The 122938-nt window shown below is 43.7% G+C and overlaps 2 protein-coding genes across 6 annotated transcripts; both read right to left on the bottom strand.

Moving 5' to 3' along the window:
- Window positions 1–24212: 24212 nt before the first annotated feature.
- On the bottom strand, window positions 24213–77088 carry tbrg1 (transforming growth factor beta regulator 1). Of its 3 annotated transcripts, none has more exons than XM_072282386.1 (10): window positions 76819–77088; window positions 74152–74318; window positions 67265–67322; window positions 61824–61906; window positions 45985–46021; window positions 41815–41877; window positions 37775–38014; window positions 30360–30430; window positions 26091–26332; window positions 24213–25778 (listed from the first exon to the last, which is right to left on the bottom strand). In XM_072282386.1, the coding sequence occupies exons 1-10, from the start codon at window positions 76999–77001 to the stop codon at window positions 25768–25770; spliced, it is 1155 nt and encodes a 384-aa protein (XP_072138487.1). In that variant the 5' UTR covers window positions 77002–77088; the 3' UTR covers window positions 24213–25767. The 3 variants fall into 3 exon arrangements, with proteins under 3 accessions (XP_072138487.1, XP_072138489.1, XP_072138490.1); XM_072282388.1 differs by having other exon boundaries at window positions 76891–77088; XM_072282389.1 differs by having other exon boundaries at window positions 76773–76845.
- A 9454-nt stretch (window positions 77089–86542) lies between these two features.
- LOC140212022 (leucine-rich repeat-containing protein 20-like) lies at window positions 86543–120176 on the bottom strand. 3 transcript variants are annotated; one of them, XR_011889624.1, is made up of 6 exons: window positions 119547–120176; window positions 114899–115048; window positions 102034–102201; window positions 91003–91154; window positions 90766–90903; window positions 86543–87060 (listed from the first exon to the last, which is right to left on the bottom strand). XR_011889624.1 is itself a non-coding variant. In XM_072282390.1 (5 exons), exons 1-5 carry the CDS (start codon window positions 119758–119760, stop codon window positions 87016–87018), a joined length of 729 nt encoding a protein of 242 aa, XP_072138491.1. In that variant the 5' UTR covers window positions 119761–120176; the 3' UTR covers window positions 86546–87015. The 3 variants fall into 3 exon arrangements, 2 of the variants coding, with proteins under 2 accessions (XP_072138491.1, XP_072138492.1); XM_072282390.1 differs by lacking the exon at window positions 90766–90903 and having other exon boundaries at window positions 86546–87060; XM_072282391.1 differs by lacking the exons at window positions 86543–87060; window positions 90766–90903; window positions 91003–91154 and adding an exon at window positions 91486–93526.
- Between the last annotated feature and the right edge of the window lie 2762 nt (window positions 120177–122938).

Below are 122938 nucleotides of genomic sequence, written 5' to 3'. Positions count from 1 at the left end.
CGCATGTTTTATTCACAAAATCCTACGTTCAGTGGTGGGGGCAGGTTTTGGATGGGCTGCGCAGGAGAATCCGTAGGACATGGGAGCAAAATTAGACCAGTTGACCCATCAGGTATGCGCTACCATTCGATCATGGCTGATCTATTTTCCCTCTCAACCTTATTCTCCTGCCTTCTCCTCATAAAGTTTGACGCCCTTACTAATTAGATACCTATCAATACCTGTTTTAAATATACCCAATGACTTGGTCTCCACAGTTTCATCACCCTCTGGCTAAAGAAATTCCTCCTCATCACTGTTCTAAAGGGACATTCTTTTATTCTGAGGCTGTGCTCTCCAAACTTGTAGGATCACCGAATTGTACAGCAAGAAAGCAGGCCCTCTCTCTGCTCCATCAGGTCCATTCTAGCCATCCGGCACTCATCAACACAAAGCTCATTACCCAGGAATCGGCTTTTAGCCTTTTGTCGCATTTGTTCATCTAAATACTTAACTCTTCAGTGGGACCACCTCCTTCCGTTAGTGAGGAGACCACAATTGCACACAATACTCCAGCGGCAACCTTATTCAAAAAGGATCAGAACCAAATATATAGATAAATGTTGAAATTCAGACCTCTAAGGAGAGGGGTAACAATGACATCCAGCCCAGTGATGAGCTGATGCCGTCACACACTTTGAAGCTGTGTAAAGGCAACCTCACACACAGAGTGGCACAGCTAGTAAAGCCGCTGCCTCACTTCTCCCGTTCAGTGAACTTCTCTGGGTTCAATCCTGACCTCACATGCTGTCTGAGTGGAGTTTGCACGTCCCTGTGACCATGCAGATTTACCGGAACATTTTGGTTTCCTTCCACATCCTAAAACTCTGCAGTTTGCTGGGCTGCTGTAGATTGCCTCTACTGCTGGTGCTGGCAGAACTGAGGGAGATGTTAGAAGCAATACACATCAAAGTTGCTGGTGAACGCAGCAGGCCAGGCAGCATCTCTAGGAAGAGATACGGTCGACGTTTCGGGCCGAGACCCTTCTTCAGGACTAACTGAAGGAAGAGCTAGTAAGAGATTTGAGAGGGGGAGGGGGAGAGGGAGATCCAAAATGATAGGAGAAGACAGGAGGGGAGGGATGGAGCCAAGAGCTGGACAGGTGATTGGCAAAGGGGATATGAGAGGATCATGGGACAGGAGGTCCGGGGAGAAGGAAAAGGGGGAGAAGGAAAAGAAGCTAAGCCACACACACAGCGCACAGCTGTTGCCACCAGCCGACTGGCTGCTCAGCCCATCATGGAGAGGGCAGAGTCACAGGTTCACAGAAGAGGGCAGAGGGCAGAGTCACAGGGGTCACGGGAGCAAGATGGAGTTACATGAGAGTCCGCCCTCTCCAGTGACCCCAGTGACTCTGCCCTCTGCCCTCTTCTGTGACCCCAGTGACTCTGCCCTCTCCGGTGACCCTGTTACTCTGCCCTCTCCAGTGACCCCAGTGATTCTGCCCTCTCCACTGACCCCAGTGACTCTGCCCTCTCCGGTGACCCTGTTACTCTGCCCTCTGATATTCCCCTATACTCTCCTCCAATCACCTTAAAATTATGCCTCTCTTATTAGTCATTTCCACCCTGAGAAAAGTCCCTAGCTATCTACTCAATCTGTTCCTCATCATTTTGTACACTTCTCATCCTCCTTCGCTCCAAAGAGAAAAAACTTAGTTTGCTCAACCTATCTTTGTACGACATGCTCCCTAATCCAGGAGGTTTCCTGGTAAATCTGAAATGCCCGCTCCGTTGCCGCTGCTACTGTGTGGTCCAGAATCTCCAGAAGAGAAGGTCCCGAATCCTCGGCTTTGCTTGCTTCAGCGGCCAGGGCGAAGTCGAAGGCGTTCAGCAGAGGATGGCGCTCGGGAGGCTGTATCGGAGGGGCTGGTTGGAGGCTCGAAGTTTTCGGACTGACGGACGGACTCAGTGTCGGCTGTGGTCGGCTGCTTCCAATGCATCGGCAGGTGTCGGTGCCTGGAGGTTTATGGCAGAGAGTTTCTCCCTTTTGCCGCCTGCTATCAGGGACTCAGGAGTCAATCAGGACCTTGAGACTTTTTTTAACCGTGCCCATGGTCTGTTCTTTATCAAATTATAGTATTGCTTTGCACTGTTGTAACTATATGTTATAATTACGTGGTTCTGTCAGTGTTAGTCTTTGGTCTGTCCTGTTTTTCTGTGATATCACTCTGAAGGAACATTGTATCATTTCTTAATGCATGCATGCATTTCTAAATGAAAATAAACGAGGACTGAGTGTTCTCATAATCTAAAACTTCTCTGCACCCTCTCTAAACCTTTCACATCCTTCCCACAATGAGGTGATCAAGAAATGAAGGCAATATTCCAAGTGTGTCTGACTAGGTTTTATAGAGCTCGACGTTACTTCACAACTCTTGAACTCAATACCTCGACGAATGAAAGCCAACTCACAGTATGCCTTCTTAACAACCCTGAGGGACATATTTACACTGCCACTAGTCTCCTCTCACACCCACTCCTTATCCTTCTCATTTCCCTGTTTAGTTTCCTTTAAAGTCTCTGTAATCAGCCTTGTTCTCATATGCAACAACCTCTCTCTATGAAATGGATAAAATACAGACAGGAGCAGAACACTCACTGTCTACTCATAGCCTGCTCCACATAGTCATGGTTAATCACCCAGACTCAATCCCCTGTTCCAGTTTTCTCCCCATTGTTCTGGCCTCTCTGGGACTAAGGATGTTTAATACCTTGGCATCAGCTGTTTTATGTGGTGGGGAATTTCACAGGTTCACCACTCGCTGGGAGGACCACCTCATCTTTACCTTAAGGGGCTCGCCCCTCGACCCTAGACAGTGACAAAACACCAGACTCTGCTGTCATCAGCAACGTTAATCCTGCAACTCCTCTTCCCTTTTATTTTGCTCTGCTTTACTCTCTGTCTCTTTGGTTATCCATAGCACTTTGGATTTAATTTCCCATCATTGTTCCATAATGGCTATGAACTGAATTGAAATGACTTTATTTCTTACATCCTTCATATACATGAATAAAAAATATTTACGTTACGTCTCCGTCTAAATGTGCAGTGTGCAATTTATAATAAATGTTATGTACAACAGGATAGTCAATATAACATAGAAATACAGTTGCGTCTGCATAAATTAATCCATCTGACGGCCTGGTGAAAGAAGCTGTCCCAGAGCCTGTTGGTCCTGGCTTTTATGCTGCAGTACCGTTTCCCGGATGGGAGCAGCTGGAATAGATTGTGGTTGGGGTGACTCAGGTCCCCAATGATCCTTCGGGCCCTTCTTACACACCTGTCTTTGTAAACGTCCTGAATAGTGGGAAGTTCACATCTACAGATGCACTGGGCTGTCCGCACTACTCTCTGCAGAGTCCTGCGATGAAGGGAGGTATAGTTCCCATACCAGGCAGTGAAGCAGCCAGTCAGGATGCTCTCCATTGTGCCCCCGTAGAAAGTCCTTAGTATCTGGGGGCCCATACCAAACTTCTTCAACTGTCTGGTTAAAGAGGCGCTGTTGCATCTTTTTCACCACACAGCTGATGTGTACAGATCACATGAGGTCCTCAGTGATGTTTATGCTGAGGAATTTAAAGCTGTTCACCCTCTCAACCCCAAATCCATTGATGTTAATAGGGCTAGCCTGTCTCCATTCCTCCTGTAGTCCACAACCAGCTCCTTTGTCTTTGCGACGTTGAGGGAGAGGTTGTTTTCTTGACAGCACTATGTCAGCGTGATGACTTCTCTGTAGGCTGCCTCATTATTATTTGAGATAAGGCCAATCAGTGTATTGTCATCAGCAAATTTAATTAGCAGATTGGAGCTGTGGTTGGCGACACAGTCATGGGTATACAGAGAGTAAAGGAGGGGGTTTAGTACACAGCCCTGAGGGGCACCTGTGTTGAGGGTCAGAGGGGCAGAGATGAGGGAGCCCACTCTTACCACCTGCTGGCAATCTGACAGGAAGTCCAGGATCCAGCTACACAAGGCAGGGTAAAGGCCGAAGTCTCTGAGCTTTTTGTCAAGCCTGGGGGGAGTTATGGTGATGAATGCTGCATTGCAGTCCAAGAACAGCATTCTCACATAAGCATCCCTCTTCTCCAGATGTGTAAGGATGGTGCGTAGAGTTGTGGCTATTGCGTCATCTGTCGATCGTTGTGTTGATAGGCAAATTGTAGGGGATCCAGTGTAGATGGTAGCAAGCTCCAGATGTCCCCAGACTGTATCCAAACCATCTCCTTAAAGGCCCATTGCTCAATTACTTTTGTCTGTCAATCTCATTTCAAAGTATCTATCCCCATCCCACTGAAACCGGCCTTTCCCTTGCTGACTTATTTTACCTTATGGTGGTCTAAGCCTGTTCCACATTCATATTGTAAACCGTGACCTCATGATTGCTGCTCCTTAAAATATTTCCACTGATATTTGCTTTATTTGTTCTATCTCATTTCCCAGAATTACGTCTAACAGTTCTAGCCTCCTACAAAATACACAGGCCAAGAATGTTTCCTGAATGCACTTCAAACATTCCACGTCAAAGTTGCTGGTGAACGCAGCAGGCCAGGCAGCATCTCTAGGAAGAGATACAGTCGACGTTTCGGGCTGAGACCCTTCGTCAGGAATTTCCAGCATCTGCAGAATTCCTCATGTCAAACATTCCACTCTCTTTTTGCCCCTATTCTCATCCATATTTGGATTCATCTGTAATTTCCCGGTTTTCCCTTCTTGTGTTGAATGACATCAATGTAATCACACCTCTAGCACTTCCTTAATTCCAACAAAGTCCACCTGTAAAATCCAGGTAAGATACTAAAAATCTAAAAAAAACAGGAAATGCAGAAACACTCAGCTGGATGGATGGAACCCACAGAGGAAGAACATTTCAGGTCATTAACCTTTTCCCCTGATCACAGTCTCTGCCAGTTATGGGACTTCCTCTCTCCAGCACGGAAATATTCTTCTTCAATTAACACAGCCAACCCTTTCCCCCTTTCTTCATGTACCTACCTTTCCAGTCTTCAGGAATATTTAGTTCCCGGGACAGTCTCTTGTTTTTACGCCCTCTATTACTGCCTCAGCAACGACAGAATCTCGTCCTGAAATGTCCACCGCCCTTCTGCTTCCACAGTTGCTGCCTGACACACTGAGTTCCTCCAGCACCTTGCTTTTTCGCTCCATATTCTAAAATCTCCAGTCTTTTGCATCTCCGAGCACAGAACCTAGTTCAGAAGCAATAGGTGTAGTATTCCAATCCTACGATTATTCTGCAGGCTCCAATTCCAATCTGTTTAGTGAACTGAATTCAAACCTAGTTGCTGGAGTAGGATTTCACCATGCCCCCCTGCACTGTTGACCCAGGGCCTGGTTCCTGATCCACTATCTGAATCATTACAGCAACCTGCCAGCCCATCCAGTCTCTCTACCTCTGAAGCATTTCTACATGTCTAAAACCTATCTCGTTATTGTCCTCATGCGCCACATTGAGGTGTCCCCGTCACAATGAACCCGTACATTAAACTACCGACCCAAAACACCCATCTTTCTGCCAATTTAAATGGGTGTTTGGTGGTCAGCTCATTCCAGGCTGAAGGACCTGGTTACAATCGCTCAATCGACCCCCCCCAACACACTGCTCTCCTTCCGTCCTCTGTCATTCCGGTGGCCCAGTCAGCAGCAGGAGCAGCGCACAGCGAGAAGGTTTCTCGCAGGTCGGGGGCGCACATTTAAAAGGAGAGCTTCGCGTGTGTTTGGTGTCATTCTGGTGGCTCAATCAGCTGCGGGTGCAGAGCAGAGACAGGTAAATAAAAGTACAGAAGGGACAAATGGAGCGGCCATTGTTGGGAGTGGGAGAGTCAGGCTTTGGCTCAAAGAAGCACTGGCTCTGGGTAAGTTGTCCGGGTAAGTTTCTGTTAAGTTTCCCTTTTTTCTTACTGTGTCAGGGCACTTAGTGTAGTTTAAATGACTACTTTGTGTTCTTCATGCCAGATGTTGGAGTCTTGGGAGACCCAGAGTCCCCCAGGGAACTACATCTGTATGAAGAGCATCTAACTGCAGCTGCTTGAAGACCATGTTAGGGATTGTATGGAAAAGTGAGGAGATCATCGATTGGAGTTACAGAGAAGTCGTCACCCCTAAGTTGCAGGAGGCGAGTATCTGGGTGACTGTCAGGAGAAGGAATGGGAAGGCAAATAGGCAGTTGGCACAGAGCACCCCTGTGGCCATTCCCCTCAAAAATGTGTACACTGCTTTGGATACTGTTGTGGGGGATGACCTCCCAGGGAAATGCCACGGAGACCAAGTTACTAGCACTGAGCATGGGTCCGTGGTGCAGAAAGGAAAGAGGGACAAGAGAGGAGTGGTAGTGATAGGGGACTCAATAGTCAGAGGAACAGACAGCAGATTTTGTGGACATGAATGGGACGCCCAGATAGTATGTTGCCTTCCCGTTGCCAGAGTCAGGGATGTCTCGGATCGCGTCCACAGCAGTTCGAAGAGGAAGTGAGAGCAGCCAGCTGTCTTGATACATACTGGTAATAGGAAGGAAAAGCAATGAGGTCCCAAAGGGAAAATTTAGAGAGCTATGCAGAAAGGTGAGAAGCTGGATCTCCAGGATAGTATTTTCTGGTTTGCTACCTGTGCCACACACCAGTGAGAGCAGAAGCAGGATGATTTGGCAGATAAGTGTGTGCTGAGAAGCTGGTGCAGTGGGCAGGTTCTTGGATGATTGGGATCTCTTCTGGGGGAGGTGTGACCTGTACAAAAGGGAACCAATATTTGTGCAGGCAGGTTTGTTAGAGCTGTTGGGGAGGATTTAAACTAATTTGGCAGGGGGTGGGAACCAGAGTGAAGGAACTCAGGATAGGACGGATGGTAAAAAGCAAAAATAGCGTGCAATCAGACTGTTAGGAAGGACAGGCAGAGGATAGAACAAAATTGCAGCCAGCAGGGTGAGTATCAGTGCATTAGGGATGCAGAATTAAAAAGGGTAGCAAATACAGCACTCAAAGTGCTATATCTCAATGCACAGAGTATAAGAAATAAGGTGGACGATCTTGTTGCACTTTTACAGATTGTCAGGTATGATGTTGTGGCCATCACTGAATCGTGGCTGAAGGGTGACTGTAGTTGGGAGCTGAATGCCCAAGGTTACACATTGTATCAGAAGGATAGGAAGACAGTCAGAGGGGGTGGTGTGGCTCTGCTGGTTAAGAATAGCATCAAATCAGTAGATAGATGTGACATAGGACCAGAAGATATTGAATCCTTGTGGGTTGAGTTCAGAAGCTGCAAGGGTAAAAGGACCCTGATGGCAGGTATATACAGGTCTTCAAACAGTAGCTAGGATGTGGACTACAGATTACAACAGGAAATAGAAAAGGCGTGGCAAAAGGGCAATGTTATAATAGTCATGGGAGATTTTAACATATGGGTATATTGGGTAAATCAGGTTGTTAATGGATCCCAAGGGAGTGAATTTGTTGAGTGCCTACGAGATGACTTTTTAGAGTAGTTTGTCGTTGAGCCTACTAGGGGATGTTATACTGGATTGGCTGTTATGTAATGAATCGGAGGCGATTGGAGAGCTTAAGGTAAAGGGACCCTTAGGAGACAATGATCACAATGTGATTGAGTTCAAATTGAAATTTGATGGGGAGAAAATAAAGTCTAAAGAAGCAGTATTTCAGAGGAGTAAAGGAAACTACAGTGGAATGAGAGGTGTTGGTCAAAGTAAATTGGAAGTAGATGCTGGCAGGGATGTCAGCAGAGCAGCAATGGCTTGAGTTTCTGGGAAAAATGAGGAAGGTGCATGATAGATGTATTCCAAAAACAAAGAAATACTCAAATGGCATAATAGTTCAACCATAGCTGACAAGGGAAGTCAAAGCTCATGTAACAGCAAAAGAGAGGGCATACAACAAAGTAAAAATTAGCAGGAAGATAGGGCATTGGGAAGCTTTTAAAAACCTATGAAAGAATCATTAGAGATGAAAAGATGAAATATGAAAGCAAGCTAGCAAACAATATCAAGGTGGATAGAAAAAGCTTTTTCAAGTGTATCAAAAATAAAAGAGAGATGAGATTGGATATAGGATGGTAGAAAATGAGGCCAGAGAAATAATAACAGAGACAAGGAGATAGCAGATGAACTAAATGAGTATTTTGCATCAGTCTTCACTGTGGAAGACACTAGCAGTGTTCCAGGTGTTGAAGGGAGTGAGGGAAGAGAAGTGAGTGTAGTTACTATTACAAAGGAGAAGGTGCTCAAAAAGCTGAAAGATCCAAAGGTACATAAGTCACCCGGACCAGATGAATTGCACCTTAGGGTTCTGAAAGACAACAGGAGAGACTGCAGAGAGGCATTAGTAGTGATCTTACAAGAACTATTGGACTCTGGCATGGTTTCAGAGGATTGGAAAATTGCAAATGTCACTTCACTCTTTAAGAAAGGAGGAAGGCAGCAGAGAGGAAATTATAGACCAGTTAGCCTGACCTCAGTGGTTGGGAAGATATTTGAATCAATTGTTAAGGATGAGGTTATGGAGTACTTGCTGACACAGGACAAGATAGTACAAAGTCAGCATGGTTTCCTTAAAGGAAAATCATTCCTGATGAACCTGTTGGAATTCTTTAAGGAGACCACACATAGGATAGATAAAGGGGATGCAATTGTATGTTTGGATCTTCAGAAGGCATTTACCAGGGTGCCACTCAGGAGGGTGCTTATCAAGTTAAGAACCCATGGTATTACAGGAAAGTTACTGGCATGATTAGAGCATTGGCTGATTGGTGGAGGCAGTGAGTGGGAATAAAAGGATCCTTTCCTGGTTGGCTGCCTGTGACTAGTGGTGTTCCACAGGGTCTGGTGTTGGGACTGCTTCTCTTGAGGCTGTACATCAGTGATTTAGATGATGGAATAGATGGCTTTGTTGCCAAGTTTGCAGATGATACAAAGATTGGTGGAGAGGCAGGTAATGTTGAGGAAACAAAATGGCTGCAGAAGAACTTAGATTAGGAGATTGAACAAGAAAGTGGTAAATGAAATACAATGTTGGAAAATGCACGGTCATGCACTTTGGTGAAGAAATAAAAGTGCAAACTATTTTCTAAATGGGAAGAAATACAAAAATCTGAGATGCAAAGGGACTTGGGAGTCCTTGTGCAGAATATCCTAAAGGTTAACTTGTAGGTTGAGTCAGTGGTGAGGAAGGCAAATGCAATGTTATCATTCATTTCAAGATGTCTAGAATACAAGAGCAAGGATGTGATGCTGGCACTTTATAAGACACTGCTGAGGCATCACCTTGAGTATTGTGAACAGTTTTGGGCTGCTTACCTCAGAAAAGATGCGCTGGCATTGGGGAGGTTTCAGAGGAAGTTCACAAGGATGATTCCAGGAATGAAAGGGTTATCATATGAGGAATGTTTGATGGCTCTGGGCCTGCACTCGCTGGAATTTAGAAGAATGGGGAGGGGGATCTCATTGAAACCTTCCGAATCTTGAAAGGCTTAGAAAGAGTTGATGTGGAAAGGATGTTTCCCAATGTGGGGGAGTCTAGAACAAGAGGGCACAGCCTCAAGACAAAAGGGACGTCCATTTAAAACAAAGAGGCAGGGAAATTTATTTAACAAGAGTGTGGTGAATTTGTGGTATTTGTTACCACAGGCGGCTGTGGAGGCCAGGTCATTGGTGTATTTAAGATAAAGATTGATAGGTTCTTGATTAGATACAGCATCAAAGGTTACAAGAAGAAGGTCGGGCAGTGGAGCTGAGGAGGGGGGGAAATAGGATCAGCCATGATTGAATGGCAGAGCAGACTCAATGGACCAATTGGCCTAATTCTGTTCCTATGTCTTACGGTCACAGGGTGATGTTTTAGGTGATTCTTCCTGCTTATCAGTTAAACTAGTTTTCTTTTGCATCTCCTAACCTCTCTATCTGATAATTCAGCTGGCCACATCTCCTCTAGTTTCCTCCCTCGTGATGTTGCAGCCTGTGCAGAGATATGGAAACATGTGGAGGTTTCCCTCAGTGCACTTGTATGCATAACGGAATTTGATGCATATTTCCCAGCATGAAGGTGAAAAGCACTGTCAATCCAGCAGCAGATAGTCAGCTGGTAAAAAGATTAAACTATGAGGACCAGTTGCATAGCCTTGACTGAGTGGATGCAGAGATGATGTTTCCTTGGGTTGTGTGCCTGGAACACAGGAGCCTGTGCCTCAAAGGGCCAATAATTCAGTATAGAGATGAGAGGAAATTCCTTCACCCAGGGCACAGTGAGTCCCTTGGGAATTATGGAGATTCAGATGCTGAGTTCATTCAAGGCAGAGATTGAGAATTTGTGGTGATTAGGTCTGTACAGTGCATATGGTTACTGGAGAATGGCCTCTTCTCATGTTCTGATTGACCAGCCTAAAAAAACAGAAATCAAGGTCAATCCAGGTGAGAATTAAGATTCATGGAAATGTCAGGTAGATGCAAGGATTACTTCCTCTTAAAGGAGAGCAGAACCAGGAATCTTGACACTTTTTCTCAGACTCACCCAGTGTAACCTCAGGAATTGTGCTTACAGACAAAAGCATGGGAACCTGAACTTCTTCCCTCAAAGACCTTTAACATCCAAAAACTGAGGCAAAGGGGTTAAGTGCCTCTTCCACCTTTAACAGTGCCTCTCAGCATAATTGTATATTCAGAGGGAAGAGGGAATTATGTACATCCTCACCACAGACTGAAACTTTGACTCACAATCTATACACTAGGAAGTTCCTTCACATGGGGTGTTGGTTCTCCTGGGGAGAGATGTGGATGTGAATGATACTGCAGATGAAGCCTCTGGATCCACTTAACAGCTCCATTGGACACTAAAGCAGCCAATGACCCTGGCCAACTGACCCTGGGTTCCTTTATCAGTACAATGGTTGGTAGTATCTTGAAGTGAGATACTATACGACGAAGTCCCCACTAACAAAACAAAACATGTCCCGGTAAATATATGGACAGCCTGAGACTGTCTTTCAATGTTGACGGACAGTGAGCTGATTGACAGCTCAGGAAAAATTAGAAACAAATAGGAATGAGTTTAATAAAAGGTGATCATTAGATTAGATCTTCTCATCCATCGACATCAAGGTCACACTTTCCCCAGTTAAAGCCTGAGCTCGTCGTGGCCAAGGGCAACGTTTAGATCAGGCTACTCTGGTGTGCTGAGGTAATCAGTTGCTGTGGAGGTGGCAGCTGAGGTAGCAAAGGCTGCTGGGAAACATAGCTCCAGTTCACCCGTCTTCTTACCCCTCCAACCCACAACTCTCCCATCTCGTTCATCCATCTCTTTATAGCTGCTGTCACAACTCTTCCGTACTGTTCACACAACCACCTGCCCTTCCATCCCACAACTCTCCCAACTCATTCATCTATCTCCATCTCCCTATCCTTCCATCTCACAACTCTCCCACCCTGCTCACCCATCTTCTACACCTTCTGTCCCACAACTCTTTATCCCATTCACCCATGACTTTAACCTACCATCTCACAACTTTCCCATTCTATTCACACATCTCTCAATGCCCCCGTCAGACAACTCTCCCATCACTTTCACCCATCCCTTTATCTCAGTGTTTCCCAACCTTTTGTTAGCCCAACACTCCCCCTAAAGCACCTTCATACTTGTCAATGCCCCTCTTAGGCACAATATAATTTCCAACGCCCCCATAGTGTAAAAACATGTCAACCATGTGCTAACATGAGAAAATTGATACTGCCTTAATTTTTTATTTGTCTTTAAACCTAGCTTACACAGTACCTGTGCATTGTACAGCAGCTTCAGTATCAATGTGATCCTTGAGCTTGATTGTTTTCAGCAAGGTGAAATATCTGATTCAAGTTGTGACAGAACAAGCCTTAAATTCCCACGTGTAACAATGTCCAAGCGGTTTCTGCTTTTGTGAGTATATAGTCACTACACTGAAGCCTCTTTCAACAAGGTATGAAGATGGAAATGCAGTGATGAGCAGTTTGGCTCTTCTCCAAACACCAGGAAACTTCATATACCACAAAAGCTGAATTTTTTAAAAAAGCATTTTTGCTTCATCATTCTGAATTTCGCTAATTTCTTCTTGCAAGCTCTCTTTCTGTTCTTCCACCTTGCAAAGAAATGGATTACTTACCCAGTCCGGAATTTCCAGATCATTCAAATCCTTGAATCGATTTTGAAAATCCTTCTTCAGTGACTGCAGGTGTAAGCAGTACTCTTACAAATCACTGTCTGTGAAAGAGAATGCCATACTATCCATGCAAGAAACTGTGAGAACATTCTTCTCCCAATGTTTTGCTACTATATTTCTAATATTTCAGTAAAAGTGGACTCTGCACTTTTTGCCTGGATTAACTTAAATTTTCACCTGGCAGTTTCATATTTAGAATGTCCATTTTGTCATACAGATCGGCTAGGTATGCCACATCTCCATGTACAAAGTAAAAGTTCAATCTTGTTTCCCAAACTCTTGTCAACTTTGAGTAAAAATTCAACCACAGCGAGAAAAGATCAAAGAAACATTTTAACCAGCAGCCTTTTGACTGCCAACACATTTCAGTATGAAGTAGCAAGTGTTCAAACTCTTCATCATTATCTTGGAAGAACTGATGAGATATTTGTTATTTAAGGAATGAGCTTTAATTTTGTTGATAGCAGATATTACAAGAATCATGCTTGATAAAAGTCACTGGCTGAGGTTTTTGGCTGCAAGATGTTGACAATGACTTACACAATGGACTGCAAACAGATTTGGATTTTCCTTTTTCATAAAAACCACTAAACCGCATGTTGGTGTGTCATATAACCACATAATGATCTGGCAAGGATGAAGACAATTACAACAGTGAAAAGTACATTGACATGGATTCAGATTGGGATCAGAATGTTAGTTGGGATAGAACTGGTGTTCGGCAAGCTACCTTTATACTATTCCAGTTAGCGCAATTGACCAATCATATAAATTCTCATAATCCCCAAAGATGGTTCTTGACCACATATATGAAGCCGGGGTTGCATTGAACACCTCAAGAGGAATCCTTGGGGTTGGCAGGTTCACTGATTGGCTCTATTTCACCATTTGGTTCCAGCCAATGCTATATCATTGCACGGCCTGTTTTCCGTAGGTTTGTAGAGAGAGTTGATGGGGCGTACTTGACTTACCAACTGCTAAATTGGATGAACTCATTCCCTGCTACGAGTCAAGGGGAACTGTTGGGCACACAGGTTGCTAACCTATACATCACCAATAATTTCTGTTTGGTTGGTAAGGTCAGATGAGATTGCCCTGCTTCAGACGTGATGACAAGTACTCACCGCCTTCAGAGCTATGGTTCATGCTGTATTCTAATGCCTCACCTTTTCTTTTGGAAGTGCTTACTCTACTAACAGTCCATCAGATCTCGTGCTGTTTACACCCCCCCACCAAGAAAATTGAACACCCCTTAAAAACTTCTATTTCCCCTAATGTACCTTTCGGACATGTAACCACCCCCTTGGGGGCATAGTTCCACTCCATTGGGAATTACTACTCATCAGAATCATTACACCAACCTGTCATCCCACCAAGTCTCTCTGCCTCTGGAGCACTTGGACCTGTTTAAAACCAGTCCCACCATCCAGTCCTCAAGCACCATATTGAGATGTCCCCATCACCCTGAACTCATTCAACAAACCACCAGCCCAAAACACCCATCTCTGAATATTGTTCCAATGTAAATGTGTGGTTGGTGGTCAGCAAGAACTCAGTGACTCCGTAATATATTCTATAACCCAGTCGAACCTTCCCATCACACTGCACTCCTGATATTATCTTCTGTCATGGGTTGGCATCTTAGATGCTGCTTCCTGTTTATCATTTCAACAAGTTTTCTTTTATATCTCCTAACCTATCTGTCTGATGATTCAGCTGGCCACACCTCCTCTGGTTTCCTCCCCCGAGATAATGTGGCTTATGCAGAGATGTGGAAGTACGTTTGGAGGTTTCCCTCAGCTGTGTGTGTGTACACACACCAGAACTGGATGTATGTACATTTGCCAGTGTGAAGGTGACAAATACGGACCGTTTCACTGTTATTCCAACAGAAAGTCAGCTGGTAAAAGGGCTATACCACGAGGACCAGTTGCATAGACTGACTGGGTGGATGTACACGTGATATTTCCACTGGTTGTGTGTCTGGAACCCAGGGGTCTGTGCCTCACGGGGTCAACCATTCAGGACAGAGATGAGAGGAAATTCCTTCACTCAGGGCACAGTGAGTCCTTGGGATTCTCTCAGTTTGAGAACTGTGGATGTTCAAGGGAGCTGAGTTCATCCAAGGAAGAGATAGAGAACTTGTGCTGATTAAGACTATACAGTGTATATGATTACCAGGGAATAGTGACACAAAGGTACAAGATCAGCCATGGGGCAGGTCTGAGAGGCTAATAGCCACTTCTCATGTTCTAATAGACCAACCTAAAAAAAAACAGATCAAGTTTGATCCAGGTGAGAGTTAAAATTCATGGAGATGACAGATGGATGCAAGGAATTACTTCCTCTTGTAGGAGAGCAGAGCGAGTATTCTTGACGTTTGTCTCCAGACTCACCCAGTGTAACCTCAGGAAGTGTGGGAACCTGAACTTTTCACCTCAAAGAGCTTTAACATCGAAAAACTGAGGCAAAGGGGTGAAGTGTCTCTTCCATCTTTAACGCTGCCTCTCATCACATTTGTGTACTCGGTGGAGGGGGGGGAGGGAGAGGGAGCCACGTACATCCTCACCATAGATTGAAACACTGTTTCACAACCTGCAATCTAGGAAGTTCTTGCCTGTGGGATGTGGGTTCTCCTGGGCAGAAGAGCATGAGGGAGATGAGGCTGTGAATGATGCTGCAGATGAATACACTGGATCTACTTAGCAGTTTCACTGGCTGCTACTGGAGCTCATGGATATATTGCCACTTACCCCACTGACCATGGTTTCCTTTATCAGCACACTGGTTGGTACTATCTTCAAGTGGAGACACTATATAACCATGCCCCCTGGGTGCCCACCAAAGAAACAAAATCACGTCCCTGTGAGAACGTGGACAGAACCGCCTGTGACTGGCAAAAATCTTCAGTGCTGACAGACAATGAGCTGAGGAGCTAATCAGAAACAAATAAGGAACGAAGTTTAATAAAAGGTGGTCATAAGGTTAGACCTTTTCACCCATCAACATTAATGTTACACTTTCCTGAAGAGGGCCCGCAGTCAAAGCCTGAGCTCATCCTGGCCAAGGACAATGTTGAGATCAGGCTGCTTTGTTGTGCTGAGGTAATCAGTTGCGGTGGAGATGGCAGCTGAGGTAACAAAGGCTGCTGGGAAACATGGCTCCAGTTTAAGTTTAATTGCAGTGAAGCTGTAGTCAAATGACAACGATTATTATCCAATTGAGAAACACTTTTTGGGAGTACTTCCTGGTCATATAACAATTACAGCACGGAAGCAGGCCATCTCAGCCCTTCTAGTCCATGCCGAACTCTTATCCTCACCTAGTCCCACCGACCTGCACTCAGCCCATAACCCTCCATTCCTTTCCTGTCCATATAGCTATCCAATTTAACTTTAAATGCCAATATCGAACCTGCCTCAACCACTTCTGCTGGAAGCTCATTCCACACAGCTACCACTCTCTGAGTAGAGAAGTTCCACCTCATGTTACCCCCGAACTTTTGCCCTTTAACTCTCAACTCATGTCCTCTTGTCAAGCAAAGAACCATTGAAAGCCTATGCACAGGGAGAATCACATAAGCTCCTTACCCATGTGGCCTTGTCTGATCTCCTCCTCCCATCAACACCACTGTCTGCCCACCAATTTGCCCTCCTTCCTCCACAGTAACTGACCTCCACTCCCTCTGCCGGTTCACATACCCCCTACCCTATATCCCACAACTCCCTCATCCTGTTCAATCATCTCCCTAACCCTCCCTCCCACAATTCACTCATCCCCAGCTCCTTTGTCCTATACCTCTCACATCCCCTCTCCCATCTCCCAAACCCACCCTTCAGTTCACCCATTTCCCTATACCCCACACAACTCTCCCACCTGATTCACCCATCTCCCGAAACCGCCCCCCAACGTATCCACCCCATTCACACAATCCTCTCCCCTATCATCCCACATCTCTCCCACCCTGTTCACACAACTCTATCCTACCATCCACATCCGATTCACCCAGCTTCTGACCCCTCCATTCCACAACTCTCCCATTTCCCTACCCCCACAATTCTCTCATCAGCTTTCACCCAACTCTCTACCTCTCTGTCCCACAACTATCCAATTTCATTATCCCATTCTTCCATCTCCCTCCCTTCTCTCCTTCAACTCTCTCACACCCACCTCACAGATCACCCTACTCCTCTGTCATCTAGCCACCACTACCCCTGCTGTTTCATCAGCTATCACTGAACAAACACTGCCATGTTCTATCTCCAGCGTCCACCCTGCCCCTCTCCACCATACACCACACATCATGACCTGCCTCAGTACTGCATCACTCCCACCCCTGACACTCCATTCCCTAATTCTCTGAGTACCATCCAATCCTCATACATCTGCCTTTCCCAGGCTGCTCCCACTGACTCACTCCTTCCCTCAATGTTAGAAAGACAAAAGAGCTGGTCATTGACTTCAGGAAGTGGGCTGGAGTACACATCCATCTTTATCAATGATGGTGATGCCCGGGGGCTTCAAGTTCCAGATGTTAACATCATCAATAACTTGACCTGGTCCAGATGCTGTGGCCAAGAATGCTCACTGGTTATTCTACTTCCTTGGGTGAAAGAAATCCAGCACAACCCATTGACTCTTCAATATACATTTAGTGGCCACTTTATTAGGTACACCTGCCCGTTAATGCAAATATGTAATCAGCCAATCATGGAATTAGTGTGGTGGGAAATGGTAGAATCTGTTGCTAGACTTGCATTTAAAAACCACATGGAAAGCATTAAAGGAATTTGGGGACATAATTTGTAGAATAGGTCAGGGTGAACCAGGGGAGTGGTATAGCCAGAGCTTCATAAAGCAGCTTGATATTGATCTACTGGCACCTAAGATTAAAGCACATCGGATTGGGAATATTACACTGACAAGGATTGGCAATTAGTTGATAGGAAAGAATATAAATAAATAGGTATTTTTCTTGGGTGGGGGCACAGGGTAAAGGGAAGGTGCAATGATAGCTTCATAATATGAAGGGGAATATTGAACTTGGCAGTCTGAAAAGCAAATGATATGTTAGCTTTCAATGTAAGAGGATATGAATACAGGTGCAGCCATGTAAGGCTTGAATGAGATGCCATCTCCAATTCTGTCTACAGTTTTCTTATCTGAGGAAGGATGTTCTTGCCACTCATGGAGTTAAACAAAGGTAGACTAGGATGACAGTACTGATGTATGAGGAGAAATTGGAGTAATTAGGCCAATATTTACTGGGGTTTAGAGGGATGAGAGAAGGTTACACAGAAGAGATACAAGGAGGATGTTCCTGAGAGCTGGAGAGCTTAGGACTTAGAGCATAGAACCTGGGATCACAATCTCAGGATATGACAATCCCAGTTTTGAGTGGAGATCAGGAGTAATTCCTTCACCCAGAGGATTATAAAACTATGGAGATCTTTCTACAGAAGACCATGGAGGCCAAATCATCCTATATATTGAAGAATTAAAGGGGTAGATACATATGCTAAATCATAGCTGCCTCTGGCAATTAGTTTCATGGATTCACCACCCTTTGGCCACCTCATGTCTGTTCTAAAAGGACATCCTTCTGAGACTCTGCCTCTGATCCTAGACTCTCCCACTGCTAGAAACATCTTCTCCATGTCCACTTTATCTTGGCCTTTCAATTTCTACGAGCTTTGATTTGGCAGCTGGCCAGGGTGCTTCATACTGGTATACCCTCAAGTGCTACAAAACCTCACATTCCCTTCACAAAAGCCTAATCAGTCTGTAATTATCCAACATTCAAACCAGCTGAGTTTAGTGTCCAATCAATAATTCAATCCATCAGTTCAATGAAGCTAAGATGTGCATCATATAATGGTGCCTGATTGGACCGTGGTAACTGGTGACCAAGCTATCTGCTCACCCAGTGAGCATGAGCATTTCATTGTTCAAAGTTCAAAGTAAAATTTATTATCAGAGTACATACATGTCACCACATACAACCTGAGATTCTTCTTCCTGTGGGCATACTTGGCAAATCTATGGTACAGTGACTCTAAACAGGATCAATGAACAACAAACTGCAAATGCAAATATAAATAAATAGCGATAAATAATGAATAGGAAATAACAAGATAAAGAGTGCTTAAAGTGAAATCATTGGAGTCCTGAGGCAACAAGGGAAAATCTGCAGATGCTGGAAATCCAAGCAACACACACAAAATGCCGAAGGAACTCAGCAGGCCAGGCTGCATCTATGGAAAAGAGTACAGTCGACATTTCGGGCCGAAATGTTCCTCCAGCATTTTGTGTGTGTTACTTGAGTTCCGAGGCAGCAGTGAGAAAAGAGCATGCCTTGATTGGTGAGGATCTTTGATGATGGATGCTGCTTTTCTACAGCGATGTTTCATGTAGATGTGCTCAATGGTTGGGAGGGCGTTGCCAAATCCACTATCTTTTGTCGGATTTTCTGCTCAAAGGCATTGATGTTCTCATTTCAAGCCATAATGCGGCCAGTCAGCACACTTTCCACCAGACACTGCAGGCACAGAACCCTCCCATGACCACAATACAGACTGCCACAGCTCCATCATTGAAAATTGTGTGACGCTGGTTCTGAGAGGGATAAAACCAGATTTCTCCTCTGCATTTTTCCTGTAGGCACTCAGAGATCCAAAGTATCCTTGCATATGGAATGGAAAAACACCAGAGTTGTATGAACTAGTTCAGATACCACTCCTGATACCCGAGGAGTGGTATCCTGGGGAGCACTAAGGGTGTGATCGAGTCTCTAGTCAGCCACATACTGACCAGCAAGTACGGGCAGGAAGAGTTGCTGGGCAGCAGTCAGGCGAAGGAACCTTGGCTGAATTCGTTTCCTTCAGAGCCTACAGAAACTGAAGCCAAAGTAACTAATTTAGACAGTTCACCTACACAGCACAGGTTTCATCAGTCGATGGCAAGGGCTCATCAGTTCCTGCTAATCCAGCTCTTTCCTCGGAATTAACGTATCATCTAACTTCCACTTAGAAAGTGGTATGCCTGGTGCACCTTCCTCTGCTAAAGCAGCCGATCATCAAGAAGAGATCACTCATCACTCAGAAGCTCTCCATACAGCAGGTAGCTGATGACAGTGTGTAGTAGCTCTGATATTCATGCAGGACAACACAGCCTGGCCCTTGGAACTAGAAACTCATGGTTATAGTTTACTGTTTATAGAGTCACACAGCACAAAGACAAGCACTTGATCGTAAAACACCCATTTACACCAATCCCACTTTATACTCTCACTCGTTCCCCATTAGCCTCCCTGAGATTCGACCCCTCACCTACACACAAGGGCACAATTAATCTACTAATCAGTACATTTGTGGGATGAAGAAGAAAACCAAGGTCCAAAAGCAAACACGCACAGTCACAGGGAGAGTGTGCAAACTCTACACAGACAGTGCCGGATATCTAGATCAAGCCTGGGTCACTTTAACTGCAAGACTGCAGCTCTGCTAACCTTGGTACCACTCCTAAACTAATGTACTGCAAAGACATTGCAGGCGAGGTTGACAAATTGCATGTATTCATTTCTAGAAATTTAGGATTAAATTTCATTACGATTTGACAAACTAGTACAGACAAACTTTTCAATTTTCAGGTATTCAGTTTCAACATTACAGGCTCTCCACATGGTTTCATCTGCCATCCAGGCAATGTACAGTAAAGTCTGACACAGAGGAAAGCTTCCTGTGTACCAGAGAATCCAAATTACACTCTCAAACAAATATTGACACACAGCAACCTCAGACAGCCCCACTGGAGACCTTCTAATAGTTCCTAGACAGTGCACATTAGGACAGAGCCTTTCTCTGGATTCTACACTGTAGTGTGGAGGATAGAGTGAGAGAGTCATGCTTGAAAATGTGTGATCAGAAAGATGAAAGCAAAATGATGTGTGTTGATGAAGAGCCTGCACAGACTGTGATGGTTTACTGGTCAGATAACTTTGCTATTGTGATCCTGTCCGTCACTAAGTGTTGTCCCAAACAGCACAGAATGGACTATAGGTCTCATCAGCCACTCCAAAGGACAGACTGAGCCTCAGGTTGTACGTCACATTCAGAAAGAGACGTTGGTCCCTTATTACCCCTCTGGGATTGCCAGTCTGGCTAATGCATTCAGGTTTGAATCCACAACCTTCTGTCTTAAACATGACAGAGGAGGCAACTTAACTATGGCTGACTATGGCATAAATTAAATATGGAACAAATCTTCTTGCACCTATGCTTGAAACGGGGCCGTGGCAGGTACAGCATTGGTAGTTTACAGTTTCTCACACTAACCATCCAGCCCCTCCAAACGGTCAACTAATCATTGATTCCATAAAGTTGCTGCAGCAAAATCAATTATCCTGCCAACTAATGTATCTCTTGGAATTACAAAGAACAAATAAGAATCCTAACCTCTCTTAAACTGTGAGGTTAGTCTTCAAAGCACAATTGGAAAAATCAGCTTTACACAAGGGTCTAGAGGGACTGGCAGAACCACTGTCATTGCTTTTCTCAACAACTCACTTCCTCTCTGATACTTTTTTCAGACCTGGAATCAATTGCACATTAGCATTTTTACCACGCTGTACATATCAGGTGCGTGATATGAATGCATCTCCTTTGCTGCTCAGAACAAGACCTTAAAAAAAAACAAAGAAAGCAGGGCATCATTTCCTTCTCTGAAAGGAACAAGCACATTGAGAATAGCTTACGGTGTCGCTGAGCATTGTCACAACATAATGTAACAGCTGGATGCCACATCAGGATTGCCTGAGTTGATGGAGGTGAACGTGATGAGTTGGCACTGTTCAGGTAAAATATGATTTTCAATAATTGGATTTTAGTCTTCTGGTGTGTTAACCACGTATTCAGTTTAGCACTAACACCCAGCTGGACTCTCCACAAAGAAACACTCTATTGGCCAGATCTGTTACCTACTAAAGCAGTGTGGTTCCCACTGGGGTGGCTGTCAGGAGCTGTGTGAGAGGGTCCTATCTACTAAAACTTTGCTGCAATCATCCCTGGGAAGAGTGAAACAAACTTTAAAGCAGTCCGTCAGCAAAGAAAGAGCAGCCATATGGATGAGGGAGGTAGTACACAGAGGTCTTGTCTATGCAAGTAACATGGTCCCATCAAACCCTGCGCTGTGAGCAACTTCAGGCAGTGAGGCACAGATCGCAGCCTGTAGATCTGATATGCACTATATAAAAAGTCTGCAATCAATTTTGGAGCAACTAGTCATAGAGGCATACAGCAAGGAAGCAGACCATATCCATGCTGACCCTCATGTACCCATCTACACCAATCCCAATTATCAGCATTTGGCCCTTTGCATTGACGATTCCTGCTCACCCAGATTCTTCTTAAATATTATGAGAGTCACTGCCTCCACCACTCCCTGGCATTGTGTTCCAGATTCCAAATGTTTGTGCATGAAAAAAATCCTTCTCCATATCCCCTCAACTACAGACAGCTCTCCATTGAGGGAAAGTTTTCACTTATCCATCCTCACAATCAGAATTGATTCCTGTTTGTTGACACAGCACTTTAGGAAGGGTATATTGACCTTGGTTAGTGTACAGTAGCAATTCACTGGAATGATACTAGATATGAAAGGGTTAAATTAGGAGGAAAATCTGCCTAGTATGGGTGTATGATACCTCTCTCACCTCAGAGAGGACTAACCAATTAGGAGGGACAGACAACAGGAGTTGAATATACCTCTGGACTAGACACGCCTAGGCATCATCCCTAATGAAGGTGGCAGAGGTGGTTAAAATCGACACCCAGACCCGGCTGGAAGTCTGAGTAGAGTTCAAAGGTTAGAATTGTTGCCAGTACATGGACCACAGAAGCAACACGGTGGGGATAATAGATCTACCTAGCTGTATACAGAACTCTTCCAATCACGGTCTTCAGAATAACTTCCTTCCTTACTCATTCCCTCGTGATTTGTGTGAAGTTGCCACGCCCAAGGCTCCTATTAGATCTTTCTCCTCTCACCATAAACCTATGCCCTCCAGTTCTCAATTCCCCAGTTCTGGGAAAAAGACTGAATGCATTCACTAGGGCCTCAACTTTATCCACATATTCTACAATAGTTTAAATTTCCAATTTCCAAAAATGCTACACCTCACATTCAACTATATTGAACATTATTTGCCATTCCTTGGCCCACTTACCCAGCTAATCAAGATAACTCTTTAATTTCTGGTAACCATCTTTACTTTATATACCACATACTTTAATGTCATCTGCAAACTTACTTATGCTTGTACATTCTCACCTAAGTGCCAAACAACGGGCACCATGGAACACTATAGATCACAGACCTTGAGTCTGAAAAAGAACCTGCTACCATATTCTGCTTCCTACAACTGGGCCAATTCTACATGCAGTTAGCTAACCCTCCCTGGATCCCCTCCATAAAATCCCTCAGCCTCTTCCATCTTTCCCCTTGGATGCAACCATAATGATGATATCACACTAATAAAAGTTATCTGTAGCAGCAGGCCAGGCTGTACTTATCCCTACCATGGTGGGGTGCCAAGGTAGCATAACAATTAGCACAACGCTATTACAGCTCAGGGCACCGGAATTCAGTTCTGACGCTGCCTCCGGGCGCTCCACTTTCCTCCCATATTCCAAAAACATAATGGTTAATAGGTTAATTTTTTGCAGTATTGCCCTATTAAATAGTTAAGTTGCTGGATGGTTCGGCTCGCTGGGCTGGAAGGGCCTGTTCTGTGCTGTATCTCTAAATAATTAAAAATAAATACATGTAGTCTGAATATGGCCTTTACAGCTTTAATATTACTCTTCAATTTTGACCTCTGACGAATATGTGTAGATCAGCAGGGATCTGTACAAATATGTACAGATCTTTGGCTTGCCTTTTTTTCCCTGCAGCCTTAGCCTGCGTTTAATGACTTTAGTCTGCTTTAGACCTAGCAGGCAGCCTCTCATTTTTTCCTATCTACTTTAAACTCTGTTGCATTTGTCTATTTTGTTCCTTTGTCAATAACACCCCATTCTATAAAACTTCCTGTACCTTGTCAGAATTCACCTTTGTTAACCATACTTTGACATCATTTACAACTTTCAAAACTGTACTTGCAATGTCAGAACCACAACAACTTGTGAGCAATGAACATAGTACCAGCACTTATCATCGAGGAACACTATTTCCCATTATTACAGACCTTCAAGTTACAGATTAACCTGTGATGTAATAGAATGGTGGAACAAGAGTGATCTCTTAATATTCTGAAAAATTGTTAATGCACAAGATGTGGATGAATATCTCACATCACACCACACGCTGTAGCTGTCATCTTAAGTGTGGAGAGGAGTAGTTTACGCTGGAGAAGATATTTAAATTAGACCAACATTATCGGGCATTTTTCAGCTGCTGGAAAATCAACATGTTGGTCTGGTTTGGTGTCAGAACCGTTGTGAATCTGTGCAGAAAGACGCAGCATTAGTATGAGGATCTCCAGGCCCATTTGTACTTTCAGAAATTTTCTCAGCTGATGCTCTCACAACTATGACATTCCTTGAGCTCTGGTACCTTCATCTTGACAACAAACGATGGACTGTGTGGACTTGGAGAATTTGACTCAATAATCAAGCAACTGGTTGAATTTCAAGAAAGATATTCCCAGATTTGTTATCTGGAAGTAACAGCTGAGATAGGGGAAGCAATACCCTTTTCACATGTGAGGAGCTGAAGCTGTTTTTGATACATCTGTTGATTATTGCCTCCACAAGAAATTTCAGATGCATCTCAAGTGTTTCTGTGATAATAAAATAAACCTTCAGATTTCTTAAACTTCTTAGCTTTCCTTTATTGATAGAAGTCTATGCATGCCCTCCACAAATTTGCAAAACATTACCAGACCAGACGTGTTTTATTTTGCTTCAAGTGCCACATGAATTTATTGAACAGATGAATACAGGAATAAATAGCAGTGATATACAATAAATTTATTTAAAAATAAATGTTAACTGTTACTTCGAGAGAAACTATTGCATATTATATATTAAAATGTATATTTTAAAATCAAACTAGAGTACAGCTTTTATATTCTTGCCAATGCAGGAACTTACTGTTCTAACCTGAGATAAGCAAAGATTTAAGTCTCACAGTTTGGTTCAAACAGACAAAATTTAATAACAAATGCATATTTACATAAATTCAAAATATTCTATCAAGTTTATATTAACAAAATGTTATAGTTGTACAGTTTAACCCCTTTGTTAATCCAAACACTGCTGAGAAGTTCTCTGGAAGTAAAAACCACAATACCTACTTTAAACAAAATTGATTTAGTCTGCGACAAGAGACAAACATTGATAAATATTTTCTTGATGGAGAGCTGGTATTCATTTTCTGATGGTGTCAGCACTCCAGAACTCCTGCACTATTCCATCAAACTCTTCCAGGACAGATACAGCTTAGGTTTGATACAAAGTCAAGCTCTCTCCAAACTGTCCTACAAAACACTCCTGCATTACGCCTGACCTGCATTGCACAGGACAGAGTTCCCTCTACTCAATAAACTCTCCCAGGTCAGGTCAGATAGGGTGCACACAATTTAAGTAAAGCACTCTATACGTTGCTCCATAAATGCATTTTGGCCAGTTCATCTTGGCGAGGACACAGAGTAAAGCTCTCTCAAATATTCCCATGGCCGGTACACCGTGGCCTTGATATCGAGTGCACCGCTGGTAAAGCTGCTGCATTACAGTTCCAATGACCCAGGTTCAATTCTAATGCTGCTTGTGTGCAGCCTGCACATCATTGCTGTGAACATCAGTTCTTCCTGGATAATTCCTTTCCTTCTCACATCCCACAGTGATTGGTAGGTTAATAGGCCACTTTGAATGACTCTTGGTGTGTAGGAAGTGGTTGAATCTGGGAGGTTAATTTTGTGGGAATGTGGAGAAGACAATGATGTTTGTATAAAATAGGTGCCAAATGGTCAAAGGATCAGTTTTCATAATGTAGGACTTGGACTCCATCTGTATCCTGCCTCATTTATATAAAAAAAAATTACACGAGATCTTGGATACATACAGGGATTCAGGGGTTGGTAAAATTCAAGAACCAAGTAGTCAGCAAGTTCACTGGAGGAAGGAAATGGGGATAACTGGGGTCTCTGCACTCAAGTAGTGGGAATACTGAATGTATTTCCTCCAATGTTTCTCTATTGATGCTGATAATCACTCTAACACCATAAAACTGGGAAATAGTGAAGTTTTATCAGACTAGTTCAGCAAATATATCCAAGATTTCTACAGATTTAAAGCAACATTTAACTGACACCTGCCCTTTACTTTTAATCATCACTTTCCAAATCTCATTTCCATCATCTGCGTAGATCAGCCTAACCTCTAGTCTTGGACATGCCGCCCTGCATCTGTCAATATTTCCCTCCTCGAATAAAAACAGGTAATAATGGAGATGCTCATCAGGTCAGGCAGCATCTGTGGAGAGAGAAAAACCAGAGTTAACATTATAGGGACATTAAGTAACCCTGTATCAGAACCTCTTCAAATTTGTTCCACCTTTAACATAGCAAGGAGTACTGACAAAAAACAGTCACTCGAGTTAATAAACGATATGCTAGTTAGGCAACCCATGGTGATACCAATGCTCTGATGGAAGTTAATAACTGCATCAGCACTGTAATATCAAACACAAGTCAAGCTTTTTAACACTGACCTTATGGCACCATAGTGCATTGAACAAGTACACTGATCACTCCTGCAGTGCATCGAGTTTACCCAAATACTTGCCATCGTCTTTGCCGTTATCTTTTCCTTTGTCCCTCTTGTCTTTCTTTGACTTTTTCCCCAAAGCCTCCTCTCCAGCTGAAGTGCTGGCGACTGGTGTTGTGGGAAGGCTTGAAACTCCTGCCACTTGGCTGCTTCCTGTGGGTACACTGTACATGGTGGGGGCAAGTATGGTGCCAGCACTCCCTGTCAGGTCTGCGCCATCACAGAAGCTCTGGTGCTGCAACAACTTCTTTAACAGAAACCTAAGGCACAGATAAATAAAGAAAAGGATGTAACTACCTCTTTTATTATCAATTATAATATCTCCTTTATACATCTGTAAAAGAATCAGAATCAATTCAGAGCTAAAAAATGGTAAACTACAAATTCTGCTAGCTGCAGAGATGGAAGTGCTTGAGAAAGCTCCTTTGATACATTTTCCACTTCCAATCTTAATTCATTAAGTATAATTTTTTTTTAAAACTCCAATGTTTTGATGAAAACATCGTACTGAAAAAATAATCAATTCACTAAAACTTTAGACCAAAGTTTAATAACTCAGTGGCAAGTGGCCTGTTATATACAGTAATATGGCACTGAGACAAACACTTTGGCACTTCATGTTTAATTTGACCATCATTATCACCAGTGGGACTCATGAACAAGGAAACAAAACGAGTTGCTGTCCAGATCATTACCTGTATTTCACAGATAGATAAATATCTGAAAGGCTGAGGAATTGAGGAACTGGCACAGAAGTAAAATTGAGGCCAGCAAAGATCAGTGTGATTATATTGAATGGTGCGGCGTGTTTGACCGACCTTAGGGCTTACTCCTGCTCATGTATTCAACTGTGTCCCACTGTAAGGCCCGAGGGAGATTTGAGGAGAAACTACATGCAAATCCAAAGATTACAGATAGCAGAGGCTCTTTTAGATTGAGTGAATACAAACAAGATGTTGGCCTTTATTAGCTGGGCACAGACACAAGAGCAAGGAGGTGATAGTAGCATTTCTAAAACACTGGGAGGTCACATCCAGCAGATTGTATGCAGTATTGGTCACCACAACTATTAGGAAGGGCACGATTGCACTGGAGGGAGTGCAGAGTAGACTCTTCTAGGATGTTGCCTGGGATGGAACTGTAAGGCTAAGTTTGCTTTCCTTAGACAGAGGAGGTTAAGGGAGGACCTAAAAGAGGTGACAAAAATTATACAGCCCGAGACATACAGCATGAAAACAAGCTATCTGGCTCACCACATCAATCACAACCACTGGACACCCACCTGTATTAACCTGGTCTTCCAGCACATGGCTCAGAGTCTTCTATGAGTTGATGGTTCAAGTGCTTATCCAGGCACTTCTTAAATAATTCTGTTTCTACCATTCTCAGGCAGTGTGTTCCAGGTGCTCACCACTCTCTGGGTGAAAGGGTCCCTCTACCCTCAAACTCCTCTGCTCCAGGGAAGATAGACCAAACCTCTCCTCATGACTGTCCATCCCAGGCAACACTCTAATGAATCCTCTCTGCACCTTCACATCATGGTGGGTGAGCAGAGATAGAACCCTGCTCCTCAATGCCTTGACTAATGAAGCAACCTTATTGCTTGACCAATTTTGGACACAATTTGTGAACCTGCATCAGATCTCAAGGGTCCTAACTGCTGGACTTTGCTGAAGGCCTTACTGAAGTCCACGCAAGCCACATCTACTGACAAGCCCTTGTCAATACGGTTTCCTCTTCAAAAAATTCAGTTTGATCAGACAGGATCTGCACTTGACAAAGTCATGCTGGCTATCTCATCTTTCCAAATGATCATTAATCTGTCTCTCAACAGCTTGTTTCTCTAATACCTTACCTACTGATGAAGTGCCCACAGGTCAATAACTACCAGGCTTTTCTTTGCTGCCCCCCTTGAAAATGGGAATCGCATTCACCATATTTCAGTCTTTTGATACCATAAGTGAGGTAATCAAAGATATAAAAACCTCAACAAGAGACTAAGCTACCGCTTCCCTCTCCTCCCACAGCAGCCTGCAACAATCTCAACTAGCCCTGGGAATTCATCCACCGTTAAGCTTCCTGAGACGTTGCGTACTCCTTTTTACTTATGGAATCTTGTACTTCAATTTCTCATTTCCTTTGCCATCTTATCCACTATAAAATGCGATAGATACGGTAGATTGTTCATAAGTTTTCCCCATGGTAGGTGTGTCCAAGATAAAAGGACACAGATTTCAGGTAAAGAACAAAAAATTTACAGGGAAACAAGAATTCCCCCCCCCCCCCCATTTAGAGGGTGGTTGCAATCTGGAACACACTGTCTAAGAAAGTGGAGGAGACAGGTACTCTATTGACATTTAAGAATCACCTTGATAAGCACTTGAATCATCAAGGCAATGACAGCTGTGGATCAAGTTCTGGCCAATGGGATTAGAACAGATGGGTATTTGATGGTTGGCATAGACATGTTGGGCCAAAAGGGTCTACTTCTGTGCTGAATGACTGTATACAATTGGCCACTTGGCATTGATTATTTTTGTTGATGCTTTGGTGTAAAATTGTAAAGGTCATTGAATTTATTTTACCGTACGCCACCAGAGCATGTATTTTCCTAAATGGAAAAATTGAAACACTGCATAGTACCTCAGGAGTGGTCTCACCAGCTCACTGTACAATTTTAGTGTAAACTTATAATCCTTAAAGGACAACATTCCATTTGCCCTCCTAATTGCTTGCTGTGCCTGCATGTCCAAAAAATGCAGAAAGGTATCAGGGTCGTTGAGATGCCCTTGAACACCAGAATTCAACAATTAATTTCTCATCCAGCTTATTTCTGCTTTATCAAATCTATTCTTTCACTTGGCTAATTAATACTCCTTCCTTGCTACAACCCCTTAATATAAAGAGCCTACACATTAGGCTTGCACCTCTTTTGTGGCATCATATCCAAAGCATTTTTGATGCAGTACACTACAGTCATTGGTTTCCCATTTTCTACCTGACAGGTTATATCCTTAAAGAATCTCCTTACATTTATCATACATTAACTCCCCTTCAAAGAGCTGTGTGCAATGCACTAGGTCATAAAATGACCAAACACACATAATGGTGGATTCCAGTTTGTTTTTGCAGTTGGGAGCATCTGCATCTATAGGTTCTCCTCCAAGCTGTATACCATTCTGACAGAAATAAGGCACAAGACCTTCAGTGTGTTTGGGATTAAGTTTGGAACTCTTGGTATTTAGGCAGTATTGTCTTCAATAGGACAACATAGCCCACCATGAATCAGAATCAGATTTATTATCACCGGCATGTGACATGCAATTTGTTAACTTGATCTTCTCAAGTACAATTAGGGATAAGCAACAAATACAGACTATAACAACAGGAATTCTGCAGATGCTGGAAATTCAAGCAACACACATCAAAGTTGCTGGTGAACGCAGCAGGCCAGGCAGCATCTGTAGGAAGAGGTGCAGTCGACGTTTCAGGCCGAGACCCTTCGTCAGGACTATGCAGTGACCTTGGATCCAGAATAAAATGTGAATTCAAGTCTCTAGTTTGCCCAAGGCATTGCTAGGATTATAACACTGGAATTATTCAAGAACATCTTCAAGGCCATACACTTAAACAAATTTAATACAAATTATTTAATACAAATTTGGGTTGTGTGCTTATATAGAGTCTGTTTACACTGTCCAATTATGTACAGCAGATACATACATTTAGTCAGCAATATTTTAGCTTGTGTTTACTACTTCTTGCTTGGTAGCTGAATGCTGATGGGTTTACAATATCTGAGCTTGATCACTTGCAAAGTTACAAGCTCACAGCTTTCAGGGGAACAGTTTAATGCCAGTACAGGGCATCACATGGGCATAGCTCCAACAGGCCAGATTTAATCCTAACCTCTAGTGTTATCTGTGTGGAGTTTCCATACTCTAAGCATAGGTTTCCCTGGGTACGGTGGTTCCCTTCCACATTCCAAAGACGTTCAGCTAGGTAGGTTATTTGGCCAGAATGTAAGTGGGATGTAGGAGAAATACTGGGGGAGCAAATGGGCATGTGACAGAGAATAGACTACAAGAAAATAAAGTATGGGGAAGTAACTGATAGTATTGCTGCAGCAGTCAGCATAGACTTGAGGGTATGAACAGTCTCCTTCTTTGTTACAAGGACACAAACTGCAGCAAAATAGAAAACAAGCTGAATAGCCTATGTACAAGTCACAGCACTAACCAGCTGAGATACAACTCTGAGGTACTGGCATCTAACAATATTCCCTACCTTCTTTCCTCTTTAGTTCGGAAAAACTTCAGTTCCATGTAAGCGATTTCATCACACAGAGCAGCATTCTCCTGAAACAGAGTTATCACACCCATAATCAGACACTGCTACTTCATTCCTTATTAACTCCAGCAATGCATTAAGCCCAAAGGTCCTGGGATATGACAGGTAACGCCACACAGCTCCTGTCTTCACAAATGAACTCCGTATACGCACCTTACAAATGGAGACTTACAACTGGTGAATGGCTGTATTTAAACATGATAGAAGCACCAGAACATGATCAAATATACTTTACTCTTTTCCATTCACAAAATTAAGTCTCATCCCTCACGGTCCAGTTAAAAGATAACAAATCACAGAATTGTCTGCCGTGGCCAGCAGCTGTTCTGCCAGTGCAGACATCGCCAGCTCCTTACTCAGCTATTCCAATCTCCCACTTTCCTGCTGTTTGCCCATGGTCTACAAATTATTCCCTCACCACAGCCATTCCAGTTCCCTTTGGAGGGCACTGACTGATCTTGTTACCAGGCAATGGATCTAGATGACAACTGCTCTCCAATCAATAGTTTTCCTCACCACCTTCCTTGCTTCTTTTGTTAAACTGTCTTTTACATCTACTGAAGAGATCGACCTGAGGGTAACTCAAAGATTATGAAGTAGGAAGATTGGTGCCTATGTAATTGGTGCTGGCATGTATTTTTAATCAGAGGATCTTGTTGACAGAAGTTCATTTATCTTGACAAAATGCTTCTCATGCGTTCACTCATCCGAAAACTCAGTCACAAATTAAGGTTCCTACCTTCAGAATTCTAACTGGCATCTTCTATTTCCCAGATGCCTTCACCACCATGTAACGTGACACCAATGACAACAACGACAGCTCCTTGAGAAGTCATGCATCACAGAACTACTGCGTTCCTTCCATCAGATAGTTATACATCACCTTTCACAGCACCCCAGGAATCCAAGTGAGTGGGAGTATCAGGGTGGAAATAGGAGCACTAGCTCAAAGTGCACGACCATCCAAGCTCATCCACTTGGTACAGCTGTACTGGGAAAACTGCTAAAAGACCTCTGGGGCAGAACCCAAATTTGCAAACTGTGGAGAGTGATGGAGCCTGCCTCAGGTATGAAAGAAACCATGTCAGAGGTGTTTGTCAGGACGAGCAAGTTAATGAAGACACTGGTCATCATCACAACACAGTGAATGCAGCAATCACATTAGAATGGAATCTTGAATATGATGGGATATACCCTAGCTATGGTCACAAGCACTCAAATGACTAGCAGCAAAAGGAAGAATACCTCTTTGCCAGCAAGGAAGAAGGAATCTGAAAGCAATGATGGTAACAAGAGGCCATAGAATTGAAAAACTCCGATCAGAGAACTTTTTCTCTTCCATTTACCATCACCTTCACTATCCCTAGTTACACTGCCTGGTGCATGCCCTGATAGCCATGTTACTGAGATACAAATAAGAAAGAGCAAACCACATAGTGACTCCCACAGCCTCCAAAACTGAGGGTATTTGCAAAGCCTTCATCTACCTCTGCAAAAGTCATAGTGGTGGCCACACTTACAAGCATTTGGTAATGTTGGTGACAAGATGCTGATGGTGAAGGATTGCTTATGTGATTGGAAGCTTGTCACCAGTGGCGTATCACAAGCATCTGTACTGAGACCCTTAATGTTTGCCATTTACATTAATGGTTTAGATATGAATGCAGGTAGTATGATTAGTAAGTTGGAGATGGCACAAAAAAGTTGGTGCTGCTGTTGATAGTGAGGAGAATTGTCTGGCCTACAGGATGCTCTTGATCAAGACAACGACAGATGCAATTAAATCCTGGTTTGTGAGGTTGTGCACTTTTGGATATCTATAGATAGGGGAACTCAGCAGGCCAGGCAGCATCTAGGAAAAGAATACAGTCAACATTTCGGGCCAAAAACCTTCGGCAGGACGCATTTATGTATTTATATTTACTGTGCTTTTTTATTTTTGTGTTTTTTATCTTATTGTTCTTCTTCTGTGCTGCATCAGATTCAGAGTAACAATTATTTCATTCTCCTTTACACTTGTGTACAGGAAATTACATTAAACAATGTTGAAGCTTGAAGAACAAGCCAAGGAACTACAGGCCAGTCAGCTTGTCATCAGAAGTGGGGAAATTGCTACAGGAAATTATGAGGGACAGGATCTACCAGAATTTAGATAGACAAGAATCTGATCAGAAAGAGCCAACATGGCTTTGTTTGTGGGAAGACCATTAGACCACAAGGCATAAGAGCAGAATTAGGCTACTCAGTCCATCAAATGTGCTCCATCATTCCATTGTGGCTAATTTATCAACCCCATCTCCTGACTTCTCCTCATAACCTCTAATACCCTGACTAATCAAGAATCAAACTCTGCTTTAAGTATAAATAACTTGGCCTCCGTGACCATCCAGGGCAATGAATTCCACAGATTCATCACTCATCTCTGTTCTGAATGGATGTACCTCCTTCCGAGGCTGTGCCTCTAGTCCTAGACTCACCCAGTATAGAAAACATCCTCTCCACAACCACTCTATTTAGGGCTTTCAATATTCCATAGGACTCAATGAGATCCCCCCCACCTTATTTTTGTAAACTCCAGTGACTGCAGGCCCAGACTCACCTCATACATTAACCTTTTCATTCTCAAAACCATTCCTGTGAACCTCCTCTGGACCTTCTCCAATGCCAGCACATCTTGTCTTAAATAAGGGGCTCAAAACTGCTCTCAATACTCCAAGTGCGGTCTGATGTACATCTTTGTTCTTATTTTCCAGTCCTTGCAAAATGAATGCTAATATTGCATTTGCCTTCCTTACCACTGACTCTCAACCTGCAAGTTAACCTTCAGAGAATCCTGCACAAGGACTCCCAAGTCCCTATGCACCACTGATATCTGAATTTTCTCCCCGTTTAGAAAATGATCTACACCTATATTCCTTCCACCAAAGGATTAATGGATACAAAGGAATTAAAGTACATTTATTATCAAAATATGTATGCAGTGTACAACCGAGATTCATCTTCCCCACAGACAGCCATGAAGCAAAGAAAACCACGAAACCAGTTCAAAGAAACATCAACCTCCCCCACACGAGAATAAAACAAGTCACACAAATGGCAACAAGAACATCAACCCCCCCCCACACAAAAGGTAACAAGAAAGAACAAGCAAAAACACAAAATATAAAACACAAAATTGAAAAGTCCATATTCAATTCAGCTCAGTGTTCAACATTTGCAGGCCACCCCAATTCAATGTCACCCAAAATAGCACAATATCAACAGAAAAGGGACCAACCAGGAACTACAGTCCAATCCACAAACGGCTGGTACCACTCTCCGACAGCAACAAAGGAGAGAGACCATCACACGTAGACACCGTTCTCTGGCAGCAGCGAATGAGAGACAAGGTGCATGACCATACACTTCTCTACACAACATTCCATCTGCCACTTCTTTGCCTATTCTCCCAATCCGTCCAAGTCCTTCTGCGAACTCCTGATTCCTGAACATTACCTGACTCTTCGCCTATCTTTTGTATTATCTGTAAACTTGGCCACAAAGCCATCAATTCCGTCGTCCAAATTGGTGACATATAATGTGAAAAGAAGTGGTGGCAACACCGACCCGTGTAACGTCACTAATGTGGAGTGATGTGCAATTTCCCAATCCTCTAGGATCATTCCAGATTCTAGTGATTCTTAAACATTCATTACTAATGCTCCACAATCTCTTCAGCTACCTCCTTCAGAAATCTGGAGTGTAATCCATCTGGTTCAGGTGACTTACTACCTTCAGACCTTTCAGCTTTCCAAGCACCTTCTCCTTGGTTATAGCAATGACACTCAATTCTGTCTCCCGACACTCGTGAATTTCTGGAATACTACTCGTGTTTTCCAGAGTGAAGACTGGCGCAAAATATTTATTAAGTTTGTCTGCCACTTCTTTGTCCTCTCCAGTGTCATTTTGCGGTGGACCAATATCCACTCTAGCCTCCCTTTTACTCTTTATATACTGTATCTGAAAAAACTTTTGGCTCTTTTATATTATTGGCTAGATTACCTACATATTCCATCTTTTCTCTTTGTATGGCTATTTAGTTGCCTCATCCTCCCTTCAGAATACTACTTCATCTTTTGGATGCATTTATCCTATGTGTTCTGAATTGCTAAGAGAAACTCCAGCTTTTGCTGTTCTGCCGTCATCCCTGCTAGTGTCCCTTTCCAATCAACTTTGGCCAGCTCCTCTTTCATGCCTCTGTAGTTCCTTTTACTCTACTGTAATAGAATTTCTATTACATTATATTACAGTAATTCCTTTTACTCTTCTGTAATACTCTACTGCATCATCTTCTTCTCAAACTGCAGGGTGAATTCTATCATATTATAATCATTGCCCAAGGGTCATTTTACCATTAGCTCCCTAATCAAATCTGGTTCATTACACAACATCTAATCCAGAATTGTCTTTTCCCTAGAGGGCTCAACCACAAGCTGCTCTAAAAAGCCATCTCATAAGCATTCTACAAATTTCCTCTCCTGGGAATTCACACCAACTTGATTTTCCCACTCTACCTGCATAATGTAATCCCCCATGACTAGATAAGGGTACTGCAGTGGAAGTTAACTGTTTGGACTTCAGCAAAGCCATCAACAATGCCCTGCTAGCAAGCTCCAAGAAGAGCTAGTTGTGCCGAAGGGTCCCAGCCTGAAATGTCAACTGTACTTTTTTTCCATAGATGCTGCCTGGCCTGTTGAGATCCTCCAGCATTTGTGTGTGTTGCTTGGATTTCCAGCATCTGCAGATTTTCTCTTCTTTGATGTTAAAAGCAAGATATGAATGTGAAGACAAAAGGAATAAAGATGGCGCCTCTTAAAAATCCATCATTTTTATAAATAAGAAATGCCTTAGATATAGATTAACTAGTTAATAGGCTGCATAAGTAAAACAATTACATCACATGAGTTATGTACTAATACTTAACTAATGAAAAATGAGAAAGGTGCTATACCACTTTCTGCCAGTGAGAGGGGGTAAACCACCACATATGTGAAAAATACATGAGTTTGTTTAAAAATAACAGGAATATAACCTATTCCACATTAACCTCTTTTGTCTCTGAAGAGTCTGCAGTTTACCAGGTAACTGTAAACAAACTTTTCTGCTTCTGCTAAGGAATGCACAGTGACACCAGGCAGGTATGCAGAAACATTTCCCCAGAACAGTCAATGCACCTAAAACCCATTTCAGTGTTCTTTCCAGTCCAAATGAAGGTTTTCGACCCAAAACTTCAACTGTTCACATTCCTCCATAGATGCTGCCAGACCTGCTGAATTCCTCCATGTCCTTTGTGCATTGATTTCAGTATTCCAGTGACTTGGGTCTGTAACATTTTGGCTGTAGTATTCCTATGCTTCATTTAGCGACCCTCCAATCTAGGTCTTCACCACGTAGCCTGCCACCCTTAGTAGCCAGCCTCCAAGACTGCTGCAGTTCATACCAACCTCAAACTGCTCGAGTGTTGTAAGTGAGAGAGACATCCCCCAGCGTTTATTGGGACCCAGCCAAAGCAACAGGTCTAATTGCTACTTATTCCTACCGGTAATATCCTGGAGAAGTTGATGCACCATACAGCCACCATCACCTACCTAATAGATGGGTGTACAGATAACACCAAGTGGTTAAGGCATCGGTCTAGTGATCTGAAGGTCACTGGTTCGAGCCTCAGCAGAGGCAGCGTGTTGTGTCCTTGAGCAAGGCACTTAACCACACGTTGCTCTGCGACGACACCGGTGCCAAGCTATATCGGCCCTACTGCCCTTCCCTTGGACAACATCGGTGGCGTGGAGAGGGGAGACTTGCAGCATGGGCAACTGCTGATCTTCCACACAACCTTGCCCAGGCCTGCACCCTGGAAACTTTCCAAGGCGCAAATCCATGGTCTCACGAGACTAACAGATGCCTATAACAGATAACAGAGGAACCCTAAAGATGTAGTAATACACACAAAATACTAGAGGAACTCAGCCGGCCAGGCAGCATCTATGGAAAAGAGTAAACAGTCAACATTTCGAGCTGAGACCCTTCATTAGGACTGGACATAACCCTAAAGATGTCTTGATGCAGTCCCTGATTGATCCTGGAACTTCAAAGAGGATTCTCATCTTCAAAGTTTAATGGAAGAAGCAAACCAACTCCTCAGAAAGCAACAGTTCACAGTCAAAAAAAAAACCCAGCAACTGCAAAATGCAATATTTATATTAAAATCATACATGTCCCAAATATCAACTTATCTTGGCAATGTTTTGTTGGTGGTATCAGAAGATGCTTGAACCAAGTCAATCAATAATCAATTAACATTCTTCTGACTTGCCAACTGAATTAGCATTGTCCACTTTGAATCCCATCTCATCTCTGGAGCTAACATACAGAGGTGGCACAAAAAGCTATTGGAGCTTCGAAAGAGAGCGCCCCACTTTTGCTCTTATCTTAAGAGTTCTGCATTTCTCACATGTTTCTTCAAATTACTTAAAATTAACAGTAGTGACATAAAAATGCATACTGATTACATTATTTAGTTCCTCCTCCTACACATGAACCAAATGCACCATTAGTGCCCTACAGCATACTCCATTTGAAGCAGTAGCAGCAATGTGGCTCCTAGATGGAATGAGGAGAATAAAAGAATCACAGGCATGCAGAAAGATTAAACATACTTGAAATAAAACAGAGAAAAGAAAACTCAAAACCTAACAGTACCTACTGGAAGCCTGAGGGAGAAAGCAAACATGGAGAAGTAATATCTATATAATGAGCCTGAAGCAAATGTATACTTAGGCACTTTTTAAAATCTAGGTTTTTGTTTACATTATAATCTGCTAGGATGTCTTCTTCTGCAATTTCCTCTCTTCCCCCTGTTTTATCAATTCTTTGGAACCTCATCAGAATGGCAATCTATCGTCATCATTATGTTCCGTTGTATGACGTGGGTGATCATGATCAAATGACCATGATTGTTCTTGACAAATTTTTTCAACAGAAGTGGTTTGCCATTGCCTTCTTCTGGGTAGTATCTTTATGAGATGGGTGACAACAGCCATTATCAGAGGTTGTCTGCCTGACATCAGTGGTCACATAACCAGGACTTGTGATATGTACCAGCTACTCATACGACCATCCACCACCTGCTCTCATGGTTTCACGGGACCCTGATCAGGGAAGGCTAAGCAGGTATTACACTTTGCCCAAGGGTGACTTGCTGGCTAGTCAAGGGAAGAAGTGTCTTACTCCTCCTTTGGTGGAGACATCCTGCCACCCATGACAAACAAAAATGGCACAATCTGTGCAGCAAAACAGTCATTACAAATACTCACAAAGATCAAAGCTTTTACAGTCTTCCGCAGTCTGAGATACTTAGTCCTGTACTTCTCATTCAGGGCTTTCTTCAGAACTTTTTTCACTTTAGGTTTGGAGTCCTGGAACATGGAGGGGGAAGGGAAGCTGGGGAGGTGGTCCATTAACTGGGGATTAGGATACTCAGTTGGGTGAGTCACAGGCACAAGGAAAGGCTGTGCTGTGTAGCTCGGGAGAAGCTGCTGATGTTCTTTTTCCATCTGCAAGGCAAAGTAAAACCTGATTATACATAGCCTGGTACCGAGAGCAGCAAAACTCCCTATGATTGTGTACTTGTACCTTGAGTTGTTTTACTTTATTTCTGGTGTGATACAAACTGAACTGAAAGGGTGTCTTGGTTTGTATGTTAATATTTTTGACAGGGCTATTCAGTGAAAACTAAAATAGACTACCTTCAATAGCACTGTGCATCTAATATTCTCTTCTTAGAACACAAAACATTGAAATCTACAGCACATTACAGGCCCTTTGGCCCACAATGTTGTGCCGACCATGTAAAATACTCTAGAAAATGCCTAGAATTACCCTACCGCATAGCTCTCAATTTTTCTAAGCTCCACATACCTATCTAAGGGTCTCTTTAAAAAAACCCTACTGTATCCGCCTCCACCACCATTGCTGGCAGTGCATTCCACACACCCACCACTGTCTGTGTGAAAAACTTAGCCTGACATCCACTCTCTACCTACTTCCAAGCACCTTAAAACTATACCGCCTGTTAGCCATTTCAGCCCTGGGATAAAGCCTCTGGCTATCCACACGATCAATGCCTCTTATCATCTTATACACCTCTATCAGGTCACCTTTCATCCTCTGTCGCTCCAAGAGAAAAGGCCAAGTTCACTCGACCTGTTCTCATAAGGCAGTGGTCCCCAACCACTGGGCAGTGGACCGGTATCGGGCCGCAAAGCATGTGCTACCGGGCAGCGAGGAAACGATACGAGTCAGCTGCACTTTTCCTCATTCCCTGTCACGCCCACTGTTGAATTTGAACACACGCGAGGTCATTACCCACGCGAGAAAATCAGTCGGTCATTAACCTACAACTAAACGATGAGTAAAAAACAAATGTCGCTTGAGAGTTTCTTTGGAAGAGATGGTAGGGGACATAAAAGGCCTGACGATGATGATAACGCAGAGACAGCTGAGGCCGAGACTGCAAAAAAAAAAGAAAGCTTCCTTCAATAGAAAATGTAACAAGTTGTACATAAAATATGGCTTTATTGCGACCGGTGACTCACACGCTCCAAGCCCCCGTGTGTGATATGTGGAGACAAGCTGTCTAATAAGGCAACGAAGCCCTCAAAACTGCTTTGGCCGCTGAGTCCAAGCACCCTGCACTTAAAGACAAACCCGTTGAGTGTTTTGAGCAGAAAAAACGTGAGCAAGCAGGACAGAAACAAGTGCTGAGAGCCACCACCTCCACAAATGCTGCTGTTCTGAAAGCGTTGTACTTAGTGGCTAGCCGTATTGCTAAGGCTAAGAAGCCTTTCACTGTTGGTGAAGAACTGATTCTGCTTGCTGCCAAGGACATGTGCCGTGAACGGCTGGGAGAAGCTGCAGCTAACAAGATGGCACAGGTTTCTCTTTCAGCTACCACAGTTTCAAGGAGAATCGATGACATAGCAGAGGACATCGAAGCACAGCTGTTGGAACGGCTTAATGAGTCTGGTTTCACTACCCAAGTCAGAGGTTGCTCCTGATTGCCAGTCTACACACTGTGTCACACACAGGTAAATGCTGGCTAGCCGAAAAATGTCACCTGATCTTAACAGCGTATTGAGTGACGTTGTTGAAGTTATCAATCACATCAAAGCAAAAGCCCTTAACTCACGTCTGTTTGAGCAGCCTTGCGAGGAAATGGATGCAGAACACAAACGCCTTCTCTCACACACTGAAGTCAGGTGGCTATCAAGGGGGAGAGCCCTGGCCAGGGTTTTTTTGAGTTAAGAGAGCAACTACAGAGATTTCTTTCAGGAAAAAAGTCACCACTGGCAGCACACTTCAGTGACGAGGAGTGGATACCAAAACTCGCTTATCTGAGTGACATCTTCAACCTGCTCAATGAACTCAGTTTGTCACTTCAGGGGAGAATGACAACTGTCTTTTAGTTGGCAGATAAAGTGTCTGCTTTTACAGCCAAACTGGAACTGTGGGGACGGCGATTTGACAGGAGCATATTTGACATGTTCCTAACATTAGCTGGGAATTTGGGAGAGACTGAGGCTCACAGCTGGTGCGCGATCACCCTATCTTCACTGTTAACAGAATTCAAGCATTACTTCCCAACTGCAAATGACCCAAGGTGTGCAAAGGAATGGGTCCGTGACCCATTTGTGAATGTCCCCGGTGAATCATCCACATCAGCGCGGGAAGAAGATCAACTCCTCGAGTGTGCAAATGACCGTGGGCTGAAAAGTATGTTTGACATAACATCTCTGCCGGCATTCTGGATCAAAGTCAAGGCTGAATATCCCGAGACAGCCATGAAAGCACTGAAAACATTGTTTCCATTTCCAACATCATATCTCTGCAAAGCAGAGCTTTCTGCAATGAATGCAACGAAAACTAAATTGCGGAATAGACTGGACATAAGGAACCCCCTTATGACTTATAATTGACTTATCACTCAAGCGAGGAAAATATGTGCTGTGTGTTCAATATTAAATTTGTTAGATAAACCCTTTTAGAAACAAAATTGAGTGTATTAGCCACTGATAAGTGACTTATAGTTGACTTATCACCTATATTCCGTTGTGATTAACACCCCACCCACCCCCCGCCCCGGTCGGCCAGTCCGCAAGAATATTGTCAATATTAAACCGGTCCGCGGTGCAAAAAAGTTTGGGGACCCCTGTCACAAGGCATGCTCCCCAATCCAGGCAACATCCTTCTTATTTCCCAGAACCTGATGATTTAGCTTTATACCTTTCCTCTACTAATCCCCTAGGTATGTCAATGGATTAGCCATCCTGAGTCTTTGTATGTCAACAGGCTACTCAACAATCGAGAGTATCACTGAAACGTTGCGGCAAAGCTCAGCTGAATGCTCAGCTATCGACTAAATTGGTCAGAGAGAATGTGCAAATTCCAAGCAGACAGAACCAGAGATCGTGATTTGACTTGAGTCACTGAAGCCATGAGGCAGCAGCTCTACCAGCTGTTTCACTGTTCTGCTGTTCACAGCTTTAGACTTTGGCATTTTGTTTTGAAGTGCACAAAAATACTGATTAAATACGTTTTTTTAAAAAAGGTTCATTTCATTGAATATTCCTGAAATGTAGTACTTTGATAGTTTTGGTAAACTCAGCTTCAGCAGAGCCATTAAGATAGTTTAGGCGCCTGCGCGTGGTTACAGCGTGGTCCTCTCATATAACTGAATTATCGTTGTGGATACAAAAGGGCTTTCCCTGATCCTTGGGGCCACTTCTGGAGAGTGGAACTATACATTTTCCTCCAGCAACTAGCCACTGATTACACACTGAGGAAGAATTATGAGGTAATGTCGAGGTCTTTTCACATAAGATCAGGACTGATCAGATCTGCATTAACAAAATACTGGAGGCAGCCTTCTAACATGGGTTAGAAATGAAAATAAGGGATAGGATGTACAGTGGGATCAAAAGAGTGTTCTCTGATTTGCAGAATGCAACATGATGTCCCCTAGAGATTTTTATTGAGAGGATGGGGATAAAAATGAGGGGGAATGGGTGAGGGTGGAAGGTAGAGGGCTCAGCTTACCAAGAGGGAATAGAGTGTTTCCTAAATCATACTTACAAACAGATCGTACAAGCAATTAGAAAATGGTGGCAAAGTAAAACCTGGAGAAGCCATAAAACTAGCAATGTCTCTCTCCAGTGATGCCAAGTGACTTGCTGAGTATTTCTGGTGTCTATTTGAGAAACAGATTTCCAATAAGAAAATCCCTCATTAAGGGGAGGAGAAAACGAATGACAACCAGCACCATGGTAATGAAAATAACACTGGGTAACACACTTACTTGTAAGGTAAATATCCCATTTTTATTCTCCAGCCTCTTGAATCGTCTACTTCCTTTCTGAGTCTATAATAAAACAGCAAAGAGAGAGCTGATCACACTCAATACAGTCTCACTTACAGCATGCACAGCAGAGGATGATGAGGGCAAACAAGACATTGGCCACTGACAGTCATGCAAACCACATATGCAATATTAAGTTATGAATACATGTACACCATGAGGTCATCCACACCCCCTACCCCCGCCCAAATCCTAAAACAAACATCTTCAAATTACAGCGCCTGCTTCTGGTCTTACCTCAGCCAACAGCACTCTGATCATCCCTCATAATTCATATCAATATCATTTCAGTTGCAACATGGCCCTTTAGTTGGTATCAAAATATGATTCAATTGGGAAGTATTCAGAGCATCACATTTAATGTAATACAAATAATGTGATATGATGAATACTTTTTTCTCAATTTAATCACAGTTTACAGACTTGAACAAGCTTCAGTGGCCTTCCAACTTGGAAAAGTTCATATTTTTAGAAGCCAGTGGAAAGAATTTTTTCCAGAAGCTTAGGAGATCATTTATAGCAATGATTAATATACATTTGATTTTCATTCAGACAGCAAATGAACATCTTTCTGACTGAACTGGCCTGGTGTTTGATGTGGAAGAGAACCCAAAATCTCAGGTCACTAGCTGGAGCAGAAACCTGCCTTGTTTTTACAGAATTCATATCTCAAAGTCAAGTCCTTATTGACTCTGGGCACAACCTAGCCTAAACAGGACACTTTCAGTCTATTTTGTGCCACCTAGCAAATATGACTAAACACTTCTAATGTGTCGTTAACAGCCCAGTACACAGCTAGAGAGAGTTGGTAACTAAGTGGAATTAATAAACTCTCCTGATACACAGTATACACGCCTTGAACTGAATGCAGAAATCAAGCAAGGAAACTGGAAGAAAGCAAAATTCATTAAAATAAGACACGATCTGGCAAAAGTTAACAGGCAGCATCTACTTGCAGTTAAGTTTACAACTGCACTGTGGGCAGCATTCAAAGGAGAAGTAACGAGAGTTCGGGGTCGACATGTTCTTACAAGGACGAAAGCCAAGCATAACAAATACAGGAAACTCTGGAGTTCAAGGAATATCAAGCATTGAGTAAAGAGATAAAAAGGAAGCTTGTGGTATGAATAGGAGACCAATCAAGAGTATAAGAAGTGTAGGGAGACACTTAAAAAGGAATTATGAGGGCATATACAAGGGTGTTTTGAATACTTACCGAGGGCAAAATAGCAACCTGAGAAAGAATAGTACCATTATGAACCATGTGGGCAATCTGCAGATGTAGCCACAAAGAGAGAAAAGATTCTAAATGGATACTCTTCATTAGTATTCATAAGAAAGGAGCTTTGAAGTTGGAGAAGTCAGCAAAGAAGGTAAAATTTCCATTAAAATGGTACTTGATGCCTTAGCAGGCTTTAAGATAGATAAGGCACCAGGGCTACATGAGATTTATTCCAGGCTGCAATGGGAGACGAGAAAAGATTGCTAGGACTCTGACTGAGATTTTTAAACTTTTGCTGGCTACGTCCAGATGCATTTTGGTAAAAGGAACAATAGTGCAGACTATTATTTAAATGAGGAAAAGGTTCAAACATCAGAGGTGCAGAGGGATTTGAGAGTCCTCATGCAAGACTCTAAGAAGGTTAAGTTACAGGTTGAGTCTGTGGTAAAGGTGGCAAATGCAACATTGGCATTTATTTCAAGGGGAATAGAATATAAAAGCAAGGAGATAATGCTGGCACTTTATAAGGCACTAATCAGGCCACACTTGGAGTATTGTCAAGCCTTGAGCCTCATATCTCAGAAAGGATGTTTTGTCATTGGAGAGAGTTCAGAGCAGGTTCAGGAGGATGACTCCAGGAATGAAGGGGTTATATAAGGAGTGTTTGGGCCTGTACTCACTGGAATTTGGAAGAATGCGAGGGTATCTCCTTGAAACATACCGAATGTTGAAAGAACTAGATAAGGTGGATATGAAAAGGACATTTCCTATGGTGGCGGTATCCAGAACTAAAGAGCACAGCCTCAAAATAGATGGGCAGCATTTTAGAACAGAGCGTAAGGAAGAACTTTTTTTAGCCAGAGAGTAGTGAATCTGTGGAATGCTATGCCACAGACTGCAGTGGAGGCCAAGTCCATGAGTATTTTTAAGGTGGAAGTTGATGGTTTCCTGATCAGTCAGGACATCAAAGGATATGGCGAGAAGGCAAGTATGTGGGGTTGAGTGGGATCTGGGATCAACCATGATGGAATGGCGGAGCAGGCTCAAATGGCTGAATGGCCTAATTCTGCTCCTCTATCTTACGGTTTTATACACCCGTGAGCCTAACATCAGTAGTAGGGAAGGTAGTGGATAAAGTACTGAGGGATATAATTAAAGAGTTCTTGAAACTAGACATAGTCGACCTGACTTTGTCAAGGTCAAATCTTGTCTGATTAATCTGATTTAATTTTTTTGAAGGGGTAACATAATGTATTAATGAGATCAATGCAAAAGATGCAATTTACATCAACTCCAGTAAGGCCTTTGACAAGCTGCCATGAGAGACTGGTTTAAAAGGTTAGGGCCCATGGAATCAAGGGCAAGAAGACAGTGAGTGTTGTTCATGGGCTATTTTTCTGATTGGATTCTAGTGCACTGCTCCTCCAACCTGAGAGTGGCCTCAGCCTGACAGAACGGGAGGTCATGGACCGACATGTCAGAATTGGAATGGGAAGTAATACTAAAATGGGCAGCCACCAGGAAATCCCACCTGTTATGGTAGACAGAGCAAAGGTGTCTCACCCACTGATTTAAAGGAAGCTACACCAGGAGCACTGGATACAGTAGATGACTCCGACAGACTTGCAGGTGAAGTATTGTCTCACTTGGAAAGACTGTTTGGGGCCCTGAATGGTGGGTGGGAGGCAGGTGTACCACTTATCCTGCTTGCAAGGTGAAATGCAGGAGAGGGATCAGCAGGGTGTGAACAGTGGACAGCAAAGTACCGCAGGGTGCTTTGAACCTTCTGTTTATAAGATGGCACAAACACTGGTGGGGTTCTTGATGGCATGGAGATTAATTTTAAGATAAAAGGTTAAATGGATGCATCGGTGAAATGGGTTGAGAAGTAGCAGATGGAGTTTAACCCACATAAATGTAAGGTGGTACATTTCTGAAGTACTAATGAACCATGAATGGTAGAATCCTAGAGTAGGAAAGAACAGAAGGACCAAGTTCAAAGATCCTTGAAGGTGGCAACACAGGTAGTTAAAATGGTTAAGGCCTTCATTTGTTGAGGAATTGAATACAATAGCAAGGAGGTTATGCTTAACTTTATAAAACATTAGTCAGATCACAGCTGTAAGTACAGTGTACCTTTTTGTCACTATGCGATAGGAAAGATAATGATTGCCCTGGAAAGGGTGCAGAGATTCATCCAAGTGTTGTTATGGAGAGAGCGCTTAATCTATGAGGAGAGACCCTTTACCCTGGAGTGGAGGAGGTTAAGAACGGACATGATTGAGGAAAATAAAATTATGACTTATGAATAGGGTAAACTATATTGAATTATGCCTACATCGGAGAGAGCTAAACCTTGAGGGCATAGATTCAAGGGTAAGGATAAGGATAAAGGATTTAGAGGTGATCTAAGGAGGACCTTTTTTCATCCACAGAGTGGCGAGTAGTTAGAATACACTGTCTGGGAGAATGATGGAGGCAGAGCTGTGGGCAGCATTTAAGAAGGGTCTAGAAAAGCAGTTAAACTGGCAAGGCAAGAGAAGGTTTGAGATAATTCAGATGTGTCCTCACTAGTTGCTTGGATGTGGTGGCTGAATGTCCTGTTTACATGGTGTAGGACTCCATAACTTAAATTAATGGGTTAAACTTAGATGTAAAATAGTTCAAAAGAACTGGGTTAGTTCAGATCTTCACAAGCTTGGTGCATCAGTCCTGTCCCTTCTCAGGATAAGTATCATCACTTCATGGTAGGGTGTCTAGAACTATGACACAAGTCAGACTTCATCTTACAGCATCATTATGGAGCATTGCAAACAGCACCTTTCACCAGAAGAATGAAACCATTGTTGGTGCAAAATCAGATGGAAACAAATAGCAAAAATGCCTACCTCTCGATAGAGGACAGCTTCCAGGCTGGATTTAGAGCTACAAGGATGAAAAACAAGACATTCAGTGAATAGTGCAAGATACTTCAACACTGGCATTGCTACGGATTCATTACATTATGGCAGGAGAATGGGAATGAAAGGATTTTTTTTTACTGTGGACTGTCATAGAGTCACTGAGCCAAATGGCAACCCTTTCTTTCTCTCTCAGAGCAGTTCTACGATCCTAAGACCACAAGAAGCTGAAACATAAGGCCATTCAGCCCTTCAAGCCTGTCCTGAAAATCTTCAAATCCACTTTCCTACTTTTCAACACAACCCTTAATGCCCTTACCAACCAGAAACCTGTCTCAACTTTAACTATACCCAGAGTGTGCCCAGAGATGTCGGTGGCAAAACATTCTGAAGAATCTCAAAACTCTGAATTCCTTCCTCAGTCTGAAGCGGATGTCCTCTTTTTCAGGAATCTCCCACCTCCCTTTGGAGAATACATTCTCTTAGCATTTACCCTGTCTAGCCCCCAATACCTGGATTTTTTTTTCCAAATAAAATTGCCCCATAGTCTTCTGAATACTATTTAGTAGAGACCCATTGTTTAATTCTGCCTCATTGGCAGTCCCTACATACCAAAGGTCATCCAGTGATCCTCCACATAATGAAATAGCATCTTTTAGTAATTGGGATGCTAAGCTATTCACAGTATTCTAGACATGGTCCCACAAGAGCTTCAGGTAGACGCAATAAGACTTCCCTATTTTATATTCCGACTGCCTTGAGATAATGGCAAGTATTCCATTAGCCTTCCTTGTGCGCCTTCTGTTCTTGTGTACTAAAACTCTGTTTCATGCATAGGAGTCCAATCTCGGTTTCTGAAGTTCTTCCTTCATTTAAGTACAGGTTTCCCTCGCCATCCAAAGCTACAGCGTTCCTATGAAACGGTTCGTAAGCCGGAATGTCGTAAAGCGAAGAAGCAATTACCATTTATTTATATGGGAAAAATTTGTGAACATTCGCAGACCCAAAAATAACCTACCAAATCATGCCAAATAACACATAAAACCTAAAATAACAGTAACATATAGTAAAAGCAGGAATGATATGATGAATACACAGCCTATATAAAGTAGAAATACTTTTCCACAATCATTGCCTGCACTGTTCTGCGTAGCAAAAATCTCACACAAGCACTCTCGGCAAAAACACGGCACAAGCGCTGTTGGCAAAAACATGGCACGAGTGCTCTCCAGTAACCTTTAAGCTAGGAAGCTGCCAAATCATACCAAATAACACGTGAAAATACACAGCCGATATAAAGTAGAAATAATGTATGTACAGTGTAGTTGCACTTACTGGAATTGGGACAGCGCCGAGCACACTGATGATGGTGTGTTAGGCTGAGTTGTCGGAGGTTGGGGAGGTGCAGTGGCCCCCACCCTCTGAGCAGCGACCCGATACCGATCCGTGAAGCATGCAGGGGTGCAGCGGTAGCCGGGAGGCACACAGCACATCTTTAAGAAAAAAGCTGAAATAAACATGCTAATTGCATCGCCTCTGATCTGGGCCGACATTTACGTGCCGGGCGGCACCTAATTAATTAGCATGTTTATTTCAGCTTTTTTCTTAAAGACATGCTGGGTGCCTCCCGGCTACCACTGCATTCTCCGCGGATCGGTATCTGTCCGCAGCCCAGGGGTTGGGGTGGTGAGATACTGGGTGTCATCTCGTCATCTGTTTCCATTAGGGCAGGCAGGTCATCTTCTCCTATGACTGCCCACCTCGATGTCGAAGGTCAAGGTTCGTCGTCTGCTGTGGCTGATGTGGAAGGCTTGCTTGACTGCTGAGCCTCGCGCGTTTTTCTATCATACAGTTCTTTGTAAGCACTCAAACCATCTTGCAAATATGCCCTGAACCGACGTACCCTTTCAAAATTAAAGTTGTACATTATCACTGCAGCAAAAATCTCACGCAGTTGCTTCACATTCAGTTCCTGGACAACTTCACTTTCCCTACTGCATTCGGTTTCGATTGTTATCATTCCCTCTTCTAATTGCATCAGCTCTTCATCTATCAGTTCTTGGTCATGGGATGCCAAAACCTCTTCAACATCACCTTTGTCAACTTCCACAAGCCAAACTCACTTTGTCCTTACTTCGTTCACCACGATTGAAACGCTTAATTATGTCTAGTTTTACGTTAAGTGTAACACCCTTACGAGTCTTTTAGGCTTTTCCGATACCTTAGAGCTCCTCTTGCAAACGGCTGCTCACAGGCATGTGTTAAAGCAATGCCAGCTAGAATGCAGTTCTGAATCCGGGGCAGAGCAGCTGCTCGGGGCACGCACTGCTTTTTTTTCGCGTGCTGCTTTTTCCGAACACTGCCTTTTTTCGTAACAGTGAAAACACCTTCTGTTAGCGAAAACAGGGAACTAATGTAGGTCTTTCGTAACAGTGAGGTTTCGTAAAGCGAACGTTTGAAAAGCGGGGGACACCTGTATTACTACTTATTGTTCCTTACAAGATGAACAACTTCGCAGTTTACCATATTTTACAGCATTTGGTAATGTTTTCCCCAATCTACCATCCGATCATTCTGTATCCGATCTGTCTGTATCTCTTTCCGACTGGAGTTTCCACTTACTTCTGTACTGTCAACAAATTTGACTGCCATAAATTTTCCTCCTTTCTCCAAGTCATTAATATACATTGTAAACTGCTCTAAACAACCCCTTAGAACCCTTCCTCCATACTGGGATATGTTCTTGGCGAATGCCATGAATTACCTCTTTAAATGCTTGCTATTGTTTGCCCAGGTTTTTCCTACTAATCAACACACTTTGTCCATTTTAGCCAAAACCATAATCATATTCCAGTGTATAATCCTTTATTTACATTAAACACTGCTTCTAATCCCAGTTTCTTGTACTCAGATTATAAAACCTTATAATGCCTTGATTTTTACTTCCTATGGTATTTTATTCTGAGGTAATTCACTAAATGTACCTCATTACCCATTGATTACACAATCCGAGATAGCTTGTTGATTGCCTGACTCCATAACCTGATATCACTTTATAAATTAATTATTGTCGGCTACCTTTCTAACTAGATTAACAAAAAAAGAATGAAGATTAAAGTTCTCTTAAATTGTCACATTACTTGTTGATATATTCTCTTTTCTACACTGCAGCTACAATTTGGGGTTCCAAACGATACTCCAATAGTCTTAGCTCAGAGTAAAAAATACTGCACATCCTTTTTTCCTCTTCCTCCAATCCCCCACCCCCAAGAAGCTTAAAATATTCCAAGCGTAAATCATTTCTCAAACCATACATATTTCCAGATGTTGAATCATCAGGATTTCTGAACAGATTAGAGGATTATCAGTGTTACTGTACCTCTGCAAATTCATTCATTGTGTAAGTCATGTATCTTCCCATTGACTGGGTACTTCGTGTCCTCATTGCTCCTCTAAACATGCATCACGTCACACATCAGGATTGATTTCTATCTGCCATTGTTCTGCCAATCTTTCCAACTGATCAATATCACTATGCAGTTGAAGACCATCCTCCTCATTACAAGTAGCACTATTTTTTGTGTTATCTGTAAAATCATCAAATCTTACCTGCTTCATTCACATCCAAATCACTAATATACACTCAATGGATACTTATTAGATACCTTCTGTACCTAATAAATTGGCAACCAAGTGTATATTTGCGATCTTCTGCTGCTGTAGCCCATCCGCTTTAAGATTCTATGTGTTGTGCATTCAGAGATGCTCTTCTGCATACCTCTGTTATTAACATGGCTATTTGAGTTACTATCACCTTCCTGTCAGCTTGAACCAGTCTAGCCATTCTCATCAACTTCTCTCATTAACAAGGAGTTTTTGCCCACAGAATTGCTACTCACTGTATTTTTTGTTTGCTTTCACACCATACTTTGTGAACGCTAGTCTGTGGTATGTGAAGATCACAGGAAATCAGTAGTTTCTGAGACACTCAAACCACCCAGTGTGGCACCAATAATTATTCCACAGTCAAAGATACTTAGATCACATTTCTTCCCCATTGTGATGTTTGGTCCAAACAACTGAACCTCTTGAGCATGTATGCATGTTTTAATGCATTGAATTGCTGCTACATGATTGGCTGATTAAATATTTGTATTAATAAGAAGATGGCTACTTAGTGTATATAACCAATATTAAGGGTCCCAGCATCAATCCCCGTGACTCCACAGGTTTCCAATCATACAAAAGCCCTAAACCATCAATATCTACCAAACCAATATTGGATTCCAATTTGCCATCTGACTTTAGATCCCATGGACTCTTAATCTTTGGATCAGTCTGCCACTGGAATTTGTTAAACTCTCTGTAGACCACTAACTCCAGTCTTCAGTAAATTCTATGCTTTCCCTGGTCACCTTCTTCTTCATAATACATTTATGAAAAGCTTTGGGATTCCCCTTAATTTGTTTGCCAGAGTTATTTCTTGTCTACTTTTTCCACTTCTAACTCATTAAGTATCCTCATACGCTTTCTATACTCCACAATCTCCATATTTTTCATATCTTGATCACATGCTTCACTTTTTCCTTTATCCAATCCTCTATTCCTTGATATGCAGAGTTCCTTAGACCTACTGACCTTGCATTTCAGCCTCATGCAAACATTATGTTTTAGAATGCTCATTATTTCACTTTTAAAATACTCCTACTTGTCGGGTGTAAACTCCCAGCAAGTAATGGTTCAGTCCATTTTTGACAGGTCTTTACTTACTGCATTACTTCCTCAGTTCAGGACATCAAATTCAGGATCATTCTGACTCCTTTCCAAAGCTACCTAAAAATGTAGAGCAGTACCCGATATCCCCAAAAAACTCTCACTGATATCCAAGGTTCAGCACTGCCTCTTCTCTACTGAGATGTTATCTATACATCTGCTCCTCTATCTCCTGTTGGCTGTGAGAAAGACTGTAGTATATCCCACCAAAGTAATCACCACCTTTTTGTTCTCAAGCTCTAGCCATAAGGTCTCACTTCAAGAGTCTCTAGGATATCCTCTCTCAAGAGGGTATTCAGGGAAAGAGTAGAAGCCAAGAGGGACCCAAGGGACAAACTGAGTATAGAGATTTAAAATCTTTAATTCCTTACAGCCAGACAATGTGAGTGATGTCTTAAATAAATAAATTCTTCTGTCCTAAGGACATTGCAGATGCAGTGATGGACTACTTGGTCAATATGGTAGTACCACCACTGCATTAACACCCTTCTTCTATCACACCTGAAGTTACAGGTCCTGCACCATATCTCCCTGATAGCATGATACCATATTCTCATGCATGAACAGTCAGAGTTCATTTGCCTTAAGTCTTGCATTAAATCTAGATACAATCCAGCCGAGCATTTTCCGCACACATATACTTTATCACATCCTTGCTTGCTTTGCATACTGGACTCAATTTCCCTTCTACATTTGACTGCTCCTCTCCCCCTACTGTTTCTCATTTCCCTGCTAAATTAGATTAAACTCACACCAATGCATTAGCAAATTTCACTGCAGGGCATTGTCCTCATTGTGGTTGAGGTGCAACTTGTCCAGCTGATTCATGTAACTTCTCCAGAACCGAGGTTGGAAACAGGAAAGCTATCAGGACCAGCACAGAGGCCGCTGAGAGAACCCCCAGATGGCTACGGATCAGAAGGGGTGATCCGTGGGCCAGTGCTGCTGGGACACAAGCTGGGGTCTGATCAACCTTGGCTGGGTCGCCTGGGCGGGGGTGTATGATGTTGAAAGGCCCGAAACACCCGACGACCCCAGGTTATATCACTGATGGTGTGTCCCAGCGCATCCGCAGGGTGTATCTCAGAATCACACAAGCTGGCTGAGCCAGTGACTCCCAGGAACAGGCTGGGTGACCACCAAAAACAGATTGGTGATGACTGGAGAGATAGCTGACAGCTCGGAAAGACGGCAAGTGGGGCAGGGAGGGGTAGCAGCCCAACCTGCATCTTCTGTGAAGAACCACCCAAGAAAGTTGCAGATAAACCCAATGAAAGACACCCCCAGAGGAGCCCGAGAGTGGGTGGGGGGGGGGGGGGAGAATGAACACCTCAACAGGACAGACCTAATAACAACGACCAAGGCAAATGGATTATCAACGATGAGAGAGATATTGCATTTGTGGCAAGGTTTGTAAGAACAAGCGTGGCCTAAAGATCCATCAGGCCAGAATGAAGTGCATGGAGCAGGAGGACGCTGCACAGCACACAGGATTTACGCCTGGTGAGACGCAGGAGGAGCCCGGCCTGGAGTCACCCCACAGAGCCCAGAACCCCCAAGTGCCAGAAGCTTCTGTCCCAAGCAACACAGTTCAACAGCGCCGGATCAAGTGGCCCCCAGACAGCAACAAGAAAGAGTGGCTCCAGTTCGATGGGGATGTAGCAAGGATTATAGAGTTAACAGCCAAGTGAGATGTTGACAGACAGCTTCAGACAACGAGCATCATCATTTTCAGCTTTGCCACAGAGAGGTTTGGAATAGAGGGCAAGATCACCAGATCCCAGTACACGTTGAACCGCAGGGCAGCCCAGATCCACCAACTGCGCCAAGAGCTCCGGTCCCTGGCACGGCAGTTCAAGGTAGCAACGGAGGAGGAGAAACCTCCCCCGGTTGAGCTCCGGAACATCTGCAGGTAGAAGGTAATGACCCTGCACAGAGCAGAATGGCACAGGAGGTGAGGGAGAGAAAGAGCCAGGAAGCGAACTGCCTTCATAGCCAATCCGTTTGGCTTTATAAATCAGCTCCTAGGGCAGAAACGCAGCAGCTGCCTTGTGTGCTGTAAAGAAGAGGTAGACCATTTCCTTCATAACATCCTGAGTGACCATGCAAGGGAGCAAGAGCTGGGCCTCCGCAGAGCCCTTACAAGCCAACCACTACCCATAGTGGAGTTCGATGTGAGGGAGCCCACCTGGAAGGAAGTCCAGGAGGTTGTGTCTTCAGCCAGAGCCAGTTCTGTGCTGGGACCCAGCGGAGTACCCTACAAGGTGTACAAGCACTGCCCGGAGCTTCTCAAGATTCCCTGGAAGATCCTGCCAGTGATCTGGCGGAGGGGGACAGTGGCAGACCAGTAGAGGTATGCAGAGGGGGTCTGGATCCCCAAGGAGGAAAATTCATCAAAACTGGAGCAGTTCAGATCCATCTCGCTGCTTAGTGTGGAAGGGAAAATCTTCTTTAGTGTCTTGTCCCACCAGATGATGGACTTCCTCTTCGAGAACGCTTACATCGACACTTCAGTGCAGAAGGGTGGAATTCCCGGAGTGCCAGGGTGCCTGGAACACACTGGTGTAGTCACTCAGCTGATCAGGGAGGTGCACATGGGGAAGGGAGACCTGGTCGTGCTTTGGCTAGACCTCGCCAATGCATATGGGTCAATACCCCACAAACTGGTGGAGTTTACACTGGACCAACACCATGTTCCCAGAAAGGTCAAGGACCTCATGATGAACTACTACGGGAAGTTCAGACTGAGAGTCACTTCTGGAGCTATGACATCAGGCTGGCATAGGCAGGAGAAGGAGATTATAACTGTGTGTACAATCTCCATTATTCTCTTTGCCCTTGCCATGAATATGATAGTCAAGGCAGCTGAGGCAGAGTGTAGAGGCCCACTGACCGAGTCTGGTGTACGGCAGCCCCTGATCAGAGCCTTTATGGATGACCTCATTGTCACGACAACATCAGTTCCTGGCAGCAGGTGGATCCTCCAGGGCCTGGAAAAGCTCATCGCATGGGCAAGGATGAGCTTCAAACCAGCTAAATCCAGCTCCATGGTGTTGAAGAAGGGCAAAGTGGTGGACAAGTTTCGTTTTACCTTGGATGGCACTATAATTCCATCTATCACCGAGAAGCCAGTCAAGAGCTTGGGGAAGGTCTTTGACAGTAGCCTCAGAGATGCAGCCACTGCCCAATCAGCTTCCAAGGAGCTTGAGATCTGGCTCACCATGGTGGACAAGTCAGGCCTACCTGGAAGGTTCAAAGCCTGGATTTACCAGCATGGCATCCTACCCCGAATCCTACGGCTGCTACTAGTATACGAGGTGCCTGTGACAACTGTGGAGTTGCTGGAGAGAAAGGTCAGTAACTACCTTCGGAGGTGGCTGGGCCTACCTCGTAGTCTGAGTGGCGTAGCACTGTACGGAAGGTGCAACAATAAGCTGCAACTTCCCTTCAGCAGCCTGGACAAGGAGTTCAGGGTTTCCCGCACAAGACAGGTGCTGCAGTACAGGGATTCCAAGGACCCTAAAGTGGCAGCAGCAGGCATCCAGGTGCAGACGGGTAAGGAGTGGAAGGTTCAGGAAGGGCTGGTGGTAGCAGAGTCCCGGCTGAGATACAGGGCTCTGGTGGGGACAGTGTCAACTGGGCAAGTGGGGCTGGGCTCCGTTTCACAACCTCGCTATGACAAGGCCAAAGGCAAGGTCAGATGCCAACTAGTCCTGGAGGAAGTGCGGGCTGGTGTTGAAGAGGAGAGGAATAGCAGTATGGTGGGCATGTGGCAGCAGGGAGCATGGACAAGGTGGGAAGGTGTGCTGGAGCAGAAAATTTCCTGGTCTGACATCTGGCAGGCAGAACCCCAGCACATTAAATTTATGATCCAGGCTGTCTATAATGTCTTGCCAAGCCCTGTAAACCTCCATGTCTGGGGCAAGAGCGATACACCAGCATGATCTCTCTGTCCAGGAAGAGGATCACTGGAGCACATCCTTAGCAGCTGCCCTAAAGCCTTGGGGGAAGGTCGCTACCAGTGGCGTCATGACCAGATGCTGAAGGCAGTGGCAGAGAGCACTGCGATGGCCATGACCACCAGCAAACAGAGTGGTCAGAGGAAGAACATCTCCTTTGTCAGAGCCAGAGCACAGCCCTTACGTCAGCCCAGACCATCATCATCATCGGGCCTGCTTAGCACCGCAGCAGACTGGCTGCTTCAGTTGACCTGTGGAGGCAGCTGAAGTTTCCCGACCAAATAGCAACAACTTCACTGAGGCCGGATGTGGTCCTTTCTTCAGTGTCCTCATAGAGTTGACAGTTCCCTGCGAGGATCGCATTGAGGAGGCAAATGAGCGGAAGCAGGCCAAGTACCAGGAGCTGGTGAAGCAGTGCTGGAGGCAAGGCTGGAAGGCTTGCTGCGAGCCCATCGAAGTAGGGTGCAGGGGTTTTGCCAGCCGCCCACTCTGCAGAGTCTACACCCTACTTGGCATCACTCGGCCTGGCAAGAGGAAAGCGATCAGGACCATCACAAAGGCCGCTGAGAGAGCCTCCAGATGGCTATGGATCAGGAGGGGTGATCCGTGGGCCAACCCTGCTGGGACACAAGCTGGGGTCTGATCAACCCCAGATAGGTCGCCTGGGTGAGGGTGTATGATGCTGAAAGACCCGAAACACCCGACAACCCCAGGTTACATCACTGATAATGTGTCCCAGTGCATCCGCAGGGCGTATCTCAGAATCAGAATCAATGACCCAAATCATAATGGTTTTGATAAATATTTGCGGATTATAGGGGGGTCACGTGGGGTCTTGGTATGGAGTAGACATGTGTCCCGTGAGCTGCGCCTACTTTCACCTTTTGCCTCACCCAAACAGCAGTTATTTCTTATTTTTTATGTGACTGAAGTGAGCTGTAACGGGCTGGATGAAATGACAAAGCCAGGTAAAGGGAATAAAAAAGAAAAGGGCACAGGAGGAGATGATTCTGGCGAGGGTTCCGCGAAGCTAGCGGGCCCAGGAGAAGCTGAAGCCAATACTGCTAGCGCCCCGGGCTCAACTACCATTGAAGAAGTCCTTGTGGCAGTAAGCAAGCTGTACAGTTTGGTAGATGGGAGACATGCAGCGCATAGTAAGTCAATCATGAACCTAACAGCGGCTCTAACCAAAGTCAGTAAGCATGTTTCTTTAATGGAGGATACCGCCGAATCGTATGAGGGGCGAATCGAAGAGTTGGAGAGGCGGCTTGATAGTCTAATATTCCAAAACACGCAGTTACAGGCTAAAGTGGATGACCTTGAAGCTCGGTCTCGCCGTCAAAACGTTTGCGTTATCGGGGTTCAGGAGAAAGTCGAAAACAATAAGCCGACGGAATTTGGAGCCACGTTGCTTCCGAAGCTGCTGGGGGAAGAACATTTCCACCAGTCGACTGAAGTGGACCGTGCCCACCGGAGCCTAGCACCGGCTAAAGTGGTAGGCTAAGAGCTACACCACTACCAGGTTAAAGAGCTGGTGCTACAGTTGTCCAGGGAGAGAGCTCCGCTGCTGTATGACGGGCATCTGGTGTTCATTTACCTGGATTTAATCTCAGCTACCATGAGGAAACGCCAGGATTTTCAGCACATTAAGGAGAAATGCAAAGCCAGGAAAATTAGGTGTGGATTCTGGTATCCGGCGAGGTTTGTGGTTACAGTTAACAATAGCACCAGTACATTCAGCACTGCAGCCATAGTGGAGGAGTTCCTGAGCCGAGAAGTTAAAGATTGGCATTCGGACACCATATCAACCTAAAAACGGATTAACACTGGGTTACTGGATTCGTTGTTGATCGATAGTGGCTTCATCTGGAGACTGTTCGTTATGTTCAGCGCATGAGGAACTGAAAAATAAGCTCACACTAAGATGTGGGTGAGGACTGATTGTTATTGTTTATTTTTATATTTCATAGGGTATTTGTGAAGAGGTGTTTCTCCCGTGTTTAGTGAGTAATGGGTAGTTATCTCACTATTCCGGGCCATGTGTTGGCTCTTGGATATAGCTTTGACTCTAGGTTAGGGATATGGAAGTACTATTCCTGGTGTGCTTTTATTATTGGGAGGGTTTTTTGTGTTTCTCAAGGGGTTGTTACAGCACATCTATTTGTTCGAGTTACAGTTTGTGTTATGCCACGACCATACAGCATTTTTTGTTAAGGAGCAGACGTGACATCTAATTCGCATATGCACAGCACTGGTGAGACTAAACTTGTCAGCTGGAATGTACGGGGGATGAATAGTCCACTGAAGAGAGGGAAGGAGTATGCACATCTTCATACACTCAAAGCTGATATTTGTTTTCTCCAAGAAACGCACATTAAGAAAACAGCAGCGAAAGTGCTTTGTCCTTCCTGCACATCTCAGGTCTACCAGTTGAATCTTAGTACTAAAACTAGAGGTGTTGCAATAAAAAAAAACGTTTATTCACACTCAAACTATCGCTGACCTGAGGGGCAGATATGTAATAGTAAGTGGAATATTAAATTCTATACCATTGACACTAGTGAATGTGTATGGGCCCAACTTTGATGATCCAATTTTTTTTCAGGACCTCTTTAAGGCCATGCCTAATCTGTCTGACTCTAACATAATTGTAGGTGGAGACTTTAATTGCATCTTAAACTCCCTCCTAGATAGACAACATTCCCAAGTTCGTTCACTTAAAAATAGCGTAACACTTAATAATCTCAGGCAATCGTATAACATAGTGGATATTTGGAGGCTTCTTAATCTCACGAAGAAGGATTTTTCATATTTCTCCGCAGTACATAAATCCTACTCTAGGACTGATTATTTTCTGTTAGATTCAAAATTGGTCTTGTCAGTAGTTGGTTGCACTTACCATAATATACTTACATCGGATCATACTCCTGTCTCCCTTATACTCAAATTGAACCACAAAAGAGGTGAATATAGTTGGCGTTTAAATAATGCTTTGCTAAAGGATAAGGATTTTTGCTCTTATCCGTCAGATAAGATCGATCTATACTTAAGCACCAATGATGTGGGCGGTGTTGATGATTCCACTCTTTGGGAGGCCATGAAGGTGGTTATTAGAAGTTACATAATAGCATATGAGACAGCGGAAAAAAGATTCAAGAAAAGGTAAACTGAAATAGATGATCAGTCGGCAAATCTGGAAGCTTCTTACAAAATAAACCAGGAAGCAGAATTACTTAATAGGATTACTGCCTTGCAGTATGAGTATAATTCTATGATGTCCAAGAGTGTTTCAAAACTACTGACACAAGTCAGACAGAGGTATTTTGAGCTTGGTGAAAAGCCCCATAAGTTATTAGACCGTCAGTTAAGACAGATGCAGGCCTCCAGGGCCATACATCGTATAAAGGCGAAAGATGGCTTTTTACTGACAGACCTGGAAAAAGTAATAAGCATTTTGTGGAGTTCTATGCTAATGTTTACCAATCACAAGGCGGTCTGGACGTTGAAGCTATGGAAGCATTCTTTGATAATCTGAATCTGCCCACGCTGTCAACAGATTCAGTAAATACACTTGATGCTGATATAAGCCTAGATGAGATCAAGAAGGTCATCTCTTTCCGCCCCAATAATAAGACAGTGGGTCCAGATGGTTATAGCATGGAATTCTTCAAAGTATTTGGTCCAAAGTTGTCACCTCTGCTCCTACGAATGTTGAATCACTCTAGGATAGCTTCCAGATTGCCACCCACTTTATGTGAAAGCTAATGTTTCTCTGATTCCAAAACCAGGCCATGATCCCGAGGTGGTTTCATCATATCGCCCCATTTCGCTGCTGCCCATTGAAACCAAAATTCTTGGGAAAGCCCTGGCCAATAGGTTAAAAGAATGCATTTGTTTTATTATTCATCCAGATCAAACTGGCTTTATGCCAGGTAGACATATGTATTTTAATTTGTGTCGTCTTTTCAATATTTTATATACAAAACATGCAGAAGAGGCTGTAGTCATTTCATTAGATGTGCAACGTGTGTCTGACCAAGTGGAATAGCCATGTATGATGTTTGCACTTAAGAAATTTGGATTTGGACCATCTTTCATTAAATGGATTGAGATCATTTATTCACACCCATCTGCTTCTATTATCACTTTTGCAATTCATCATGGGACTCGTCAAGGCTGCCCCCTTTCTCTGTTTTTGTCTGCAGTTATCATTGAGCCATTGGCTGTTAAGCATCAGACAGGACCCTTTGATATCTCCCATTGATATGCACGGACATAAACATCACCTTTCGTTATACGCTGACGATGTCCTTATATATATCTCCAGCCCACAAACATCAATACCCGCCCTTCTGACTCTAATTAATAATTTTGGTAGTTTCTCAGGTTTCTCTATTAATTGGGATAAGAGCGAACTAATGCCAGTCACTGCAGTGGTTAATACAGCGTATTTACAGTCCATTCCCTTTGAAATAACTTATGATAATTTTTCCGATCTTGGTGTGACTATTACAAAAGACCCAGATAACCTTTTGCAAGTGAATTGGCGTAACAAAGTTGAGCAGGTTAAACACAATATTGACTTTTGGAAAACCCTTCCAATTTCATTGGTGGGGAGGGTTAACGCAATCAAGATGATTGTACTGCCATGACATCTTCATCTTTTCCAGTCAATTCCATGTTTTATTCCTCTGTCGTATTTTAAGCAATTGGATTCAATTATTATACCCTTCATTTGGAATTATAAAGCCATTAGAATTACTAAAAAACACTTGTCAAAGCCCAAGGAAGCAGGTGGTTTTGCCCTACCGAACGTTAAAATGTATTACTGGGCTGCCCACCTATCCATTCTTGTATGGTGGAAAAAAGGCCCACCCTCTACCTCAGACTCGTGCCCAGCATGGTTACTCATAGAGCGAATGCTTTGTAAGAAGACTTCCTTACCAGCTCTCCTTAATAGCCCCATGGCAGTTAATAAGTCACATTTTAGTAACAGCTTCGTGGTTGGCAGCACTATAAGAATATGGAAGCAGATTCAACTACACATTGAGGCCCCGAAAACTTATATTGACACTCCGAATTGTGATAATCATTCCTTTTTGTCTGGCCTGAATGATACTGTTTTTACTACCTGGAAACAGAGAGGCATCTGTAGTGTAGGTGACCTATATATTAATGGAAACTTTGCCTCATTTGCGCAGTTACAAGCAGTTTACAGTCAGTTTACAATATCCCTGCATCTAATTTTTTTACAAATTCGAAATTATGTTAGGAAGTATATACCTAACTTCGAAGTTTTAGACAAACATGAGTCCCTGGAGGCAATAAATAAATTTGTTCCTGTTACTCGTAGCGCAGTATCCTATTTTTATCAGATCCTACATAATGGAGCTCGGGTGAATACTGCAGGTTTTAAACAGGCATGGGTGGATGAATTGAGTATAGAACTGACAGAAGAGGTCTGGGATGAGTGTTTAAAGAGTATACATGATTGTTCAGTCAACGTCAGACACAGACTTACAGAGTTTAAAACAATACATAGACTCCATAATTCCAAAGAAAAGTTGCACAGTTTCTACCCTGATGTTTCACCAGTTTGTAACAGATGTAATTCTGTGAACAGTAACTTGTCACATTCATTCTGGTCATGTTGTAAGCTTTATGCATACTGGAAAAGTATTTTTCACTGTTTCTCTGAGGCTTTTGGGAAGCAGTGGGAACCAGACCCACTCATAGCCATCCTTGGCACAACAAGCTCCCTATCTTCAGCCAATATGTATGAAAAAATGGCTGTATTATTTGGAATGGTGATTGCCAAGAAGTTAATCCTGCAAATGTGGAAAATGGACTCTGTGCCTACGTACTATCTGTGGCTTAGAGAACTGGCAAATACTTCACATTTGGAGAGACTGAGACTATATAGTGAGGACAGAGGGGACATCTTTGAAAGGATATGGGTCCTGTATTTGACTTTCTCATGGGGTGAGGACTGAGGTTTTTTGGTGCGGTGCACCTCTGCTGTGTGAGTTTACTTTTGCCTTTATATTTTTCTCCCTTTTGCTGCTCAATATTTAATTTGATTTTGTTATGGTTTTTATGAATGTGCTGTATTTTTTCTGTGTTTTTTTGTTTGTTTGTAATAAATAAAAATAAAAATAAATATATTTTTAAAAATATTTGCGGATTATTTTAAATGTTTGGCTGCAACCAGAGGACAAACATTTAAAATAATCTGCAAAAGAGAGAAGGTGAGGAAAATATCTTATCCATTGAAACCTGGAATATGCCAAGTGAAAAGATGTTGGGACTATATTTCAGTGAATTTCATAAATATTGAAAGGAAAAGGGAAAAGGGATAAGAGGCCAAAGGGAACCCTTTTGCATTATGTGTCTATACTTCTGGGAAGTGGAATTAGAACAATATGAAAACCACAAAACAGTGATCAGTCAAAGAAACCAGAAATTGAAAGTAAGGAGGCTGCTCCAGTGGTGGAACGACGTCACCGATCCGATACAGAACAGTAAATCAGCCACTCGGCGAGAAACCTTCAAGAAGCTCCAACAGTAAAATACCCCACGGGACTGATGATTACTGAGGGGCACAGCTCTACTCTACAAGAAGTGAATTTGTCCCCACTCTCTGTTTCACTCTAAGAGGATTACATTTTTGGAAGTCTCCCTGTACCAGTATTCTCCCCTTCCCCCAGTGGCCCTTGGTCAATATTCGGGACAATTAGACAACAATGGGCTGTCAGCAGCTATCTGATGTGCAAGTTCTGAATGCCAACAGAAGCTCTCCAGATCCACCAATTACACATTCTTCTTCCTCAAAACTACGCCCAGTTCTAATCAGCTACAGACCATATCCCAATCCTGATGAATATTCAAACATTCATTTAACATCAGAAGCGGTAACTTGGAAAATGGGCTGACTTTCTTTTCATTGTTAACCCATAAGCCACAAGGTCTCTTGATTGGTGTAGGTTAACCACAATCACCGACCAGCGATCAGCTCTGAGACTTTCGACAGGTTTTTGCATCAATCCACATCCACCTGAGGTCTGCCTACTAGCTGGGCTAATACACTCAACTTACTTTGACTGCACGAGTCCTCGGTCCAGTACTCGCTGCTTGATTTCCTTGATGTGCAGGGGTATTCCAGCTTCCTCCAGAACAATCTGTAGCAAAACATTTGAACACTTTTCAACAGCTGCAAGTGATAAGCCATAAGTAAGACAACAGTAAAGTGACAGCCAAATCTTACAGTAAGAGACATTCTCAATTGGACGCTCAGATTTGAATGGGGCTTGTCCCCACTGTAAAGCACATTATTACTATTTACAAGGCAAGTTCAATTAGCACAGGTGGCAGCAACCCATCAATCCATGAGTTCCATGCCTCTTAAACACATTTTCAGAACTATGACACACCCACATGAACCCCACATCTCTGGATCACACGGTAATCTGTCTCTGAGGCCAACATCCATGCATCCTTCAAGAGGGTGACCCACTGAAAGCAGTCTGGTCTAGCTAGTGCACCTGCCTGAGTACTAAAGGTCTGTGTAGTCCAAATGGCTGGAGTATACATGGGCATATTCAACCTCTTGTTTCTGCAATCTGAGGTTCCCACCTGCTTCAAGAAGGTATCTACTGTACCAGTGCCCAACAGCATAGTGACCTGCATCAAAGACAACTACCCAGTAGTGCTTACAGCAACGGGATTGAAGTGCTTCAACAGTTTGGTTATGGCATGAATCAACTACTGCCTCAAGGATGTCCTGGATCTGTTCAATTTGCCTACTGCCACAACAGAGCAACAGATGTGATATTTCTCTGGCTTGTCACACTCTGCTTTGAACTATCTGCACAGCAGCAACTCAGGCTGCTGTTCACTGATTACAGCTCAGCATTCAACACAATCATCCCATCCAAACTCATCATCAAGCTTCAACAACTGGCTGTCCATACCTCCCTCTGCAACTGGATACTTGACTTCCCCTTCAGCAGACCTCAGCCAGTGAGGAATGGTAACAACATCTCCTCCTCCAACATCACTGTTACATGTTTAGCCCCCTACTCTACTCTCTATACATACATGAATATGGTTAAACACAGCTCCAGTGCACATTGTGGGACAAATCACAGTTGGTGATGAGTCAACCTACCAGAAAGGACAGTTGGTTGAATGGTGTCGTAATAACAATTTCTTGCTCACCATCAGCAAAACTAAAGAGCTGATTGTTGACTTCAGGAAGGGGAAGGAGAATAAACATGTACCTTTATTGATGGCAATACACATCAAAGTTGCTGGTGAACGCAGCAGGCCAGGCAGCATCTCTAAGCAGAGGTACAGCCAACGTTTCAGGCCGAGACCCTTCGTCAGGCGTTCACCAGCAACTTTGGTGTGTTGCTTGAATTTCCAGCATCTGCAGAATTCCTTGTGTTTGCATCTTTATTGGTGGATCGTTATTGGAGAGGGTTAGCAGGAGTAAATTCCTGGTTAATCTATCAGATGGCCTGACTTGGCCCCAATAACATAAATGCAATCATAAGGAAAGCATATCAGCATCTTTACTTTCTTGGGAAGTTAAGAGGGTTCAGCACGTCACCCAACACTGTAACTCCCACAGATATTCTGTTGAAAGAATTCAAACTGGTCGCATCATGACCTGGTCCACAAATCTGAATCCCAGCCCAGCGGGACAACTAAAGATCCAGGAGAAACTAAGTCTTAAAAACATTACACTTGCAAAGATTATGACACAGGAGTGGAACAATCAGCTCATCCTGTCTCCACTGTTGGTAAATGAGATACACGCTTTCCAACTCAAAGCCCTTTGAATATATATGCAAGCATATACATGGTGAGGAATCCTGTTTCTACCACCCTTTCAACCTCTACCACCCACTAGAAACACTTCTCTCCACTCTCCTCTAATCCCTCCTCCCCTCACTTTGAACAGATTCCCCTGTTGTTTCGACCCCTCTGCTATGGGAAACACGTCATTCTTATTTAATAACCTCATTTTTATGAACCTTGATTAAATCTTTCTCAAGCCTCCTTTGTTCTAAAGAAAACAACCTAAGCTTGTCTAACTTGGTGCACATTGAGTGACCACTCTGCCAAGCATTTTTGCTCATCTGCCATGCCAGCCTGGATCTCCCAGTGCCCAGTCATTTCAATTCCACTTCCCATTTTCACACTGACACATCTGACCTCAGTCTCCTCCATTAAATCAAACTAAATGTAAATTAGAGGAACAGCACCTCATAAACCACCTGGAAAATTTCTAACTTGATGGCATGAACATCAAATTCTCAAAACCTCCTGTAACCACTCACCCTGTTCCACTTTCCTTTTCTCTCTTCCTGATCTACCTGCCCCCCACGTTACCTCTTTCTCCTCTCTCATCCACTCCATCTGCTCATCACTCAGACACTCCTCCCCACCTCCATATTCGATGCTCCTTTTCTGACAAATTCCATCACCTTCAGCCCTTTGTCACTTTCACCTCCCAGCTTCTCACATAATTCCCACTCTCCCCCCCTTCCCTCATCTGCCTATCATCCCCTTTACTGGATCCACCAATCATCTATCTGCCAGCTCTTTCTCATCACTGCCCCTCACCTTTTTATATTATCTCTCCTCTTCCTCAGTCCAGATGAAGGGTCTTGACCCAAAATACTGATTGTACATTTCTTTCCATAGAAGCTGAGTTCCTTCAGCACTTTGTATGTTGCTCCCTATTCCTACATCTGTGGTCTCATATCTCCAGTTTATCTAATCATTCCTCAGACACAAGTTTCCAACCCTGGACACCTTCATAAATTTACCTTGCATCCCTCCAGTATAATCCAATTTCTATAAATGTGATGACCAAAACATGGACAGGGAACTCAGGATGTGACCGAACCACTATTACAGACAATTCTAGCATAATTCCCCACCTTCTACTACTACTACTCCTGCTTATTGCAACTAATAAAGGACTACATTCCATATGCCTTTATAAGATAGCTGGACTTTACTGTCCAGCTACTCTTAAGGATCTGTGGGCATGAACTCCAAAGATCATGTATATCTCCACACTATTATGTACTCCCTTGCCTCATTGCACTGCCCCAGATAAAATTTCATTTATCACTTTTCTGCCTCTGGCCTAGCTCTGCACTATCCAGCCAATTTTGTATCATCTGCAAACTCCCCTACCATTCTCCTTCATGTCTAAATCATTAGAGTATAACAGAGGAAGGTCACAAATCTTAAGCCCTCATGACTTGTTGTAAAAATATCCATCAACAATTACCCTCTGCTTGCTGCCACAGAGCCAATTTTGGATCTAATGTGCCTCTCCCATGGATCCTTTGTGTTTTACTGTACTAATCAAGTCCAAGGCTTGGGATCTTTCTGAAATTCATATAGATGACATTGACTATATTGTTGTCATTGACCCTCCATGTCACATCCTCAAAAAAAACTAAGATAGTCAACCATGCCCTTCCCTTCTCAACTCTATACTGGTCGGCTCTAGAACATAGAAGGGTACAGCACAAAAACAGGCCCTTCAACCCACGATGTTGTTCAGAACTAATTCACTTTGTTATCATATGCCCAACTAAACTCATCCCTTCTGCCTGCACAATGTCTACACTGTTCCATTCCTGCACATTCATGTGCCTATTTAAGAGTCTTTTGAATAGCTCTATCATATTCGTCTCCACCACCAGCCCAGGAGTGCACTTGACTCACTCACCACTCATCTGTGTAAAAAAAAAAATCTTCCCACATATCTCATTTGAACTTTCTCTGTCTCACATTAAGTGCATGTGCTCTAGTATTAGATAATTCAACCATGGGAAAATTATACTGATTACCTATCTATGCCTCTCATAATCTTATAAACCTCTATCAGATCTCTGCTCAGCCTCCGCCACTTCAGATAAAATAACCCAAGCTGTGAAAGTAGCTTCGTAAGTAGATAGGGTAGCAAAGAAAGCTTTTGGCACATTGGCCTTCAAAGATTAAAGTATTGAGTACAGGAGTTGGGATATTATTTTGAAATTGTATAAGATGTTGGTAATAATTTGGAGTATCGTGTGCAGTTTCTGTTGCCTACAGGAAAGATGTAAATAAGATTGAAAGAGTGCAGAGAAAATTTACAAGGATGTTGCCAGGACCCGAGTCATAAGGAAGGATTGAATAGGTTAGAACTTTATTCCATAGGAAGTAGAAGATTGAGGGGAGATTTGATAGAGATATACAAAATGATAAGGGGTATAGGTGGGGTAAATGCAAGCAGGCCTTTTCCACTAAGGTTGGGTGAGACTACAACTAGAGGTCATGGATTAAGGGTGAAAGGTGAACTATTTAAGGAAAAACACAAGGGAAACTCCTTCACTCAGAGAGTGGTGAGAGTGTGGAACGAGCTGCCAGCGCAAGTGGAGGATACAATTTTGATTTGAACATTTAAGAGAAGTTTGGGTAAGTACATGGATAGGAGTGGTATGGAGGGCTATGGTCCAGGTGCAGGTCAATGGCAGTTTAAATGGTTCAACACAGGCTAGATAGGCAAAAGGGGCTGTTTCTGTGCTGCAGTTTTCTACAACTCTCCACGATGCTTCTTAAAGCACATTCGCTCTAATCCAAGCAGCATCCTACTGAATCTTTTCTGAGCCCTCTCCAAAATCTCCACATCCTTTCTATAATGGGACGACCAAAACTGAATGCAATACTCTATATGTGACAGTTTTATAAAGCTGCAACTTCCACCATCTGTACTCAATTCCTTGACTTATAAAGGCAAGCAAGCAGCATTCTTTCTTTACCACCCTATCAACCTGTGTAGTCTGATTAGTCTGTGTATTTCTACATGAAGACTTGTACTGTTCCTTAGAATGGATGACAGTAAGTCATCTATAAGTCAAATCCAATGGGACTGTAATAACTTAGTTTAAAGCTACCTTACTTCCTAAACAATGTTAGCTATCCTCCAGTTGCCTGGCACCACTACTGCAGAGAGTTAAGGAACCTCATGACCTTTGTCTGTTCTCTGATATATTATAGATAATGTAATCAGAGTGACTCTAGGTGAAATTAGGATATCTCAAGAGATTTCTATGACTTAGATCCATCACACTTTAAGAGGAAACAGAATGAAGTAGACCAGGGTATTTGATTTCCCATACAAAGGAAATTAGGGGGGGGTGCTTGGAGAAAAGATGATTTGGGATGGTTTTGGATTCTGTGGCTAAGGGTGTTCTTGGTGCTGAGGTCACCAAGGGAGCTGCAATCACGTATTTCTAAATAATGTAGTATACAACAGTCATCATAGGCAAGGAGAGTGGGTACCCAACAACTAATGACTGTAAGAATATATCAGTGGATAGGTATACTCCACAGGGCAGATGGCAGAGGCAGGATGAATCAGGGAAAAGGTAGCTTTAAAGTGATACAAGAAATTCTTGCTGCTTTAGACACAACTCAAATAGCAACGGACAATACCAATGAAAAGTTGGGCAAATAACAGCACTTACCTGAGCAGCATCCAACCACGTCATGTTTGGATTGTCACTCACATCAGATGTTGGCTCGCTAGGGAAGAGATTAAAAAAAAGTTTATTTCCCCTTGATCATGGCAACATATGAATACCTTTAAGATATGGTCTTTTAAGAGACTTTTGGATAGGTACATGGAGCTTAGAAAAATAGAGGGCTATAGGTAAGCCTAGCAATTTCTAAGGTAGGGACATGTTCGACACAACTTTGTGGGCCGAAGGGCCTGTATTGTGCTGTAGGTTTTCTACGTTTCTATGATCCACATGTTAAGATGATAACGCTTCATTGCTATCAACAGGAGAGAGGTCAGTCAATCCAACATTGGGCAAATTGCTGGAAAAAATCCAATGGGGCTGCATAAAACAACATTTAGAGGGAACTGGGTTTATCAAGGAAGCTCAGCACAGAATTGTAAGAAATGTCATGCCTGGTTGATAATTGAATTTTCTGACAAGGGTTAATGAAGAAGGTAAGCTACATGGCTTTAAAGCCATTGATGAAATCCAACATGGCAGTGGTCATAAAAATAAAAACTTACATGACCCTTAATTAAGTGGCAAGTTGGATTAAAATTTGGTTCAGAGAAAACAAGGGATTTGCTAGTTTTAGTAACGGGAAGATGAAAGGATTGGGTGCATGTTCAGTAAAGTCCAATAAGGTTGTTCAGTACTTATTGGGCTAAGTTTTTACCCCCCAAGATGGGTTTGTTTGAATTTTTATAATAGCCATGGGAGATCGTTCAAGTGTATGGGTGTCTGTGAGCCAAGTGTATATAACCCAGGGAGGGCCCATATCTAAGAATTTCCCAGATTATTATGTTTACACTTGACTACTCTTACATTCTACTTTTCCTTTCCCCCTTTGTTGAATCCTGAAATTTTCCAAGTCCTCAAGTAAGCTGCTTTTACTTTGGACAAAATTATAATCCGTTTCCTTTGACTTAATCTCTGGGCCAAACCACCACAGAAAGTGGAGCAGTGGCACAAAACTAGGTAGCACTGAAAATCCTTGATTTTGTCTCGAGATTCCATGAAGTCTCATGGTGTCAGGTCAAAAATGGGTAAGGAAACTTCTTATTCACCAAACTTTCTCTCGAAGCCATAAATATCCCTCCCATATTGCTATAACTTTGGAAGCATTTCATTCTCACCTTAGGATTGCAGGAGTACCTTAGGGCAATGTCAGGCTTCAGCAATATTATCAAAGTACATATTCAGAACAAAGTTCATTAAACTTCCTTCCATCAGAACAACATAGAACATAGTACAGCACAGGAATAGGTCCTTCAGCCCACAATGTTGTGCAGAACCTATTAAATTATTAATCAAATGGCAAACTAAACTAATCCTTTATACAAACACAAGGTACATATCCCTCTATTTTCCTCACATTCATGTACCTATCTAAATGTCTCTTAAAAATCTACCATCATCTCAGGCACTGCATTTCAGGTACCCACCACTCTGTGTAAAAAAAAAAAAAACTTGCCTCTCACATCACCTTTAAAATTACCCCATCTCACCTTAAACGCATGCTCTTTGGGCTCATGGCAAGATTCTAGAAAATGTGAACTTCTTAAACTTCAGGAGCCTCTCAAAGTGAAGACAGATATTGATGATGAAATCCTCCATCACACTGAATACATCAGCAATGACCCTGATCAATTGAGGGGAAGGGTGTTTGTAGACTTCAAACCTGATAGGAAATACTGTACATGGCTCCTGGGTAGCAGTAATCGCAACCTTCCAACATATTTCTGAGACTTGGACTACCTACACTGGTAGCTCAAGGCACTGAAAAATTGCAGATGCCACAAAATCCTCCAAATCACTGGAAGAATAAGTGAACAATCATCTTCAACATTCTCAGAAATGAGGTTCTAACTACATTCAGTCAGCTCTGATAGGTAGGCCACACCATTAGAATGACAAAGCAGATTTCAAAACAGACACCCCACCTCTCCTGGAAGTTCCGGGAGTCTCCCGCATATTAATAGTGGCTCCCTGATGCCCGCAAGTTATATACAATGTCACAGAAATCAATTTTTTTGAGAGCGAGCGCGAGAGCGAGAGAGAGAAAGAAAGCGAGAGCACATACGAGCAACCACGAGAGAGGGGGGAGAGGGGGAAGAGGGGGAAGAGGGGGGAGAGGGGGGAGAGGGGGGAGAGGGGGGAGAGGGGGGAGAGGGGGGAGAGGGGGGAGAGGGGGGAGAGGGGGGAGAGGGGGGAGAGGGGGGAGAGGGGGGAGAGGGGGGAGAGGGGGGAGAGGGGGAAGAGGGAGACGGAGAGGGAGAGGGTACCAAAAAAAGAAACTATAAAACGTACGTCACCCCAGACTACCCTAAAGTGTACCCCTGCCTAATAGGGGTCAAAAATAATGACAGTGTTGCTCGCTGCACTGTTTGCAACAGTGACTTTTCGATTGCCCATGGTGGGTTGAGACTGTAAAAGACATGTTGAGGTGTGTTTAACAGGTGCCATTCGTTCATTAGCATAGCTAACATTATTTAAACTAGCTGGCTAGCTGCTCAGGAGCTACTCTATTGCAGACATCCCACCTCTCCTGGAAGTTCCAGGGGTCTCCCGCAAATTGATGGTGCTACCTCCCTGAAATAAGTTTTTGCAGGGTGGGATGTCTGAGACACTCTAGTCCAAGCTCTGTCATAGGAAACAATTACATTGTGAATTGAGTAAAAGATTCAAGGATTTTCCAAACTTTGATTTCTCAATGTAGATTCATATAAATCTACATTGTATCCTCTCTAGTCCCTTCAGAGTAAGGACGATTGCTTCCACTCTGGTTCTTGGGTGACTGATAAGAAGGAACATAATTAAGCTATATAAAATAACAGGGTGAATAGAGAGGATAAACGGCAGTTAATCTGGATTTAGGGCCAAGAGATTAGATTATGAAGACACGTAGTCCCCTTATATTGTCATTCAGTAATGCACGCATTAAGAAATGATACATTATTTCCTCTGGTGTGATATCACAAAAACACAGGACAAACCAAGACTGAAAAAAACTGACAAAACCACATAATTATACATATAGTTACAACAGTGCAACAATACCATAACTTGATGAAGAAGTCCATGAGCACAGTAAAGTTCGAAGTTTCTCAAATGTCCCACATCTCACGCAGATGGGAGAAGGAAGGAAGAAAAACTCTCCCTGCCATGCCGACCACAATCCGACTCTGAGTCATCCGAAAACTTTGAGCTCTGATCAGCTCTCCGACACTGAGTACTGAGCGCTATCTCTGTCTGAGCAATTCGACCTCTTTCTCGGTCGCCAAAAGCAGGCAAGGCCGGGGATTTTGAGGCCTACTCTCCAAAAGATTCCCGACCACACAGTACCAACAGCAGCGGACGGGCATTTCAGAAATTTCTCCAGATGTTCCTCTGTGATTTCACATCTGTCTCCATCAAATCAGAAATTGTCCACGGCCTCTATTTAACAGATATGACATCATTTTTCACCGGAGAGCTGCGCACGCGCGGTGCGCTGCCATCTTCTCCTCTCGCCAGGGGATCTGAGGGGGAATGTTTTCACCCAGACAGTAATGAGTTCTTAGCATTTGAGAAGGGTCTAGCCAAGGATTTCAATACACAAGTCTATACAGCTAGAGAGCCTAGTGCTATAAAACAGGGGTCCTCAACCTTTTTTGCACTGCGGTCTGGTTTAATATTGACAATATTCTTGCGGACCAGCCAACCGGTGGGGGGGTTCAAATAGGGTTAAACTCATCTCAACATGCCTTTACAGTTAGGGTTCCCAACTTTCTCACTCCCAAATAAGAGACAGAAGTAGCAGTCAAATCCCGGGACACTTGCGTTTACCCCAGGAAGGACTACCATGACCATGAAGCCTTGCACAGGCACCTGTGTGCGCATGCGCGTACGTGCACATGTGATGTGCGCATGCGCATACGTGCCGATTTTTTTCCACAAATCAGTTTTGGCTTAATCTTCCCAACTATACTGTACATACATTATTTCTACTTTATATAGGCTGTGTATTTATCATATCATTGCTGCTTTTACTATATGTTGTGTTATTTTCAGTTTTATGTGTTACTTGGTATGATTTGTTAGGTTATTTTTTGGGTCTGGGGACGCTCAAAAATTTTTCCCATATAAATTAATGGCAATTGTTTCTTCACTTCACGCCACTTCGGCAGAAAAGGTTTCATAGGAACGCCCTACCTTAGCAGGGGAAATATGGGACAAAGGCAGTCCCATATGGGACAAACCAATTTAGCCCAATATACGGGATCTCCCGGCAAACAAAGGACAGTTGGCAACTCTGTTCAAGTTCAACAGTGCGTGACAGGGAATGAGGAAAGGTGCAGCTGACTCATATCGTTTCCTCGCGGCCCGGTAGCACATGCTCTGCGGCCCGGTACCGGTCCGCGGTCCGGTGGTTGGAGACCGCTGCTATAAGGTGAGATTAGTACAGATGGATGCCCACTGATCAACACTTGTGTTGTGGGCAAAATAGTCTAGATCCATGTTGTAGACCTGGGAGAAGGAAGGCTGCAGATAAGTCACAAGCTGACAAAAAGTAATAATGAGTAAAGATTTTCCAGGAGGCTCCCTTGAGCTCCTCCAGCAAACAACTATGTGAACTCATTGCTCCCATTGAAAGACAGATTCCACCAATTTCAACATGCACCAAATGCTGGAGGAACTTAGCAAGTCAGGCAGCATCTCTGGAGGGGAACATACGGTCAATGTTTCGAAAGGCCTTGCCCCAAAACATTGTCTGTGTATTCCACTCCATAATTGCTGCCTGACATGCTAGTTTCCTCCAATATTTTGTACACGTTGCTCAAGATTTCAAACTTCTTCAAAATCTCATCATAGAGTCAAGGAATACTACAGCACAAAAACAGACCCTATGGCTCATCCCACCTGTGCCAAACAGTTAATCTGTTTAGTCCCATCGACCAGCACCCAGACCATTGCCCTCCATACCCCTCCCATCCATGTACCTATCCAAATTTCTCTTAACTGTTGAAACTCAACCCGCATCCACTTGCGCTGACAGCTCATTCCACACTCTGACCACCTCTGAATGAAGACGATTCCCCTCATGTTCCCTTAAACATTCCACTTTTCACCCTTAACCCATGACCTCTACTTGTAGCCTCACCCAACCTAAGTGGAAAAGGCCTGCATGCATTTACTCTAGCTATACCTCTCAAAATTCTGTACACCTCTATCAAATCCCCCCTCAACCTCCTACATTCTAGGGAATAAAGCCTTAACCTAATCAAACTTTCCCAATAACTCAGGTCCTCAAGTCCTGGCAACATCCTTGTAAATTTTCTCTGCACTCTTTCAGTCTTATGTGTATCCTTCCTCTAGGTAATGTTTAAAATTCCACCAGTTAGCACACTCAATCTGGATCTCACACCTTTCTAAACACCCATCAATCCCAAGGTCTTTGCATTCCACATTACTGCGTATTCAACCCAACCAAAGACTTTAATCTTAACTTTGCTAAATTCCAAGATATCTTCCCCTCATACATCCAATGTTCTTCCCTCAGTGTTCCTGCTCTTTCTCAAAGTACGACTCATCTCACATATTCCATGGTCATTTACACTGGAAATGACATAGTGTTCCAACATTTTCTGGCAAAGTCTGAACTGCATTTCATGAGAAGTTGACCTGTCCCCTGTGTGAGGCGGCATCAGATAAGGATGGGTTATGCCCGTTTCTAAACAGGAAGACTGCTTGCCCACCAAGTGAACACATGGATCCATTTACCTTTTCAGGGAAACAGCAGGTCTTAAATGTCTCCTTTTAGGTTTTCAAACTTATTGCCTTTTAATGTGCCTAATTTGGATGCATGGCCATTCCAAATGAATATCGATTATGTGTTAACTAGGGGGCCGTGCACAATCCGGATTTGATGGAGACAGCCGTGAGAAGCACGGAGGAACACATGGAGAAACTTCTGAAATGCTTGCTTCGCTGCCGCTGCTACTGTGTGATCGAGAATCTCCAGAGACGAAGGCCCCAAATCCTCGGTTTTGCCTATTGCCAGGGCCGGGGTCGAAACGCTCGGCAGAGATGGTGCTCGGTGCTCGGTGTCGGAGAGCTGGTCGGAGGCTCGGAGCTTTCAGACGGACTCGGAGTCGGACTGTGGTCGGATGCTTCCGGGATGCTGCATCGGCAAGTTTGCGGCGCTGGAGGTTTACTGTCTGTGTGAGATGATGGGACTTAGAAGAGACTTTGAGACTTTTACTGTGCCATGGTCTGTTCTTACCAAATTACGGTATTGTTTTGCAATGTTGTAACTATATGTTATAATTATGTGGTTTTTGTTAGTTTTTAAGTCGGTTTGTCATGTGTTTCTGTGATATCATTCTGGAAAAACATTGTATCATTTCTTAATGCATGCATTACTAAAGGACAATAAAAGAGGACTGCGTGTCCTCATAATCATAAATATTACAGGATATTGGTGCCCAGCTGATTAGAGCTGAAGGAAAAAAAATTAGCAAACATTTAAAATAAAAAATACTCAGAACATTTAAAATAAAAAGTACTCAGAACGTCCCAAAAATGTGTCGTCACTGGTAATGAAGCAATTTTGAAGTGTAGTCAGGAACTGATTGCAGGTAAATGTAATTGCAACTTAGGACACAGAAGATTCTGCAAACAACAATTCCCTGTGAAATGATGCTGATTTAAGGTTAAGCATTGACCAGAATACCCATCAAAAGATGATAGAAAGGGGTGGTTACTAAGCATGAAAAATTGTATTGATAATTCCCAATAAGAGACAGTTTGTGGTAAAAAAAACTTCCTCCAACCACCATTAAAATGAAATTACTGACAACAAAACTTACGTTTCTAGTGCTTCACTGTTTGCAGGCAAGATGGTCACATTATCGAGGGCTGGGAAAAGAGAATAATTTCCCTGTCCATCATGATCCATTTCCGATTCAAAATTGGAAAGAGAATTCATGGTGTCTATTGGAGAAAGAGACGTCTCTGGAGAATGATTGCTTGTGGACTATTCAAAGGAAACAAAAATGCAACGCACATTAATTCAAAATGATTCCACTTCATATGCAAGCAACACTTAATATTGGTTTGGATTTAACAAAAGGGTGTCCCTTATTGGCCTTCCTATTAATGACTGGCAAATAAAAATCAACTTAGTTACAAACCAAGACTTCATTTCCCAAAAGCTTCTGCTCAAACTATTTAAAGGTAAGTTCATGACAAGCAAATAAATTGTCTACTTTTAGCCCACACCAAGCGTGATTGGTCAATTGTGCGGTGATACTGGAGATGGATTTGAGTCAGGGTCACAGAGCATGGAGAAAGCCCTTTAACCCACCATGTTCATGCCAGCCATCAAATACCTTTTTGTACTAATCTCATTTTCTCCCACCTGGCCCATTAGCTTCTATATTATGGTACTTCAAGTATTTGTATACTTCTTCACTGCTGCAAGTATTAACCTCTACCATTTTTTCAGGCAGCACATTCCAGATTTCCACAACATCCCAGGTGAAAGAAATTCTTCTTCAAATCCAGTCTCCTACCCCTTACTTTAAACCTATTTCCTCTGTTACATATAACTGTGGGGAAAGGTTTCTTCACCATCTACCTGATCTTTACTCACCATAAACTTATATATATCTTTCAGATCTCAGCCTCTGGTTCAAAGAAATAAACCCAGCTAATTCAATCTCTCCTCATTACAGAAACATTCCATCCCAGAAAATATCCTGTGACTCTCTTCTGCATCTTTTCCAATGTTATCACATCATTTCTACACTGTGGTGACCAGAACTGCACTCGGAACCTTCAGTTGTGGCCGTAACTACTGTGTTATCTCTCAAAGTTAAAATCCTACAAAGGCAAAGATAAATTAAATAAGCCAATTTTCTAGCAGTATTTACAATACACAATGTTTCTCCTGCTCTTACAAAATCTTCTTAAATGCACACCTACATTATTTATTTCAGCAACTCTACATGGCAGCAATTTTCCTTATCCTAACTATTTTCAAAGAATGAAATTTCCCCTTAAGTCCCCAAAAGAAATTGCTAATGACTACAAACCTGGCTTTTAGATATTTTCACTATTGCAAGAACACATAGATTAAAACTTAGACGCCAAACCCATCAGACTGCACCGCGGGTACTAAACAACCAAAGCAACATGATCTTCTCATCTTTATGCAATAGAAAGGGCCAGGTAATTTCACAATGGAAGGGTCAGATCACCGGTCTACTGTCCTGCCATAGAGCCCTGGATGGTGATAGACAATTAAATGGTTAATGGGCAGGAGCCACTCTGAAACTATCACCACGCTCAATAACAAAAAGAATTAGCATGAGTGGAAAGGACAAGGCCGAAGCACCTGTATCCACGTTCACCAGATAAAATTCACCTCAGCTTCCTCCTGAGATGCCTGATTCACAGAAATCTGCCTTCAGCCTATACAGCTTACTTCAGCAATGTCAGCTGAAAGCACTGGATACAGCAAAAGGCCACAAAATCCCTACTGTAGGATTAAAGTCATGCACTGCAGCCACGGCTTCCAGTGCAATAGCTAACTGGCATCGACCCAACATCACACAAAACTAGACAAATTTAATTCTGTTGATAAGAGGGGAAAGGTGTAGTCCAGCACATGCCACACATCTAGAAAAGCTGTTCCAGTATTGTTACATCACCAACCTCTATCCAGCTACCACGAAATTGTCCAGATATGTTCTGTTCACACAAAAATGTTAAAACTGAAGTCAAATGGACATCAGGGTGAAAACTCTCTAATGTTACACCTAACAAAAAGCAAGATAGTTGTGGTTCTTGCTGTTGAATCATCCTAGACTAAGAACATCACGACAAAAGCTCTTCACGAGTGCACTACGCCCTGCCATTTCAGTTCTTTCATCAATGACATACCTTCCACAAGTTAACCAATTCTTTTGCAACTTAAAAACTGAAGCATTCCAGATCTGCATCCAGCAACACTAAAACAATATTCAGGCATGGGCTGATAAGTCGCAAATAGTAATTATATTACAAAAATATAAGTGACAACCGCCGCCAACAAAATAAAGTCTACCTACCTATCCTTGACACCATAACTAAGCTCCTCATCAATATCTAAAAGGTTATACTGACCAGCCACACATATACAGTGGCGACAAGAGCAGGTCACTGATTAACAGTGCTGATGTGTGGACCATCCACAAAATGTTCAGCAGTTACTAGCCGATTTCTCTAACAGCACCTCCCAAACCGCCATAAGGGAATAGCCGCAGGTACACCTACATGAGGCATACAGTCTAGACGAGTAACTCTACCATTGTACCCTCACTGTCGCTGGGTGTAAATCCCCTGCCAACCGCGTTATAAGAGCACTATAAAAGGACGGGAAGCGGGGGGATGGGTAGGCCGGTGGAAGGGGAAGCAGTGGTGTAGGGGGGAAAGACACCAATCTCACCGTCACCTCCCTCCAAGCTGCCGCAAAATCCAGCTCCAGTCCTAACCTGAGTCCTGGAGAGGCGAGCTGCTGTTGCTGCTGCTGCGGAAAAAGCCCTGGGCCCCGCAAGGACACTCACCACGGGCAGCAGGACGGCGGGTTTGTGTCCATGTCGGAGCTGCTCCTTCCCATGGATCATTGGCGACTTGTGGAGGATCTCCCCTTCAGTCTCCAAACTGTGAGACTCCATAACAGGAGCGTAGCAACAGGCCACCCAGCGGTTCTCGAGTGGTCAGGTCGCTCTCGGCGGGGCTCGGGTCCCTCCGCTAGCGCTCGACTAGTTCCGGCAGAGCTCGGGTCCTTCCGCTAACGCTCGGCTAGTTCCGTCAGAGCTCGGGTCCCTCCGTTGGCGCTCGGCTAGTTCTGTCGGAGCTCGCGTCCCTCCGCTAGCACTCGGCTAGTTCCGGCAGAGCTCGGGTCCCTCCGCTAGCGCTCGGCAAGTTCCGGCAGAGCTCGGGTACCTCCGGTAGCGCTCGACTAGTTCCGGCAGAGCTCAGGTCCCCATTTTTCTCCTTCATAAGGCATTCACAATTGTTACTCCCCCTCCAACTCCATTAGCTTGGTATACAGGGGTTCAGAAACTGGATACGGGTAAGCTGAGGCTTCACCATGATATCCTGCTTTCCGAGAGCACGATGAGGAAGCTGGTAGATAACTCTAATTTCGTCCGGGTGCTTACCAGTGAAGAGGAAGGCTTTAAACGGCAGGAGGCTGGATGTTCCAGTCTATGGAATGGAAATGGGAATTGAATGTAATCCAGAGTGGGAGGCAATGCATTTGGGAAGGCACAAGAAATATGGGTTAAATGGAAAAATATTTTAAGGCGTTAAAGACAAAGAACCTCAGAGGTGGATGAAGTCGTTGAAGATAGATATATAGATGGATATACTTTATTGATCCCGAGGGAAATTGGGTTTCGTTCCAGCCGCCCAACCAAGAATAGAGCATAAATATAGCAATACAAAAAACACAATCAAACTACCAAATGCAAACTATGCCAGATGGAAATAAGTCCAGGACCAGCCTATTGGCTCAGGGTGTCTGACCCTCCACGGGAGGAGCTGCAAAGTTCAATGGCCACAGGCAGGAACAACCTCCCGTGACGCCCAGTGTTGTATCTCGGTGGAATATTGCCAGATTCCAACAGCAAAAAGTTCAATATCCGGTCTAGAAACACATTCCTTGATCGTAATATGACCTGGATTGCACCATCTGTTGTTAACCAGAACAGTAAGCACCCAACTCCTTTACGCCTACCGCTCTCAGTGCACTTCCGGTCAGCCCAAACGGTCTGGTAGCCATCCATGGAAAAGTTTTGATCGGGTATGTCCTTGTGCAGCCCCGTTCCAGTGAAACACCTAACACTGTCCTGAAATGTTCTCTGACACCTGTCTAGCGCCGTCAACTCATCCATTTTATTACCCACCAAACTCCTCTTCTCCATAATCTCTGTTGTCTCAACCCGGTCCTCTTTCCTTGCCTTTGTGATCCCCCTCTGCATCCTCTGTGTGTTGTCCGCCAGATTTCAGCCGGGGTGTCCGCCGCTCTGTTCGCTAAACCGGCCAGCAAAAGCTCAATCAGCTGGTCCCTAGAATAAACAATGTGACCATGCTTCTGCCCCGCTAATGAGATAGGTCGGAATGTAACTATTTCCAACGCTAAAAACCCAAATAAAACTCTCTCTACCGGCATGTTAGAGAGGGTGCAGCTTCAACGTGTTACCATGAAAAAAAATACAAAAAATAACGTAAGTTAAAAAAGTAAGTAGATAAAAGTAAGAATTAGTCGGAACGGCTGTAACAGGCTGCATGCACGACCAGCACATGCGCACTAGCAATACATGTAGTGTTTTTAATAAAAACAGAAAATATTGGAAACTCTCAGCAGGTCTGGCAGAATCTGTGGTGAGAAAAGTTAACGTTTCACGTTCCCGCCACTCTGTAAGGTTTTGTACTTTATCCCTGTGACCGTGTGGGTTTCCTCCCACAATCCAAAGATGTTAATAGGTTGATAAGGCCATTGTAAATTGGCACGTAAACACGAGGAAATCTGCAGATGTTGGAATTTCAAGCAACACACATAAAAATTGCTGGTGATCACAGCAGGCCAGGCCTGCTGCATTCACCAGCAGTTTTTATGTGTGTAAATTGGCTCATGGTTAGTCTAGGGTTAAAATCGGGGTTGCTAGGCGGCTCAAAGGTAGGGAGGCCAGACGTCCGGCTTTTGAACACTCTGTCCTCCGTCCGGTGCCACCTCAAGCCGGACGTTAATTTGTCCTCCTTTTTTGGGTCTGACTAAAAAACTTATATAAATTACCTCAGGTATACTTAAAACAGTGGGAACTGAAAGCTATAACAACCGTTAACATATTATTATATGTAGTTGCCGTTGTCAACACTGCTGATGACACAGTCACATCAACACGTCCGAGAGGGTCAGTCTGCCCAAGGCCACAGTGGAGAGTGGTTGACTTTTTTGTTCTTGTTTCAAGCCCCTAAAGAAATGCCGAAAAGAAAGACTATATTTAACCATGAGTGGGCCAAAGAATTTGGATTTTTTGCTAAAAGCAGAAAAGGTGACTTCCAAGCAACACACATCAAAGTTGCTGGTGAACGCAGCAGGCCAGGCAGCATCTCTAGGAAGAGGTACAGTCGACGTTTCAGGCTGAGACCCTTCCATGTTTTTTGTGTACAATGCTGTTGTGATGTGAAGATTAAGGGAAAAAGTGCAGTTGAACGACACGCTACCACAGATAAACATAAATTTAACACTCGTACTGCTGGTACATCATCATTGTTATCATTTTTCTCCCCAGCTTGATCAACTCAAGATGATCAACTCAATCTTGACTGCAGAACTGTGTAAAGTGTATCATACTGTGTAAAGTGTATCATGCTGTGAAGCATCATCAGTCATACAGAAGTGTTGATTGTGAAGTAAAAGTTGACAAAGAAATATACAGTGACTCATTGATAGTGAAAGGTGTAACATGTGGGAAAACTAAAACAAAAGCTCTGTGTGAAAATATTCTAGCACCGTATTCTGTACAAAAGCATGTGGAGTATACCAAAGAACATGGCTTGCCCTTTTCAGTAGCAACTGATGCTTCAAACAAAGGTGCAACGAAGTGTTTGCCAATACTTCTGAGATACTTTCATTTTGAGAAGGGAGTGCACCATGTGTTACTTGACTTACAGCAATAACAGTAAATCATCAGAGGACATAACAAATCAGCTACTGCTTAAACTAGAGACATCAGGTCTGAATCTGAATAAAGTGTCTGCATACTCTGCTGACAATGCAAGTGTGAACTATGGAAAACACAGCAGTGTTTATCAAAAACTGAAAATGACTCAAAAGAACATTTTTGCTGCAAACTGTCTTGCCCATATTTTGTACAAGGCAACAAGATTTGCGACAGGAAAACTGGAAATTGATGTTGAAAATATTGTGCTCAAAGTATACAACCATTTCAGTATCTCAGCTAAAAGAACAGCACCGTTAAAATAATTCTGTGAATTTGTGGATGTTGATAATTGTAATCTATTCTGGCATGTTGTGACTAGATGGCTCTCTCTTTTGCCATCTATTGTCAGAATACTTAAGTGCTGGGAAGTCCTAAAAAGTTATTTTCAGAGTCTAGGTGAGGAGGAGTGCCCCGAGGTACTGTGGAAGTGCTTTGGAGATTAAGGAAATGCCTGTGAATCGTCAGAGATCTACTTCTTCTTCCTCAGTCACACTCTTAAATTGTTCTCAGACAGTATTAAAGCAGTAGAAGCCAAGTCATTCAGCATAATTTCGGTATTTAAGCTAATGGCTGAACTGAAAAGCAAACTTGAGAAGAGTAAAGGACTTTTTTTGGCTTTGCAGTGAACACCAAGCTTAGCCAGCTTACCCCAGATTTGTCTAAATGTGAAGCAGACTTCATTGTTTTCTATGAAAGAGTCGAAAGTACTTAAGTGACAGGTATGACTTCTCTGAAAACAGCTTTCATAACGAAGTGTCAAAATTGAGCCTAACAAGTGCCATACCTTTTGGAGAATTCTGTGATGCAGTCAAGGCCTGTAACCTTCAAGATATTGATATGGATGAATTATATGAAGAGTATGGGATTGTGGAGGCAATTATCAATACTCCTGAGATGTTAGATAGCCATAGTGAAGAACGTTATCGCAAGCTGTTCAGTAAATCTGAGGTCTCTTTTACAAACCTGAAGAGGGTGAGTGCTTATATCTTCTCTATTCCATGCAGCAATGCTCACACAGAACAAGTTTTTTCAATGATGACCTCAGCTTGGAGAAACGAGAGAAATCGTCTGCAAGTGGACTCAGTCAAAGCAGAGCTCCTTATGTGTAACAACTTCTCAGAAGAGTGCCCAGCCATGTACAAAAAACTCCTGGCCAACAGAAAACTCCTGGAGATGGCAAGTAAAGGGCAGAAATACAAAAATAGACATCCATACCTGGCAGTCCATGGTAGGCCTAAGTAGGCTACTTCCTTTTGTGAAGTAAGTTAATTTGGTTAGCATATCTGCTTCAGCAAGAGTAAAAATGAATATTCATTTTTTCAGTTCTTTATATTGCATGTATGAATGCATGTATGTAATATGCAGGATGATGAATCATTGAATAGGAAGAAGGGCTCTGGCAGAAAATCACTGATTAATGATGAAATAGCTAGGTTTTTGCTGGATTTATATAGGCAAAGAGTGTATGTTAGAATTTTTATTTAATAAAATAACTAAAGTGATCATCTGCATTTGTTGTTTTTGCAATACGGTTTAAATTTTATAAAAAAAATATTTTTTTTTTGAAATGCACTGTATACATGTGGTAACCTATGACCACATATGCAATGTGCTCCTTTTTGGAAATTTCGAAATGGCCACCCTACTCAAAGGACCTGTTCCACACTGTATCTCAGTAAATAAATAACATTTACATCAGAATTGAGTTCTCATATCTATCCCAAGTTATCAACCTGCAGGAATTAGTACCTGTTGGAGGAACTTTCATATCAGGTCAGTCCCGATGAAGGGCCTTGAAACAAAATGACAATTGTGCATCTTCCTCTAGCGATACTGCTTGTCTCATTGGGTTCCTCCAGTGCCTTGTGTGTTGATCCAGATACCAGCATCTGCAGTACCTTGTGTCTCTGTTTTCATCTTATGACATGGAATGCAACCATTTGGCCCTTCAAAGCCTTACCAACACAGAGCAAACATTCTCCATTTATTTCTCAGTAACCTACTCTCTCTCACCCGCCCACCAATCCTCCATTATTTCTTCTGCCACCATGTGTATGGAGTGATTACAGCAGACAATTAACCTACCCAACAGCATGTTTTTTGGAACGTGGGAGGAGCTGGAGCACCCAGCAGAATCCCACAGAGACACATGGAGAACACAGTCCTCACGTGCTTAGCACTGGCGGTCTTTGCTGAACGTGGGTTGCTGAGCTGTGAGGTAGCAGCTCCACCTTCTGCATAACTGTGCTGTCCTTTGCCACTTGTGAATGACAATGACTTAATCTAGAAATGGAGAATGCTGATAAAGGCCCTGAACGTGAAACAAAATGACTCTCTCTCTCTCTCTCCACAGCTGATTGCCTGTTTGAATAATTATTACCAACTATGGTCATTTTGACTTCAGAGTTCCTGCAATTTCTTCATTGTCAATGGCTGATTTTGCTGGTAAATACTGGATTTAAGAATGGATTACTGGCATCTCCCCATTCAGATGGAAGCAAATCCAGGGCATGTTTACATTGTCCTGAACTTACTGATTGTTTGGGAACGCTTTCAAGACATCCTGGGGCAGCCTTCCAGGGCCAATCCTACAAGCAATAGTGACACTTTAATCGCAGATACTTTGGGCCAGCAAGATGGACCCTGTTGCGATGTTCCTCTGTGTATACACACAGGACAAATGTCAACAGACCATTTTGGACAACCCATTGGGTATGTTTTGCTTCCAGAACTTAACATCTGGCAGCTAATCTAAAACAGAGGGCAGTTGAACACTAAGGGAGAGATTCAGGGATGTGGAAGATCAAAGGTAACAGAGGTGAAGGGAATAGAGGAAGAGGCTGTGACCTAGACATGAATGAGACATGATGGGCAGGAGATGGACAGCTTGCAATCTCCACAGGCTCTCCTCTCGGCCTCGGATCACCAAAACAATAGTAATACCTATATCAGGCTGCTGTTTATTGACTACCGTTCAGCGTTCAACACAATCATACCCTCAGTTCTAATCAACAAGCTCCAGAACTTAGCTTCTCTACCTCCCTCTGCAACTGGATCCTTGACTTCCTCACTGAGAGACCATTGTGCAGATTGGAAATAACATCTCCTCCTTGCTGACAATCAACACCGGCACACCTCAAGGATTCATGCTTCACCCACTGCTCTACTGTCTCTACATCCACCCACAACTGTGTGGCATGGCACAGCACAAACGGCATCTACAAATTTGCCAATGACATGACTATTGTTGGAAGAACTTCAGATGATGACAAGGAGGCATACGGGAGCAAGATAGATCAGCTAGTTGAGTGGTGTTAAAACAACAAACTTGCACTCAACATCAGTAAGACCAAGGAATTGATTGTGGACTTCAGGAAGGGGAAGTTGAGGGAACACACACTAGTCCTTATCAAGGAATCAGAAGTGGAAAGGGTGAACAGTTTCAAGTTCCTGGGTGTCAACATATTGTTACAATTGCAAATAAGGCACAACAATGGCTGTATTTCATTGGGAGTTTGAGGAGAACTGGTGTGTCACTCCTCAAAGATACTTGGAAATTTCTACACATACCGTGGATAGTATTCTAACTGGTTACATCATCATCTGGTATGGAGGGGCTACTGCACCGGATTGAAAGAAAGCTGCAGAAATTTGTAAACTCAGCCAGCTCCATCATGGCACTAGCCTCCCCAGCATCGAGGACATCTTCAAAAGGTGAAGCCTCAAGAATGTGGCATCAATCGTTAAGGTCCCCCATCACCCAGGACATGCTGTCTTCTCATTGCTAATATTAAGGAGAGGTACAGGAGCCTGAAGACAGATGCTCAATGTTTCAGGAACAGCTTCTTTCCTTCTGCCATCAGATGTCTTGAACACCAGCTCAGATTTTTCTCTCCCTTTTTGCACTACTTATCTAATGTAACTTTTATATGTACAGTATATACTTATTGTAATTTATAGTTTTTTTTTAAAGTATTGCACTGTTCTGCTGCTGCAAAACAACTAATTTTACAACATATGCCAGTGATGTTAAACCTGACCTGATTAAATAAAAATGTAGTGGGCACACTTTTTGGAACTCTATCTGGATGGGGCAAGTTTTGATGACAGAGTGAGCTAGTTCATTGTCTCAGCATCACTCCTTTGGGGTAAAGGGAATATCTCATGACCCACACACTAATACAAGAGCTGGCATTCCTCAGTCATCATTAGCCCTTATATCTTACCCTTGGAAGATGTAGATTTAGCCTAAGAGAATTTGACAGGCTTGAAAAATCCTTGGCGTCATTCTAGAGGTAATTATAGAACATAGGTAATCAAATCAATCGTCTGGACAGTTTCAGTACTGAGGTTTAAACAAGATACTGTTCTCCATCAAGGCATGATCAGCAAAGGAGAACTCTCAACAGAATTCTGACAACACGCTTGCAGTACAGGTCTTGACAAAACAGATACAACCACAAGATCTCAAGATGAAGACCCAACTCAAGGCATTGATACCAATTCGATTCCATCATTCTTGAGTAACGAACCATAATGATATCCCATGTTATGACATGTACCAGTGACCCTTGCACTGATCATTGTCTAAAACACTTCTTCAGGCATTTTCCATGCCCCACTACATCTCAAGGGAAAAGAAACATCTCTAAAACAACTAGAAGGTTTACATCCAAAAAATACATGTTCGTCCATCATCGACACCATTATGATGGTGTTGAGACTAGCGCATGATTTGACTTAAGTGAGGGAGAGTTGCACAGCGTCTGCTTCACTCTCTCTTCCCAATTCCCATCTGGATCCAGTGGCAAGACAGAGTCAAGACGGCTGGAGATGTGACTAGGCACAGTGGATGACCAAGATGTTTTCTGTGTCTCATACTACTCTACATGTTCCACGCGCTTGCAGAGACCACCTTCTTGACCATTGGACCTTCCATAGGTCTCGTCTGCTCAATCCACTGGAGTCTGTCTTCACATGCTGGGATAGGCAACCCCCTACCTCACCGAGGGTTTGAGACCCGTCGGCTACCCTCACCTGGTTTAGCCAGCTTGTCGAAGCCGTTGCCCAGGGTGTGGCCGCTGTCGCATGCAAACAGCTACAGGGAGCCACAGGTGAGAGCTGAGTGCTAGGTGGGGACCAAAGGTGGACAAACCACCTTTGGGGTGTCAGGGAGGGGTAGCACCTCTGGTGGGGGAAGATGGTCGCATCCAAGAAATAACTTGTGACTTAAAGAGCAGATAGGGAGTAAACAAGAGGCTCATCACTCAATGAAACCTTCACATATACAGAATCTTCAGCACATACTTTTTTTGCCCAAACACCCAAGAGCCCACCTCACTGACACCAAATGAACAATATCAAACACAAAATGCTGGAGGAACTTAGTAAATTAGGCAGCATCTATAGAGAGGAGTGTTTATAGATGCTGCCTGACCTGCTGAGTTCCTCCAGCATTTTGTGTTTGGTCCTCTGGATCTCCAGCATCTGCAGGATCTCGTATTTATGAACTTATCAAAGACAGAGAGTTGGTCACTGCCCATTAGATCAGGCTCAGGAGCAGACAATATCCTTGATAAAATTCTGAGGTGTTGTGGAGAGGGACCTCAGTCACAAATTCACTATCCCATCTCCCATATCTGAGAGGGGGGGGTCATTCCAAGTACCTCATATATACTTTCATCATGCCCATCTTCAAGAAAGGAGACAAATTTGATAGGTAACTTCAGAAGCATGGATAGGAGGCCCCTAATTATACTTAGCTGGTCCATCAGGCAAGTGAGATAGATTGCAACACACATCAAAGTTGCTGGTAAACGCAGCAGGCCAGGCAGCATCTATTGGAAGAGTTTCAGTCGACACTTCAGGCCGAGACCCTTCGTCAGGACTAACTGAAGGAAGAGTTAGTAAGAGATTTGAAAGTGAGAGGGGGAGGGGGAGATCCAAAAAAGCTAGATAGATTGTGTGCTCGATCCCAGACTCCCAAAACAGATATTTTACTCTGAGCTCTCAGACATGGCAAAATATAATTTGATTAACAGGAAAGATTTGAGGATTTTTCCAAAGCCTCCTTGAGAAAGTATAAGCTTACCATTAACTCCTGAGGATCCCTGGTAATGACCAAAGTAGGAAAGCAGTGTTCAGATGGACTGGAAATCTTGTGTACATGCATTCGGAGTACACAGATATGCTCAGTTAATGGAAGATAGAGAGCATCACTTGGAAATGACCCGACCAGTCTGTCAAGCACCTCTGGCCTCACATAGGTTTCATCCACAGAACTGAAGAAAAAGCAAGTCATCCTTGCACCAATGGAGTATTGTTATCAGCCAAACTAGTAGTCTTCTGAACACCCTATCACCCAGTACACATTATTGATGACAGTGCCAGTAGCATTATACTGTTGTATATTTAGCTATATGTTGTATATGAACTTTATATCAACTCATACATCTACAGAACATGTTTTTATCTGTTAATATTATTTTATGTGCTATATGTGAAATATGTATTAAGTTTTGCACCTTGGTCCTAGAGATACATTGTTTAATTTAGCTGTATACATGTGTACAGTTGAATGTCAATAATCTTGAACTTGTACTTGTTTCGTATGCTTATATGATCAATATGTATACTACTTACACAATAAGATATGTACAAAAGTCTTTAGCATATGTAAAAAAGTTCTGTAAAGTGAAGATGCTTTCAAAAATATTGAAAGGAAAAGTTTCTAACTATAAAAAATTACTATGAAGGGCAGCAAACAGTAAAGAAAAAAAATACAATCAAATCAGTATTTGATGTGACCACACTTTGCCTTTAAAATTACATTAGTTCTCTTAGGTACGCTGTCAGGCAGTTTCATAAGAAAATCAGTCAGTAGGTTGTTTCAAGCATCTTGGAGAACTTGCCACGGTTCTTCCGTAGACTTTGGCTGTCTCGCCTGCTTCTGTCTCTTCAGGTAATGATGTTAAGATTAGGTCTCTGTGGAGGCCATACCATCTGAAACCACATTAAAAAATCTAGGGTGTTTAAGAAAGTAACAGCGGTCAGGTCTCTGACACTGAGTCTGGCTCTGTGGCTCAGAAGGGGAGAAGAGACAAGCTGTGGTGATAGGGGATTTGTTAGAGGAACAGAAAGGAGGTTCTGTGGATGAGAACGAGATTCCCAGATGGTAGGTTGCCTTATTGGTACCAGGGTCCGGGACATCTCGGATCAAGACTTCAGGGTTTCTTAGTGGGAGGATGTGCAGCCAGAGGTCATGGCCATGACATACGTAGGAATGGGGTAAGGTTCTGCAAAGTGAGTTCAGGGACTTTGGTGTTAAGTTAAAGGACAGGACCTCCAGGGTTGTCTTCTCAGTGTTGCGAACCATGCCACCTGTTAGCAAGGCCATAAATAAGATCACAGTTTAACACGAAGCTAAGGAGTTGGTGTAGGAAGGAGATTTTCAGATCATTGAGCTCTCTTCCAGGGAAGGTGGGACTTGTATAGAGGAGATGGTTTGCACCTAAATTTAAGGGGGGGGAGGGGCTAATATCCTAGCTGGAAGGATTACTAGTATTGTATGGGGAGGTTTAAACTGGAGATGCAGGGGGATGAGAACCAAAGTGCCAGAACAGATATTAGAGTGGTTGTGGAGGCACATATTGTTAAGGCCTCAGACAAAGCAAGGAAACAAAAGGTTGAGCACGGTGGGGCTAATGTTCTGAGCTGCATATATTTCAACACAAAAAAGTATTGTAGGAAAGGCAGATGAGCTCAGAGCATGGATCAACACTTGGAATTATGATATTGTGGCCATTAGTGGGACAGTTGCAGGAGGGGCAAGACCAGCAGCTCAATATTCCGGGGTTCTGTTGTTTTAGACATGATAGAGCAGGAGGGATTAAAGGGGAAGGGTGGTAGGGAAAATGTAACACAGTACTCAATCAGGACAGATTGGAGAACTCATCTAGTTGAGGATTCATGGGTGAAATTGAGGAATAAAAAAAGCATGACCACATAAATGGGACTATATTATAGACAACCCAACAGTTCACAGGATTTAGAAGAACAAACTTATGAAAAGATTGAAGCCTGTTGCAAGAAACATAAGGTTATGAAAATAGGTGACTTTTAACTTTTCATGTATTGACTGTGTCTCCCACCCTGAAACAGGACTAGATGTGACAGTTTGTGTCAGATGTATTCAGAAAAGTTTCCTTAATCAATACCTAGAAGTCCCAATGAGAGTGTGTGCAATACGTGATCTATTAGGGAATGAGAGAGGGGAGGTGACAGAAGTGTGTGTAGGAGATGACTTTGTACCTAGTGATCCATTAGTTTCAAAGTAAACATGGAAAAAGATGCATCTGGTTGGCAGGTTGAAATTCTAAATTGGAGAAAGGTATCTTGATGGTATCAGAAAGGATATGGCAAGTGTGGATTGGGACAGGCTGTTTTCTGGCAAAGGTTTACTTGGTAAATTAAGTGAGAGGCTTCAAAAGTAAAACTTTGGGAGTACAAGGCTTGTTTGCGTCTGTCAGAATAAAAATTACTGACAATAGGTTTAGGGAACTTGGTTTTCGAGAGATATTAACGCCCCGAATTTAAAAAAAAGTGCATAGCAGGTATAGGCAGGTAGAAACAAGTACATAAGGATATAAGAAATGCAAGAGAACACTTTAAATGAAGTCAGGAGGGCCAAAAGAAGGCATGAGGTTGCTGTAGTAGACAAAGTGACGGAGAATCCTAAGGACTTCTATAAAGTGATGCAAGGGACAAAATTGGTCCTCTGGAAGATCAGGATGGTAACCTATACATGGAGCCAAAAGAGATGAGGGAAATCTTAAAATGGATTTTTGCATTTATATTTACTCAGGAGATGGACGCAGCAACGAGATCATTGACACTCTGCAGATTACAAAGGAGGGGATGTTTGCTGTCTTGAGGCAACTCAGGGTGGACAACTTCCCAGGGCCTGACAAGGTGCTCCCTCAAACCCTGTGGGAGGCATGTGTAAAAATTGCAGTTGTCATGGCAGAAATATTTAAATCATCCTTAGTGACAGGTGAGGTACTGGAGGATTAGAGGATAGCTAATGTTGTTCTGCTGTTTAAGAACGGCTCTAAGAATAAACCAGAAAATTATAGGTTGGTGAGCCTGACATCAGTAGTGAGAATGTTATTGGAAGGTATTCTAAGGAACCAGATATATGAGTATTTGAATAGACAGGTATTGATTAGTGATCATCAGCATGGCTTTGTGCATGGTAGGTTGTGTCTAACCAAACTTAAAGAGTTTTTCGAGGAAGGTACCAGAAAAGTTGATGAAAGTAAGGCCGTTGATGTTGTATACATGGGGTTCAGCAAGACATTTGACAAGATCCCACATGGGAAGTTGGTCAAGAAGGTTCAGTTGCTTGGTATTCAAGATGATGTGGTAAACTGGATTAGACATTGGCTTTGTGGGAGAAGCCAGAGAGTAGTTAGTTGCCTCTCTGACTGGAGGCCTGAACTAATAAAGACCTGCAGGGATTGATGCTGGGCCCATTGTTGTTTGTCATCTATATCAACAATCTGGACAATAATGTGGTTAACCGGATCAGCAAATTTGCGGATGACACCAAGACTGGGGCTTGCAGTGGGATCTGCACCAACTGAAAAATGGTTGAAAGATGACAGATGGAATTTAATGCAGACAAGTGTGAGGTGTTACACTTTGGGAGGACCAACCAGGGTAGGTTGAACAGTGAGCAGTAGAACAAAGGGATCTGGGAATACATGTCCATAACTCATTGAAAGTGGTGTCACAAGTTGATAGGGTCATAAAGAAAGCTTTTGGCTTCTTGACCCTCATAAATCAATGTGTTGAGTACAGAAGGTGGGATGTTATGTTGAAGTTGTTTCAAATGTTGGTGAGGCTTCAGACCATAAAATATAGGAGCAGAATTAGGCCATTTGGCCCATCAGTTCTCCCCCCACAATTTGGGTATTGTGTACAGTTTTGGTCACCTATGTGTAGGAAAGATGTAAGAGGTTGAAAGAGTACAGAGAAAATTTACAAGGATATTGCTGGGACTGGAGGACCTGAGTTACAAGGAAAGATTGAATAGGTTAGAATCTTATTTCTTGGAACGTAGAAGATTGAGGGGAGATTTGACAGAGGTATACAAAATTATGAGGGGTATAGATAGGGTAAATGCAAACAGGCTTTTTCCACTGAGGTTGGGTGAGACTACAAAGAGAGATCATGGGTTAAGGGTGAAAGATGAAATGTTTAAGGGGAACATGAAGGGAAACTTCTTCATCCAGAGGGTGGTGAAAGTGTGGAACAAGCTGCTAGCACAAGTGGTGTGAGCAGTTTTGATTTCAACATTTAAGTTTTGATAGATACATGGATAGAATGGGTATGGAATGCTATGGTCTGGGTGCAGGTTGATGGGACAAGGCAGTTTAAATAGTTTGGCACAGACTAGAAGGAACAAAGGGCCTGTTTCTGTGCTGTAGTCTTCTGTGACTCTAAGACTTTGCACATTACTGTTTGATACTATATATCATACATTTCAGTATGTCATAAGAGTCATACAGCATGGAAACAGGACCTTCAGGCCAAATGGTCCATGCTGACCAAGATGGACTGGTCAAGCCAATCCTACTTGTCAGAGTTTCATCGATAACCTACGGAACTATTCCAATCCAAATGTTTTTTCAAATGTTATTGTACCTGCATCAACCACTTCTCTGGCAGCTCATTCCAGATACAGGGCATACCACCTGTGTGAAACAAACTTGCCCTTCAGGTTCCTATTAAATCTTTCCCTTTTTCTTCTCCCCTCTTCCATTGGCCAGAAGATACAAAAGCCTGAAAGCACATACCACACGTCTCACAATAGACCACTGTTAAAAAAACAATTGAATAGTTCTCCAGTACAGTAAAATGGACTCTTGACCTCATAATCACCTCATTATCATCTTGCACCTTATTGTTTTCTTGCTCTGTACTTTCTCTGTAGATGTTGCACTTTATTCTGCATTGTATGATTATTGTACCTTGTTCTCCCTCCGTGTAGCATGTAATGATTTTGAACACTTCCATAAAATCATCTCTTTTTCCTTGGAGAGAAGACATTGAGTTATGACAACATCCTTGTAATATTTTCTTCACTCTTTCCAGTTACATAACATCTTTCCTATAGCAAGGTGACCAGAACTGAACACAGTACACCGATTGCGATCTCACCAGCGTCCTGCACGACCACACCATGACCTCCCAGCTTCTCCTGACTGATTAAGGTCAGTGCTTCAAAATTTGTAGGACAAGAACACTGAGGCAGGGGGCACCACTGTGCATCCATCCATCGCCAGTGAATCACTGGGCATAACGAGAACTTTACAAGAATCAAACACAACAGTGCTTTAATTCAAATTGCAAAAAATTCAATGCAATCATGCAATTACTTTTAATCAACTCGGCAACACTACATCAAAATAAAACTCTCCAGCTCATGGGCGATGCACTTCCAGTGAAAGTTCTTCAGTGACAGACTTCACAGAGATATGACCAAAAGTTTACCAAAGAAAACAGATTTTTCTCTGCATTTCATATAGTTACTGCTCAATTGCATATAATTTGTATTCAAAATTTGTTTTAATCTTGTCAGTTATAAACCCAAACACAAGATATTCTGCAGATAAAGTGCTGAAGGAACTCAGCAGGTCAGGCAGCATTTATGGAGTGGAACAAAATATTGATGTTTCATGTTGAGACTCTGTGTCAGTTATAAATCCAAATAGTTAACAATATAATTGCTTTGCCTCTAAGGGGGAAAAAAATCTCATATGTCACATTAAAACTCAGAATTCAGCACAATCATTGAACATTTCATTGTTAATCTGAAGAAATGACGATTCACACACACACACAAACTGCTGGAGGAACTCAGTAGGCCAGGCAGCATCTATGATGCCACACTCAGGTTGGATGAGTAACACCTTATATTCCATCTGGGTAGCCTCCAACCTTATGGCATGAAAATCAATTTCTGGAACTTTTGGTAATTGTCTCCCTCTCCTCCACCATTCCCCATTTGCATTTTTCCTCTCTCACTTTATCTACTTACTTGCCCATCACCTTTGGTGTTCCTTCCCTGTTTCTTTCTTCCATGGCCTTCTGTCCTCTCCTATCAGATTCCCCCTTCTCCGGTTCTGTATCTCTTTCACCTTTCAACTTTGTTTCCAGCCAGGGGGTCAGTGTGGACATGGTGGAGGATTACAAATACCTGGGGATACGAATTGACAATAAACTGGACTGGTCAAAGAACACCGAGGCTGTCTACAAGAAGGGTCAGAGCCGTCTCTATTTCCTGAGGAGATTGAGGTCCTTTAACATCTGCTGGACGATGCTGAGGATGTTCTACGAGTCTGTGGTGGCCAGTGCTATCATGTTTGCTGTTGTGCGCTGGGGCAGCAGGCTGAGGGTAGCAGACACCAACAGAATCAACAAACTCATTCGTAAGGCCAGTGATGTTGTGGGGATGGAACTGGACTCTCTCACGGTGGCGTCTGAAAAGAGGATGCTGTCCAAGTTGCATGCCATCTTGGTCAATGTCTCCCATCCACTACATAATGTACTGGGTGGGCACAGGAGTACATTCAGCCAGAGACTCGTTCCACTGAGATGCAGCACAGAGCGTCATAGGAAGTCATTCCTGCCTGTGGCCATCAAACTTTACAACTCCTCCCTTGGAGGGTCAGACACCCTGAGCCAATAGGCTGGTCCTGGACTTATTTCATAATTTACTGGCATAATTTACATATTACTATTTAACTATTTATGGTTCTATTACTATTTATTATTTATGGTGCAACTCTAACGAAAAACAATTTCCCCCGGGATCAATAAAGTATGACTATGACTAACTTCCCAGCTTCACTTCACCCCTCCACCCCGCTTCCCAGTTTCATCTATCACCTTGTGTTCCTTCCTCCCCTCCCTCCACCTTCTTACTCTGACTCCTCGTCTTTTCTCCAACCCTGATGAGAAACGTCGACTATACTCTTTTCCACAGATGTTGCCTGGCCTGCTGAGTTCCTCCAGCATTTTGTGTGCATGTTGCTGGGATTTCCAGCATCTGCAGATTTTCTCTTGTTTGTAAACAATGATTCACATTTTTTCCATTGTCAGATAATCACCAGTGGGTCTCCACACACCAGATCTTCTGGCAAACAACAAATTTAGCCACATGTAATCCAAATCCTGGGGAGGTGTTGCAGTCACGAAGACAGAGCAGTTGCGTGGCACATGGCAATGTTCACTTCAAACATCAAAGTTCTGATTCTAATCCACATTAACTATTCAACTGTTACCAGCAATTCAAATTTTAATTCGATTTGTTCAACTGCTAGGGTTTCTCTGTTCAGAGGGTTTAATTTCATATTTAGCAACTTGAGGGAAGGCATAGAACTGAGGGTCTCAAGTGGCATCTCTGAAAAAACAAAAAAAATAATTTTACTATAACATGCAATAAACTTGAACAATCCAAATGTGCTTAATTTTTGACCATTATTTCTCCCTCACCACTAATAACGTACATTGGTTATTTAATTTGCTGCAGCAAGTTTGATCTTGCTGTGCAACACACAATTCCCACATTTCCTTAATGTAATATATCACAGTTCAGTGTTTGAAGGGAAGATGCATTTGGAATTCAGCATTAAAATCCCAATGAGCATCACAGAATGCCAGGAGAGAAAACTGACAATTCTACATTGATCACCAACAGGTATTCCTTCAACTCCAGAAGACAGAGAAGGATACACACTTTCTCTCTTTCCTCTACAAGTTTTCAGCCTCCTGAACAGCTCCATGCAACAGGATAAAACTGGGTCCAAATGCCAGACACCAGTAGCTTGAAACATCTGCTTTGTAAAATGTTTTGTTACCAACTCAGAAAGGATGGCAGGAGCAAAGAAGTCCACTAGGGGTCGAGTCACTTCTCTGTGGACAAACTGGGATTTCAGTCGATGACTCAGGTATGTGCATATTACTCATATATGCAAGTCTGCTAATGTCCACTAGAAATTGGGATTATGGTTTTCAAATGAATAATCAACTAAGATAGTACCCAATGGTCAAGCAGGCTTCAAGTGCTGAATGGCCTATTCATGTTCCTATTTACTGTTTCTATGCTGGTTAAGAATTGCATAAACTGTTATTCACTGATCAAGAACCTGCAGATGCTTAAAAGCTGAAATAAAATTTTTAAAGTGTGGAGTAATCAGCAAGCCAGGCAACATATGTGGAAAGGTTTATTCTCCGGAAACCTTTGTCCTATCCAACCCTTCAGCACCCTCCCTGCATCTTCAAACCAACCTGTTTTCTCACATTCCAGTTGTGATGAAGGGTTGTTGACCTGAAGCATTACCTCTGTTTCTCTAATCACGGATGCTGCCTGACCTGCTGAGTGTTACCAGCACTTTCTGTTCTTTGCCAAGTTAAATTGCTTAAAATACTAACATCAAAGCTCATCATCAATGTTCCTCCTTTCCTCACACACTTTATAAACCAGAAATGACAACATTACAACTTGAGGGGGAAGCAGCATGAGGAGTCACACAGAATTAGAATGAGAGATGCAGTGTGAAAATTGGCCCTTCACCAAGCAAATCCATACTGATCAACAAGCATCCACTTTTACACCATTTCTACCCTTAACCAATTTTATTCTCCCCACATTTGTTTCAGCTTCCCCCTAGATTCCACGACTTGGCTTGTGTAGGGGCATTTCACAGCAACCAGTTAGCATGCCAGCCCACGTCTTTGGGGTGTGGGAAGAACCCCACATGGTCACACAGACAGCAATAGACAATAGGCAATAGGTGCAGGAGTAGGCCATTCAGCCCTTCGAGCCAGCACCGCCATTCACTGTGATCATGGCTGATCATCCTCAATCAGTACCCTTTTCCTGCCTTCTCCCCATATCCCTTGACTCTGCTATCTTTAAGAGCTCTATCTAACTCTTTCTTGAAAGAATCCAGAGAATTGGCCTCCACTGCCTTCTGAGGCAGAGCATTCCACAGAACCACAACCCTCTGTGTGAAAAAGTTTTTCCTCAATTCCATTCTAAAACTTATTCTTAAACTGTGGCCTCTGGTTCTGGACTCCCCCAACATCAGGAACATGTTTCCTGCCTCTAGCATGTCCAATCCCTTAATAATCTTGTATGTTTCAATCAGATCCCCTCTCATCCTTCTGAATTCCAGTGTATACAAGCCCGGTCGCTCCAATCTTTCAACAGATGACAGTCCCGCCATCCCAGGAATTAACCTCGTGAACCTATGCTGCACTCCCTCAATAGCTAGAATGTCCTTCCTCAAATTTGGAGACCAAAACTGTACACGATACTCTAGGTGTGGTCTCACCAGGGTCCTGTACAACTGCAGAAGGACCTCTTTGCTCCTATACTCAACTCCCTTTGTTATGAAGGCCAACATGCCATTAGCTTTCTTCACTGCCTGCTGTACCTGCATGCTTACTTTCAGTGACTGATGAACAAGGACACCTAGATCTCATTGTACTTTTCCTAACTTGACATCATTCAGGTAGTATTCTGCCTTCCTGGTCTTGCCACCAAAGTGGATAACCTCACATTTATCCACATTATAACTGCATCTGCCATGCATCTGCCCACTCACCCAACCTGTCCAAGTCACCCTGCATTCTCACAACATCATCCTCACATTTCACACTGCCACCCAGCTTTGTGTCATCTGCAAATTTGCTAATGTTACTTTTCATCCCTTCATCTGAATCATTAATGTATATTGTAAATAGCTGCGGTCCCAGCACCGAGCCTTGCGGCACCCCACTAGTCACTGCCTGCCATTCTGAAAAGGACCCATTAATCCCTACTCTTTGTTTCCTGTCTGCCAACATAATTTTCTATCCATGTCAGTGCCCTACCCGTGAGGTCAGGACTGAACAACATTTCTGGGACTATGAAGCAAGAGCATTACTAACTGTATCACTGTGCAAGGTGTGTCTAGCTTATCTTATAGCCTTTTCCTTTCTTATTGGTGCCACCTCACCATAGACAACCACACTGATCCTTAAGGGGGTCTATTCTCTTAGTTACCCTTTTGTTCTTAACAAACTTGTGGAATTTCTTCTGATGAACCCCACTGGACACAGACTCCAATCCAAGAAAAGATCCATTTATTCTTCTTTCTAGTTTCTATCCTTGAACTAATCCTCAATCCACATCAGTATATAACACAAAGTGCAATGTGTTCCAACCTTGATCAATAGTACCTTGTGTGGCAGCTTATTAAAAACAATAAGACCATGAGACATAGGGTCAGAAGTAGGCTATTCAGCCTATCAAGTCTGCTCCACCATACCATCATGGCTGATTTATTAACCCTCTCACTATTCTCCTGCCTTCTCCCTGTAACCTTTGACACCTTCACTAATCAAGAACCTGCCAACCTCAACTTTAAATGTACCCAATGACTTGACCTCCACAGTCAAAGTAAAATTTATTATCAGAGTACATACATGTCACCACATACAACCCTGAGATTCTTTTTCTACGGGCATACTTAGCAAATCTGTCAAACAGTAACTACACATGACCAATGGACAACACACTGTGCAAATGCAGATATAAATAAATAGCAATAAATAACACGCGTGAAATAACAAGATAAAAGAGTCCTTAAATGAGCATAGTTATCCCATTTTGTTCAAGAGCTTGATGCTTGAGAGGTAGTAACTGTTCTTGAACCCAATGGCACAGCCGTTGGTGGCAATGAATTCCACAGGTTCACCATCCTCTGGCTAAATACATTCATCCTGGTCTCTATTCTAAAGATATGCCTTCTATTCTCAGGCTGTGCCCTCTGGTTCAGTACTCCCCAAATACATCCTCTCCACATCCATCTTGGCCTTTCAGTATTCGATAGGTTTCAATGAGTTATTCATTCAATGCCTCATTCTTCTAAACTCCAGCAAGTACAGACTCAGAGCCATCAAACACACTTTGTATTAATTCCCAAAATCATTCTCATGAACTTCCTCTGGAGCCTCTCCAACACTAGCACATCTTTTCTTGGATAAGAGGCCCAAAACTGCTCACAATACCCCAACAGCAGTCTGACCAATGCCTTATAAAGTATAAGCATTACATCCTTACTTTTATATTCTAGTCCTCTCAAAATGAATGCTAACGTTGCATTTGCAACTCAACCTTCAAGTTAACCTTTAGGGAATCGTGCATGAGGACTCCCAAGTGCCTTTGCACCTCTGATTTCTGAATTTTCTCCCCATTTATAAAATAGTCTGTGACTTTATTTCTTCAGCAAAAGTGCATGACCATACACTTCACTACACTATCTGCCACTTCTTTGCCCATTCTCCACATCTAGGTCCTTCTGCACACTCCCTTCCTCCTCAACACTACCTTCTGATCCACCTATCTTCCTATCATCCACAAACCTAGCAACAAAGTCATCAATGAAGGGAAGCGGTCCCAACATTGACCCCTGTGGAACACCACTAGTCACTGGCAGTGAACCAGAGAAGCCCCCCTCCTTCAGTCCCACTCTGTCTCCTGCCAGTCAGTCAATCTTCCATCCATGCTAGTATCTTTCCTGTAGTAACATGGGTTCTCATCTTGTTAAGCAGCCTCATGTGTGACATCTTGTCAAAGGCCTTCTGAAAATCTAAGTAAACAATATCCACTGACTCTCCTTTGTCTATCCTCAATGAATTCCAACAGATTTGTCAGGCAAGATTTCCCTTTCTGGAAACCATACTGACTTTGGCCAATTTTATCATGTGCCTACAAGTACCCCAAACTTCATCCTTAATAGTGGACTCCAGCACCTTCCAAACCATTGAAGTCAGGCTAAGTAGTGTATTCCTGCCTTTTGCCACCTTCCCTTCTGAAAGAGTGGAGTGATATTTGCAATTTTCCAGTCCTACAGAACCATTCCAGAATTTAGTGATTCATGAAAGCTCACTATTTATGCCTCCACAATCTCTTCAGCCACCTCTTTCTTAATCCTGAAGTGTTATCCACTGGTCCAGGTGACCTATCTACCTTCAGATTTTTCAGCTTCCCTAGCACCTTCTCCTTAGTAATAGCAACTACACTCACTTCTGGCCCCTGACACTCTCAAATTTCTGGTATACTTTTGTTGTCTTCCACAACAAAGACGCAAAATACTTAAGTTCATCTATCATTTGTCTCCTCCATTACTATCTCTCCAGTGTCATTTCCCTGCGGTCCAATATTACTCATGCCTCATTTTTACTCTTTATATATCTGAAAAAAACTTCTTATATCCTCTTTTATATTATTGGCTAGTTTACCTTCATATTTCATCTTTTCTTTCCTTCCCACTATATTTTACTCTATTATATGCCCTCTTTTGCTTTTATGCTATCTTTGGCTTTCCTTGTCAGCCCCAGTTGCCTCATCCTTTCTTTAGAATACTTCTTTGTTGAGATGTATCCATCCTGCACCTTCTGAATTGCTCCCAGAAACTCCTGCCATTGTTGTTCTGCCATCATCCCTGCTAGTGTTCCTTCCAATAAACTTTGGCCTGCTCCTCTCTCATGCTTCTGTAATTCCCTTTACTCCACTGTAATACTGAGATCTTTTATCTTCTCTGTCTCAAACTGCAGGGCAAATTCTATCATAATTATGATCACTGTCTCTGAAGGCTTCCTTTAAACTCCCTAATCAAAATCCGGTTCATTACACAGCACCCAATCCAGAATTGCCTTTCTCCCAGTGAACTCAACAGAAGCCATCTCTTAGGCATTCTACAAATTCCCCGTTTTGGGATCCAACACCAGCTTGATTTTCCCAATATACATGCATATTGAAACCCCCATCACTATCATTACATGCCTTTTCTATCCTCCATTGTAATTTGTACCCCAAATCCTGGGGACTATTCGGAGGCCTGGCTGTATTTAACACCCTTTAGGGACTTTTTAACCTTTGCAGTTTCTTAACTTTATCTACAAGGATTCTGCATCTTTTAATACTACAGAACTGCAAAAGTCTTACATACATATATATAGTTAGGGTACCTAATACTTTTGAACAGAACTATAGTAATTGTATCACACTTTACCACTGCCGCAAAAAAAATTATGACATATGTGAGTCATGATAAACCTGATTTTGATATGGGTCTCTATTGTGGACTGAGAGTGGGAAAGGGGCAGGGAGAGGGGATTCATGGTTGGGAAAAGGGGAAGGCAGAAGGGAGGGAGCCGGGAGCAGCAGAAGAACATTATGCGATGATCAATAAACCAATTGTTTGGAATCAAATGACCTTGCCTAGTGTTTCAAGGCTGGGTGTGTCTGCACCCATGCCACCCCCCCCCCCCAACCCCGGCACTCTTCTGCCATCTGCCCCACACCCCTCATCATCTCCAACATCCTTTCCTCCTGCCACATTTACAAACTCGCACTCCGCTCCACATTGACAAATACAGTACTGTGCAAAGGTCTGAGGCACCCTAGCTATATATATGTGCCTAAGACTTTGCACGGTACTGTATGCTACCTCTTTCTAAGGATTCAATTTCATTTTTACCAAGAAAGGCACCCATCTCCTCCACCTACCTGTCTATCCTTTCAATACAATGTGTATCCTTGGATGTTAAGCTCTGAACTATGATCTTCTTTCAGCCACTACGCAGTGATGCCCACAATATCATATCTTCCCATCTCTAAATGCGCTAAAAGATCATCTACCTTATTCTGTATACTGTGCGCATTCAAATGTAACACCTTCAGCCCTGAATTCATCATCCTTTTTGATCTTGCCCCCGTGTTGTACTTCAACTCATCCCACTGACTGCAATTTTGCTCTATCATCTGCTTGTCCTTCCTCACAATCTCACCACACACTGCATCTACTTGTTTATCAACTGCCCCATGCTCAGCCACATCACTCCGGTTCCCACCCCTTGCCAAATTAGTTTAAACCAGCGGTCCCCAACCACCAGGCCGCAAAGCATGTCCTATCGGGCCATGAGGAAAAAATATGAGGCAGCTGCACCTTTCCTCATTCCCTGTCATGCACTGTTGAACTTGAACATAGGTTTGCCAACTGTCCCGTATTCGCCAGGACATCCTGTATATTGGGCTAAATTGGTTTGTCCTGTATTTCCCCCGCTAAGGTAGAGCGTTCCTATGAAACCTTTCGTGTCCAAAGGGTGTAAAGCGAAGAAGCAATTACCACTAATTTATATGTGAAAAATTTTTGAGCGCTCCCAGACTCAAAAAATAACCTAACAAATCATACCAAATAACACATAAAACCAAAAATAAATAACACTAACGTAGAGTAAAAGCAGGAATGATACCATAAATACACAGCCTATATAAAGTAGAAATAATGTATGTACAGTATAGTCGGGAAGATGAAGGCAAAACCGATTTGTGAGGAAAAAAAAAAATCGGCACGTACGCGCATGCGCACATTACGCATGTGCACACAGGTACCTGCGCAAGGCTTCATGGTCATGGTAGTCTTTCCTGGGGTAAAGTATCCCAGGATTTGACTGCTACTTTTGTCCCTTATTTGGGAGTGAGAAAGTAGGCAACCCTAACTGTAAAAGACATGTTGAGGTGAGTTTAACCCTACTTGAACACACCCCCTCCCCTCGGTCAGCCGGTCCGCAAGAATATTGTCAATATTAAACCGGTCAGCGGTGCAAAAAAGGTTGGGGACCCCTGGTTTAAACCCTCCCAACAGCTTGAGCAAACCTGCCCAAAAGGATATTGGTCCCCCTCACTTACAGCAGGAGTTCCTACTCTTCAGCTTTCGACCTAACTCCCCATATTCTCTCTTCAGGACCTCCTCCTTTTTCCAACTTATATCATTGGTACCAATATGTACCATGACATCCAACTGCTCACCCTCCCACTTCATAGTGCTGTAGACCTGATCCGAGACATCCCTGACCCTGGGACCTGGGAGGCAAAATATTATCAGGATTTAATTTTCATGTCTACCGAATTTCCTGTCTGTCCCTCTAGGTATGGAATCTCCAATCACTACAGCACTCCTCTTTTTCCCCCTTCCCTTCTGAGCCACAAAACTAGTCTCAATGCCAGAGATCCAATTGCCTTGGCTACCCCCATAGGTTGTTGCCCCCAACAATATTCAAAGCAGTATACTTATGACTGAGGGGGATGGCTACAGGGTTACTCTGCACGGACTGTCTATTCTCTTTCCCTCTCCTGACAGTCACCCAGAGACCTGCCTCCTATAACTCAAGGGTGACGACCTGCCTGTTGCTCTATCTATTACATTCTCCCATATCAGCTAAAGGTCATCGAGCTGCAGCTCCAGTTCCTTACACTCCCTAAGGAGCTGCAGCTCAATACACTTCATGCAGCTGTCGTTATCAGGGAGATTTGAAGTCTCCGAGAGTTCCCACATCTCACACAAAGACCATACCGCTAACTCTGGACCCATTCTTATTGCACAACCTATATACAAATCAACAAAGCATTGGGGGGGGGGGGGAGGGGGGAACTTACTAAAAACTTACTTAGAACCTCTGCATGTGCTTGCCCAACCCTGTTCTTGCCAAATCCTACCACTCTAACAATGGTCCACTCCAACAATAGCCATTCTCCTTACACCTCCCTTCTTTTAATTGGCTCAAATAAAACTCACCCCCAATGAGACTTGTTCTTTTCAAATGGCTCCCACCTTGCCATGATGTCTCTCTCTCACTCGCTTCTTCAAACTCACTACATGAAAGTATATGTCATCGTCTTATCATTGCTGACTCCAAGTTCCGAAACTATCAACCCTACAGTAGTGTGGGTGTACTTTCACTGAGAAGAGTTAATGAATTCAGGAAGGCAGCTCACTGCCACCTTCCTGGGGGCAAAAAAAAAAGCTGGCCTTGCTATTGCCAGCCACATCTGAAACAAATGACTACAACACTCACCAGTGATCTCGTTTGCCTCTAGGTTAATATTTTCCAGCGCTGTCAACTCTGTTAGCTGGTGTGGAAAGCTGGAGAATTTGTTTCTTGCAAGATTTATATTTTTCAAGTGTGTCAGAGTCTTGACTTCATCAGGCAGCTGTTTCAGGAAATTGCCTTCAAGATTTAATTCTGAGGACAAAGATTTGGTAAAAATAAACCAGCTTAATAAGATTAAGAGAAACAGGGAAGAAAAAACATCCAAAATCCAGCGACTGCAGATGTTGAATATTTGAAATTCAATAGAAAATGTTTGGAACATCCGCAAACTCAGCAGCATCCATTCAAGAGGCAGTGCTTCAAGATGGTGACCTCCATCACCATCTGGTGCAAACTAGAGAAACTCTGCAGATGCTGGAAATCTAAGACAATTCAGCAGGATTAGTGAAGGGTCTCAGCCCAAAATATTGACTACACTTTTCCATAGATGCTCCCTAGCCTGCTGCGTTCTTCCAGTATTTTGTGTGTGTTATACTGTCTGGTACATGTCCTTTTCTCATCACCATAGGGAAGAGGCACAGGGTCCTGAAGATCCATACTTAATGTTTTAAGAACAGCTTCATCCCCTCTGCCATTCAGATTTCTGAATGATTCGAGCTCCCATAAACACTACCTTGTTGTTTGTCTTTTACACTATTTTTGTAATTTATAGTAATTTTATGTCTTGCGCTGTACTACTGCCACAAACCAACATGACGCATGTCTGTGGTAATAAACCTGAATCAGATTTTAATGTTTCAGTGATCTTAGATATCAACTCTTTCTCTCCCCGCAGACTACATCTGCAACATGCTACCACCCACACTGGATCAATTCACCTACCGACACAACCGATCAACAGATGACACAATAACCACAGCTCTACACACCATTCTTACACAACTGGAGAAGACAGATGCCTATGTAAGAATGCTATTCTTGGACTACAGTTCATCATTCAACATCATAATTCCCTCCAGGCTCAACAAGAAGCTCAGAGACCTCAGCCTTCACCCTGTCTTGCGTAGCTGCATCCTGGACTTCCTGTCAGATTGCCAGCAGATGGTAAGAGTGGGCTTCCTCATCTACACCCCTCTGACCCTCAACACAGGTGCCCCTCAGGGCTGGGTACCAAGCCCCCTCCTTTACTCTCTGTATACCCATGACTGTGTCGCCAACCACAGCTCCAATCTGCTAATTAAATTTGCTGACGACACTACACTGATTGGCCTTATCTCAAATAATAATGAGGCAGCCTACAGAGAAGTCATCACGCTGACACAGTGGTGTCAAGAAAACAACTTCTCCCTCAATGTCATAAAAACAAGGTGCTGGTTCTGGACTACAGCTGGAATGGAGACAGGCTAGCCCCTATTGACATTAATGGAGCTGGGGTTGAGAGGGTAAACAGCTTCAAGTTCCTTGGCATAAACATCACTGAGGGCCTCACGTGGTCGGTACGTACCTGCTGCATGGTGAAAAAGGTACAACAGCACCTCCTTCACCTCAGACAGTTGAAGAAGTTTGGTATGGCCCCCCAAATCGTAAGAACATTCTATAGGGGCACAATTGAGAGCATCCTGACTGGCTGAATCACTGTCTAGTATGGGAATTATACTTCCCTCAATCGCAGGACTCTGCAGAGAGTGGTGCAGACAGCCCAGCGCATCTGTACAGATGAACTTCCCACTATTCAGGACATTTACAATGACAGGTGTGTAAAAAGGGCCTGAAGGATCATTGGGGACCCGAGTCACCCCAACCACAAACTGTTCCAGCTGCTACCATCCAGGAAATGGTACCGCAGCATAAAAGCCAGGACCACAGGCTCCGGGGCAGCTTCTTTCACCAGGCCATCAGACTGCCTAACTCGTGCTGACACAACCGTATTTCTATGTTATATTGCTGTACTATGTTATACTATTTATTATAAATTGCACATTGCACATTCAGACAGACATGTAATGTAAAGATTTTTACTGCTCATGTGTATGAAGAATGTAAGTAATAGTCAGTCCAATACCACAGGAATTGTGGATAATTTCTAGTCTTCTCCATTTTACGAAGAAGAAACAAACCTTTCTCTCCGTCATGAACCTTGGGACAGTAGGATCCAACTTGGTTTGGTGATAGGAAGCAAAGGTCATTGTGGATGAGTGTTTATCTGACTGGAAGCCTGTAACAAGTGGTGTAATGCAGGAGCTGGGACCTTTTTGTTTGTAATTCATATAAATGAATGAGATCAGAGGCTCCAATGAATAAGTTTTAGGCAACACAAAAAATTCTCACATTTTGAGTAAATGGTAGGGACATTAGGAGCGCTGTTGTACAGAGAGACCCTGGGGTGCAAGTCCATAGTTCCCTAAAAGTGGTTACGGAGGTGGATAAGGTCGAGAAGAAGGCATTTGGTATGCTTGCCTTTACATGCCAAGACATTGAGTACAAGAGTTGGGATGTCACATCGCAGGTGAACAAAACCTTGATGAGACTGCATATGGGGTATTGGGTACAATTCTAGTCACCACACACCAGCAAGGATGCAGTAGCAATAGAGAGGGAACAGAAGAGATTCACCAGGATATTTCCCAGAATGGAGCGATGTAGTTCTCAGGAGAGATTGAATAGGCTGGGTTTGTTTTCACTGGAACATAGCAGGCTGAAGCATGACTTTATAGTGGCTACTGAGGTTCATAAAATTATAAATAGTTTAGACAGTCGAATAAACTCTTCTTGGACTTCCATCCGGGTACAGGTATCAATTTTAAATGACGTATCGATGACAAACTCCGACATCTTCACCAAAAATGATGCCTAGGCATGTCTAGTCTGACAGCATATTGTCCATCCCTCCTGATTGACTTGTTTACAATTGAATCCCACCTTGTTTACAATTGAATTCCAGTTTCTACTTACAGCGAGACCTTCATCTTTGTTAAAATTCTTATTCTCTAGTCTTATTTCAATGGCTTCCATCACCAGGCAGTCCTAAAAGCCATTGGCATGGCATAGTAGTTTTGTGTCGTCAAAGTCAATCCTATGGCCATTACGAATGCAGTGTTCAGCTACCACTGATTTCTCTGAACAACCCAGACACAAGTTTCCACCATGTGCCCCATCTGTCTGATATACACTGCTCCACATTCACAGGGCATCCTATAAATGCCAGCCATCCTGCATCCCAAATCATCTTTGACTCACATAGAACATAGAATAGTACAGCACAGTACTGGCCCTTCATCCCACAATGTTGTGCCGACCCTCAAACCCTGCCTCCCATATAAGCCCCCACCTTAGATTCCTCCATATACCTGTCTAGTAGTCTCTTAAACTTCACTAGTGTATCTGCCTCCACCACTGACTCAGGCAGTGCATTCCACGCACCAACCACTCTCTGAGTAAAAAACCTTCCTCTAATATCCCCCTTGAACTTCCCACCCCTTACCTTAAAGCCATGTCCTCTTGTATTGAGCAGTGGTGCCCTGGGGAAGAGGTGCTGGCTATCCACTCTATCTATTCCTCTTATTATCTTGTACACCTCTATCATGTCTCCTCTCATCCTCCTTCTCTCCAAAGAGTAAAGCCCTAGCTCCCTTAATCTCTGATCATAATGCATACTTTCTAAACCAGGCAGCATCCTGGTAAATCTCCTCTGTACCCTTTCCAATGCTTCCACATCCTTCCTATAGTGAGGTGACCAGAACTGGACACAATACTCCAAGTGTGGCCTAACCAGAGTTTTATAAAGCCGCATCATTACATCGCGACTCTTAAACTCTATCCCTTGACTTATGAAAGCTAACACCCCATAAGCTTTCTTAACTACCCTATCCACCTGTGAGGCAACTTTCAGGGATCTGCGGACATGTATTCCCAGATCCCTCTGTTCCTCCACACTACCAAGTATCCTGCCATTTACTTTGTACTCTGCCTTGGAGTTTGTCCTTCCAAAGTGTATCACCTCACACTTCTCCGGGTTGAACTCCATCTGCCACTTCTCAGTCCACTTCTGCATCCTATCAATGTCTCTCTGCAATCTTTGACAATCCTCTACGCTATCTACAACACCACCAACCTTTGTGTCGTCTGCAAACTTGCCAACCCACCCTTCTACCCCCACATCCAGGTCGTTAATAAAAATCACGAAAAGTAGAGGTCCCAGAAAAGATCCTTGTGGGACACCACTAGTCACAATCCTCCAAACTGAATATACTCCCTCCACCACCACCCTCTGCCTTCTGCAGGCAAGCCAATTCTGAATCCACCTGGCCAAACTTCCCTGGATCCCATGCCTTCTAACTTTCTGAATAAGCCTACTGTGTGGAACCTTGTCAAATGCCTTACTAAAATCCATATAGATCACATCCACTGCACTACCCTCATCTATATGCCTGGTCACCTCCTCAAAGAACTCTATCAGGCTTGTTAGACACGATCTGCCCTTCACAAAGCCACGCTGACTGTCCCTGATCAGACCATGATTCTCTAAATGCCTATAGATCCTATCTCTAAGAATCTTTTCCAACAGCTTTCCCACCACAGACGTAAGGCTCACTGGTCTATAATTACCCGGACTATCCCTATTGCCTTTTTTGAACAAGGGAACAACATTCACCTCCCTCCAATCCTCCGGTACCATTCCCGTGGACAACGAGGACATAAAGATCCTAGCCAGAGGCTCAGCAATCTCTTCTCTCACCTCGTGGAGCAGCCTGGGGAATATTCCGTCAGGCCCCGGGGACTTATCTGTCCTAATGTATTTTAACAACTCCAACACCTTCTCTCCCTTAATATCAGCATGCTCCAGAACATCAACCTCACTCATATTGTCCTCACCATCATCAAGTTCCCTCTCATTGGTGAATACCGAAGAGAAGTATTCATTGAGGACCTCGCTCACTTCCACAGCTTCCAGGCACATCTTCCCACCTTTATCTCTAATCGGTCCTACCTTCACTCCTGTCATCCTTTTTTTCTTCACATAATTGAAGAATGCCTTGGGGTTTTCCTTTACCCTACTCGCCAAGGCCTTCTCATGCCCCCTTCTTGCTCTTCTCAGCCCCTTCTTAAGCTCCTTTCTTGCTTCCCTATATTCCTCAATAGACCCATCTGATCCTTGCTTCCTAAACCTCATGTATGCTGCCTTCTTCCTCCTGACTAGATTTTCCACCTCACTTGTCACCCATGGTTCCTTCACTCTACCATTCTTTATCTTCCTCACCAGGACAAATTTATCCCTTACATCCCGCAAGAGATCTCTAAACATTGACCACATGTCCATAGTACATTTCCCTGCAAAAACATCATCCCAATTCACACCCGCAAGTTCTAGCCTTATAGCCTCATAATCTGCCTTTCCCCAATTAATAATTTTCCTGTCCTCTTTGATTCTATCCTTTTCCATGATAATTATAAAGGCCAGGGAGCAGTGGTCACTGTCCCTCAGATGCTCACCCACTGAGAGATCTGTGACCTGACCTGGTTCATTACCCAGTACTAGATCTAGTATGGCATTCCCTCTGGTCGGCCTGTCCACATACTGTGACAGGAATCCATCCTGGACACACTTAACAAATTCTGTCCCATTTAAACCCTTGGAACTAATCAGGTGCCAATCAATATTAGGGAAGTTAAAGTCACCCATGATAACAACCCTGTTATTTTTGCACCTTTCCAAAATCTGCCTCCCAATCTGCTCCTCTGTATCTCTGCTGCTACCAGGGGGCCTATAGAATATCCCCAGTAGAGTAACTGCTCCCTTCCTGTTCCTGACTTCCACCCATATTGACTCAAAAGAGGATCCTGCTACATTACCCACCCTTTCTGTAGCTGTAATAGTATCCCTGACCAGTAAGGCCACCCCTCCTCCCCTTTTTCCGCCCTCTCTATCCCTTTTAAAGCACTGAAATCCAGGAATATTGAGAATCCATTCCTGCCCTGGTGCCAGCCCAGTCTCTGTAATGGCCACTGACTACATCATAATTCCATGTATGTATCCAAGCTCTCAGTTCATCACCTTTGTTCCTGATGCTTCTTGCATTGAGGTACACGCATTTCAGCCCTTCTACCTTACTGTCTTTACACCGTTTATTCTGCTTCTCTTTCCTCAAAGCCTCTCTGTATGTTAGATCTGGCTTTACTCCATGCACTTCTTTCACTGCTCTATCGCTCTGGGTCCCATCCCCCTCGCAAATTAGTTTAAACCCTCTCGAACCATGCTAGCAAACCTACCTGCAAGGATACTGCTCCCCCTCGAGTTCAGGTGCAACCCATCCAATCTGTACAGGTCCCACCTTCCCCAGAAGAGATCCCAATGATCTAAAAATCTAAAACCCTGTTCCCTGCACCAACTCCTCAGCCACGCATTCAACTGCCATCTACTCCAATTCTTACCATCTCTGTCATGTAGCACTGGCAGCAATCCTGAGAACGTCACCCTTGAGGTCCTGTTCTTCAGCCTTCTGCCTAATTCCTGAAACTCACATTTCAGGACCTCATCCCTCTTCCCGCCTATGTTGTTGGTCCCAACATGTATCACGACTTCTGGTTGCTTTCCCTCTCGTAGCAGGATGTCGTGCACCCGGTCAGAGACATCCCAGACCCTGGCACCCAGGAAGCAACAAAACATGCGGGTGTCCTTCTCATGTCCACAAAATCTCCTGTCTACTCCCCTGACTATAGAGTCTCCAATGTCGACAGCTCTCCTCTTCTCTGTCCCACCCTTCCACACCACAGGGTCAGACTCAGTGCCGGAGGCCCTGCCACCGTGGCTCACACATGGTCGGTCATCCCCGCCAACAGTATCCAGGACGGTAAACTTAATATTCAGGGGAATGGCTACAAGGGTTCTCTGCACTACCTGTCTGCTCACCTTCGCTTTCCCCCCTCTGACTGTCACCCAACGACCTGCTTCCAACAGCCTAGGTGTGACTACCTCCCTGTAGCTCTCATCTATGATTGCCTCATTCTCCCTTATGAGTCGAAGGTCATCCAGCTGCTGCTCCAGATTCCTTACATGGTCTTCCAGATCGCCCAGTCGTATGCGCTTCTGGCAGATGTGACTCTGCGGGAGAGGGGCGTTCCCCCAAGACTGCCACATCTCACATGAGAGGCACATCACCGTCTCAGGAGACATTGTAAAAACTAACTGCGAGCTAGCTTGTCCTCCGCCTCTTCTCGTCGAAGCCTCTCAAGTCAAAGCCTCAAAGCTCCACTCCTTCACTGGCCGACTCACGCTCTGGCTGCTTTCCACTTGCCGCTTCACTTGAGCTATCCCTCTATTTACCTGTTCGAGCTTTTCAAAATGTTTGGTCATCTGGTCTCCACTGCCCAATCAGCTGCTTTCTGCTGAGTCTGAGCTACTTAAATCTTGATTGTCTAATTAACGGCTTTCTGCTGATCTATTCAAATCTTGATTGACTTGATTGCACAGACCAACTGCCAAAACTGCCAGAATCTCTCGAGTCAAAGCCTCAAAGCTCCACTCCTTCACTGGCCGCTTTCCAGAGCTGGGATAGACTGTCATTCTTTATCCCAGGCAGTGGAGCTTACAGCTAAGGGCAGAGGCTTTATAGGAGATCTGAAGCAGAGGTGGTGGTTATCTGGAATGAGCTGCCAGAGGAAGTGGTAGAGGGAGAAATGATCACCAACATTTGAAGGCATTTGGACAGGAAAAGTTTAGAGGGATGAAGGCAAATGGGTTTATCATTGATGGGCACAGAAAAGGGCCCAATCCTGTGCTGTATAATTCAATAATTTCAAGATATACAGTAGGCCAACAATTTACCTGACTTATCCCCATGTGTATAAAATTGACTTTTAGATTTCTAAAGTTGTTGCTCAAAGGGAAAAGTCAGAAGCAGATCATACTGTGTTTGAAGTTCCACCCTTTCCTTATATAGATCTTCACTAGGTGTTACTGAATAAACTTGATCTATTTCTTTAATCCTGTTAGTAATCACTAAAAGTTCCGCTTTAGTTTTCCTTCTTGAAGCTACTGAATATGAAATTATCTATCCCTAAGAAAAGATTTCATCACATCCCAAATAACCAAATTTGACATACCCTCAGTTATGTTTAATTCAAAAAAATAGAGAAATTTACTCTTTAATAAAACTTACAAATGCTGAATCATGCAGCAGTGTAGCATTAAATCTCCACTGAGATGCACTCTGTATATTATCAGGGAACTTCAGTATTAGTTTCGTGGGCGCATGATCCAACAATGCAACAGCGTCATACACACAGTCAGCACCAAAAGGCACCAGTCGTGTATCCAACAAAAAATAATCAATTCTTGAATATTTATGATGTACATGTGAAAAAGAAGAAAAATCCTTATCTTTAGGATGGAGAAGTCTCCAAATAGCGACCAGGCCGTATTCTAGTAAAAAAAGAATTAATACAGGTCGCAGCCTTATTAGGAAGCCACAGATTGGTTGATGATCTATCAATCAAAGGATTGAGACAACAGTTAAAGTCACCGCCCATGATCAACTTATATTCATTTAAATTCGGCAACGCAGAAAATAACTTCTTAAAAAATTCAGGGCTATCGGTATTAGGTGCATACACACACATACCAAAGCCATCTTTTGACCACATAACGAACCAGTAACAATTAAGTATCTTCCAATTGAATCAAATTCCTTTCAGCACTGCTAAAAATAACTTTACTTATCTTGGTATTAAAATTACCAAAAATTTTAAGGACCTGTATAAATATAACTTTCTTCCATTAATTGAATACACGCAACAAATACTTTCTAAATGGACTCCTATGACATTATCATTAATTGGTCGAACTAATGCTATTAAAATGATAGTGCTACTGAAGTTCTTATATGTATTTCAAGCAATCCCTTCCTTTGTTCCTAAATGGTTTTTTGATAGAATAGACTCTAAAATTTTATCTTCTATTTGGAATAATAAAAATCCTAGATTGAGTAAACCTCTATTGCAGAAATGAAAAAAGGATGGTGGTATGGCTTTGGCAAATTTTAGAATGTATTACTGGGCAATTAATATTCGATATATTTCATTTTGGATTCATTATTCAGACATACATGACTGTCCTTTACGGGTGGATTTGGAGAAAAACTCGATGAAGGGGTATTCTTTGGCCTCTTTACTGGGAGCTTCTCTTCCTTTTTTGCTTTCTAAGATTGGTAGTCGAAACCTCAATTCCATTATTAAACATACATTAAGAATTTAGTTTCAGTTTTGTAGATTTTTTGAGTTTAATAACTTTGTTCTTTCTCATAAAATCCATCTTAATTACTTTTTTTAAACCATCAATTTCCCATCAGACCTTTTTAATTTGGAAAACCAAAGGAATAATAACTTTTTTAGTTTGTTTATGGGGGATTGTTTAATGTCTTTCACTCAGTTAGTGGACAAATATCATTTACTAATGCACACTTGTTTAGACATTTACAAATTAGGAATTTTTTATGTAGTTTACTTCCAAATTTTCCCTCTGCTTATCCACCTAATATGATAGAAACTCTTTTTCACGTTAAACCATTTCAAAAAGGACTGATAGCTATAATTTATAAATGGGTATTGAATTTGCAAAAGGTATCTAACAATAAAATTAAAGGTGCATGGGAATTGGAATTTCAGATAACCAATGGGATAAAATTTTTAATTTAGTAAATACCTCATCTATCTGTGCCCATCATCCCTTGATACAATTTAAGGTAGTACATCAGGCACATATGTCAAAGGATAATTTAGCCCATATTTTTCCCAATATTAATCCTATTTGTGAATGTAATATTGAGGTGGCCACTTCAACTCGTATGTTTTGGTCTTGTATCAAGATAGATAACTTTTGGAAAGATGTCTTTAAAACTTTACCAAAAGTTTTGAATTTGGACCTACAACCGAATTTATTTACTGCAATTTTTGGGATCATTCCACCGGAAGCAGGATATGTTCCTGTTTCCGCTCAACGGATGATAGCTTTTACAACTTTATTGGCTAGGAGAGCCATTTTGCTTAAATGGAAGGACTCTAATCCACCTACTATTTTTTATTGGCTTTCCTCCATTATGTCCTAAGTTTAGAGAAAATAAGAAGTCGGACATTTGATACATCCTTTAAATTTGAAGAAACCTGGCAACCTTTTATTCAATATTTCCATATGGTTTGATTTATTGTTCTTCCAGTTACTTTCTCGAAACTTTGGATTTGATCAGAAAGTTTCTTTTTTTTTCTTGCTTTTACTCTCAATATGGGCTGCCCAGTCCCCTTTTTTCCCTTTTTCTTTTTTTTAATTATTTTTTGTTTTTGTTTATAGAGAATAGCGGTATATATATATATGTTTCTTTATCTTTTTTTTTCTTTTTATGAAATGGTAAGAGGAGAATTGATCATCTTAGTTTTTATTATATACTATTAGATAAACACTAGGTATGATCTTGATAATGTTTATCTTACCTTTTATATGTATTGTTATAGGTATTTGAGATAATCCTCCTGTTTGTATATATTTTTTTTAAATTAATAAAAAGATTGATAAAGAAAGATATACAGTAGGATTCATGCTTTGTTATGGTTCATGCAGTGTTTGGTTAGTGGCTTTAACATGCAATCTCCTATAAAATAATTTACTACAAGTGAATTTGAGCACTAAGGTACATAAATTTTACGACAGTTATATTGGGCCTCAGTGAGACCATGAGTGGAGTACTGTGTACAGTTCTGGTCTCTCCTAAAGAAGGAGATTCTTCCTATGAAGGGACCGAGCAAAAATTCACTGGACTATTTGCCGTGATGGGAAGCACATCATATCAGTAGGCTAAACCTTTATTCTTTCAAGATCAGAAGAATGAAAATGACCGCATTGAAAGACCCTAAACAAGCATACCAGCAGGATGCTGTCCAAGTTGCATGTCATCTTGTTCAATGTCTCCCATCCACTATATAGTGTACTGGTTGGGCACAGGAGTACATTCAGCCGGAGACTCATTCCACCGAGATGCAGCACTGAGGGTCGTAGGAAGTCATTCCTGCTTGTGGCCATCAAACTTTACAACTCCTCCCTTGGAGGGTCAGACACCCTGAGCCAATAGGCTGGTCCTGGACTTATTTCCATCTGGCATAATTTACATATTATTATTTAATTATTTATGGTTTTATATTGCTATATTTATACTCTATTCTTGGTTGGTGCAACTGTAAAGAATCCCAATTTCCCTTGGGATCAATAAAGTATGACTATGACTACACAGGACAATCTTTTGAGTAGTTTGAAAGAGAGTGATATGTTTCTTAGTAACTATGAGGGTGGTACAAATTCCTGCAGTAGGGCATCCTACCCCTTATTCACATGTTTCCAGAAGACAGCATTGTGTTCCATTATTAGTTTCCTGGAGGTGAGAGCAGAATAAAGGACATAGGAGTAAGATCACCTCAGGAACAAAACCCATAATGCAATTCAATTTTAACACAATATTTTGAATCCATCACAATTAAATGAGAGGTCCTCCAGTGATCCTGTGCTACTAAGGTATCAATGGGGAAAAAAATTAACCAAACTGGTGATGTGGCAAGTACCTATGTGAGCAGATGCAGACACTGTGGGATTAGTTTGGTTAATTATTTAATTACTAGTTTAAGGAACACACAAAATGCTGAAGGAACTAGGTGGGTTAGGCAGCGTCTACGGAGGCGAGTGGACTGGTCAGCATCTCAAGCTATGACCCTTCATCAGGACATCCTGGTGGTGGTGGTGGGGGGAGGTGTTCTTGGACCAAGGCACTAAATATTTATTTGTCCCTTTCCACAAATGCTGCCTGACTGGGTGATTCCTCCAGCATTTTGTGTGTTGCTCAAGATTTCTGGCATCTGCAGAATCTCATGATATTTACTAGTTTAATTAGTTTGGCACAACATTGTGGGCTGAAGTGCCTGTTCCTGTGCTGCACTCTTCTATGTTCCGGAGTGAAGCAACAGTTCATCCAATTCCTGGAATGGTTCATTTGTCCTTTTTGGGGAGATTAAACAGAATGGGCCTGTGCTGTCATGAGTATTAAAGAATGGGAGATGATCTCATTGAAACATAGAATGCTTTTACAAGGCTTGACAGCTGAGATGCAGGGAAGATCGCTCCCTTGTATGAGATGTCTATAGATCATATGTCATAACCTCAAAATATAAGGTCAACTTTACAAAATGGAGATGAAAATAAAGTTCTTAATGCAAAAGGTAGTAAATCTTCAGAACTCTCTATTTAATTTTGATTTGATTCCAAACAATTGATTTATTGACCATTTGGAATCAGGCCAAATTGATAGATTTTTAAGTATTTTGGGAATCAAAATATTTTGACTGAGGGCAGGGCAGCGGAACTGAGCTAAAAGATCAGCCATGACCTTATCAAATGTGAAAGAATGTATGAGGGGTTGAATGGTCTACTCCTGATTCTGCAACCAATGTTCCAGCTCGAAAGAGATTGAAGAATTGTAGGTATAACCAGGCAATTGCCAAATTCAGAACAGAATTTTGGATCTTCCCCTCCCCCTCTCACTTTCTAATCTCTTACTATTTCTTTTTTCAGTTAGTCCTGACGAAGGGTCTCGGCCCGAAACGTCGACTGTACCTCTTCCTATAGATGCTGCCTGGCCTGCAGCGGTCACCAGCAATTTTTATGTGTGTTGCTTTAAATTCCAGCATCTGCAGATTTCCTCGTGTTAGGGGTAATGAATTGTACTTTTCAACAATACATTCCTTGTATAATTTTTTTGTGACATGATGCTGTAACTGTTGTCAGGGAAGGAACAGGAAATTTACTCAGTGAAACTCTAGTTATCATTTATAAGACACAGGTAACCTGGAGAAGCCTTACCCCGCATCTGGTTAAAGTTAGTCATGAAGTCACCGGTGATGGACTTCAGTTCATTGTTTTCCAGAGAAATGAAGTGAATGTTCTCCAGCACATCCTTCATAACTTTGAAGAGCGCAACTGGAAAAGAGGTTAGCTTGCAGTTCGACAGGTCTGGGAAAACAAAGATAACAAACGTACGCTGTCAGAAGGAAAATAAAGAATCAGAAAAATTCACAGTGTAGGGGACGCCATTGCCCCGTAACTTCACACTGACTGGATGCCAATTAATCCAAAGTGCCCTCCATCCTTGTTCTGATTGGATGCTACTTACCATGTTGTTTTGGTTGGGCTCATCCCTTAGTTCCATTCTTATTGCTACCCATGCAATCTTTTAGTTTTACTCTTTTTCAAAGACAAATCTATTTGTTTAAGAAGTTATTTCTATTTCTGCCTCCCCTGCAGTTTCTGGTTAGTGCCTAAATTCTCCTCATCTAGTTATTCTTCTGACACAGATCCTATAATCACAGTCACAGAGGTATCCAATATGGAAACAGTCCTGTTGCTGCAGCACATCCATGAAGAACAAAGGTGTCCATCAGAGCTAGTCTTACTTGCCTGCATTTGCTCCATGTCCCTCAAAACCCTTCCTTAGCCATGAACCCGTTAATGATTATCTCCCTAGTCACTCATTCACTAATCAGTGAAAGGATTATTCCCCACTTACCCTTAAGTAATATTCCTTTAACAAATTGTCATCTAATTCCCCTTCTACTAATTTATGGAATAGGCATCATCTTGGCTTTGATATTCTTCCTAATTTAACTTTAACATTGCATCAGAACCGTAAACAAGAAATACAGTACTGTGCAAAAGTCTTAGGCACATATATATAGCTAAGGTGCCTAAGACTTTCGTATAGTACTGTATTTCTTGCTGTCCACTCTCTTCAATGCCCTATTAGTAGCTTATGAAGTTACGCTGAAAATCTGTGTCATCTCCATCAGATTTCCTACAGAAAGAATTCCATAAAAATGTGTGAACATTACATTAAGTACCTCAAATACGGACATTATTTATTTTACTGTGTATTACCAACGATTTACCCAACTGTGCAACAAGCTTATAGCCATCTGACAAAAATGGTTCCTTACATACAGGCTTGCAGGGGCTGGACACTTTTTTGAAGGAAGAAGACAGGAAGCCACAGAGGGAATTTTAAATGAAGGATTTCCACCCTAATCCTACAGAGGACCCAGAAATGGACAGGAAGCAGACCTGTAACCTGCTGCAAGATAGAGTGCAAGCAGCAGTTTGGGATGAGCAAGGGTTGAATTGCTTGTCACTTTAACTCCCAGCAAAATCCAAGGCAAAGCTGGCAATCCTTTATGAAGGGTTTATTTTCTGTCCCCAACTAATTGTAGTTGTGGGGCAGACTGCAGACAATGATTCTGCTCTTATAAACATATAAAGGTTAGGCACAGTAAAAATTCTTAAGTAATCACATAGAGCCAGGCAGTGACCAGGGTCACCGTTTGCAAAAGGCCACTACACACACACTGGCATTTTTATCAACTCCATGTTTTAATATACTGTATACTCATGGAGACAGATATACAGCACAGATGCAGGTCCTCTAGCCAAACTCACCCATGCAGACCTGAGCTGAAACCCTTTGCAATGGGCTCATATCCTTCTAAACGTTTTTGATCCATGAACCCGTCGAAATTTCTTTTAACCATTGTAATTGTACCCACCTCTACCATCTTTTCCACATACCCACCATCCTCTCTTTTAAATATTTACCCCCACCTCAAAGCTATGCTCTGTAATCTTAGACTTTCCTACCCTGGGAAAAAAGACTGCCAGTATCTGCCCTATCTACACCCTTCAATTTTATCACCAGCTTATAGTTCTCCGTCTCGTCCTTGCAGCCTTTCTTAAATAAAGACACATTAGCCACTCCCCTTTCTTCTGTTACCTTGCCCATGGCTAATGAAGATACAAAAATATCTGCCAGGGCCCAGCAATTTCATTCTTTGCATCCCTCAACATCTGAGGATATACCTCACCTTATGAGGTATATCAAGACCACCACCAGCTCCTCTTTTTTAAAGTCAATACACTTCAGAACATCAGTGAACCCACTATCTATTACATTCTTCTCCATGTAAATTGAGAGAGTACAGAGGAGATTTACTAAAATGTTGCCTAGGTTTCATCTCCTCAGTTACAGAGAAAGGTTGAAGGAGTTAGGTCTTTATTCTTTGTAGCGTAGAAGGTTGAGGGGGGGGACGATAGAGGTATTTCAAATTATGAGGAGGATAGATAGAGTTGACATGGATAGGCTTTTTCCATTGAGAGTGGGGGAGATTCAAACAAGAGGACATGAGTTGAGAGTTAAAGAGCAAAAGTTTAGGGGTAACATGAGGGGGAACTTCTTTACTCAGAGAGTGGTAGCTGTGTGGAACGAGCTTCCAGCAGAAGTGGTTGAGGCAGGTTCGATGTTGTCATTTAAAGTTAAATTGGATAGATATATGGACAGGAAAGGAATGGAGGGTTATGGACTGAGTGCAGGTTGGTGGGACTAGGTGAGAGTAAGAGTTCGGCACGGACTAAAAGGGCCGAGAAGGCCTGTTTCCGTGCTGTAATTGTCATATGGTTAAAGACAGACAGGAAGTATTCATTTAAGATCTCACCAATTTCATCTGGCTCCACACAACCATCATTACACTACTCCTTAAGACATCCTCTCTTCTCCAGTTACCCTTTTGCTTTTAATATACTAATAGAATACTAAACGCACTCTTCTATATTCCTTTACTCAACGGTCATACTTCGTCACCGTTGCCTGAACCTGACAATATGCCTCAATATCCCTTATCAACCAGGGTTCCTTAATCCAGCCAACATGCCTTTCACTCTAACATGGCTTTTTAAAGCCTCCCACTTGCCTGTGTTCCCTTACCTGCTAAAAAGCCTTTCCCAATCAATATCAGCAAGTTCCTGCTATTATCAAAATTAGCCTTGCCCTAGTTAAGGATTTTAACCTGTGGATTAGTCCTATCTTTTTCCACCTCCATTTTTGACTAATTAGTGGCAGAATTCTTGCTCGGCATGGTCCCAAGAATGACCTCTTGCTGCCATTCTCCATTTAACCAGAGCTGATCATTCACAGGCTTTCAGCTGAAGGAAAACTTCACAGCCGGATGCACAACTAGATCTTGGTTGCCTCTAAGTGCAAATCGCTGCATCTCCAGAAGTATTACCGGAGAATGATTGGGATTGTTGCTGCAACAACCACCTCGCGTTCGGCATCAATAAAACTAAAGAACTAATCACAGATTTCAGAAAGTGAAATGAGGACAAACATGTGCCAGTATACACTGGAGGATAAGCAATAGAGAGGGACAGCAGATTTAAATTCCTGGATGTTAACCTATCACGTGTTCTCTCCTGGGTGTTAGCATATCACATGACTTATCCTGAGCTCAGCACACTAATGCAATTTCAAAAAAGGCCTGCCAGCATCTTTACTTTTTTAAAAGATTAACAACACTCTAATAACCTTATAAATGCATGCTGAACACTCTAATAAACTACAGCTGTACTGTTGAAAGGATCCCGATTGGTTGCATTATGGTCTGGTGCAGCAATCTGAAGATGCAAGAATGTAAGAAGCGACACAGTAGTGAACTCAGCCCAATACTCATGGGCCATCTCTCCCCACTATCTGCAGTATTTCCATGAGGTTGTGCCTCAGGAAGGCAACTTCTGTCGTCAAAGGTCCCCAACCACCCAGGCCATGCCATCTTCTCACAGCTACCATCAGGCAGAAGGGTCAGAAGCCACAACACCAGGTTCAAGAATAGCCACTTCCCTTCAACCACGCTGTTTTTAAACGAACCTACACAACCCTAGCGTAGCAACACTATGACCACTTTGCAGTACAATGGGGATTTTTTGTTCTAGTTGTGTTTGCTCTGGTTTAATTTTGCATAATTTATGTTTAATTTTTATTCTTGTGTCTCTAACGCTATGTACCTGCGATGCTGTTACAATTAAGTTTTTCACTGGACCTGTGCATGCACATACTTGAGCATATGACAATAAACTTGACTTTTGATTTTTGAGCAAAATTCCTCTTTTCTGTCAAGAGATATCAGGACCCACTATGGGTTTCTCTCTTAGAACAGGGGCCAGAATTGGAAAATCAAATGTTTACAGCTTAATATGTCACGCTGTGATCTCTGTGCACATTACCCACCTCAGACCAGTAATTCTTGTTCCATGTCCTTTCCAATTGTTAAAGATCCTAACCACTCTGGCTCTCCATCTGGGCCTACAGTGTACAAAGTTAAAATACAAGTCTGGAGTTGCCTAGCAACCAGCTTCTGCATCACTACACCTCCGGTATTTTTATGTACTCTTCCTGCTTTGCCTTTATGGGTTCTGAGTCGTGTTATCTGCCACACTGGTTTAGCTATAAGTAGAAACATGCTTTCAGTCTGAGCCGCTGCCAAAGCAATTGAAACACAGATAGTCTTACACTGCTCCTTTCAGAGGAATGTCCCTGCATCCCACGGTGTTAACTTCAATCTGAGGTAGCTGCATGGAAATCCGATTCCCCAAACCACCAGGGCTCAGCTTCATCCCAGGGTACAGTACTTACCCAAAGAGTTCCTGCCCTCTGCCACCGTCTCGTTCACGATCCGAGCAACTCTCGCAGCGTCCTTCGCCATTCCGACTGCAACACAGTGACGACCAGATAAACTACAACTCCGAGCAGCTCCAGTAGTGAGAAAATCCAGTGACTTGTTGAACATTGAAATGCTGCCAATCCTTGGGAACTTATCATCACTGTGTATCCAGGGTAGACTGGGCATCAGGGTATGGAGGGGTCAGGGTACAGAGGGGACAGAGATATGGAGGGCAGGGGTAAGGTGGTAGAGGGCATCAGGAGTATGGAGCGGTCCGGGATACGGAGGGGTTGGGCGTACAGTGGAGACGGAGGTTTCAGAGAGAGTGGAGTGGGGGATGCATGGAGAAGGTACCAAGTGCATCGGGGTACAAAGGGGTTGGTGAGTTACGGAGGGACCTGTGTACATTGCGTTTCAGGAGTTGCACGGAGTGTCCGTGATACAACACCTCCCCACCCCAGTCCCCCACCAATGAAAGCGGGGAGCTGTGATTCTGGGTACCGGCCCAGGGGCGAGCTGAGTGCCAGCACTGAGCCATCTACCCCGACTCCAACTCCATCGGATGAGCTCACGCCGATTCCGGGCCGCGCTTCTTCGGCCGACGAGACTCACCCGAGTTCCGGGATTCCGCACCGGCGCCTCCAACAACAGCGAACCAGCCAATGTGCACCAGATCGGACAGAGGCCGGGACACAGGCACCGCCCAGCCTCGGGGAGGAGTCAGAGGGGGTGGGTGCAGAGTGAGGTGGGTGTGGGGAACGGCTGGCGCGGGTTAGGTACTGTCAGTGAGTACGTGGTTGGGGAGGGGGGAGGAGGGAGGGGGAGGGGGGAGGAGGGAGGGGGAGGGGGGAGGAGGGAGGGGGAGGGGGGAGGAGGGAGGGGGAGGAGGGAGGGGGAGGGGGAGGAGGGAGGGGGAGGAGGGAGGGGGAGGGGGGAGGGGGAGGGGGGAGGGGGGAGGAGGGAGGGGGAGGGGGGAGGAGGGAGGAGGGAGGGGGAGGGGGGAGGAGGGAGGGGGGAGGGGGAGGGGGAGGGGGGGGAGGAGGGAGGGGGGGAGGGGGGAGGGGGAGGGGGAGGGGAGGGGGAGGAGGGGGGAGGGGGAGGAGGGGGAGGGGGGAGGAGGGGGAGGGGGAGGGGGAGGGGGGAGGAGGGGGGAGGAGGGGGAGGGGGAGGGGGGAGGAGGGGGAGGGGGGAGGAGGGGGAGGGGAGGAGGGGAGGGGGGAGGAAGGGGGGAGTGGGGGGAGGAAGGGGGGGAGGGGGTAGGTGGAGGAGGGATGGGGTAGGGGGATGAGGGAGGGAGTGGGGGGATAGGGGGAGTGAGGGGGATAGGGGGAGGGAGGGGGAGGGGGTGGGGGAATAAGGGGGGGAGGGGTGGGGGAATAAGGGGGGAGGGGGTGGGGGAATAAGGGGGGAGGGGGATGGGGAGGGAGGGGAGAAGGGGGGAGGGAGGGGAGAGGGAGGGAGGGGGGAGGGAGGGGGGAGGAGGGGGAGGGAGGGGGTAGGGGGAGGAGGGGGAGGGAGGGGTGGGGGGATAGGGGGGAGGGGGATGGGGGAGGGAGGGGAGGGGGAGAGGGAGGGATGGGGAGGGGGAGAGAGAGGGATGGGGAGGGGGAGAGGGAGGGATGGGGGAGGGATGGGGAGGGGGAGAGAGAGGGAGGGGGAGAGGGAGGGATGGGGGAGGGGGAGAGGGAGGGATGGGGGAGGGATGGGGAGGGGGAGAGAGAGGGAGGGGGAGAGGGAGGGATGGGGGATGGGGGAGGGAGGGGGAGAGGGAGGGATGGGGAGGGAGGGGGTAGGGAGAGGGAGGGATGGGGAGGGAGGGGGTAGGGGGAGGAGGGGGGAGGGAGGGGCGTGGGGGAGGAGGGGGGAGGGAGGGGCGTAGGGGAGGAGGGGGGAGGGGGTAGGGAAGGAGGGAGGGGGAGGAGAGGAGGGGAAGAGAGGGGGTGGGGAGGAGTGGGGAGAGCGGGAGGGGAGGGGGAGGAGGAGGGAGGGGAGGGAGAGGGAGGGAGAGGGGGAGGGGAAGGGGGAAGGGGAGGTGGAGAGGGTGGCAGGGAGGGGGGAGGGAGGGGAGGGGGAGGAAGAGGGAGGGAGAGAGGGAGGAGGGAGGGTGGGGGGGAGGGAGAGGGGGAGGGTGAAGGGGTAAAGGGGAGAGGGGGACAGGGAGGGGGAGGGGGAGGGGGGAGGGGGAGGAGGAGAGTGGGGAGGGAGAGGGGGGAGGGGAGGAGGAGGGAGGGGGAGGGGGAGGAGGAGGGGGAGGAGGGAGGGTGGGGAGGGGGAGGGGGAGTGTGAGGGGGAGGGGAGGGAGAGGGGGCAGGGAGGGGGAGGGGGAAAGGGGGGCAGGGAAGGGGAGGGGGAGAGGGGGGAGGCAGGAGGAGGGGAGGGAGGGGAGAGAGGGGGAAGGAGGGGAGAGAGGGAGAGGGAGAGGGGAGGGGGAGAGGGGGGCAGGGAGGGGGAAAGGGGGGAGGCAGGAGGGAGGGGAGAGAGGGGGAACGAGGGGAGAGAGGGAGAGGGGGAGGGGAGGGGGAGAGGGGGCAGGAGAAGGGGAGGGGGAGAAAGGGGAGGAGGGACAGATGGTCTGAGAAAGGTAGAGGGGGAGGAGGGAGGGGAGGGTAAGAGGGGAAGGGGAGCATGGAGGGAAGGGGAGGGACAGGGATGGAGAGTTGGAGAAAAGAGGGGAGGAGAGGGGAGAGGAGGGGGAGGGTGAGTGAGGGGAGAGGAGGGGGAGGAGGGAGTGAGGGGAGAGGAGTTGGGGAAAGGAGGAGTGATGGGAGGGGGAGAGGGGAGGGGAGGGAAGAGGAGGTGTGGGGAGGGGAGAGGAGGAGTGGGGAGGAGGAGGAGAGGGGGAGGGGTGGGGAGAGGAAAGGGGGAGGGGGTGGGGAGTGGGGGGAGGAGGGAGGGGAGTGATGGGACAGAGAGGGGGAGTGAGGGGAGGGGTAGTGGAGAGAAGGGAGAGAGGGCGGAGGGGAGGAGAGGGGAGTGAGAGGAGGGGGTGGGGAGGGAAGGGGAGAGGGGGAAGGAGGGGGAGCTTGGGGAGAGGAGGAGGGTGGGAAAAGCGAGAGGCAGGGAGGGAGGATGGGGAGAGGGAGTGGGAGGGGTGGGGAGGGAGAGAGGAGGGGGAAGGAGGGAGGGGAGTGATGGGACAGAGAGGGGGAGTGGGGGTGGGGGAGGAGAGGGTGAGTGAGGGGGAGGGAAGTGGACAGGGGGAGGGAGAGGAGAGGGTGAGTGAGCGGGGAGGGAAGGGGAGAGGGGGATGGAGGGTGAGCATGGGGAGAGGAAGGGTGGGAAAAGCGAGAGACAGGGAGGGAGGATAAGGAGGGGAAGGGGTGGGGAGGGAGAGAGTGTGGGAGGAGGGAGGGGCGGGGGAGGA

This window comes from Mobula birostris, chromosome 18, assembly GCF_030028105.1.
Source record: "Mobula birostris isolate sMobBir1 chromosome 18, sMobBir1.hap1, whole genome shotgun sequence".
Taxonomy (NCBI): domain Eukaryota; kingdom Metazoa; phylum Chordata; class Chondrichthyes; order Myliobatiformes; family Myliobatidae; genus Mobula; species Mobula birostris.
Note: the sequence above shows the minus strand (reverse complement) of the source record. Positions and strands in the feature narration are given on the sequence as shown.

Excerpts from the sequence above, each read along its gene's own strand:
- tbrg1 (XM_072282386.1), bottom strand. The coding sequence starts at position 77,001 with ATGGAGTCTCACAGTTTGGAGACTGAAGGGGAGATCCTCCACAAGTCG. Across the intron at positions 61,907-67,264 it reads CGTGGTTGGATGCTGCTCAG|ATTGTTCTGGAGGAAGCTGG; the intron begins GTAAGTGCTGTT and ends GTTTTGCTACAG. Across the intron at positions 38,015-41,814 it reads ATGGGATATTTACCTTACAA|ATGGAAAAAGAACATCAGCA; the intron begins GTAAGTGTGTTA and ends TTTGCCTTGCAG.
- LOC140212022 (XM_072282390.1), bottom strand. The coding sequence starts at position 119,760 with ATGCCCAGTCTACCCTGGATACACAGTGATGATAAGTTCCCAAGGATT. Across the intron at positions 102,202-114,898 it reads TAACTTTAACCAGATGCGGG|AATTAAATCTTGAAGGCAAT; the intron begins GTAAGGCTTCTC and ends CTTTGTCCTCAG. Across the intron at positions 87,061-91,002 it reads AGGTGCAAGATGATAATGAG|ATGGTATGGCCTCCACAGAG; the intron begins GTGATTATGAGG and ends ATGTGGTTTCAG.